The sequence below is a fragment of the Macaca nemestrina genome, chromosome 5 (genome assembly GCF_043159975.1).
Source record: "Macaca nemestrina isolate mMacNem1 chromosome 5, mMacNem.hap1, whole genome shotgun sequence".
In the NCBI taxonomy this organism is placed as follows: Eukaryota; Metazoa; Chordata; class Mammalia; order Primates; family Cercopithecidae; genus Macaca; species Macaca nemestrina.
Window position 1 is genome coordinate 122,075,098 of NC_092129.1, and position 144,179 is coordinate 122,219,276.

General features: G+C 37.6%; 1 non-coding gene across 1 annotated transcript; it reads left to right on the top strand.

Moving 5' to 3' along the window:
* Nucleotides 1-15,987: 15,987 nt before the first annotated feature.
* Nucleotides 15,988-94,248, top strand: LOC105479509 (uncharacterized). Its single transcript, XR_011623637.1, has 4 exons — nt 15,988-16,076; nt 75,693-75,875; nt 93,103-93,269; nt 94,111-94,248. It is a non-coding gene; the product is annotated as an uncharacterized protein (transcript).
* Nucleotides 94,249-144,179: the final 49,931 nt, after the last annotated feature.

The following is a 144,179-nucleotide window of genomic DNA, read 5'->3' on the forward strand; positions in this document are numbered from 1 at the left end:
CTGAAGACAGCCGAGTTTGAATGGTTGAAAGACAGTCATTTATTGTTCAACAAATACTTATTTGATATTAACTATATGCCATTCACATTGGAAGAAGAATATAGATCAAAAGAATACAACCATAGCCAATGATTACATCTACAACAGTTGGGAGACTCAGATCAATATAAAGATTTTCTTTTTAGTCCCGAATTGGGTCAAGTTCTTGAAAGGGAATATTATGGAGGGCTAAAAATCTGGCCATCAAAGCTGTGTATCTCTTATCTAGGAACTTACTCAGTTCCCATGCCCCCAAATTCTGCTTCTAGTAAGTAGCTCCTTGGTGAGAACTATGGATCTGTATTTCTGACAAGCTCCCATAGTAATTCAGATGCAAAACTAACTTTAAGAACTACTAATTTAGACGAAAATATTGATATAGTCATACCTTATGTGTCTTTCTAGCTTAACAAACCTGTGCCTAACACACATCAGAACTTCATAAATATTTATTGAATGCCTGAATCAATAAGTGAATGGCATCACTGTGTCAAAGGAAAAAAGAGTATCATTGAGATACTCATTGGCCATGAGTATCATTGACATGTTGGCACTGAAAGAGTCCTTAAATCATGAGAAGAATGTTTAGTACTCTTCCTAAAAAGAAGCAAACACCAAAAATGGATTTTCATGGAGCAGCTATAGGACAATGAGCAGATATTTTCAGAATGGAGAACATCCAGCATCTCAACCCAGATAACAAAAGATGTAGCCTACTTGGCCAGTAATTGGGATCTACTCTAATGCTATGAGATTACTCCTATATGTTTGGTGCTTCATGGCATATGAGCATTACTGGTGCACTCCCAAAAAAGCTTAATTGGTATTTATAAAACAGGTAAGTCATGATTAAAATATTGGAGGATATAATAGATTTCCATTTAGAAACTGCACTTCAGTTGGTGTTAATTTTGCCATGTAATTTAGCATGAGATGCAAATGGAAAGAACAGGCAAATATAAATTTAATAAAAATGGAAATGCTCCACCTAGCCAATAGAATATTTATTCACAGGACCGATGCAAAGAAGATTAAGATAGCATATTATTTCTATGACAGCTGATAAAGTATTTCTAATTAATACACAACTTTCACTAACAAAAGTTACATTTTCAAAAAAAAAAGTGTATCGAAGAAGAAAGACTCCACCTCTCCAAGAATTTACATAGTATAGATTGATTTTTCTCTATGTTAATATAAAGTATTTGATAACTTCAATGTAAAAATATGATCAAGATATTCCTTATCAACCAACCTAAGATTTCAAAAATCAGGATTTGATGAACTATCTGAAAAATAAATTTGACATTAAAGAGGTCTTTATATTTTTAAAACTTACAAAATTGATACATATTTTTGCTCCCCTAGCACCAAACTTGGTCAAGATTTTTTAAATGAAAAGTAACATTCATCCAGTAAAGCACACAAATCTCAATGAATTCTTACATATGTACAAAACCATGTAACCACAACCCAAATCAAGATAGATAACATTTTTCAGCACCCCAGGAGGCTCTCTTATGTCCCCTGACAGTACATACCCTCTCTCACAAGGGTAATTACGATCCCTTTAGGACATTTTAGTAAAAGTAAAAAGAAGTGAAAAGTTACCAGTAAAGAACAGCTGCATCTAAAAATTTGAATTTTTTTTTTTTTTTTACTCTTTTTGTTTACCTGATGGAAGCTTCACATGCACCTTCTTAGTAATGGAAACACCATAAGAGACTGTTCCAAATGCAGGCTCTTAAAAGAAAAGCATTATTCTATATTCTATTATCTCACCTTGAAAACATACTGAATTTCATTTGTTAATTCCTTCAACACATATTTACTGCATGACCATTATATGACAGCCATTGTTCTGGACTTTGCGAGCACAATCCTTCACAGCATAGTAAGGGTTGTGCTCTCCTGGAGCTTACAATTCTAGGTGAAATATAAGTAAATGTGTAATAAAATAAATAAATAAGAAAATAGGCACATCTCAAAAGTGATCAGTTACAATAAACATACTAAGAGTTATGTAATGAAGTAGTGACAAGCAGCTGAGGACAACACTGGATTAGAGGAAAGGTTCCTCTCAGGAGAAAACATTTAGGATGAAACTGAATGAAGAGAAGGCCTCAGCCATGTGAATATCACACAAAAGAGAAAGAAGGTTCCAGGCCAAGCACAAAGGAACTAAATGGGGAGCAAACACAGAATGTATGCAAAATAAAAAGACCAGAACCATAGCTTGGAATTTCCCCGAAAAGCAGAGGTTATAGCACAGGCTTAGTTACAAGCAATTTATTGGAGGCAGTCCCAAGGAGCAAGAGAAAGACTTGGGACAGGAAGACAGAGCAGAGGGAAAAGCTAAAAGTTAAGCAGAGTTGTAGAGTCCCTGCTGTGAGGATTCTGTTGTGTTGGGACATCCTGAGAAGCCTACAGAATATCTGCAAGAAGTGTTCACCTAAAGGCAGAAGCAATTATCTGCTGACTTTCAGCCACATTGATTGAGAGTTCCCCCACGGGGCATTAACTCTGCTCCTTCAGACTGTGTTTTCACAAAGGTAGAAGAAATGATTTGCTCTCTGTTTATGGTGAGAAGTTGTCAGAGTGCAGTGAGTCTGAGTTCCCAGGGAACTGTCCAGTATAGTTACATCAGAAGTCAGTTGGAGTCGTGGTGATGTGGCATGGCACACCAAGGGCATGTGGAGCAAGAGCACAGTGAAAGAGTGGAAAGAGGCCAGTCACAGAGCGAAATAGGGGCCAGCTCATATCTAGCCCTGGAGGTCTTAGTAAGAAAGTTCCAACTTCAGCTTCCAAAATTTGGTTCCAAATGTAAAGGAAGCCATTGCTTTAAATGCTAGGAGGCATTGTAACTGATTACTGGTTGAATCAATTCTTTGAACAAAGGTGAATACTATTATAATATATATTTGGAAGTTTTCATAGACTATTCCTTCATCAGCTGCTGGGGAGTAAAATCACACTAATTATGGTTAAGTTAAATGTCGAGTACATTTTGTTATCAAAGACATCCTGTGTGATCTAGCCTCTGTATGGTTTTTCAAATCTCCTCCTTTTTGCTGAACTCTGGGCAAAACTGGCTACTTTCCAGTTCTGAACTATGTCAGACTTTCTGTCATATCTTAGCATTCATATGTATTGTTCACTATTTAAACATTTTCTATTCCTCACCTAACCCAATTTTGCATTTTTTATGTTTTGGATTAATTATTAATTCCACTGAAAACTCTCCCCCAACCATTTATCTAAAATAGGCTGCCTGCTGTGCTCTCCCATAACACCATGTGATATTCTCATTTAGGACTTAATATAATTTGTCATTTTCTATTTAGTTACTTAATTCTTATCTCACCATCTAGATTGTAAATTCATTGCAAAACAGGATAATATCTATTCCATTCAACACAGTGGCACAGTGCTTAGCAGTGCCTGGCATAGGGAAAAAGTTCAGTAAACTCTGAGTGGGTGAATGAATGAATGAATGAATGAATGAAGCAAACTAACTCTGGTTGAGGCATGGCAGAGTGGATGGAAGGCCTGCTCCTCTGCCCCTCATGGAGGCTTATGGAACAACATCAAGGAACTCCAGTGTAAAACCAAATGCAATGTGACAGTTTTGCCTATGGCAAATGGTGTAGCCCTGAAAAAATATTTGTATGAAGCTATTTATTGGAGACTTGAGTGATAACTTTTGTAACAAGACTATTGTCCCTTAAATAGTCTGTTTTAAATATTATGATCTTCATACCTTGAAGTTTCCTGAAGGAATTGGGACAGTCAGTAAAAATACTTTTGGTAATAAATGACTCCTGAACAACTTCAAGATTAGCTACTTCCTTTTTGTTCTTTTCAGAAAGAGATAACTTGATTTTAGATACCAGAGGTTGAAAGTAAAGGCAGGTCTTTTCGATTAAAAGTTCTAGTGTGTCTCTTCTTTTTAATGCAAAAGGCTAAATCGGTTTCAGGAAAATGCTGACACAATATTAAGATAAATCGTGTCCTGTCTTTAAAAACCCTATAGAATAGTCAACCTTCTCTAAGTCTCAAGGATAACAATAGCTTCCTATATGTGATTAAACTAGCAAACAATTCCTTGTCGCTTGCCCTGCATTTTTTTCTTGTTTCTGTTTTACTTTAATTAGATTGAAAATGACTAATATAAACTAAGATTTTCTAACACATGTTACACTTTAATATATATAAAATCTATGCCAAATATTTGACCCTAATTCTATAAGTAATGGAAATAACATTTTCAGGCTAAAGGTTAATATTTTGCATATATGTGCGAAGAGGAAAAGGATTAACCTTAAGTGAAATAAATGCAGAAATAAATTCAACTTAAGATTTAATAAGTTCTGGAAAAAAAGGTACTTAAGTATGTATATTCAGACATAATTTTAAGTTGCTTAAAAAATTGTAATTCTGAACTGGAGAGTTTTCAATAACTCATAATTATATATATTAGTTACTTAAGTATGTGTGTGTGTGTGTTTGTGTGTGTGTATATATATTTACCAGGAAATAGTTCAGACCAATGAAACAAAACTTTAAATGATTCTTACTAAATACAATAAAATAAAATTTCCCTCTGGCATTCAGAGATCTGCTCCATGGCATAACCTGTCTCAGAAGAGGTTTTTCTGAACCCAATAGGTAATCCCTTTCCAAACCAGTTCTATTTCTGTGCTATAGTGAGCCTAGCAGTTTTGGATTTGTTGAGTGAAGCAATTTAGGAATTGCTTCCTGCAGATGGAGATGCATTTTATAGTGAATCATTGGAGCTTTAAAAATAACAAACTGCTGGAAAAGAAGCTTAAAACGATCCCCCCAAATAGTGAAATCTTATCTAGCCCATCTGATGGAGCAATTGAAGGGGAAAGAAACTAATTGGAACTATTGAAACAGCAGGGAAAGTTGGCTGTTCCTTTTTTTCTTTTATCCATTTAATGTAAAAGAAAATTGTCACATCTAATAGTGTGTCCAAAAAAAAGTGTTAACTAGGTATAAATGCCTTTTGAAACTGTCCTTTACCATCCATAAGGTTATGGAACTAAGAAGCTTGCCTGCAGCCAAAACACCTTTTGATGAGAACTGGCTATTGTACATGGCTTTTAAAGAAATAGCACAGTCCATTTTAACATCATGTCAACTGATTCCATGAGATTTAGTCTTTTCCAGTGCAAAGAAGTTGCAAACTAAATCTTTTAATTGAAAAAGCCTGAAGCCACTTTCAGCCTCTTGTATAAAACTGAAATTACCCCTTTCAGGATTAAAAAAGAAAAAGAAAGAAAAAGAGGGCAGGAAGAAGCACATTATTTCAAAGGCAGCAAACCAGTGATTTATTATTAGTAGTTCCTTCTTCAGGATAACTGTTTTCAGTTCTCTGATCTTTGAGTCTCAGTTTCATCAACTTAACACAAAATTTTGCTCCAAGTCTGAATTAGTCAGATTTCCATAGAGGGACAGGATGGATGAATGGATAGATAGATAGATAGATAGATAGATAGATAGATAGATAGATAGATAGAGATATAAAGGGGAGTTTATTAAGTTTTAACTTATATGATCACAAGGTCCCACAATAGGCTGTCTGCAATCTTGAGGTGCAAGGAGAGGCAGTCCGAGCCTCAAAACTGAAGAACCTGGAGTCTGATGTTTGAGGGCAGGAAGCATCCAGCACAAGAGAAAGATGTAGGCTGGAAGGCTAGGCCAATGTTGCCTCTTCACATTTTTGCTGCCTGCTTTATTTTGGCTGGCAGCTGATTAGATTGTGTCTACCAGATTAAGGGTGGGCCTGTCTTCCCCGGCCCACTGACTCCAATATTAATCTCCTTTGGCAGCACCCTCACAGACACACGCAGGATCAATACCTTGCATCCCTCAATCCAACCAAGTTAACACTCAGTATTAACCGTCACAATGCTCATGCTCTAAATATATGTAAATTTGAACCCCAATAGAATGAGTTTCCAGATAATACAACAGTTAAAATAAAATCACAGCATTTCTACTTCAGAATTAGTTTAAGATGGAAACTCTATATTTAATACATTCGGTACAACAATAACCTAAGGAAAAAATGTTATGACCCCAAACAGAAGGTGACCATACCCCTGGTTTGGCTGGGATAGTCCCTGTTTACTCCTGTTATCCTGGCATCCTATCCAGTTAGGCACTCACCCCAGATGCTTCATTTTATAATGAATCATTATCATCATCAGCAACAGTTGTATGCAAACGAGCTAAAATACTTTCTACTCAGTCAGCTCTCCTTCGTGGACATAGTTTTCATCTTCACAACTATCCCCAAGAAGCTAACCAACTGTCCCCAGGATGAACAGATATTTCATGCTATTTCATGCATGGTAATTGCATTTATAAGAGAAAGAGTATATATGCATTAAAGCCTAAAAAGAGTTCTGCCACATCAGGCCACACACATGGGGTTCTCTCTATTTAGTGATAAGAAAAGCACAATGGATAAAAGCTTTTACTGCGAACTTTCCTATTTTGTTAATATGTAAGTAGCTGCTCTAGTACTTTGAATTGGTAAGGTGTTTGAGTCCAAGTTGCCTCTCCCTCTCCACCAACCAGCATTGTAATCCAGAGTGTTCTTAATTTTAATCAAAGCCTAATTATGTTTATGTTATTTTTAAAATAAGTTATATTGATAACTTATTCCTACACTACTGAAAATAGTCACTAGCATGTCCATGGATACATCAAATAATATATGCATATTCTCCCTCTACTTTCTAAATTTATATATTCTTCAGTATCAAGAATGGCACCAAAAATCTACTCAGCTGGACAAACCAGAAACCAATCATCAAGTTAGATGTTTTTCTCCCTAAGCATCTCTCAAATTATTTCTCCCCATGCCCACTTCCACTGAGCTTATCTGCACTTCTGCTTGGATTTCTGTGTATAACTCAGGGTTTGATCAAGAGACAGAGCCACACAGTTATTTAGGAAAGTTTAATATGAAGATTTATTATCAGTGACATGAAATTAATTTCTAAGTTGCAAAGAGTACATTAAATATTTTAGGTGGGCCAGGCATGGTGGCCCACACCTGTAATCCCAGCACTTTGGGAGGCCAAGGCAGGCAGATCACCTGAGGTCAGGAATTAGAGACCAGCCTGGCCAACATGGTGAAACCCCGTCCCTACTAAAAATACAAAAATTAGCCAGGCATGGTGGCCTGTGCCTGTAATCCCAGCTACTTGAGAGGCTGAATAGGAGAATTGCTTGAACCCAGACGGTGGTGGCTGCAGTGAACCAAATTCATGCCACTGCACTCCAGCCTGGGTGACAAGAGCAAGACTTGGTCTTAAAAAAAAAAAACAAAAAACACGGCCGGGCGCGGTGGCTCAAGCCTGTAATCCCAGCACTTTGGGAGGCCGAGATGGGCGGATCACGAGGTCAGGAGATCAAGACCATCCTGGCTAACACGGTGAAACCCCGTCTCTACTAAAAAATACAAAAATCTAGCCGGGCGAGGTGGCGGGTGCCTGTAGTCCCAGCTACTCGGGAGGCTGAGGCAGGAGAATGGCGTAAACCCGGGAGGCGGAGCTTGCAGTGAGCTGAGATCCGGCCACTGCACTCCAGCCTGGGCGACAGAGCAAGACTCCGCCTCAAAAAAAAAAAAAACAAAAAAACAAAAAAAAACCCCACCACATTTAGGTATAGCGGATGAAGGGAGCCATTCCTACCTCTAGGGCTGAGGAAGGAATGTTACTCCAAGCAACAAATCAGAAGACACCTATATACGCTCACACATATACACACACACACAAATGCATAAGTGCACACATACACACGTGCACACACACATGCACACACACACATACACACATATGCACGCTCACACACACACACCACCTGGTATGCAGAGTGCGATGGAGAGTGTGGCGGTTGAATGATAGAAAAGTTCACTGTGATACCCCAGACCAAGACCGGGAAAGAGGAAACCACGTACTGGGGTGCTGCTGGAACGCACTGGGAAGCTACCCTCTGGGGCTCTAGGGAGCTCACTGAGAAGCCACCACAAAGCTGCTGCTGAACTTGCAAGAATTCCTGCTCACTGGGGCACCTGTGAAACTCTTTCAAACCACTCACTATGAGGTCCAGGAGAACTTACCAGAAAGCCACACTTGAAGGTGCTGCTGAACATGCTAAGAATTTGCCCACTGGAACACCTAGAAGCCAGAAAGCTGGGTGGGTCATGGGCTCTCTCCTAGGGGTAACTCTCCAGTGGAGGTGCTGTGGAAACTTGCTGGGGGTGAGTAGCACTGAGTTTCCCGTGTGTGCCTCCAGCAGAACTAATAAGACAGGAAAGAACGGCAGAGCTGGGAAGAGAACCTGTTCTTCCTTCAGTGTCCCAAGTGCCCTCTACTGACAAAGCTTAACATCCCCCAATTGGCAAAGGGAACATGTTTATAGGGTCCAGCTCCGGCATCACAAGGAAGGACTATAAAGGGTGGATTTGGAACTAACAAACAATAAATTCTTTTTTTTTTTTTTTCTTTTTGAGATGGAGTCTCATTCTGTTGCCCAGGCTGGAGTGCAGTGGTGCGATCTCGGCTCACTACAACCTCCAACTCCCAGGTTCTAGTGATTATCTCACCTTGGCCTCCTGAGTAGATGGAATTACAGGCACGCACCACCACGCCCAGCTAATTGTTTGCATTTTTAGTAAAGACGGGGTTTCACCATGTTGGCCAGGAGAGGTTTGAACTCCTGACCTCAAGTGATCCGTCAGCCTTGGCCTCCGAAAATGCTGAGATTATAGGCATAAGTCACCACACCCAGCAGACAATAAATTAATAACCGGTACAATCTGTCCCTAGGTTTACTGTTCTCCATACATTTCCCACACTGTAGCCCCAGAATAATTCTAAAACATAATATAATTCATTCCCTCCTCAAAAAACCTTTCGATGTCTGTCTATTGCCAATAAGTTAAAGTGAAAATTCTTAAAAGGACCAAGGCCACTTCTTGTATCTCAGCTCAGGTCTACTTATAATCTACGCTTCAAATATATTGACAGGATTAAATTAAGTGAAATTCTAGCATTGGAAAGGAATACTTGTTATTGGGAATTGGGGTAAGAGGAAAAAAGGATGGAGAATGAGTACTGGAAGAGATAATGTGGAAGTCAAGAGAGGTGCTGATGACTAAAATGTTATCTATGGAGTAGGAAGCGAAGTCACCTCCTCTGAGCAGAGATCACAGGACTGGGAAAGATCCGAACAACAATTGGGTAGAAGGAGAATTTGATATTTAATTAAATTTGATGAATTTTGATGAAGTGGTGATTTTGATATTGTGCCTTATAATTGTGCACCTAACTTCATGTCTAGGCTTCAGATTATAATCTAAGTATACCGCAGGGTTCAAGAGGTAGGCATTAAACATCTTGCCAGTTAGCAACCTCTGGTTTACTTTGTTCAGTACACTGACTCTATATAAAGAGATCTGGGACAATTCCAAAAGTTACCTGCTTGCTCTAAGTGACAGACACAAACTGTACTTTTAGAGCAAGCCTGCCAAATCAACATATTTAGAGGCAAGAACTCCTCTAAATTTCTTGCTTTTTTTCCAACCCAAAATTGGAGTGTAAAGATTTGACAAAAGGCTGTGGAATAAGTGAGAAACTGCACACACACACACACACACACACAAAATTAAATTCTCATTGCAAATTCATAGGAATACCCATAAAGGATGTTTTGGGTTCATAAATGTATACCTTTCTAGAGAGTTGTTATCTATTATTCCTTACATTTTTAAGGAATAAATTTTCCACCCACAGCAATTTTGTAAATAATTCTTAATATCAGAAAAGAACAACCATTGACATTGTGTGCTGTGTTTCTACCTTCCTGATAACCGGTGAATTCACCATGGTAACAGCTGAGTAGAAACTGTGTGTATGTGAACATTACTGAGGTCAAGGGAATGGGTGAAATGGCACTTTGTTGGCTTAAATATTTTAAGAGAATTTTTATGTCTTTTTAGTAGAAGTTAAAATAACATTTTAAAAGCTTATACCAACTCTTCTAGCCTTAAATAGCTTCCAAATAGGCACATTATCTTTACAGGAAATTACCTGAGAGCTCCAGAGCTTCATAAGCACTGCATTTACAGATTCTGTTATATTGAATCCTGCCCAAATTGCCCTTACCATGCAGGGGGCTGGAGATCGGCTAATTTTGCAGTGAGCACAGAGTGACAAAATCTATTATGAAATTGTAGTTTGGGCACAGAGTATAATTGTAAGATCCTGAGATTTTTGTATGGGGGGGGGTGGTAATTCTAAACACTGAAATGATACATTCATTCAACAAACAATTATTAATGTATATATTTTCACCCGTAATACCGTCCACCTTATCCTTCTTTCCCAACCCACTTCCCTTTGTACTAGATTTCATCATATTGCTCTTATTTCACCATTAACTGATTCGGACACAAAAAATTATATGTTTCATTTATTCTTACCTCCTTTTCCTAATATATAATGAGCAGCTGATCAATGTCAAGTACTGTGCTGGGCACATTCTCATACATATCTCATTTAATGTATTCAGATAATGGCCATGTTTACTATGCTAGCTCCCCTTTTGGGTTTCATGTTCTTCTCTGTCTGCTCCCTTGGAAGCAAAACTTTAATTCCATTTCATAAGAACTAGAGGGTCACAGGGCCAGAGATATGGAAAAGATATCTCTTTCTGGAAAGGAGATCGTGATGCACTTGCTGGGGAAGACAGTTTGGTCATTTTTCTTTACTAATGAAGTTTATTTTTTGTAAAGTGAACCATGCCTGTCAGAGAGAGAAAGAAAGAAAAGGAAAGAGAGACGGAGAGAGACTATACCATGTATTCAATTTTTCTTTGCAAAATGCCTACAAGATTAAATTGGATGGATACAAGAACAAGAAAAAAATGTTTTTGTTTATGGATTTTCCATTTTATGTATTTATTCCTATGTTATTCTATGACTTTTATTATTGCTCTTATCCTTTCTCATCTTCTTTCTGCCTTTAGAAAAAGCCTTTCATATAAAGAAAAAAGTTTCTATAGCAGAGGACATTTTCCCTGAGCTCTCTGTTCTTGGGTATATTATGTAGACTATGTTTCTCCAAGTTCACTTTCTAGGCCACCACAAAGTAATTTTGGTTTTGCATTTTTTTTCCCATTATTTTCATGCATGGCTACTTTTAAAAAGAAAAAGTTAAAAATGAAAAATGTCATACGTAGTGGTGTGCCTTACAGCACAAAATAACATCCATTTAGGCAGTTCTGTCCTAGAAACAGACAAAGAAAATCTATCTACAGTACTAGAGCCAGAGTCTCCACACACAGCTAACAACTCATTTGACAGAAATTCCAATGTTTTAAGGAAGATTCTTGCAGGGGAGGGGAAGTATTCTTTGTAATTAGCAGGCTCTTATCATGGTGTTGTGAAATTCATGAAAACAGAATGAAAGTTCTACTTGAAACACAGCTACTTGGGATCTCATTTGCATACCTCCTAAAGCCTGCGTTGTGGTGCTATCAGAGCTGATACATAGAGATGGGTTATTTCCGCCAGTAGCAATTTTATTTTTTAGAAATATCTGGAGACATTATTCATAAGGATTCATTTCTGCACTCTTTCCTGCTGAGAACCTCCCTCTCTTGACACTGTGGGTGGCCAACTTTGAAATCGCCTAATGATCCGTTAGATACAAAGAGTGCAAGAAGAGTTATTTATTTTTTTAAGTTAATACATGCAGGAGTCCTTTTAGTTCTAGAGGACTTTTGGCATCTGGCTGTGTTATATAAATAGTGGGCACCCTTTTCAAGCCAGCTTCTTTTATTTTTTTTAATCAGCTAAATTTTTCTAAAGGTAACTTTTAATACTTATAGAAATGACAGTCAGTTAATATTCTTACCGTATTATAGACTTGTAATCAAATATCCTGTAGCAGTTACGATGCCAAAATGTATAGATATTTGCATATGCTTAGATAGGTGGTATTTTTTTAACTAAGCTTTAAAATGACCGAGTGAATTTTTTCCTCTTTTATGTTGAAGTTAAACATAATGCACATACAGCAGACTGCATATGGCACTCCTAAAATGAAAACTTTCTCATCTTTGTACTTTGATGGATATATATGTTTTCCGATATATGTTGGTCAAAAGTCAAAACATAGCCCAACAACAGAAATAAAATTATAACATCCTGTAAGGACACAGTAATAACTAATGCCCATCAAGCTTTTACTCTGGAGAGAATATTTGTCTCAGAGGGATGGGTTTAAGGTTTAAGTCAAAGTAGGCTATGCAAAAGAATCTCCTAATGAAATTTTTTAAATGCAGACTCTTCAGCCTTACTTTAGATCTTCTAAATCAGAATCTCAGAGGGCAAGAGGAGCATGGGAATCTGCATTTATCAAACGCATCCAGGAGAGTCCCTGGTAAATCCTTTGGTGCCAGTTCACAGACCAGCTTTTAGAAACTACTGTCATCTGAATCCACATATTACAGAGCTAAGACCTTAAAATACTTGACACTTTTTCTATTCCTTTGTCACATACACTGTATCTTACAGAGATTTGTTCATGCATTTATGATGTCTCCTACAAAGAATGCGAAAGCGAGTCTTATTAACTGCTTGGCACGTGGCTCCATCCATAATGTAGGTGCACAACAAACTGGATGGCAGCAATTGCAAAAAAATATATGGTCCTCTGGTGTATAGGTGTATAGGTAAAAACTTCACCATAATCTGGATTATTTTACAGACCTACTTTTAATTCAGAAAAATCTCCTGACTTACTTAAAGGAAAATTTCCAAAAAAGGTTTCTATGTGGTTTATAGGTCTTGTGAAGGATAAAATTTTTAAAACTTTAGGGATGAAAAGATATATTCCATGAAAAAAAAATGTATTTCATGTAAATATATTCTCTCAAAGCTAATTATAATAAGCAGTGACAAATTCACAGCAATGATGCAATATTTAAAGTAAACTGAGCAAAAGAGGGTGACACTGTTTTGAAAACTATTTCCAAAAGTCAGCTGTCTTACATAAGATCCATCAGTCTTAGAGCATTCTCTTTCTGGGTCAACACTGCCTTTTGCTACAAGATGTAGAGAGACATCAAAGTAGGTCAAGTGGCAGAGAAAACAGCAGACTTGGTAGCTTTTGAAGAAGTTGCGATTTAATAACAGGATCTGACAAGATCTGGATAGGAGAAACCTTTATGTCCAGGTGTAACACAGAAGATAGCAAAGATAGATTTAGAAAACAAAATCTATTGGTGAAATGTCTGACACTCCAGGAAGTATTTTGGAACTTTGAGGTACAATTTGAAGTGCCATCATCTGGCAACATCTCAGTTGAGTAAAGCTGACTCTTGCTAATGAGGTGCTAATGGGATATCAAGAGAGGCCAGAAGACTCTGGACACTTGCCCTTGGTTAGATATGGTGAGTTTCCCTTTTCTTGAAGAGTTTTCTATAGAATTTCCATTTCTCTCTCTACTCTAGTTGCCTGCTGATATACAGATGCACACAGTTAGTCATCTCCGCATGAATTTACACAACCAACTTCTCACAACACCTGATGAAAGCAGAAAGAGGAAATGAGGCTTGATTTATCAATAGGACCTGATTAAAAATAGTGCTTTCCTTGGTTTTCACCATAAAATCATCTTTCCTACATGCCAAATCTGTTTAGGTTTATATGATTAAAGCATTTAAATCAATCAATGCTTAGATTAGTTTGACTTTCACATATGAGGCATTCTCCTTGATCTGAAAAAGACTAATTTGGTCCTTCCAGAATGTAGCTCTCAAGAATGCTACTTTCCTAGACTTTATCCCAGAATACAAATGCTTAATACTGACCTTTCAACTCCAAGTAAGATCAGTGGAAGCAAAGTTTTATCCATTACCCCCAAACAACATTAAGTTTTCAACTTATACTTTAGGTCGTACCAGAAATATTTCTGTACCTGTTAGGTGGTCCAGCTGTGCTTTTACCACTATTCTCAGGAAACAAGGAACAGCATTGGCTAAGCAGTCCTCAAAATTTTATTTCACAGAAACAGAAGAGCTTGCTCAGGATACTTTATAACCATCTTAGGGGCATCGATCTATAATTTTTTCCCAATCCTGAAGACTTATGAGATTCCATATCTGTCTGCAATGTGTACAATGCTATGCAGGTTGCCATGAAGGTTATAAAATGCATAAATTACTGATTACTCACAGGATAAGCATTATGTGTTGGCAAAATCTGAAGGTTTCAAAGCCTTACAACCCCACCAAAGCCAGGGTTACCTGTTATCTGATACATAAACTTTCTCCATAGTGTTTCATAAATTATCATGGAGAATTAATATTAAAATATGAATATTTTTAGAAAGGAAACACCTTCATTTTCTAAGTCGGGTACTCATTATTATGAAAGAAATGGTTCTTTCCTACACACAAATTTTGGAGTAAGGGGATTCAAAGACATGAGGAAGGTATTGAGAAACCATACAGATAGTTGGGAAAAAATTCATGATATAGGTAAGATCTACAACTAGACTGGGAGGCTGTGTCATAAAAACATAAAAATATGTTAGTTTCCCAATTATCAGGGCTGATCCTGGCACCTATGCTTAAGAGCTAACAGTTGCATTGAGAAGATAAGATGTAAACTCCTAAGATCTGTAAGAAGAGAGAGAGAGAGAAAAAAAAGAAAAGATTAAATGGAATTATTTAACTTCAAGTGACAAAATCCCAAATCAAACTGGCTTTAAAAATGTAAAAGCAGTGGAATATATTGGCTCACATAACTACAGAGTACTGGTGAGATCTGGTACCCAAATAATCAATAATCTATATTTCTCTGTCACTTATATCTACATTGCTAAGTATTAGCTCTTTATTCTCAGCTAGGCTCTTCCCTCTGGACAGGCACATGTCACCATCAATTACCAGTGTAGCAACACCAGCAGATAAAAAGAGTAGTCTCCGAAGAGTTTTAGCAGAGGTCGGCCAGTTGGCCTAGTGTGTTGTGTATCCATCCTGCACTACACACTATGATTGGCACCAAGAGTGGAGACAGTCTCTCCCAAACATGGACTGAGAATGGTGGAGGGGTGGCTCTTGGAAAGGAAAACAAAAGCATCTGTGACTTTAAATGGGGCAATGGATGCAGAGAAGGCAGAAATAACAAACTCCAAGTCACTTCTCCCTCTTGAGAATGCTTCCCTGACAGGTAAGAGGAGTATTTTTCTTGAGCTCTGCTTTCATGGGCACTCGCAGCCTGGGGCCACCAAACCATATTTTAAGCTGAAGAGTTATATAGTCATTACAGCTCCCCACTGTGGCTTATTTTCAGAATTACTACAAGCACAGCTCTTGGAGGACTTTGTCCTCAGTGTGGGGAAGCTTATCACCAGCTTAAAATTCTCCTCTGAGCTTTGAGTCTAAGATGTTTTTTGCTAATAGACATTTGATGCACTTTATTGAGGCAGCACCACACATATTCGATGAAGCCCTGAAAAGGCACCCAGTGTGAAATAAAAAGAGGAGACAAATCGAAAATAAAAATAGATGGCTTAAAATAGAATTCATGGCTCCAGATAATCTATAAAGCTGTTAATCTGCTTTCAACGGAAAGCACACAGCTACAAATATTCAAAAGTTGAAACAGAAAAAAAGGGAGAAAAGTCACTTATTAGAAAAGATGCAATTATAATTTTATTTGCATATGTGTTCATGAATGTGTATACATGTGTATTGTGTGTAGAAAATATCAGTCGTTTTCTAATGAATTTTTAAATTTTTTTCCCTTCTCAGTGATAGTGAAAATCTGTTTTGTGAGTGTCCAAGGCTGTATTCAGGCAAGCTGTGCCAGTTTGCAAGTTGTGAAAACAACCCATGTGGAAATGGTGCCACCTGTGTTCCAAAATCCGGAACAGATATTATCTGCCTCTGCCCATATGGGAGGTCTGGACCCCTCTGCACTGATGGTAAGAGCATTTCATTATTAAACATGAAGCACAGACAGAAAGAGGTGAAGAGGACAGAAATCACTCAGATGAATCAAGGATAGCACTTGACTGATCAAATACATCAAATCTTCTTCTGGGTTCTTTTCAAGTCAGTTGAGACAAGACCCATTAGTGAGACTGATCTCCAAGCAGGTATTTCTCATACCCATCAAGTAATTACAAAAGTGGTGACTGGGCACAGTGGCTCATGCCTGTAATCCCATCACTTTGGGACGCCGAGGCAGGTGGATCACGAGATCAGAAATTTAAGACACGCTTGATCAGCATGGTGAAACCCTATCTCTACTAAAAATACAAAAATTAGCCAGGCATGGTGGCACGCACCTATAATCCCAGCTACTCAGGAGGCTAGGGCAGGAGAATCGTTTGAACCCGGTAGGCGGAGGTGGCAGTGAGCCGAGATGGTGCCACTGCACTCCAGCCTGGGCAGCAGAGACAGACTACATCTCAAAAAAAAAAAAAAAAAAAAAAAAAAAAGGGGTAAGAAGTTTTCCCTGAGGTTAGAGTACAGAAAATCTCTGTACTGTAAAATCTCAAAGTCTAGCTAAGTATAAGAGAGTAACAAGGGGCATCAAGAGCAATATATAAAATCAAATTATTTCATGTCATTTTGGCAAACTGAGAGTACAACATTAACAAATTTATGTATCACAGCCCAGTTGCTTTACATTTAAATGTAACAAAACCCATGATGCAGTTATTACATATCAAGAAACTAAATCACAAACAAGAGACATGTGTCTCTCTTTAGGAAAATTCAGTATGAGAAATTCTAAATTACAAAAAGCTGCAAGATGCTGTAATATAAGATTTTAAGAAAAAAAAATGCCTAAGAATTTAATGTTAGCTTTGATATGCATAAATGTGTGTAAATATTTTCAGAAATAATAAAAATTCATATTAATAGTTAATCAACACAGGACCGGACTTGCTTTATCATTATTTTCACCATAAATATAAAAAAAAAACCTTTATTCCTTTGGCACTTGTGATATTTGGCACTAAATTTTAGAATAAGGCTTCCAAAGTGAACTCAGGGCCCTCTGGCCCAGAATCACAAAATGAAGCAAACAGATCCAGCCTGTGATGACATGAAAAAGCTGGGTACCACATCCTGAGGTGGCAGGTATGAAAACGGAAACGAGAGTAAAAGAAGCATCTGTGACTAAAAGGTATTGAAGTTTTGGATATATAGGTCTTTGAAAGGAACTGAGATAATGAATTTGTGTGTATCTGAAAGACAGAATGACTTAAGAGGGGAAGAGTTAAGAAGTACTAAGAATTTCAGTCTGTGTGTGTCAGGGTTATATTAGAAGAAGTTAGCCAAGTCATTTTTATAAAAAGAGAAAACATTATAGACTGAATAGAATTTAAGTCGTGTCCTTTCTCATAAAATCTCATGCTTCTCAGTTGTAATCATTCTATTTAGATAAAAGCTATTGAAAAAATATAATTGGTTATAATAAATTTGATTACTAAGAGATGAATCATCAGTTTTGCTTCCTACTTGAAAATAATACTGACCATAAAAAATAAGAAGTGAAGATTTAGCAGATGTCTTTATGTACTCACACACACAAAATGATTGTTTACTCCCATCTCCTGGTCTCATTAGAGTTTCAAAGATGCAAGGATATATAGATAATTGAGACAGGAAAAATTAGACATTATTAGGTTCTTTGCCTCAGTGTAAGTTTTAAAAAAGAAGATTCCTACATGCACCTATCCAGAAGAATTTCTCAAAATAATTATCCTATCCATTTATATTCCACAAAGTTGCCAGATCTAGTTTAGAAATGTAAAACTTGTCAAGAAAGATAGACTTCTGACCTTGTGGAGCTTACCTTCTAATTGAAAAGATGAATGGAAAATAAAAATGGCTCAAAACACAATACGAAATTTCTGAGAAGAATTATGAAGGAAATAAACAAGTAGTGATAGACAGTAACTGGGCTGGAGGGCATTTTCACAGGTCACCAAGGCAAGAATCACTCTCAGAGGAGGAGATATTTGTACTGAGGCCTAAAGAATAAGGAGTATGGCCCATGAAAAGCTGGAAAAGGAGCTATCCAGGCAGAAGGTTCAGAAATGAAAGACCCTGAGGAAAGATAGAAGCAGGGCTTTTCGGAGAATGAAAAGATATTACTGTGACTGGTGCGTAAGTGTCTTCATTCACTCCAGCTGCTATAACGGAACACCATAGACTAGGTGACTTATAAACAACAGAAATATATTTCTCACTGTTCTGGAGGCTGGAAAGTTCAAGATCAAAGCACCAGTGGACTTGGTTCTGATGAGGACTACTTCCTGGCTCATAGACAGCAGTTTCACTGTGTCCTCACATGGAAGGGACTAACTAGCTCTCTGGAGTTTCTTTTATAAGGGCACTAATCCCATCCATGAAACCTTTGCCCCGTGATCTGATCACCTCCCAAAGACCTCACTTCCAAATACCATCACATTGGCAGTTAGGTTTTAACATGTGAATCTTGGGGTGGGGGGGGGGGCGCACATAAACACAGTCTACAGCAATAGTGAGCAAGAAAAAAAAAAAATCTAATGTTAGCAGGGCCTAGATCATATAGGACCTTGGGAACATGGAAAGGTTTTTAACTTTTATTTCCAGATGCCTTAGGAAATCACTGGAAGGCTTGAAAAGGGCTAGTGACTTATGTGTATTTGTTTAAACTATTCTGATGGTATTATCTCTAATAGATTTTATAAGGCTATTGGAGTGGTCCTGACAAAAGATAATTATGCCTAGGACAAGGGCAATTACAGTGGGGATGTAGATAAGTGGATAAATTTGAAATCTATTCTGGAGATAAAATATTCAGAACTTGCTGGGAAGAGTATGAAAAGGGTAAAACCAAGAACATCAAGTTTTCTTTGTCTGAGCTATAGTGTAGATGGTAGTGCCATGAAAAAGAATAGGGCCATAACAGCTTATTTTGTAGGAAACAGCTTATTTTACTGGGAGGGAAACAAGAGTTTTATTTTGTGCAAATGAAGAAAAAGATGCCAGTTAGACATCCGAATGCAGATGAAATGTAGACAATTGGATATATGATGCTGGTGCTCTGAAGCAAGATCAGGACTAAAGATATAATTTGGGGTAGTCATTAAAATAAAGGTGGTGTTTAAAACCATAGAACTATAGATTGTCTAAGGAGAAAATATAGAAGAGAAATATAGATAAAGAAGAGAAAGTGTAGATAAAGAAAGAAGATTTAAAAAGAGCAGATGAATCCTAGAGAAACCTTCCACAATGTCAATATTTAGATATCTGGTAGAGGAGAGAAAGCTGTATTAAATACCGGTACCATACCCTGACAAACACCCCCCCTCATCTCTCAGCCCATAGATGTTGCTCCTTTTATAATGTGGAATTGCCTTAGTCTGGGACCTCCATAAAAACAGAACCTGCATAAGAATTGCATTCAGGTCATTTATTTGGAAATGATTCCAGGAAATAGGAGAGAAGATCTAGTGAGAATAAAATGGGGTAGGAGAGAAAGTCAGTGCAAAGGTGCATAGGGCGTTGAACATAACCATGGCCAACTGTGCGTGATTTCACTCAGATCTTATGAGGAGCTATACAGAAAGTCTAAAATTGACTACCCAAGGGGCAAAGGAGAGAAATGTTTGACCATTGTCTCATGGTTCTTTTCGATTGAAGGTTTCCCTACAAGACATTAATATTCCCACACTTCCAAATTGCCATGCAAGAATGATGAGAGTACAAGTTTTAGCAGGCATCTTAGGTGACAGCCTCAGAAAAGCTGGAGGTTACAGAAAGAGAGCTTAACAGATCAACATTCCATAACATATCAATATTCCATATTTTTGAGTCACAAAAATTACCCCTTGAATGTTCACTCCCTCCAGAAACCTTTTTTACATCAACAGGCATCAATCCTTTCTCTACTCCACCAACTAGTATGAGGTGATATCCCAAGTCATCTATTGGATCATTCACTGTTACTATTATGACCTCTAGAAGATTGTCTAGAATGTACTGAATATATATTTGTTTTATAGAGAAAAGCAGAAAGCAATCCAATAAGCCTAGCTGTTGTTCAATTACAACTACACTTTAGAAGAGATGCAGAATAACATCTGGGACTTTGCCTTTTTGCTAATACCAGAGGACGAAAAATCAGCTAGTTTTGTTTCATCAGCAATTGTGTCTACTACCTAGCACTTTTCTTCCAAATTATGTCCATATCTACCATCTTAATATATTCTTTTGGGGATAATAGAAAATATAATTATCACATTTCCTACCTTGTTGATATTTCCACTGGGGAATTCATCCAGGGGTAATCGTGGCAGTGATGACTGGAGCCGAGACAAACAAACACTGCAGATGGGAAGTTTGCAGCTGCTTTCCTTTTTAAAGAGCTTTACTTTCCACATTTGTGCTTCTCATTCACACTTCCTGTTGCCTCTCCTTATGCAAGAATAATCTTTTTTTTTTTTTTGGTGGCAGTAGTATTTATTAGAATGTTTCTTAACGTATAAAGCCCAGCACAGGTTTTTGTTTTCTTAACCATACCATTCTAAAGACAAAGGTGGAATGCATTATCTTATCTCTTGTTCCCTTTTGTCCTTTCTATAAATATTTCTTAATAATTTACCTTATCTTCCCAACTTAGGCCTCTCAGTGGAACATGGTCCTTGAGGAAAGCAGTGTGACTACCTGAGAATAGGCTCCGGAATCAATCCGCCTGAGTTAAAATCCCCATTTTACTACTGACTAGCCGGCTGAGTGACCTTGGGCAAGTCACTTGGTCTCTCTGTACTTTAATTTCAATAAGTCTAATAATAGAACTTACCTTATAGGTTTTATGAGAATTAAATGAGATAGTGCATGTAAAGTGCTTGACACATAATGGGCATATAGAAAATGCTTTTGTTTTTTAAGGGTGGTCAAAGTAGGATCCTTACCCCTACCGGAAACTGCTACCTCCTGTCATTGTGGGACAGAGGCTGCATCCCCATCCCAGCTATTAAAAAAAAAAACTCTCTAGAACATCAATGGAAATCAAAATTAATTTTCTTTTAAGAATTTTTCTAAGATGGTGACACTCTTTGCAGTGATTAAAGGCAAGCCAGGGCATTACAAAATCAGGGAGGAAAGCAGAGCTCCAGGGACACGAATAATCACCAGGCTATTTAAGGACATGATACCTCTATAAAGCAGCTTAATGTCAGGCTGGCATTTTGTAATGGCATATTTCAAGTACATGCAATTTTCTGTCATGTTAAGCTCATAACTCCTTTGATAGCATCCACTCTGATATGATCCAGCTTTCTCTCTCCAACTCAACAGCTGTTTGATTGCCCTGCTGTTCAACACATCTTAGTATCCCTCATTTCCCACCATGTTTAAATCTGTATTTTCCAGCTCCTGGTTACAAAAAAAAAAAAAGTACTAAAAGGTCAAGCCTAATCCCAGACAGGAGTAAGGAGACAGGGATGAGAAAAAAAAGTGCTCGAGAAAGTGATTCCTGTTTCTCTGGGTTGAAGGCAGACTGTGAATGGCCTGCACTTTTTCTTAAGAACTGAGGGAAATTGCCTTTCCTCTTGCTCAGGGAAAAGGTGAGCACCTCCTGTCTTTCACATTTTCCCTCCACTTCAGCATCTGTAATGAGAAAAAGTTAGGTTGGCACATATTTAAAAAGCAGTACTTATAAATATGTATTTCAGTGTACACTGAAGTGTTCTTTAAAAAAAAATAGCCTTGTTGGGGCAGGCATGGTGGCTCACACCTGTAATTCTAGCACTTTGGGAAGCCGAGGTGGGTGGATCACCTGAGGTCAGGAGTTCAAGACCAGCCTGGCCAAATAATTTAGAGTAAAGTCAAATTTCTATTTCAATACAATGTATCAGATCAATTATATCTTTATGGTTGTTTGTTGCTATAAGTTTATTCATACCAGGAAAATTGTCACATTTAAAATTCTTCATAGTTTTGGCACAGGTGAAATCTTCTCATTTTGCTAAGTCCCTGAGCTCTTTGAACAGGCTGCCCTTATGCATTGGCCTCTTCCCCAGGCACCCTGGTCCCCTCTTTCCAGAATGCCTTGCTACCTGCTCTGGCCTCAAGGCTACTTTTACTCCCCCTCACGTTAAATTTAGGTGAACATTTAATGCTATCACATTTCTAGTCAATGGTGCTCTGCAGAAAACATGCAGCTTCTCTGACAAGAAGACTGAGTCCCCACCCCAAAGAGGACCTCATACCGTTTTCCCGATGCTTGTTGACAAGGAAGAGGAATCAGATAAGGGTGTTTTTTGTGTATCCTTATTACTATTCATAAAATTGCCTGTAATAGTCAGTATTTTAATGTCTTCAAAGTTTTATGTCTCAGATGCTTATCCAAACACTGGATGGCGAAAAGGTCAACATACACATCAAACTTATTGACAAACAGGCGGTGCTTGAGCAGCATCCAGTTCAAGTCTCCAGCTCTGGAAAACGCACATTGAGCACATGTGGACTCCATCGCAGGATGGTCATGGAGCACCCTAGGAAACATCACACTCAAAGTACTACCACTTGACAGAGCTAACAATTGCGTGCATGTCGGAGAAATAGTACTTATGGCTTGTGGAGAGTGAGCCGGGGACTTCCAGGAATCCTCTGGATAGTGGCCCAGATATACTTATCTCATACAGATACAGATACAGTATTAGTACACTCTTGATTTTATGTGGGTCACTAATGTACCCAGCTAAGTTTCCTATCCTCCCTTAGAGCCTTAAAGTGTGGCCATGGGACTAAACTCTGGACAATCAGATATAAGCGGAAGTGTTAGAGTATTATATTGACCTCTGGAAAATCTCTTGAAGAGTAGCATGACCTCCAAATCTTCCTTCTTTCTGAAGTCTAGAATGTGCCTGAGATATCTTGAATTCCAGAAGTCATCTCTGACTACAAAGCCACCTTGAGAATGAAAGATACATGCTAAGATGGTGAAGCAAAATGATGAAAGAAGTTTAAATCCTTAACTATAAAACTGCCATACTAGCCTGGAAATGTTCACTAAGAAACTTTCTGTTAATGAGAGAAATAATTTATTTTGCTTAAACTTCTGCTTTTTAATAAGTTATCTGTTATATGGAGCTAAATCTAAACCTGATATAAGTGTCAAGATTTCCCTGAACTACATATTCCAATAGGTTTTCTTAAATACATCTGATTTTGTTCATAAACTCTTAGACTCCTTCTCAAAAAACAGGATTTCTTGTATTATATTTATCTTATTTCAATCTAATAGATTTGATAAATTATAAGTTTATAAAATATGTTTTTGCAATCCAATGAAACTGTGGTAAAAATTTTTAATTCAAAGAAATATCACGGGAAGCAGAAAAATATGCAACTATATTTTTCTAAATTAGCAAAATAACAAGAAAGGATATTTTATATATTTCTTTTGAAACATTACCTCTCATCTTAAAACTATTTCCATGAGGCAATTTCTCTTCACACTAAATGAAAACCAAATTAGCTTGAAGATTTTTACATCTCAATTGCTAGGGAGATACACATCTGTTATTGTCCACTTTTACACAGAGAACAGACTATTCACTATCAAACTCTGACTGTGTGCCTCTGTCAGAACACTGTCAGTAGAACACTAAACTCTCAAGGCCAAATGTTCTCCCTTCTGTTTATTCCAGCACTTTGTCATTATTTAGCAACCTCACAGAATTCTCCCTTCTGACAGAAGCGTTTCCTGCTTGTTAAAAATGTCTAAAATGGGTAGACTATGTATTCACAAAAGGCAGAGTGGTCTCTCCTGAATATACTTATGGCAAGTTGGTCTTGCAGACCATGTGTGGAAATGCAAACCTCTATAGTTTATTCTCAAGTTCACCAGAGACTTTAACCTTGCAGGTCCGTCAGTCCAGGCCCTTTAGCAAAGAGTCATTGTTTCATATCAAATGAATACTGTCAGATCCCACCACACCTATCAGGCTCTGCTTGGTTGGTTTAAGAGCTATGTTAATGTGATGCACCTGCCAGTTAGCAAGCAATGGAAGGCACAAACACATTTGCGATACATAAAAAAAAAAAAAAAATCTTCACCGAAACAAAAAACTGATTAGAGTCTGAGTAAATTTATGCCACATGAAAAACTGTGAAGTCGACGTTTTATAAAGAGGCAATGAAATTTATTGATAGGAATGAAATAAACAGTAGACGGAGATAGCTGTGTGTGATGTATATTGCCTACCATTCTATATAATGATAGCAGCTATTCTGTTCAAGCTTTTCTTTGTTTATATTCAGTGACATGCCAATATTGTGTGTTTTCTAATATTTTGTCCCTTCATCCTGTTGACCTTGAAAATGGTCTTCTATTTTCCTTAGGATAAAGTAAAAACTCTTTTTTTTTTTAATTTTAATTTTAATTTTTTTATTTTTTATTATTATTATACTTTAAGTTCTAGGGTACATGTGCATAACGTGCAGGTTTGTTACATATGTATACTTGTGCCATGTTGCTGTGCTGCACCCATCAACTCGTCATTTACATCAGGTATAAATCCTATGCAACCCCTCCCCCCTCCCCATAATAGGCCCCGGTGTGCACATATACACCATGGAATACTATGCAGCCATAAAAAAGGATGAGTTTGTGTCCTTTGTAGGGACATGGATGCAGCTGGAAACCATCATTCTTAGCAAACTATCACAAGAACAGAAAACCAAACACCGCATGTTCTCACTCATAGGTGGGAACTGAACAATGAGTAAAAACTCTTTAAAATGATGTGCAAGTCTAGCATGGGCGGATCTCAGCTAACCCAATAGCCCCCATCTTATTCACCCTTTATCAGAACACTCTTTATACTATTTTGCATTACCTTGTAAACACTGGCCATACATCATGCCAGTCCTTTCCTCACACTCTAAGTTTCATGAAGGTAGGCACCATATGTGCCTTGGCCATCACCGTATCTGCAAAGCAGTACATTGTGTCTGACATATGGTAGGCTCTGAATTTTTTTTCTGAGTTAAAAATAATTTAAAAGTCCTTCAGAATATTCAGCTATGTATGCTGTTGCCCTAAGCCTACTACTACCTCTATACTTAGGAGATAATCAATAATTATTTGTCAAATTTTAAAAAGCAACAATAATATAATCAGTGAAAGAATAGTCTAATCTGGTACATTTCCAAAAATATTTTTCACAGTACACTAGTGCAATAAGGTACCCATAAAAAAAAGAGTCTGTGATGAAATGAACTCACATCTACTTTACGCTAGGCATTGGACTAAGTACTTTACATTCATCTTCTTACATAATCTGTGTAATAACCCAAGGAGATATGTCATTATTGCCATTGTACAGATGGAAAAACTGAAGTTCAGTGAGTTTAAATAACCAGTCTAAAGTGATATTGTTCATGAGTGGCAGACAGATCTAGGATCTCTGACTTGTCTTTCTTTAGATCACTGCACAGTACTCTATTGCCCCTTCAGGAATTCACCATGTGCAGTAACACAGTAAAAACTCTAACAAGTCTTGCAATAACAGCATTAAACCAAGGAATTCTTCTTTCTCACATGACAAGGCTTTCATACCAGTCTAATGGTTCCCAGAGTGGAATATATAGACTCCATTGTGACATTGGAAGAAAATATTAATTCTCTTTTTTTATCTCGATCTTTTAATTTCTATTTTTTTGTGTTTCATGATATCTACAGTATATGGGTAGATATATGGCATTTTAAGTAAATAATGTCTGTGAAGCAAGATTAAACAAGCTTAGAGAGCACTAATCTAGACAACTCCCTTCCAAACATAATTTGAGATTTTTATTCCTTTCTATTGATTTCATGGGACTGATTTCAAATTATGCTTAAATTATGCTTAAACTGCTTGGGATATACCATATATTATATATATAATTTATTATATAATTTCAACTGGTCTGGTTGCAATTGATGGAGGAAACAATGAAGTGGCTTTTTTATTGTAATTATTATTGTACTTTAAGTTCTGGGATACATGTGCAGAACATGCAGGTTTGTTACATAGGTATACATGTGCCATGGTGGTTTGCTGCGCCCATTAACCTGTCATCTAGGTTTTAAGCCCCGCATGCATTAAATACTTGTGCTAATCCTATGCCTCCCCTTGCCCCCTACCCCCCAATAGGCCTCGGTGTGTAATGTTCCCCTCCCTGTGTCCATGTGTTCTCTTTGTTAACTCCCACTTATAAGTGAGAACATGTGGTGTTCCTGTTCCTGTGTTAGTTTGCTGAGGATGATGGTTTCCAGCTTCATCCGTGTCCCTGCAAAGGACATGAACTAATTCTTTTTTATGGTTACATAGTATTCCATGGTATATGTGTGCCACATTTTCTTTATCCAGTCTAACATTGATGGGCATTTGGGTTGGTTCCAAGTCTTTGCTATTGTGAATAGTGCTGCATGAACATAGGTGTGCATTTGTCTTTATAGTAGAATGATTTATAATCCTTTGGGCATATACCCAGTAATAAGATTGTTGGGTCAAATGGCATTTCTAGTTCTAGATCCTTGAGGAATTGCCACACTGTCTTTCATAAGGTTAAACTAATTTACACTCCCATCAACAGTATAAAAGCCTTCCTATTTCTCTAAATCCTCTCCACCATCTGCTGTTTCTTGACTTTTCATGATTGCCATTCTAACTGACGTGAGATGGTATCTCATTGTGGTTTTGATTTGCATTTCTCTAATGACCAGTGATGATGAGCTTTTTTCATATGTTTGTTGGCTGCATAAATGTCTTCTTTTGAAAAGTGTCTATTCATATCCTTCAGCCACTTTTTGATGTTTTTTGTGTGTTTGTTTTTGTTTTTTGTAAATGTGTTTAACTTCCTTGCAGATTCTGGATATTATCCCTTGATCAGATGGATATATTTCAAAATTTTTCTCCCATTCTATAGGTTGCCTGTTCACTCTGATGATAGTTTCTTTTGCTGTGCAGAAGCTCTTTAGTTTAATTGGACCCCATTTGTCCATTTTTGCTTTTGTTGCCATTGCTTTTGGTGTTTTGGTCATGAAGTCTTTGCCCACGCCTATGTCCTGAATGGTATTTCCTAGGTTTTCTTCTAGAGTTTTTACGGTTTTAGGTCTTATGTTTAAATCTTTAATCCATCTTGAGTTAATTTTTGTATAAGGTTTAAGGAAGGGGTTCAGTTTCAGTTTTCTGCGTATGACTAGCCAGTTTTCCCAACACCATTGATTAAGTAGGGAAACCTGTCCCCATTGCTTATTTTTGTCAGGTTTGCCAAAGATCAGATGGTTATACATTTGTGGTGTTGTATCTGAGGTCTCTGTTCTGTTTCATTGGTCTATATTTCTATTTTGGTACCAGTACCATGCTGTTTTGGTTACTGTAGACTTGTAGTATAGTTTGAAGTCAGATAGTGTGATGCCTCCAGCTTTGTTCTTTTTGCTTAGGATTGTCTTGGGTATATGAGCTCTTTTTTGGTTCCATATGAAATTTAAAGTAGGTTTTTATAATTCTGTGAAGAAAGTCAATGGTAGCTTAATGGGAATAGTGTCAAATTTATAAATTACTTTGGGCAGTATGGCCATTTTAACGATATTGATTCTTCCTATCTATGAGCATGGAATGTTTTTCCATTTGTCTGTGTCCTCTTTTATTTCCTTGATTTGTACAAACTTGGTTTGTAGTTCTCCTTGAAGTGGTCTTTCACATCCTTTGTAGGTTATATTCTTAGGCATTTCATTCCGTTTGTAGCAATTGTGAGTGGGAGTTCACTCACGATTTGGCTGTGTGTGTGTCTTATGGGTGTATAGCAATGCTTGTGATTTTTCACATTGATTTTGTGTTCTGAGACTTTGCTGAATTTAATTATCAGCCTAAGGAGATTTTGGACTGACACCGTGGGGTTTTCTAAATATAGAATCAAGTCATCTGCAAACAGAGACAATTTGACTCCTCTCTTCTTATTTGAACACCCTTTGTTTCTTTCTCTTGCCTTATTGCCCTGGCCAGAACTTCCAATAGTATGTAGAATTGGTGGGGTGAGAGAGGGCATCCTTGTCTTATGCCAGTTTTCAAAGGGAATTCTTCCAGCTTTTGCCCATTCAATATGATATTGGATATGGGTTTGTCCTAAATAGCTCTTATTATTTTGAGATATGTTCCATCAATACCTAGTTTATTGAGGGTTTTTAGCATGAAAGGGTGTTGAATTTTATCAAAGGCCTTTTCTGCATCTGTAGGGATAATCATATGGTTTTTGTCATTGGTTCTGTTTATGTGGTGGATTACATTTATTGATTTGCATATGTAGAACCAGCCTTGCATCCCAGGGATGAAGCCAACTTGATCATGGTGAATAAGCTTTTTGATGTGCTGCTGGATTCAGTTTGCTAGTATTTTATTGAGGATTTTTGCATCGAGGTTCATCAGGGATATTGGCCTGAAATTTTTTGTGTGTGTGTCTCTGCCAGGTTTTGGTATCAGGATGATGCTAGCCTCATAAATGAGTTAGGGAGGAGACCCTCTTCTTCTATTGTTTAGAATAGTTTCAGAAGGAATGGTACCAGCTCATCTTTGTATCTCTGGTAGAATTTGGCTGTGAATTCTTCTGGTCCTGGGCTTTTTTTGGTTGATAGGCTATTAATTACGGTCTCAATTTCTGAACTTGTTATTGGTATATTCAGAGATTTGATTTATTCCTGATTTAGTCTTGGCAGTGTATGTGTGTGTGTGTGTATGTGTGTGTGTGTGTGTGTGTGTGTGTGTGTGTGTCCAGGAATTTATCGATTTCTTCTAGAAAATCTAGTTTATTTGCATAGAGGTGTTCATGGTATTCTCTGATGGTAGTTTGTATTTCTGTGGGATCAGTGGTGATCTCCCCTTTATCACTTTTTGTTGTGTCTATTTGATTCTTCTCTCTTTTATTCTGTATTAGTCTGGCTAGTGGTCTATTTTGTTAATCTTTTCAAAAAACCAGATCCTGGATTCAGTGATTTTTTGAAGGATTTTTGGGGTCTCTATCTCCTTCAGTTCTGCTCTGATCTTAGTTATTTCTTGTCTTCTGCTAGCTTTTGAATTTGCTCTTGCTTCTCTAGTTCTTTTAATTGCAATGTTGGGTGTCAGTTTTAGAGCTTTCCCAGTTTCTGATGTGGGCACTTAGTCCTATAAATTTCCCTCTACACACTGCTTTGGCTGTGTCTGAAAGATTTGGATATGTTGTATCTTTGTTCTCATTGATTTCAAATAACTTATTTATTTCTGCCTTAATTTCATTATTTACCCAGTAGTCATTCAGGAGCAGGTTGTTCATTTTATATAGTTGTGGAGTTTTGAGTGAGTTTCTTAATCCTGAGTTCTAATTTGAATGCACTGTGGTCTGAGAGACTGTTTGTTATGATTTTCATTCTTTTGTATTTGCTGAGGAGTGTTTTACTTCCAATTATGTGGTCAATTTTAGAATAAGTTTGATGTGGTGCTGAGAAGAATGTATATTCTGTTGATTTGGGGTGGAGAGTTCTGTAGATGTCTATTAGGTCCACTTGGTCCAGAGCTGAGTTCAAGTCTTTAATATCCTTGTTAATTTTCTCTCTCATTGACTTGTCTAATATTGACAGTGGGGTGTTAAAGTCTCCCACTATTGTTGTGTGGGAATCTAAGTCTCTTCGTAGGTCTCTAAGAACTTGCTTTCTGAATCTGGGTCCTCCTGTATTGGGTGCATATATATTTAGAATAATTATCTCTTCTTGTTGCATTGATCCCTTTACCATTAGGTAATGGCCTTCTTTGTCTCTTTGATCTTTGTTGGTTTAAAATCTGTGTTATCAGAGACTAGGATTGCAACCCCTGCTTCTTTTTGCTTTCCATGTGCTTGGTAAATATTCCTCCATACCTTTATTTTGAGTCTATATGTGTCTTTGCATGTGAGATGTGTCTCCTGAATACAGCACACTGAGGGGTCTTGACTCTTTATCCAATTTGCCAGTCTGTGTCTTTTAATTGGGGCATTTAGCCCATTTACATTTAAGGTTAATATTGTTATGTGTGAATTTGATCCTGTCATCATCATGATAGCTGGTTATTTTGCACATTGTTTGGTCAGTTTCTTCATAGTGTCCTTGGTCTTTATATTTTCGTATGCTCTTGAAGTGGCTGGTACCAGTTTTTCTTTTCCATATTTAGTTCTTCTTTTAGGAGTTCTTGTAAGGCTAACCTGGTAGTGACAAAGTCCCTCATCATTTGCTTATCTGTCAAGGAATTTATTTCTCCTTCACTTATGAAACTTAGTTTGACTGGATATGAAATTCTACTTTGAAAATTCATTTTAAAATGTTGAATATTGGCCCCCACTCTCTTCTGGCTTGTATGGTTTCTACAGAGACATCTACTGTTAGTCTGATGAGCTTCCCTTTGTGGGTAACCCAACCTTTCTCTCTGGCTGCCCTTAACATTTTTTTTCCTTCATTTCAATCTTGGTGAATCTGATGATTATATACCTTGGTGTTGCTCTTCTCAGTGACTATCTTATTGGTGTTCTCCGTATTTCCTGAATTTGAATGTTGGCCTGTCTTCCTAGGTTGGGTAAGTTCTCCTGGATAATATCCTCAAGTGTGTTTTCCAATTTGGTTCCATTCTTCCTGTCACTTTCAAATATACCAATCAATTATAGGTTTGGTCTTTTCCCATTGTCCTGTATTTCTTGGAGGCTCTGCTTGTTCCTTTTCATTCTTTTCTCTCTAATCTCGTTTTCACACTTTATTTCATTAAGTTAATCTTCAATCTCTGATATCCTTTTTTCCACTTGATCAATTCAGCTATTGACACTTGTGTATGCTTCATGAAGTTCTTGTGCTGTGTTTTTAGCTCCATCAGGTCATTTATGTTCTTCTCTAAATTGGTTATTCTACTTAGCAATTCCTCTAACCTTTAATCAAGGTTCTTAGCTTCCTTGTATTGGGTTAGAACGTGCTCCTTTAGCTCAGAGGAGTTTGTTATTACTCACCTTCTGAAGCCTACTTCTGTCCATTCATCAAACTCATTCTCCATCCAGTTTTGTTCCCTTGCTGACAAGTAGTTATGATCCTTTGGAGAATAAGAGGCATTCTGGTGTTTGGAATTTTCAGCATTTTTGCACTGGTTTTTCCTCATCTTCGTGGGTTTATCTACTTTTGATCTTTGATGCTTATGACCTTTGGATGGGGTTTTTGTGTGGGTGTCCCTTTTGTTGATGTTGATGTTTGTGCTTTCTGTTTGTTAGTTTTCCTTCTAACAGGCCCTCTTCTGCTGCAGGTCTGCTGCAGTTTGCTGAAGATTCATTCCAGACAGTTTGCATGGGTATCACCAGTGGAGGCTGCAGAATAGCAAAGCTTCTTCTGGAAGCTTCATCCCAGAGGGGGACCAGACAGATGCCAGCTGGTGCTCTCCTGTATGAGGTGTCTTTCAACCACTGCTGGGAATTCTCCCAGTCAGGACCCACGAGGTTCAGGGACCCATTTGAGGAGGCAGGGTCCTCAAAGCTTGAGTGCTGTTCTGTGAGATCTGCTGCTCTCTTCAGAGCCAGCAGGAAGGAACCTTTAAGTGTGCTGAAGCTGGTCCAACAGCCACCCCTCTCCCCAGGTGCTCTGTCCCAGGGAGATGGAGTTTTATCTATAGGCCTCTAACTGGGGTTGCTGCCTTTCTTTCAGAGATGCCCTGCCCAGAGAGGAGGAATCTAGAGATACAATCTGACTACAGTAGCTTTGCAGTGCTGTCGTGGGCTCCACCCAGTCCGAACTTCTCAGTGGCTTTGTTTACACTGTGAGCGGAAAACTGCCTACTCAAGCTTTAGTAATGGTGAACGACCCTCCCCCGACCAAGCTCAAGCATCTCAGGTTGACTTGAGACTGCTGTGCTGGCAGCGAGAATTTCAAGCCAGTGGATCTTAGCTTGCTGGGCTCCATGGGGGTGGGATCCGCTGAGCAAGACCACTTGGCTGCCTGGCTTCAGCCCCCTTTCCAGAGGAGTTAACAGTTCTGTCTCGCTGGGGTTCCAGGTACCACTGGGGTATGAAAACTAACTCCTGCATCTAGCTCAGTGTCTGCCCAAATAGCTGCCCAGTTTTGTGCTTGAAACCCAGGGCCCTGGTGATATAGGCACGCGGGGAATCGCCTGGTCTGCAGGTTGCAAAGACCGTGGGAAAAGCATAGTATCTGGGCTGGATAGCACCATCCCTCATGGCACAGTCCCTCATGGCTTCCCTTGGCTAGGGGATGGAGTTCCCAGCCCCTTGCACTTCATGGGTGAGGGGCACCCCACCCTGCTTCTGCTCACCCTCCATGGACTGTACCCACTGTTTAACCAGTCCCAATGAGATGAACTGGGTACCTCAGTTGGAAATGCAGAAATATCACCTGGCTTCTGCATTGGTCTTGCTGGGAACTGCAGACGACAGCTGTTCCAATTTGGCCATCGTGCCAATCCCCAAAGTATCATATTTAAAACCTGCTTATTATTGGTTTTTAAAACTATCCTCATGCCCCAATACAATTAAGTTTACTTAAATTCTCTAAGCTCATACTAACGGAGATGTGGAAGAGATTACACATTGTGAAAATACGTTTAAGACTAAGGATGCAGGAGAGTGACTACAACTTCAGCTAACACAGCAGTCTCATCATAAAACGTCAAGGATCAAACGTGCATACAAGTTGTATGACCATTTTATGGAAATGTATTCATTTATGTTAGGCATTCTCAAACAATAAGAACAAAATAAGGTCATTCAGGCCTAAACCAAGCAGAAGCCACTTTTACTCCCTTCTCTGTACTGTAATTTAATAAAAATCAAAAAAACTTGAAATTGTATTATGCATGTATCACTCATTTTGTTTTGATTTTCCCAATGAGTCAAATGACTGGATCCTTGCTTTATTATTTCTCCTTTTACCAAATGATGGCTCTTCAACATTTTAAGTATATTGAAAAGTACTCAACATTTGATAAAGAGCAACAAAATCATTTAATATGAATCTTCACTCATGAAATTGGGTTGATACAAATATAGATATTGTTATTTCGCATATATTTTGATAAGATCAACTAAACTTGAATAGATTGACACTTTTAGAGGCATCATCATTTAATTGGAACATTCCAAAATGGAGAGCTTCATTGATTTTGTCAACTCAGGCAAAAAACAATTTCTTAAAGAAAAACGTTAGTCTGGCAACAGAGTATTTTTAGAAAGACTCCCAGTTATTGTAGAACTGCCCAGTCAAAATAATTTAACTGGGTAACTCCAATAATCTCTTGGCTTATGTATATTATTAATGACCTGACCACTGGCTTCTCATATTTCTATCATTATGCACTTCTAAGACAAAAATTAAATTGGAAAATGAGAGAGAAAGAGGGAGAGCAAAGAGAGGGGATGGGGAGGAGGAGAGAAAAGAGAAAAAGAGAGATGAATGAAGAGGAGTGGGAGAGAGGAAAAGTATTTCTGAAAATTAATTATAGCTTTCTGACTTCATGTGTCACATATATACAAATTCTGACTTCATGTGTACCTACATTGCATTAAGATTATTCAGTGTATTCAAAATCTACATGTTTTCCCACAATGTTGAGTGTTCCATACACCTTCCTTTGTTTAACTGAAAATAAAATATAAGTCCAAAGGTAAGGATAAGCGGTCTTATATAATCAAGTCACAATCCCAATTTTGCTGTAATGGTGATATTGAAAACTCTGAATCTGAACATGAACTTCGAAAGGGAGTTATAAATACCTAATATCAGAAATATAACTCATGTCTCAAAACATACAAATTATGTAATGTTATCCATGATTCCGGAAGGGCTATGTAAGTCTTTATTTTCCTAGGGAAAATTGTTACAGGTATTCCTAAAAACTGGGCTTCATATTCATTTCTAAAATTTTAGAAAATAAATTTTATAATTTACATTTTTTAAAAGTTTGAAAAGCAAACAAGAATAGCTTGCAAAAGCTCACATATTAATATATTTTAAATGTTTTTTATTGACCCCAAAGACAGACAAATGTAGGTATATTTTTGGTTCCCTTGCTCTAATAAGATAGTGTGTGGGTCCTGAGTAAGGATTTTGCCAGAAGTGAATTAACTCTTTTCTGTCTCTGCCATCAGTCAGTCACTTCAGAGCATAATTGGTATGTGAGTAGCTTATAAAGTTAACACAGCTTTTTGAAAGTAAACATTTTACTGCCCATTTTGATTTGTATTCATGATTAAACACCTGGCAGGGAACATCCAATCTTTTCCAGAGGGTAAATCTGAATATTGCACCTAATGATTCAGTTTCAACAATGATGTTTTGTAATTCTTTTTGCCATTCTAAAGTGGCCAAGGGTATTTTTGAATCTCATCTCTTTTTGTTCTTGTGTATTAAACCAACTTGAAATTGTTAAAGTGAGACTCTGTCTGTCCCAAGTCTTTAAGCTCTGGAGAAAGAAGAGCTGTCATCAGGGTGAGTAGCTGATAATTCTGCTTGTTGGAGTGTATCCCTGTCGCTCTCCAGGTGGATGGCTTAACATGCACCTTGTTGACAACAAACACCAAAGGACGCTTCCCGGAGGGATATCACAGTGGCTGCCCTGCTGAGTGAGTCCCCTAAATACACGTCAGGGTTGCTTTCTTTCTTAACCATGGAGAGTTGATTTTTCCTGAGATAGCTATATCTATTGCATTTTAATTTTGATGTCTATGTAAGCTTTAAAAATACAATGTTTAGGAAATACATATTTCAGAGGTTTGTTGTATGTTTGTGCATTGTAAAATCCCTTTGCAATGTTGCCAGTTTCTTATTGCCATTAAACCTCTCTCCTTTATGACTTGTTATAATAAACACTTCTGAGAAAGGTGCATCTTTAGGATCCTGATTTCTGAGTTTCTGAATTTTAGTTTACACCAGTAGAGCAGAAGCAAAATCAAAAGCCTCAACAGCTATTTCTCCCACATGTTATGATAGCTAGGGAATTATACAATTTCCCATCCTGCAAATTAAAGGACTTAAGGTGCCTTTCTGCCAATATCTAAAAGCTGTTTTGGTTATTCAGACTTGCCCTGTTGAAACAGGAGAATATCAGAACACCTGTGCAATACACAAAAGGATGCAAATTTATGGGTGTATTAAGTGAAGTCTAATTATAACTTGATAAAAAAAAAATCCCCTAGACAAAAACCCATTTCCAAAGAAGCAGCTTTTGTAAGAACAAACTTAGAAATGATTACATCCCAAATGTGCTGCTAGGTAAAATTGAAAAGAAGTGTTACTCAAAGCCTTAGATCTAGAAAGCAAAAGAACACCTCTTTTTTTTCACCCTCCATTCTCCAGAGTGAAGGATAGTGTGGTGCTGCAGTTTATTCCTTTAACATCTGCATGCTGACAATTAATGAACATCACTCTTTAAACAAACTCAAACAGATACAGTTTTATTAACTAAAAATATCCTTCCACCACTTTATAGTGATTAAATTGAAGTTGGCAGTTTAAACTGTTAGTGTTGTGTAATGGGAAGACTCTATACTTTGAGAACAAAGATGTGAAATAACCAGCTGTGTGGCCTTGAACAAGTCACTTTGACTCCTTGCGTCTCACTTTCTTCATAACTAATGAAAGAGTTAGAATAAATGCTCCCCCATCTTCAATTTTTTTTCAATTTTAGTCAGTACCTTTAGGTTTATAATAGGGAAAATAAATTATGAGTTAAATCTACTCATTTTAAATGCAGCTGTATTTTGTGTCTCCTTCCTTAGAAATCATTACAGTTCGTGGCCACCCAAATGCAGAAGACTGAAACTGGACCCCTTCCTTACACCTTATACAAAAATTAACACAAGATACATTGAAGACTTAAATGTAAAACCCAAAACTATAAAAGCCCTAGAAGAAAATCTAGGCAATACCATTCAGAACATAGTCATTACCAAATATTTCATGACAAAAACATCAAAAGCAATTGCAATGAAAGCACAAATTGACAAATGGGACCTAATTACATTAATTAACAGCTTCTGCAGAGCAAAAGAAACTACCAACAGAGTGAACAGGCAACCTACAGAATGGGAGAAAATTTCTGCAATCTATCCATCTGACAAAGGGCTATTATCCAGAATCTACAAGGAACTTAAACAAATTTACAAGAAAAAAATAAACAGCCCCATTAAAAAGTGGGCAAAGAACATGAACAGACACTTCTCAAAAGATGACATTTATGCAGCGAACAAAAATATGAAAAAAAAGCTCAACATTACTAATCATTAGAGAAATGCAAATCTAATCATTAGAGAAATGCAAATCAAAACCACAAGATATCCTCTCACATCAGTCCAAATGGTGATTATTAAACTATCAAGAAACAACAGATATTGGAGAGGTTGTGGAGAAACAGGAATGCTTTTACACTGTGAGTGTGAATGTAAATTAGTTCAACCATTGTGGAAGACAGTGGGGCCATTCCTCAAAGACCTAGAGGCAGAAATACCATTTGACCCAGCAATCCAATTACTATTACCAAAAGGAATATAAATGATTCTATTATAAAGATGCATGCATGTGTATGTTCATTGCAGCACTATTCACAATAGCAAAAACATTGAATCAACCCAAATGCCCATCAATGATAGACTGCATAGGGAAAATGTGGTACATACACACTATGGGCTACCATTCAGCCATAAAAAGGAATGAACTCATGTCCTTTTCAGGGACGTGGATGGAGTTGGAAGCCATTATCCTCAGCAAACTAACACAGGAACAGAAAACCAAATACCCCATGTTCTCACTTACAAGTGGGAGCTGAATGATGAGAACACATGGACACAGGGAGGGGAACAACACACACTGGGGCCTGTCACGGGGTGTGGGCTGAGGGAAAGCATCAGGAAAAATTGCAATGGATGCTGGGTTTAATACCCAGGTGATGGGTTGAACTGTGCAGCAAATCACCATGGCATGTGTTTACCTATGTAACAAACCTGCATACCCTGAACATGTACCCCAGAACTTAAAAATAAAAGGTGAAGAGGTTTTCTAAATATAGAATCATGTCATCTGCAAACAGAGATAATTTGACTTTTTCTCTTCCTATTTGAATATGCTTTATTTCTTTATCTTACCTGATTGCCCTGGCCAGAACTTCCAATACTATGTTGAATAAGAATAGACAGGGTATCCTTGTCTTGTGCTAGTTTTCAAAGGGAATGTTTCCAGCTTTTGCCCATTCAGTATGATATTGACTGTGGGTTTGTCATAAATAGCTCTTATTATTTTGAGATACATTCCATCAATACCTAGTTTATTGAGTGTTTTTAGCATGAAGGAGTGTTGGAATTTTATTGAAGGTGTTTTCTGCATCTATTGAGATAATAAGCCCCAAACCTCTATAAGCTGATAAGCAACTTCAGCAAAGTCTCAGGATGCAAAATCAATGTGCACAAATTACAAATATTCTTATACACCAATAGTAGAGAGCCAAATCATGATTGAAGTCCCATTTACAATTGCTACAAAGAGAATAAAGCACCTACAAATGCAATTTACAAGGGACGTGAAAGACCTCTTCAAAAGGAACTACAAACTACTGCTTAAGAAAATAAGAGAGGACACAAACAAAAGGAAAAACATTTCATGCTCATAGATAGGAAGAATCAATATCGTGAAAATGGCCATACTGCCCAAAGTACTTTATAAATTAAACCCTATTCCTATCAAACTACCATTGACTTTTTTCACAGAATTAGAAAAACCTACTTTAAATTTCATATGAAACCAAAAATGAGCTCGTATAGCCGAGACCATCCTAAGCAAAAAGAACAAAACTGGAGGCATCACACTACCTGACTTCAAACAATACTACCAGGCTACAATAACCAAAACAGCATGGTACGGGTACCAAAACAGATATATAGACCAATGGACAGAACAGAAGACTCAGAAATAACACCACACATCTACAACCATCTGATCTTTGACAAATCTGACACAAACAAGTAATGGGAAAAGAATTCCCTATTTAACAAATGGTGTTGGGAAAACCGGCTAGCCATATGCAGAAAACTGAAACTGGACCCCTTCCTTACACCTTATACAAACATTAACCCAAGATGAATTAAGTATTTAAATGTAAGACCTAAAACCATAAAAACTCTAGAAGAAAACCTAGGCATACCCTTCAGGACATAGGCATGGGCAAAGACTTCATGACCAAAACACCAAAAGCAATGGCAACAAAAGCAAAAATAGACAAATGGGATCTAATTAAACTAAAGAGTTTCTCCACAGCAAAAGAAACTATCAACAGAGCGAACAGGCAACATACAGAATGGGAGAAAATTTTTTAAATCTATCCATCTGATCAAGGGCTAATATTCAGAATCTACAAGGAACTTAAACAAATTTACAAGAAAAAACAACCCCATCAAAAAGTGGGCAAAGGATAGGAACAGACCCTTTTCAAAAGAAGATATTTATGTAGCCAAGGAACATATGAAAAAAAGCTCATCATCACTGGTCATTAGAGAAATGCAAATCAAAACCACAATGAGATACCATCTCATGCCAGTTAGAATGCTGATCATTAACAAGTCAGGAAACAACAGATGCTGGAGAGGATGTGGGAAAAAAAAGGAATATTTTTATGCTGTTGGTGGGAGTGAAAATTACTTCAATCACTGTGGAAGACAGTGTGGGGATTCCTCAAGGACATAGAACTTGATATACCATTGGACCCAGAAATCCTATTACTGGGTATATACCCAAAGGATTATAAGTCATTCTACTATAAAGACACATGCACATGTATGCTTACTGTTGCGGCACAATAGCAAAGACAATAGCAAAGACATGGAACCAACCTGAATGCCCATCAATGATAGACTGGATAAAGAAAATATGGCACATATACACCATGGAATACTATGCAGTCATAAAAAAGAATAAGTTCATGTCCTTTGCAAGGACATGGATGAAGCTGGAAGCCATCATTCTCAGCAAACTCACACAGAAACAGAAAACCAAACACCACATGTTCTCACTCATAAGTGGGAGTTGAACAATGAGAACATACGGGCACAGGGAGGGGAACATACGGGCCTGATGGGGAACGGGGGGCAAAGGGAGGGATAGCATTAGGAAAAATACCTAATATAGACGACGGGTTGATGGGTGCGGCAAAGCACCATGGCACATGTACACCTATGTAACAAGCTTGCACGTTCTGAACATGTATCCCAGAATGTAAAGTATAATACAAAACATATATATACACATATTATATGTATAATATAAATATATAATATAAAAAAATCAAAGGTGAAGAAACAAAGATGTCACTACAGTTCATTATAAAATAGATAATAAGAGTTAGCAGGTCTTGAATGCTTGCAATACGGACACTGTTGTAAGTGCTTTATATAGTTTATCTCATTTAATACCAAAGTTCACAAAAGTTAGCTATTACTATTATCCCCATTTTGTAGATGAGAACACCAAAAATTAGAGAAGATATGTAACTAATACAAGAACTGGTTAATTAGTGGCAAAGTTGTAATTAGAACCCTTAAAACCCGTGGCTTTAACTATTATATTACTCTGAATCCCATGAATATGTTTCAAATACAATGATTCTGTCATATTGTATTTAAAGGAAAACTTAATACAGAAATGATTACTGATTATTTTAGCAAAAACTGAAATAACTATCTTTTTAAAGATAATAACTCAAGTATAGAATTATGAATTATTAATCTAGTCTTACCATGTGACTACAATTATATTTAAACAAACCTAAGCACTTGGGGAGCTACATTAATCATCAATTATAATTTGGGCCATTAGCACAGATATGTATTAAATTTGACATTAACATACTTTATATTTCTTAGTACTAGAAATTATCTGTTTAAGTTAAACTACAAACACCTTGAATAGTCAAGGCAATCTTGGGAAATAGAACAAAGCTGACTTCAAAATATAATCAAAGCTAGAGTAATAAAAACAGCAAGGTACTGGCATACAAATAGACACATTGACTAATGGAACAGAATAGAGAACCCCAGAAGTAAATTCATATGTTTAAAGCCAACTGACATTGACAAAGATGGAAGGACATTCACTGGGGAAGAGACAATGTCTTCAGTAAATGGTGCTGGGAAAACTGGATATCCACATGCAGAAAAATGAAAAAAGACCCCTCTCTCTTACCATATACAAAAGCCAACTAAAAATGGATTAAAGACTTAAATTTAAGACCTGAAACTAAAACTACTAGAAGAAAACATAGGATAAATTCTTGAGGACATTAGTATAGGCAAAGATTTTATAGAGAAGACCTCAAAATCACAGACAACAAAAGCAAAAATAGACAAATAGGATTCGATCAAGCTAAAAGATTTCTGCACTGCAAAGGAAAAAAATCAACAGAGTGAAATGACAACCTAGAGAATGAAAGAAAATATTTGCAAACAAGGGATTAATATACAGAATATACAAGGAACTCAAGCAACTCAATAGCAAAGCAAACAAACAATCCAATTAAGAAATGGACAAATGAGCTGAATAGACATCTCTCAAAAGAAGATATAAAAATGGCCAATTGATGTTTGAAAAAAATGCTCAAAATCATTTGTCAGCAAGGAAACACAAACCAAAACCACAATATCATCTTACTCCAAGTTAAAATGGTTATTATAAAAATAGGAAAAACAACAAATGCTGGCAAGGATATACAGAAAAGGGTACACTTACATTACTGTTGGTGGGAATGTAAACTAGTCCAGCTATTGTGGAAAACAGTATGGAGTTTCCTCAAAAACTAAAAATAGAACTGCCATATGATCCAACAGTTCCACTGCTGGGTATGCATCCAAAGAAAAGGAAAGCAGTATGTCGAAGAGATTTCTGCACTTCTCAAGTTTACTGGAGCACTACTTACAATAGCCAAGGTTGGGCACTGTGACTCATACCTATAATGTCAGCACTTTGGGAGGCAGAGACAAGAGAATCACTTGAGCCCAGGAGTTCAAAACCAGCCTGGGAAACATAGTGAGACCCTGTTTCTATTCTATATTTTAATTTTTAAATAAATAAAACCAAAATATAAAATCAACCTAATTGCCCATTGACAGATGAATGGATAAAGAAAATGTCATATATATACACAATGGAATACTATTCATCTTTGAAAGATAAATTAATTCTGCCATATGCAACAACATAGATAAACTTGGAGAACATTATGTTAAGTGAAATAAGCCAGGAACAGAAAGATAAATATTGCATGTTCTTACTCATATATGGAAGCTAAAATAGCTGATCTCATAAAAGTATAAAGTAGAATAGTGATTACTAAAAGCTGAAAAGGTTTTAGAGAGAGGGGGATAGCCAAAGGTTAGTTAATGGATACAAAAGTAAAGATAGATAGCAGAAAAATGTTCTAGCATTCTATAACACTACAGAGTGACTATAATTAACAATAATTTTTGCATATTTTCAAAAAGCTGGAGGAGATTTTGACTCTTTTCAACAAAAAGAAATTATAAATGTTAAAACATGATGAATATGCTAATTCCCAATTTGATCATCACATATTGCATATATGTATTAAAATATCACACCGTGCCCCATAAGTGTGCAATTATCATGTATCAATGTAAAATAATAAAAGAAAACATTGGGAATTGTCAGCATATAAATAGTATTTAAACTCATGGAAATATATGAGATCACTTATGAAGAGACTGCAGAGAGAGCTATAATGTCTAGCATTTAGATAGAGGAGAAAGGGAGACTGAGAAGATGTGGTCATGGAGGGAGCAGAAAAACCTGGAGGGCAAGTTGTCACAGAAACCAAGAGAGGCCTGCTCTTTAGGAGAAAAGGCCTTATCCTGTGTGGGAGATGGACATATTTCCCACTTCAGCCCCCGCTGGCCTTCCTGTCTCACCTACAGGGGAAAAACGCTAAGAAACTTTTGTGAAGGAACACAGTCTACTAAAAGACAGTTTTTAAATCATAAGATTATAGAACATTTGCACTCCTCCACACCTTATCACCACATCTACAGGGCCCCCGTATAATAACAGTGGATCACAACAGAAAGAGCTTCAAGATGCCGACTCTCTCTGAAGAAGCCCTTAGGGAAGCCCAGGTCAAAGGGGAAGGCAAAGTCAAGGACCCTAGAGGAATTTGAAGCCTTTAGCATCTTTGGCTTCAGCAAACATTTAACAAAACCCAACTCCTAATCAGATTTACATAAATCTTTATACTAAAGGTCATTTATGTTAGTTCCTATTACACATCACTTCCAGGTTTTAACACATTTGAAAAATTACAAGGCATGCTAAAAGACAAAAAAAAAAGAAAAAAGAAAAGAAACACAGTCAGAAGCAAGTATCAGCACCAGATTCATTTATGACAGACATTTTGTTATCTGGGAATTTTTTCTAAAATACATAAGATGTAAACATTACTTGAAATCATGCAGACATTAAGAGGATATGATGAACCACTTCCTATCAATCTATTTAAAAAATTAGATGAAGTGCATAAATCAGAGTAAAACAAAATTAATTAAAACTGTTACAAGAAGAAATACCAAAATGAGCAGTCCTGTAATTAAATTCATCATCCAAAATCTTCAAACAAGAAAACTCAAAATTCATCTGCCTTCACTGATAAACTCTTCTGACTATTTAGGAAGAAATAGTTCCAATCTTACATAAACTCTTCAAGGGAATAAAACAAAAGACAAAATTTCTCAACCTCTTTTGTGAGGGGAATATAATCTTGATATTGATATTGACAAGGAAACACATCACAAGTCAGTCATAAATATTGACACAAAATCCTAAACAAAATAATAACAGAGTTCAAAAGTTCTTAATTTGGAAGATAGTTACAATGAAACCACAATAAATTCACTTGGTTGATACTTTAAAATGTACACTTATGATTTATAAACTTACCTTGATATGTGTTATACTTCAATAGAAAGCTAAATACAAAAAAATTATCTAAATTATCAACCTTCATTTTATCCCTTTGCCTAATTAGAAAGTTAGAGTACCATTTGGTTAAATTGCAATCACTTATGAATTAATATATTTTTATCCCTTTCTGGTGTCTTGTTCAGGACACTCTCTGGACATATATTTGCCACCTCAACCTGAGAATGCTAACTGAAAATGACATAAACAGAGATAAGCTGCCTTATTTTAGATGATTAAGATTTTATCCGTGTAGCAAGAAAAAAAAAATCAGTAACAAAATTCTCTACTCAGATGTGAAAAATCCCCAACAACTTGCAGACTGTTTTTAATTTTAACCAGGGTGCTCAAGAAGGATAGCCTATGAGTAGCATGTAGAAAACAAAGTCATCATTGGTCACTATGAAAGTTACAGCTCTAGGAATCATTCAAAATGTAATGTTCTTTTTATAAAATGTTTCTATATTTTTTTTGAAATCAAATCTGTGTTAATATGAGACAGTACTGTCAAAAAATATTGACTGAATGTCACATGTGAATTGAGGGAACATCATAGTATCAGACACTGTGGGAAATACAAAACAAAAATAGTACCAACCCTCAAATTAACTGTTTTGAAAGGAGAAAAAATATTTTCATTTTAAAAAAAGGCAGAGAATGATACAAGGCCAAGTTATAGCCAAGGACTATGTCTTAGTTATCTTTATATTCTTCAGTGTTATTAGGTGCTATGATTTTTACATCTGTGTTAGCAGACTACTAAATATTTACTGAATAAATTGCATTAATGAAATTGCATTAATGAGTGTGCTGTGGTCAAATGAGGACTATGTCATCATTCCCCAAGCAACAGAGATCTCAATGAACCCAGTCCTATTGGGGGAACCCACCCCCAATAATTCAACATGAGTCCTTTTCTTTTTCTATTTTCCCTAAGTGTTGGCCAGTCTGAGAAATAAAGGGAAAGAGTATAGAAGAGAAATTTTAAAGTTGAGTGTCCAGGGGAGACATCACATGTCGGCAGGTTCTGTGATGCCCTCCAAGCCACAAAACCAGCAAGTTTTTATTAGCGATTTTCAAAAGGGGAGGGAGTGTATGAATAGGGTGTGGGTTACAGAGATCACATGCTTCACAAGGTAATAAAATATTACAAGGCAAATGGAGGGAGGGTGAGATCTAAGAACCAGGGTGAAATTAAAATTGGTAATGAAGTTTTGGGCATGTATTGTCATTGATAACATCTTACCTTGAGAGCAGACAACCGGTCTGACCAAAATTTATTAGGTGGGAATTTCCTCATCCTAATAGGCCTGGGAGTGCTACGGGAGACCGGGGCATATTTCATCCCTTATCTGCAACTGTAAAAGACAGACGTTCCCAGACAGGCCATTTTAGAGACTTCCCCCTAGGAATGCATTCTCTTTCTCAGGGCTGTTCCTTGCTGAGAAAAAGAATTCAGCGATATTTCTCCTATTTGCTTTTGAAAGAAGAGAAATATGGCTCTGTTCCACTCGGCACTCAGGCAGCCAGACCTAATGGTTATCTCCCTTATTCCCTGAACATCGCTGTTATCCTGTTCTTTTTTCAAGGTGCCCAGATTTCATATTGTTTAAACAATTTGTGCAGTTAACACAATCATCACAGGGTCCTGAGGCAACATACATCCTCAACTTACGAAGATGGTGGTATTAAGAGATTAAAGCCAGGCATAGGAAATCACAGAATATTGATTGAGGAAGTGATAAATGTCCACCAAATCTTCACAATTTATGTTCTTCTGCCATGACTTCAGCCGGTCCCTCCATTCGGAGTCCCTGACTTCCCGCAACAGTCCCTCAATAACTATTTGGTTGATGCAAAAGTAATTGCCATTTTAATGGTAAAAGCTGCAATTACTTTTGCACCAACCAAAATATTTTAAAAATCTGTACTCTTTTATAACTGTTCCTTAGTTTCTTCCCATATGATTTTTACATAGATATATTTGATATTTTGTTTCTACTTTTTAGAACAATGATTTTTCCACTGTTGACCATTAATTTCTATTAGACAAAGTTTATTATGCTCACTTTTTTCCTTCTGGTTCTAACATTACACTAATATTGAATTTTTTTTTTTTAACAATTCTATGCTCCTAGAACAGTCTGTGTTGATGCAAATAACTTTACGTTAATCTTTTTTTTTTCTCATTTTGCTAGAAACGTCACTTTTTGGTAAAAGACAAATATTTTACCAGATTTTTTTGGTAAAAGGCAAATTTTATATTCACCCAAGAGCAAACAGAATTTCTGTTTTACCAGAAACCATTAGCATTTTGTAATTGGCTTCTTTCACTTAGCATAATGCTTGCAAAGTTCATCCATGTTATAGAATCTATCAGTAATTCATACATTGCAGGCAGGAGTCTAAAATGGTGCAACAAATTTAGAAAACAGTTTAGCAATTTCTCAGTGTTAGAGTTGTCATATGACCCAGCAATTGCACTCCAAAGTACATAATCAAGAAAAATAAAATATGTCCATACAAAAACCTGTATAATAATATTCATAGGAGCATTATTAATAATAGCCCAATAATGGGAGCAACCCAAATGCCTGCCAACAGATGAACATTGACATGATATAACCAAAATTTGTTATATTTATATAATGGAATCCATTTGTCTTTTGACTTTGTTTTCCCACATTTTTGTCTTTCAGTAGTTTTAAGATTTAAGAAGTTTTAAATAAAGGCCGGGTGCGGTGGCTCAAGCCTGTAGTCCCAGCACTTTGGGAGGCTGAGATGGGCGGATCACGAGGTCAGGAGATCGAGACCATCCTGGCTAACACGGTGAAACCCGTTCTCTACTTAAAAAAAAATACAAAAAACTAGCCGGGCAAGGTGGTGGGCGCCTGTAGTCCCAGCTACTTGGGAGGCTGAGGCAGGAGAATGGCGTAAACACGGGAGGCGGAGTTTGCAGTGAGCTGAGATCCGGCCACTGCACTCCAGCCTGGGCGACCAAGCGAGACTCCGTCTCAAAAAAAAAAAAAAAAGAAATTTTAAATAGCCAAATTTATCACTTTTTTCTACTTCCTTCTATTACATCAAAGTTAGAAGGATTAATAAGTTTGTTGACCTATGGTTCTTATTTCTAAAACTGTTATAGTTTCATTTTTAAAGTTTAATTTTATTATTATTTGTCCATAAGGTACTGGGTTACAGATGGTTTTGGTTACATAAGTTCTTTAGCAGTTATTTGTGAGATTTTGATGCACCCATCACCCAGGCAGTATACACTGCACCATATTCACAGTCAAATCTCTCACCTCCCTCCCACTCTTCCAAGTCCCCAAAGTCCATTGCATCATTCTTATTCCTTTGCATCCTCATAACTTATGTTCTCACATATGTTCTCACATATCAGTGAGAACATACGATGTTTGATTTTTCATTCCTGAGTTACATCACTTAAAGAACTAAAGAATAATAGTCTCTAATTGCATCCAGGTCACTGAAAATGCTGTTAATTCATTCCTTTTTTTGGCTGTGTAGTATTCCATAGTGTGTGTGTGTGTGTGTGTATATATGTGTATATATATACACACATGCACACACTAATAAAAAAATGAGTGGATAAAGAAACTGTGCTGTGTGTGTATATATATATACACACACACCCATTTTATATATACACACACACACCCACACAGTTTCTTTATCCACTCATTTTTTTTATTATTATACTTTAAGTTCTAGGGCACACGTACACAACATGCAGGTCTGTTACATATGTACACATGTGCTGTGTTAGTGTGCTGCACCCATTCCCGAGTCCAAGAGATCTCATTGTTCAGTTCCCACCTATGAGTGAGAACATGCGGTGTTTGGTTTTCTGTCCTTGCGATAGTTTGTTCAGAATGATGGTTTCCAACTTCATCCATGTCCCTGCAAAGGACATGAACTCATTCTTTTATATGGCTGCATAATATTCCATGGTGTATATGTGCCACATTTTCTTAATCCAATCTATCATTGATGGACATTTGGGTTGGTTCCAAGTCTTTGCTATTGTGAATATTGCCACAATAAACATATGTGTGCATGTGTCTTTATAGCAGCAAGATTTATAATCCTTTGGGTATGTGCCCAGTAATGGGATGACTGGGCCAAATAGTATTTCTAGTTCTAGATCCTTGAGGAATCCCCACACTGTCTTCCACAATGGTTGAACTAGTTTACACTCCCACCAACAGTGTAAAAGCATTCCTATTTCTCCAAATCCTCTCCAGCATCTGTTGTTTCCTGACTTTTTAATGATCACCATTCTAATTGGAGTGAGATGGTATCTCTTTGTGGTTTTGATTTGCATTTCCCTGATGGCCAGTGATGAGCATTTTTTCATGTGTCTGTTGGCTGCATAAATGTCTTCTTTTGAGAAGTGTCTGTTCATAGCCTTTGCCCACTTTTTGATGGGGTTGTTTGACTTTTTCTTGTAAATTTGTTTAAGTTCTTTGTAGATTCTGAATATTAGTCCTTTGTCAGATGGGTAGAATGTAAAAATTTTCTCCCATTCTGTAAGTTACCTGTTCACTCTGATGGTAGTTTCTTTTGCTGTGTAGAAGCTCTTTAGTTTAATTAGATCCCATTTGTCTATTTTGGCTTTTGTTGCTGTTGCTTTTGGTGTTTTACTCATGAAGTCCTTGCCCATGCCTATGTCCTGAATGGTATTGCCTAGGTTTTCTTCTAGGGTTTTTATGGTTTTAGGTCTAACATTTAAGTCTTTAATCCATCTTGAATTAATTTTTGTATAACATGTAAGGAAAGGATCCAGTTTCAGCTTTCTACATATGGCTAGCCAGTTTTCCCAGCACCATTTATTAAATAGGGAATCCTTTCCCCATTTCTTGTTTTTGTCAGATTTGTCAAAGATCAGATGGTTATAGACGTGTGCTGTCATTTCCAAGGGCTCTATTCTGTTCCATTGGTCTATATCTCTGTTTTGGTATCAGTACCATGCTGTTTTGGTTACTTGTAGCCTGTAGTATAGTTTGAAGTCAGGTAGTGTGATGCCTCCAGCTTTGTTCTTTTGGCTTAGGATTGTTTTGGCAATGCGGGCTCTTTTTGATTCCATATGAATTTTAAAGTAGTTTTTTCCAATTCTGTGAAGAAAGTCATGGGTAGTTTGATGGGGATGGCATTGAATCTATAAATTACCTTGGGCAGTATGGCCATTTTCACAATATTGATTCTTCTTCTCCATGAGCATTGCATGTTCTTCCATTTGTTTGTGTCCTCTTTTATTTTGTTGAGCAGTGATTTGTAGCTCTCCTTGAAGAGGTCCTTCACATCCCTTGTAAGTTGGATTCCTAGGTATTTTATTATCTTTGAAGCAATTGTGAATGGGAGCTCATTCATGATTTGGCTGTGTCTGTTATTGGTGTATAAGAATGCTTGTGATTTTTGCACATTAATTTTGTATCCTGAGACATTGCTGAAGTTGCTTATCAGCATAAGGAGATTTTGGGTTGAGACGATGGGGTTTTCTAAATATACCATCATGTCATCTGCAAACACGGACAATTTGACTTCCTCTTTTCCTGATTGAATACCCTTTATTTCTTTCTCTTGCCTGATTGCCCTGGCCAGAACTTTGAACACTAAGTTGAATAGCAGTGGTGAGAAAGGGCATCTTGTCTTCTGCCAGTTTTCAAAGGGAATGCACACTCAGTTTTTGCACACTCAGTGTGATATTGACTGTGGGTTGGTCATAAATAGCTCTTATTATTTTGAGATACATTCCATCAATACCTAGTTTATTGAGAGTTTTTAGCATGAAGGGGTGTTGAATTTTAACGAAGGCCTTTTCTGCATCTATTGAGATAATCATGTGGTTTTTGTCTTTGGTTCTGTTTATATGATGTATTACATTTATTGATTTGGGTATGTTGCACCAGCCTTGCATCCCAGGGATGAAGCCAACTTGATCATGGTGGATAAGCTTTTTGATGTACTGCTAGATTCGGTTTGCCAGTATTTTACTGAGGATTTTTGCATTGATGTTCATCAGGGATGTTGGTCTAAAATTCCAGTTTTTTGTGTGTCTCTGCCAGGCTTTGGTATCAGGATGATGCTAGCCTCATACAATGAGTTAGGGAGGATTCCCTCTTTTTCTATTGATTGGAATAGTTTCAGAAGGAACAGTAGCAGCTCCTCTTTGCACCTCTGGAATTCAGCTGTGAATCCATATGGTCCTGTACTTTTTTTGGTTGGTATGCTATTATTGCCGCGATTTTAGAGCTTGTTATTGGTCTATTCAGGGATTCAACTTCTTCCTGGTTTAGTCTTGGGAGGGTGTATGTGTCCAGGAATCTATTCATTTCTTCTAGATTTTCTAGTTTATTTACATAGAAGTATTTATAGTATTCTCTGGTGGTAGTTGTATTTCTGTGGGATCAGTGGTGATATCCCCTTTATCATTTTTTATTGTATCTATTTGACTCTTCTCTCTTTTCTTCTGTATTAGTCTTGCTAGCAGTCTATCAATTTTGTTGATCTTTTCAAAAAAACTAGCATCTGGATTCACTGGTTTTTTAAAGGATTTTTTGTGTCTCTATTTCCTTCGGTTCTTGTCTGATCTTTACTTATTTCTTGCCTTCTGCTAGCTTTTGAATGTGTTTGCTCTTGCTTCCCTAGTTCTTTTAATTATGATCTTAGGGTGTCCATTTTAGATCTTTCCTGCTTTCTCTTGTGGGCATTTAGTGTTATAAATTTCCCTCTATACACTGCTTTAAATATGTCCCAGAGATTCTGGTATGTTGTCTCTTTTTTCTCATTGGTTTCAAAGAATGTCTTTATTTCTGCCTTCATTTCGTTATGTACCCAGAAGTCATTCAGGAGCAGGTTGTTCAGTTTCCATGTAGTTGAGCGGTTTTGAGTGAGTTTCTTAATCCTGAGTTATAATTTGATTGCACTGTGGTCTGAGAGACAGTTTGTTAATAATTTCTGTTCTTGTACATTTGCTGAGAAGTGCTTTACTTCCAACTATGTGGTCAATTTTGGAATAAGTGCTCTATGGCGCTGAGATGAAGGTAAATTCTGTTGATTTGGGTTGAAGAATTCTGTAGATGTCTATTAGGTCCGCTTGGTGCAGAGCTGAGTTCAATTCCTGGATATTCTTGTTAACTTTCGGTCTTGTTGATCTGTCTAATGATGACAGTGGGATGTTAACGTCTCCCATTATTATTGTATGGGAGTCTAAGTCTCTTTGTATGTCTCTAAGGACTTGCTTTATGAATCTGGGTGCTCCTGTATTGGGTGCATATATATTTAGGATAGTTAGCTCTTCTTGTTTAATTGATCCCTTACCATTATGTAATGGCCTTCTTTGTCTCTTTTGATCTTTGTTGGTTTAAAATCTGTTTTATCAGAGACCAGGATTGCAAACCCTGCTTTTTATTTGTTTTCCATTTGCTTGGTAGATCTTTCTCCATCCCTTTATTTTGAGCCTATGTGTGTCTCTACACACGAGATGGGTCTCCTGAATACAGCACACTGATGGGTCTTGACTCCTTATCCAATTTGCCAGTCTGTGTCTTTTAACTGGAGCATTTAGCCCATTTACATTTAAGGTTAATATTGTTATGTGTGAACTTGTTCCTGTCATTACGATATTAGCTGGTTATTTTGCTCATTAGTTGATGCAGTTTCTTCCTAGCATCAATGGTCTTTACAATTTGGCATGTTTTTGCAATGACTGGTACTGGTTGTTCCTTTCCATATTTAGTGCTTCCTTCAGGAGCTCTTGTAAGGCAGCTTGGTGGTGACAAAACCTCTCAGCATTTGATTGTCTGTAAAGGATTTTATTTCACCTTCACCTATGAAGCTTAGTTTGACTGGATATGAAATTCTGGGTTGAAAAGTCTTTTCTTTAAGAATGTCGAATATTGACCTCCACTCTCTTCTGGCTTGTAGAGTTTCTGCCGAGAGATCTGTTGTTAGTCTGATGGGCTTCCATTTGTGTGTAACCCAACCTTTCTCTCTGGCTGCCCTTAAGATTTTTTCCTTCATTTCAACTTCAGTGAATCTGCGAATTATGTATCTTGGAGTTGGTCTTCTCGAGGAGTATCTTTGTGGTGTTCTCTGTATTTCCTGAATTTGAATGTTGGCCTGCCTTGCTAGGTTGGGGAAGTTCTCCTGGATAATATCCTGGAGAGTGTTTTCCAACTTGGTTCCATTCTCCCCGTCACTTTCAGGTACACCAATCAGATGTAGATTTGGTCTTTTCACATAGTCCCATATTTCTTGAAGGCTTTGTTCATTTCTTTTTACTTTTTTTCTCTAAACTTCTCTTCTTGCTTCATTTCATTGATTTGATCTTCAACCACTGATACCCTTTCTTCCACTTGATCAAATGGGCTACTGAAGCTTGTGCATGCATCACGTACTTCTCATGCCATGGTTTTCAGCTCCATCAGGTCATTTAAGGACTTCTCTACACTGTTTATTCTAGTTAGCCATTCTTCTAATCTTTTTTCAGGGTTTTTAGCTCCTTGCGATGGGTTTGAACATCCTCCTTTAGCTCAGACAAGTTTGTTATTACCGATCGTCTGAAGCCTTCTTCTCTCAACTCATCAAAGTCATTCTCCTTCCAGCTTTGTTCCATTGCTGGTGAGGAGCCTCCTTCCTTTGGAGGAGAAGAGGCAATCTGATTTTTAGAATTCTCAGCTTTTGTGCTCTGGTTTCTCCCCATCCTTGTGGTTTTATCTACCTTTAGTCTTTGATGATGGTGACGTACAGATGGGGTTTTGGTGTGGATATTTTCTTTCTAACAGTCAGTATCTTCAGCTGCAGGTCTGTTTGAGTTTGGTGGAGGTCCACTCGAGACCCTCTTTGCCTGAATATCACCAGTGGAGGCTGCAGAAGGGTGAATATTACAGAACGGCAGATGTTTCTGCCTGCTCCTTCTCTGGAAGCTTCGTCTCAGAGGGGCACCCAGCTGTATGAGGTGTCAGTTGGCCCCTACTGGTAGGTGTATCCCAGTTAAGCTACTCAGGCATCAGGGACCCACTTGAGGAGGCAGTCTGTCCATTCTCGGATCTTAAACTCCATGCTGGGAGAACCACTACTCTCTCCAAAGCTGTTGGACAGGGACATTTAAGTCTGCAGAAGTTTCTGCTGCCTTTTGTTCAGCTATGCCCTGCCCCCAGAGGTGGAGTCTACAGAGGCAGGCAGACCTCCTTGAGCTGTGGTGTGCTCCACCCAGTTCGAGCTTCCCAGCCACTTTGTTTACCTACTCAAGCCTCAGCAATGGGGGATGCCTCTCCCCCAGCCCCACTGTTTCCTTGCAGTTTGATCTCAGACTGCTGTGCTAGCAGCAAGTGAGGCTCCAAGGGCATGGGACCCTCCAAGACAGGTGCAGGATATAATCTCCTGGTGTGCCATTTGCTAAGGCCATTGGAAAAGCACAGTATTAGGGTGGGAGTGTCCCAATTTTCCAGGTACCATCTGTCACAGCTTCCTTTGGCTAGGAAAGGGAATTCCCCTACCCCTTGTGCTTCCTGGGTGAGGTGATCCCCCACCCTGCTCTTTGGGCTGCACCCACAGTCTGACAAGCTCCAGTGAGATGAACCTGGTATCTCAGTTGGAAATGCAGAAATCACCCATCTTATGCATTGCTCACACTGGGAGCTGCTGACTGGAGCTGTTCCTATTTGGCCATCTTGGAACCTCTGCCACTCCTTGTTGATTGATGGGCATTTGGGTTGGTCCACGATTTTGTGATTGTGAATTGTGCTGCTATAAACATGCATGCATAAGTATCTTTTCTGAATAATGACTTATTTTCCTCTTGATAGATACCCTATAGTGGAACTGCTGGATCAAATGGTAGTTCTACCTTTAGTTCTTTAAGGAATCTCCACACGGTTTTCCATAGTGGCTGTACTAGTTTACATTCCCACCAGCAGTGTAGAAGTGTTCCCTGTTCACCACATCCACACAAACATCTACTGTTTTTTTTTTTATTTTTTTTTATTATGGTCATTCTTGCAGGAGTAAAGTGGGATCACATTGTGGTTTTGGTTTGCATTTACCTGATCATTAGTAATGTTGAGCATTTTTTCAGATGTTTGTTGGCCATTTGTATATCTTCTTTTGAGAATCACCTATTCATGTCCTTAACCCATTTTTTGATGGGATTGTTTTTTTTCTTACTGATTTGAGTTCATTATAGCTTCTGGATATTAGTCCTTTGTCAGATGTATAGATTGTGAAGATTTTCTCCATTCTCACTGCTTGTTATTGTTCTGTTCAGGGTATGTAATTCTTCTTGATTTAATCTGGAAGGGTTTTATTTTTCCAGGAATTTAGCCATCTCTTCTAGGTTTTCTAGTTTATGTGCATAAAGGTGTTCATAGTCGCCTTGAATGATCTTTTGTATTTCAGTGGTGTCAGTTGTAACATCTCCTGTTTCATTTCTTAGTAAGGTTATTTGGATTTTCTCTCTTCTTTTCTTGGTTAATCTTGCTAATGGTCTATTAATTTTATTTATCTTTTCAAAGAACCAGCTTTTCATTTTCTTTTGTTTTTCTTTTTTTGTTTGTTTGTTTGTTTGTTTCAATTTCATTTAGTTCTGATCTGATATTGATTATTTCCTTTCTTCTGCTGGGTTTGGGTTTGGTTTGTTCTTGTTTTCTCTAGTTCCTTGAGGTGTAATCTTAGACTGTCTGTGTGCTTTCAGACTTTTTGATGTAGGTGTTTAGGGCTATGAACTTTCCTCGTAGCACTGTCTTTGCTGTATCCCAGAGGTTTTGATAGGTTGTATCATTACTGTCATTCAGTTCAAATAGTTTTTTAAAATTTCCATATTGATTTTTTTTATCAAATACTCATTCTGGAGCAGGTTATTTAATTTCCAAGTATTCTGCATAGTTTTGAAGGTTCCTTTTGGAATTGATTTCAAGTTTTACTCAACTGTGGTCTAAGAGAGTGCTTGATATAATTTCAATTTTCTGAAATTTATTGAGGCTCATTTTATGGTCTATCATATGATCTTTCCTGGAGAAAGTTCCATGTGCTGTTGAATAGAATGTGTATTCTCTGGTTGTTGGATGAAAAGTTCTGTATATATCTGCTAACTCCATTTGTTTCAAGGTGTAGTTTAAATCCATTGTTTGTTGACTTTCTGCCTTGATGAACTATTTAGTGCTGTCAATGAGTATTGAAGTCCCCCACTATTACTGTGTTGCTGACTGTCTCATTTCCTAGGTTTATTAGTAATTGTTTTATAAATTTGGGAGCTCCAGTGTTAGGTGCATATATGTTTAGGTTTGTGATATTTTCCTGTTGGACAAGGCCTTTTTACCATTATGTACTGTCCTTGTCTCTTTTAACCGCCATTGCTTGAAAGTTCATTTGTATAATATAAGACTAGCTACCCCTGCTCACTTTTGGTGTCCATTTGCATGAAATGCCTTTTTCCACCCCTTTACTTTTTGTGAGTCCTTATGTGTTAGGTGAGTCTCCTGAAGGCAGCAGATGGTTGGTGAGTTCTTATCCATTCTGTGGTTCTATATCTTTTAAGTGGAGAATTTAGGTCACTTACATTCAATGCTAGTATTGAAATGTGAGGTAGCCTTGCTTTCATTGTGCTCTTTGTTGCCTGTGTACTTTGTTTTTTTGGTTTGTGTCTTGTTTTGTTTTTGCTTTTTAATTTGTATGTATGTTTTATAGATCCTGTGTAATTTACACTTTAAAGAGGTTCTGTTTTTATATGTTTCCAGGATTGTTTTCCAAGATTTAGAGCTCCTTTTAGCAGTTCTTGTAGTGGTGGCTTGGTAATGGCGAATTCTCTCAGCATTTGTTTGTCTGAAAATGACTGTATCTTTCCTTCATATATGATGCTTAGTTTCACTGAATATAAAATTCTTTGCTGATAATTGTTTTCTTTGAGGAGGGTGAAGATGGGTCCCAAATCCCTTCTAGCTTGTAGAGTTTCTGCAGAGAAACCTGCTGTTAATCTGGTAGGTTTTTCTTTATATGTTACCTGGCACTTCTGTCTCACAGCTCTCAAGACTCTTTCCTTTGTCTTAACTTTGGCTAACATGATGACAATGTGCCTAGGCAATGATGATCTTTTTGCAATGAATTTCCAGGTGCTCTTTGTGCTTCTTGTATTTGGATGTCTAGGTCTGTAACAATGCTGGGGAAGTTTTCCTTGATTATCCCCCCAAATATTTTCAAGGCTTTTAGAATTCTTTTATTCCTCAGGAACAAAGATTATTCCTAGGTTTAGTTGTTTAACATAATATCAGACTTCTGGGAGCCTTTGTTCCTATTTTCTTACTCTTTTTTGTCTTTGTTGGTTTGGGTTAATCCAAAGACCTTGTCTTTGAGCTCTGAATTTCTTTCTTCTACCTGTTCAATTCTATTGTTAAGACTTTCCAGAACATTTTACATTTCTAAATGTGTGTCCAAAGTTTACTGAATTTTTCCTATTGTTTTTGATTTCAGCTACCTATTTCCTTGAATATTTCTCCCTTCACTACTTGTATCATTTTTTGAATTTCCTTGCATTGGGCTTCGTCTTTCTCTGTTCCCTCCCTGATTTGCTTAATAACTAACCTCCTGATTTCTTTTTCAAGTATCTCAGGAATTTCTTCTTGGTTTGGATCCAGTGCTGATGAACTAGTGTGATTTTGGGGGGGTGTTGATGAGCCTTGTTTTGTCATATTACTAGGGTTGGTTTTCTGGTTCCTTCTCATTTAGATGGACTCTGTCAGAAGGAAGGTTTAAGGCTGAAGGCTGTTGTTCAGATCATTTTGTCCTATGGGGTGTTCCCTTGATATAGTACTCTCCCTCTTTTTGTGTGAATGTGGCTTCCTGTGAACCGAACTGCAGTGATTTTTGTCTCTCTTCTGGGTCTAACCATCCAGCTAATCTACATGGCTCCGGGCTGATGCTTTCCATTGTTGGCATGGATTCCTGTGATGTGAACCATCTTTAGGTCTCTCAGCCATGGATACCAGCACCTGTTCTGGTTAGGGTGGTGAAGGGCACAATAGACTTCATGAGAGTCCTTAGCTTTGGTGGTTTAATGATCTGTTTTTGGGCTGCTTGGCCTCTGGCCCAGAGGTGGTGCTTTCCAGAACAGCTGTAGTGTGGAGAGGGATGGGCAGTGGGCGGGACCCTAGAACTCCCAAGATTATATGCCCCTTGTCTTCCACTACCAGGGTGGGTAGGGAAGGACCATCAGGTAGGGGCAGGGCTAGGCATATCTGAACTCAGAGTCTCCTTGGGTAAGTTTTGCTGTGGCTGCTGTGAGGGGTGGGGGTGAGATTCCCAGGTCACTGGAGTTGTGTACCTAAGAGGATTATGGCTGCCTCTGCTGGATCATGCAGGTTGTCAGGGAAGTAGGGGAAAGCCAGCAGTCACAGGCCTCACCCAGCTCCCATGCAAACTGAAGGGCCAGTCTCACTCCCACTATGCCCCCAACAACAGTCCCAAGTCTATTTCCAGGCAGCAGGTGAGAGGGCCTTGAAAACTCACCAGAGGCTTTCTGCCTCCCAGCTGCAAAAGAAAAGGGCTGTAGTTCTTCCCCTGCTTGTGAAGTCTGCAAGCGGGATTGGCGCCCTTCCCCAGGTTCTGGCCAGGAGGCTTCTCGCCTGGTTCAAGTTGTTACAAAGTTCAGCTACAGAATTCCTTCTCCTTCTCCCTGTTGAGTTTTGCCCCTGTTCCTCTGGTCACCCTCCTGATGGATCCCTGAGGTGCCAGGCAGGAATGGGCTGCTTGGGGACCCAGCGAGCTCCCAGGGTCTTTCTGCTGCTTCCTCTACACCTGTATTTCACTTGACTCGGCTCTCTAACTTGACTTGGCTCCAGATTAAGTCAGAAACTTCTCCTGCAAACAGACCTGGACCTTCAGCTTCTCCAGTGCAGGTGTGTGCTCAGGAGAGGAGGCTCTCCTTTTCCCACTCCCGCAGTAGGGGTGCTCACAGTATTTGGGGTGTCTCCGGGTCCTGCAGCAGCAGTCTGCTTCCTTTAGAGGGTCTGTGGGTCCTCTGGGGATTGCTGGTTTGTTCTTGCAGTAACGTTTAATTTTTTATGAAGCTAAGGTTATTTTGTAATATGTGGTAATGATCAATTTATCAGTAATATTTATTGAATGATAGTCCTTATTCTCATTAATTTGAAAAGCCACTCATAATAAAAATATCCCAGGTATATTTGTGTCTTACGCTGGACTCACTCCATACCTTCATGTTTCCATTAAGATCACATTGAATTGATAAAATCATTTAGTGAGAATTGGCATGTCTATTATACTAAAATATCCTATTTGAAAGTATTTCTACTAATAATTTACTTTATGTCCCTCAATGATTTAAAGTTTTCTTTATTTAGAAGTTGCCTGTGACGTATTATAGTTATCTTATAAATGAAAGAGAGAAGGGACCGTGGGATGCTGTCTTCCTTTACTTCCAACTCCAATCTAGTTGTCACTTGTGAGATGTGTATTCTAAGCCAGTGGGCAGCTTGGTGGAAGTAGGTTCCTGAATTATAGAAATTGGAGTATCTATTCTGCTTTCCTTTGCATTGGGCAAGAGACTGGAGATTAGCCTAGACAAAATTGGAGGGAAGTGAATCCAGAAGAAAAATTTAAGGACTTGGGGCTAATATTAACAAATTAGAAAAAAAGAACAATAATGCAAATAAAAGTAACTTAGGAAAGGGGAATCATTGAAAACGAAGCTGAAACAAATGAAATAGAAATAAAGACAAAAGATAAAAATATAAGAATTAAGTACTCATTTTAAGATATAAAGTATAGAAATAAACCAAAATAAATTACAAAAAGGCAATTATTGATGAAACCAAAATAAATAAAATAGAAATAAAGTATAAAAGACCTTGGTTATTAGTAAAGCTAAAGAAAATAAGTTCTTCAAGGTATGATTAGAGTAAAAAGATGAAAAATATGATTAGGAATGAGAATGTGACATAATCATAGATAAAGGAGAAATTTTTTTCTTAGAGAATAAAATATGTATGTCCATTGCAAACAAACTTTAAAACTTCGAGAAAATGAATCTTCTTCTAGAAAACCATAATTATTCAAGTTGACTCATAAATGAAAAAACATTTTAATTGCTACATTAGCATCTTCAAAGGTAATTAAATATGTACTATTTTAAAAGTCACCACAATAATATACATTTGTAAGTATTTCATCTTATCTATTAAGGATAGATTATTTCAGTGTTACTTATTCTATACAATAGCAAAAGGTGAGTGCTTCTCAATTCATTTTATTAACCCAGCATAGCATTAGCACAAGAAAATAAAACTATAGACCAATTTCACTAAATGCCTGTGGGGGGGGAGAAAAAGGTATGTATTAGCAAATATAATCAAACAATGTACCAAAATATATATTACTACTAAGCTAGGAATGTTCTAAGAATACCAAGGTTATTCAATACCAGGAAATTTATCAATATAATGCAAAATCAAAAAATAATCTAAAGGAAAATATTTTTTTATTAATCAATACTAAAATGTCATCAGATAGATACAAATAAGACATCCAATCAAATTCAACAGACATACTTGTTTTATTAAGAAAATTAGAAAATAGAAACTAAAAAATGGAATAAAATAATAAAATTTAATAAACCCCAGTTTGAGACCAAAAGCACATATTATTCCTATTGGTGAAACACTAAAACCTCTTCAATTAAAATCAGAACTTGGCAAGGATGGCTAGCATAACTGTTATTATTTGCCATAGTCTTGAGAAGGTCCAAGCAAATACAATGAGATAAACATAATCAATACTTATACTAGAAAAGAAGATACAAATCTATTTTTGTTGGCGGTATAATTTTAATGAGAAAAATTTGTACAAAACGAAAAATAAAAGTCAGTAGCTTTTCTTCTTAATAGCACAGCTGTATGTAAATATAAAACAACTTCAGTTTGTCTTCTATTCTCCCTTTAAATTTGCTCAATGGTGTTAATTATCCTTTTTCCCCTCAAATGAAAGTTCAGACATGGTCATTCCTGGATCACAACATATCAGTTCCACTTAGTAATTCGGTTGTCCATTTTTATACAACAGGCAAATCTATCCACATTAAATTTCATGCGTTCATGTGGCCAGGTGTGGTGGCTCATGCCTGTAATTCCAGCACTTTGGATGGCCAAGGTGGGCAGACACCTGAAGTCAGGAGTTCAATACCAGCCTGACCAACATGGTGAAACCTGTCTCTACTAAAAATATAAAAATTACCTGGGCATGGTGGTGTACAGCTGTAATTCCAGCTACTCGGGAGGCAGAGGCAGGAGAGTCATTTGAACTCAAGAAGAGGAGGTTGCAGTGAGCCAAGATTGCACCACTGCATTCCAGCCTGGGGGACAGAGCAAGCTCAGTCTCAAAAAAAAAAAAAAAAAAAAAAAATCGTGCTTTTTCCTTCTGCATTTGGGACTGACTTAGCTAGAAAATTTCAAGGGTAAACGGAAACTGAAATTCTTTCTCCCTTGTTTTGCTACCTACAGCACATGGCCCTTCAGCATGGAGTTTAGGGACAGGAAAGGAGGACAGGAGATTTCTTTCTTCACTGAGATGATTGAGTTGATTTAGCTTCACTGCTCTCTAGGTTTGGCATTCAGTCATCCATCCTTGTCTTGTGGAACAGTTTCACGGATGTTTTGGGGACCCCATGGCTGGAATTCTTCCACTTGCAATTTTCTTTACGTTGGGAAAAGGCATATCTATTCCAGCTGGTGGTTTGCTCCTTCCCCAACTTCTGGCATCTCATAACATCTTCAGCTTTCCCTGTTGAGTGATCTTTGTCTCTTAAGGTGGTTCATTTGGTCAGAACTTAAGAAAACACAGTATCTTTTTCCTATAGCTGAGCCACGTCAGATTCCAGACAACATGCTCACATCCTTTCCCTGACAGCCTCTGGAGTGCTGAACAATTCCAGCCAAGAAGCAGCCTGTCGTTGGCTTTCTCCTTCATTGCAGCCAATTAATCTTCCACCTGTTCGACTTTCCAGGCAGAAGTCAGTATACTATGTCCCCTTACCTCAAACTTCAGGGATACATATTAAGCTCTCCACGTTGTGTTTCTAAAACCCTTCCCTCTTGATTTGAGGTGCAAGGTGAGGGCTATAAGCCTTTTATCCTCTCAATAAGAGTGAGGAATTCAAGAGTCACCAGCTGGGTTTCAGCCTCCTGCTTTATAAATCCCTCACTTTGATGTGTTTTTTCTACTTTCTTTGTGTTTCAACTAGAACTTCTATTTTAACCTCTTGTTACACTTTCAAACCCAAACTAGAATTAGAAATAAGAAATTTTCCAGTCACAACTGTAACAAAAAAAAAAACCTACAAAATACTTTGAATACCTTTAATGAGAAAAATGCAAGACTTCTATGTAGAAAATTATAAAACCTTAAAAACATTATATATGAATGGCTTGCAAAACCTTGCCATGCTGTCAGATAACAAGATATAATTCATAATATAATTTTTGAAATTATATGTATAAATTACATATGAGAAAATTGCTATTTTAATGCATAATTACATAACATTTTAAAGCTTATGAGTCTGGTCTAGAATAATATGTATAATAACAACCCATCAATACCTAGTGAAATATAAAAAATAAATAAATGTGAGAGGGAACTGTCCTTGCCTGGCCTTGCCTTGCTAGGTATCAGAACATACTTTAAACTACTATCAGCATTATCAGTGTGGTACTGGCATAGTAAGATACAAATAGATCAACAGAAAGAAGAGAAAATTAAGCAAAAGACCCCAGCATATATGATAATACAATTGATGACAAAATTGCTGTTTTATTCAGTTGTGAGATAAGGTTTTAGTTAATAGATGAAACTGGCACAACTTATTCTCCACAGGAAGAAAACAAAATTAAGCTTCTTTTATACTAGGTATTAAAATAAAACCTGGATTTATTAGAGACTTAAAGTATGAATCAGTGAATATCTCAGGACAAAATCTAAGATTTTGGAATAGCCTAGAGATGAAGGAATAATTCTTGACCAAGACAGAAAATTCTGGAGCTGTAAAAGAAAATATTTGGACAATTTTTTAAAAACTTTTGAATTGCCCCGGATTTCACATCTAAAGTCAGAAGAAAAACAATAGATTTGAAGAAATTATTTCTGAGGTGACAACAGATTAACATAATATTCAAAGAGCTCTTTAGTATTGCCAAAATAAAGGTAAATTCAAAGAAAAATAATAAAGCATATGAACAGACATCTCACTGAAGAGTATACAGATGGCCAACAAGTACAAGGTGCTCAAACTCACTAGTAATCAGGGAAATACCATCAAAGTAATAACTAGACAAACCACCCTCATCAGACTGTCAAAAATTAGAAAGAGCAATGATATATATTCCTGGAGGGAATTCAAGAAGTTTATACACACTTCTTTATGGAAACATGAATTGCAATTTTAGAATGCAATCTGACAGCATGTGGAAATGGCTGTGATGCAAGAATTAGAGGCCATGCAAGGTCTCAACGTGGATCTTCCCTTAAGAAGTATTACTTCAGAAGTGTCACTGTTGAATCCTCATTTCCCCATGGCTACAAACAACCCGAAACCCTGATATAATCCCAAGGATGAAAGGGGCACTAGTCAGCCTAGTGGTAGGTTGATTACATTATGGGAGAGGCAGGAATTTGTCCTTAATTCTCCTGATTATTTATTCTGGATTTGGATTTTCTTTCCCTACTAGTCATAGTTCTTCCACCATTTCTTTTGAGGGACTTCATCAACATATGTCATTATGGTATCCTGCACAATATTACTTCTAAGCAACAGGCTTCACAGTGAAAGAAATAAGGCAAGGAGGGATATTGAACTTATGAAATTTATCACCCAAAAGTTGCTGGCCTTATAAAATGGCAATATAGTATATTAAAGACTCTGTGGCAGCATCACCTGGGCCGCCTTTCAGGGTCATGGCGCCATTCTGAAAGATGTCATGTATGCTGTGAAACTGACACATGGTGCTATGTCTTCCACAATCATATGACACAGATTTGGAAACCAAGGGGGAGCAGCAGAGCAGTCTGTCTTGTGATCATCCCTAAAGACCCCGCTCACAATTTTTCCTCTCTCTGTGATTCTGAGCTCCACCCATTCAGAGGCTTTTGGCACCCAAAAGGGAAAAGCTCTCAAGAATGTAGCCATAGCCCTGTTGAATCAATTTACATCATCCACCTCCCTTTCAGGCTTCCATGAAACCACACAAACAGGTACGAAGGGACTTGAAGGTGTTGCCCCGAGTGACCGATCACAATAGGCACAGAAAGGAGGGTCACGCATTAATTTATTCATTCAATAAAGAGAGCCTGCTATGAGCAGGCACTGTTCCAAGTACTTAGGATACAGCAGAAAACAAAAATGACAAAATCCTCCCTTCATGGACCTTACATTTCAGTGAGGGGCGAGGCATTCTAGTGATTTGTGAGAAGGCAGATTATAAGCACTGTGGAAAAACAAAAACAAACAAAAATGCTGAGAAGAAAAAGAGAAGAAATCCCTGGGGGAGGATCAGGATGTTTTCATAAGATTTCAAGATATTTTTGGATGGAAGGAGACAACTCACTTGGATAGATGAATGGCGGAACTTTTTGTTACTTACAGCTTCAAATGGGAGAAGACTGCCATAGGGCCACATGGAGAGATTTTGCTTGGAGAGGGCTTTTGTGTGGCAAGTCGGGCAGGCTTAGTTAGGTTTTGAAGGCTCTCTGTAGATTGGCTAATTTGAATAATTCTGAGGGCTCCAAGGTGTGACCCTAGTTGTCTGATGCCTGGCCCAGGGCAGTTAGGACAGGTGTGTGGTAGCCTGGAATGTGAGAGTCCAGAGAAAGGATTAGCCTCCAACCAGGGCCCCAGACTGGGTTAAGAAAGCATTTCTTAAAAAACCTTATCACACAGAGGAAGGCTGGAAGTAAACAGAGTGTACAGGGTATGACAAGGTAGGCCTCAGGGAGAAGGAGAAGGGTGGGATTGAAAAAAACACTGAAGGTGAGAGAATTAGCCAGCAGGTGAAAAAGCGTTCTGGTAAAACCCAGGTAAAAACCAGTCAAAGAAGAATATGGATGAGGAAAAAAAATTACATCTTTCTATGAACTCCAACAGAAACTTAATGTATTCTGAACTGTGAAAATCAGCATAAAAATCACAGTTGTATTATCAGCACCTGTGACTTTGTCACCAAGAGAAATCAGATCCCTTTTTATCACATGACAGTTGTTATATACTGTATTAAAATATGCTGGTGCCCCTCTCAGTGTGAAACTGCTATAGTTACTATGCCTACCTGCTGCTAGATCTTGCTATTTAAATACATTACAAAAGAACTCTACTGTTTCCTTCATGACAAAACATTTGTTATAATTTATTAATTGTACTTCAAAAAGGTAGATTTGTTTTATAATCTTATGTATTTTACGGTATGAATTTATAAACATATTCCCACTAGCTTCCCCAGACTGCTATAGAGGCCCTTGACACGCCTACATGCACAGGTGCATGCACACACACACACACACACAGTGAGAAGCCTGCCTCGGGGTAGTGCCTCGCACATCCAGTGGAAAGAGTTAATAGAGGCCTATTGAAGCTCTTGACCACAGGCCCACCATGGCCTGGCCTCTGAGGAATGAAGACCACACCAGATAAAGAATCCAGCCAGCTGCAGGGAAGGCAGGAAGCAAGGAGGACATAGGAGAAAGAATTTAAATTTGCTTCCCCTACGTGAAAGGAGAGAGCATCCAAGGAAGAAAGTTATGTTATGAGAAGTGGCCGTCTGACCAGTTCCAGGAATCTGGAGTTTAGCCCCAGGGCTTCCTGGTGAATGCGTCATTTGCAGGTTTGCTCTGAGATCCATTTCTCACCCTGTACAAGCTACATTTTCTCCTGCCAATGGAAGGTCCTGTCAGGAGATAGGCGAGTGGGGGGAAGAGAGAAGCTAGAGAATTTCTCCCCTCTCCCCTCTACTAGTAGCTGTATCTGCTATTGCTTCCAGCTCCCACTTAACAGGTCTCCAAGCTACCCATGGTCCCGTGTCCTGATGAGCAGCCCCCATTACCGAACCCAGCTCCTGCCAGGAGATTGCAGCTCAGGCTTTTTTATGATTATCATACTTGATGTTCTAGGGCACATGTGCACAACACTGTGTCTTCCCTTTGTTCTTTCAGCCACAGAGGTGGCAGCTGCTTTCAGCTGTTCAGTTGTTGCTATCCTCTAGGTGGCCTCACCATCCCCTGTTTGCTCTCCCTTCATAATTAGCTCCCTGTATCAAGTCTTTCCTTTTGACTGTCTCTTGTGGATGCCGATAAGCAAAACAGCACAATAGTAGCAGTACCTTTGAGTCTGCCACCAAGAAAACTCACAGATACTTCCATATCACATGACAGCTGTCATATGCTCTCTGGTTTCTGTAAAGTATTTGGGTTTAGTAACTGAAACTTAGTCTGTATCAGGACAGGATCACAACAAAAACATGAGAACAAATGGCCATTATTCAGAGATCCCTTCTGTACTTGGAACAAAATGCAATAAAAGAAAAAACTTTAAGGCGACTCCAATTGGGAAAGAAGGGTGACACTTTTAGGATTATATGTCGGATTATTGCATTATGTTAAAAGGAAGTTATTATTTGAAAATGCAAGTATAAGAAGGATGCACATTGGCATTCAACAACCAAAGGTCTGTGGGAAGCATTTATTGGGTATTACGTTTTGTTTCAGTTTTGGATTTTGGCCACGTAGCACCTGAACTTCCTTCTTATTTGCATACATATACATGCCTTAGGACAGGCCAATGGGATACTCTCCCCAGGATTTGCACCCGGAAGAAGTGCTCCAAAGAGAGAGTAATATTTAGAAATTATTTGTAGCTAAGGTAGTTGCACAGCTGTCCCCAGTCATAGAAATACCAGCAGCTGCATCCTGAAATAGCTGTTCATACAACGTGAACTTGGCTGGTGAACTTGGTTGTATTTGAGCTACCTACGTTCCTTTGTTTTTGCCTACTTTCCCTGCTAGTTCTCCAGCCCTCCCGTCGACTATGAGATAATCTGTCTCCTTTCCTGCTTAAGATGATCAGGGTTAGTTTGTATTGCCAGTAACCAAGAAACTTAATTGGTACAGTTTTATTCCAAGTATTGTATGCTATACCAAATAAAATACTTTATTTCATTTTGTTTTCTGATTGTTGTTTGCATACTTTAACTCTTAATTATTCCAGTCATTTTTTTGTAGTGCTATAATATTCCATTATAGTTTGAGATAGGCACCTGCTCACTATTAGTACACAAAGTCTTGGGGCTATTAGATATAACAAGATCCTTTCCAATTAAAAACAATACTCAATATAAATGTTATACCTTGTGAATCATGTATGATATTTTTATTTTGTTATTACTTAGAATAATTTCTTATGTCATATTAATATGAAATCTTTTTATATGCTTTTGAAACATTATGTGTTGTGGTCCCCAGAAATGAGTTAGGATTTTAGTATTTTGCAAGATGCCACTGCCTTTTTCTAGCACTTCAACAGCTAAACTACAGTTGTCTTAAAATTATAGTTTTCCCTATACTATCCCTGGTTAAGATTTTTTTTCTTTTTTCTCTCATGATTAGAGTACATACTGCTTTTTGATAAACCATCCTTATTAGATTTTCCTTTTTCTAATCTGCTTTTATACAATATCAAAAACAAAAATGAAAATTACAGTCATTTTGTATGTTTGTGTCAATTACAGTCAATCTGTATATTTGTGTATGCATGTGTGTGCATGTGTCTCCAAATGTTCAAGCACTTAGAAACCTTTAAGGACATATTGATCTTTTTAAGCACTGTTTATTTATTTATTACCCATGCATATTAGAAAACAATTGAGCTTCTATTAAAACCTATTTGCTGATAAGTTCATTGGTATATACTGAGTATCAATTAAATGCTTGATACTGCAAAGCAGTTAATATGTGTTTACATTTCTATTAGATATAGAAGGAGGAATATAAGAGTTCTACAGAATTTTATGCGTCCATGGCCAGGACTTGGGAGGAAAGGAAAGCAGTAGAAAGTCAATCTGTGAGGAGTGCCAACTTTAATAATGTAATATTTTAATAATTACATAAAATACCTGCCAGTGGCCTTTAATCGGCCAATGTCATGAATATCCCAGCCATCATAGTAAGCTAGGTAACATAACATGTTAGAAAGAGCACAGGCTTTGGAGTCAGCTGAACAGGGGTTCAAATCCGGACTCTGTCATTTCTTAGGTCTGTGACTCAACATCTCTGGGCCTCAATTTCTTCATCTATAAGATAGGAATAGAGGTAGAAGAACATCTCACTGCTGTTCTGTGCGAAATAAAGTAATTTAGATAGGGAATCTAGCAGCTGGGACATAATGGATACTATAATTGCTATTTTTAATATTTTAGAATATACAATAGTGCATCCAAACAACCATATCCTGAAAAATGATATAGTAACAAACTAAAATAATGTATCCACTGAACTTGAGTGATAACCAACCCCAACCTCAATGTTTCTTAATTTCTTAACTAAATATTCATGGGCATGAAGAAATTCATGAGTTAGAAATGAGAAAATTATTCAAAACACATCAGTTTCAGAGTATCTTGTGTGCGTAATAGCTAGGAGTCTTATTTTATCACAATAAACTACTAACGAAGGGAATGTAATCCAATATAAACCTGCACAGCTTATGTAATATGAATTATAGAGGATGTGAAAATTTTACCATTCTCAAAGCTTATGCCATAAACTGTAATGTAATGCAGATACTATGATTATGATTTGAACCTATATGTTTCAGGGATTTTTCCCCCTTTTTGACATTTTGTGATACTGTAAAACATCCTACCAGTACCTAATTTAGTTACTTTGGAAAGCCAGAAGATGGCACTAATTTCTAAGAATTATGCATCTAAAAAGAATGCTTCAGATTCTAGCATGTATTATTTCTTTTGCTGGTGGAAATTATAATGCTCTACATTTTCAACAGTTTTTCTATCTTAATGTAAAATTCTGTTTGTTCTTAGCTTTTTCCTGATGATTAAAGAAGTTAGAATGGTAGGAATTAAATATCTATATAGAATGAGTGAATAATTTATTATAAGCAGGAATTGGCAACCAACCAATCATATTTATTTCATGTTTTTACCTGTGGGTGAATTGAATATTATATATCCATTTGAATAGAGAGCTTGATTTTATTCATGTATTGGGTATCCCTGTCTTGGTTCAGAAGGAAAACCTAAATGTATGTTTTCTGTACAGGCTACCATCCCCTATAACTGTTGGTGATATCTCAGGACCTACTTATTTCTATTCCCTTTAAAAGATAATCACATTTGTAGGTTGCCATTTTTACTTCTAAATGATAATGCTGAACAGTATGAAAGTGTATTCCGCAAGGAGTTTGTTCAACAACCAAAAAAAAACAACAAAGACAATGACCACATATACAGTTTGATAACCTAATTGCATTTCGGCAGGACATTAAGCTAAATCTAGTGCTATATTACGAAGAGGTTAAGAACAAAGAGAGAGGAAAGATGTGTATACTCATAGCTAGGAAGGAAAACTAGAGAGGCAAGTAATGGTCTTGTGTTTTTGCAAATTTATCCATCTGCCTAAGGGTAGATTAATTTTCCTGGCAAAGTTAAATGTATATTTCAAGATACACTACACTGCTGAACACCATGCTTGGAAAACTGGCATTCTGGAGTCTTTCAAAATCAGCAGTTTCCACGGGAAAATCTATCTACCATCTGCTTGCTTCATTAAAATACATAATAGAGAAGGAAGAACTGAATTAGAGTTTCACTAGCTCAGCGCCCCCTGGTGTCCACTCTGCTGAGGTTATACACAGCAGCCTATATAGAAAACAGAATCCAAGTAAAAATCAACCACAGGTTTGTCTTTTGTATCTGTTTAAAAACAGAGCAACGAACTCCAAAAAAATTATATATTTAGACCAAACTATCTTGAAAACACTAAAAGGTTTCAAGTAATTTTTGATGCACTTATGAAAATTTTTTCAACACCACATGTAAAATTTCAAACATGATCATAAAGGTATCATACGGATATTTTATCAGGTAAAAGGCAAAATAGTCTGTCAAAAACTATCAATTGCCCCAAGAAACCCAGTCAGTATTTTTAGCTCACAAATTAAAGAATACATTATTTCAAATATTAAACGGAAACTAATGTGTATAAGATAAATTATAAAATTACATAGTTATACAACTTAATTATTAAAAACAATGATTTGGGCCAGGCCCGGTGGCTCATGCCTGTAATCTCAACACTTTGGGAGGCTGAGGCAGGCAGATCGCTTGAGCTCAAGAGTTCAAGACCAGCCGGGGCAACATGGTGAAACCCCATCTCTACAGAAAATACAAAAGTTAGCTGGACATGGTGGTGGATGCCTGTAGTACCAGCTACTTGGGAGGCTGAGGTGAGAGGATTGTTTGAGCCCGGGAGACGGAGGTTGCGGTGAGCCAAGATTGCACCACTGCACTCCAGTCTGAGTGACAGAATGAGACCCTGCCTCAAAATAAAAAAAAATAAAAAATAAACGGATTTGTCAGCTTAGGAGTCCCTATGCCTTGATTTTCAGTATGTGTTCCATTACTTGAATTTTTACCCACACTAGAAGAATTAAGATTCCATATTATTGCAAAAATTTACTAACATTTTTTAGAGGAAAGGACTTAATACAAAAAAATTCAAACACGCAACAATTAGCATTGGTGATGGTGTAGAAATCTACTTCACAACTTCATCCAACAGCTCCGTAAGTGCAGAATAGTTAGTCACTTAAGAACAGAGTTGTAAAGATACTAGATAAACAGTAACAGCAGAGATACACTATCATAATATATATTACTATGTCCTTAACACTACTTTTACCTTTACATGTATTCATTCAACCATTTGATAAATATGTATCTTATACCCAATTAGACCATGAAGGACAGGCAAGCTCTCTGCCCTAATGGAATCTGCAATCTGAATGGGGAGAAAAAATAATAAAAAGTAAACAAATAAATAACATATAATGGAATTGGGCCATGTAAATAAAGCAGGTTAAGAGACTAGAGAGTAAGGATTGTTGGGGGGAGCGGCACAAGGAGATTAATACTTTAATAGGGTGGTCAGGAAAGGCCCTGTGAGGAGAGAACACCTGAGCAAGTCTTGAAGGAAGTGAAGGAGCAGGCCATGCAGCTTTTGGGGAAAATGTGGTTCAGGCACTGGGAATAGGAGCAGAAGCCTTGAACTGGGAATGTGTTAGGTTTGCTTGAGAAACACGAAGAAGTTCTCATGGTTACAGCAGACTGAGCAAGAAGAAATGAGTATAAAATAAATCTGGAGATTAGGAGATTTGTCTATGTTCAGGAGTTTTTATTTTATTTCAAACTTCCAAGGGAAATACTGGAGGACCTTTGATACGCAATTTATATTTAATAGACCACTTTGGCTACCATATGGAAAAGAGATTGTAAAGTGACAAAGGTAACAACAGGGAGACCAGTTAAAAGGCAAATATTATAGTTTGAGCTAGAAAGAACAGTGCACTGAACTCTGATGGTATTAACAGAGGCAGTGAAAAGCAGCAGTGTAATTTGGGATATATTTTGAAGATGAAGTTCACAGTATTTGTCAGTTTGTCAGTTGAGGTAGCAGAGAAACATACAATTTAAGGATGATGCCTAGTTTTGCTCTGAGCAGAGAGGGAAGACTGGGGAACAGATTTGATTGCAAAGGAAGGGAAGGGATTTGGGTTGGGGGAAAGATTACAAATATTGGAATAAAGAGTTTTGCTTTATGTATGATCAGTTTGCAATTATATCAGACATACAAATATATGGTCATTATCTAGTAGTTGGTTGGATATGTGAATCTGGAGCTCTGGGAAAAAGCCAGGGATAAAGACTCTGTTTATTCAAGAGTCATCCACCTATAAGTGGTACTCATGATCAAATACAGAATGATGGTAGATGGAGATAACTGGAAAAATAGGAGAATGAGGAGCAGCAGTCATTAAGGCAGGAAAAATACCAGGAGAGTGCAGTGGTCATGGAGACCAAGTAAAGAAAGCATTTCAAGAGAAAAGAAATAATCAACCTTGTCAGTTGCTTCTGAGACACTGAATAAGATAAAAACAGAATTGACATTTAATTTAGAAAGACTGTGGTCACTAGCTATCTTAACATACAAAAGTTCAAAGAAAAGATAGAGAAGATAGCCTGACTGGAATAAAATCAAGCATGAATGGGTAATAAAATTTTGAAAGAGTCAATACAGACAACTCTTTAGAAGCCCCTTGCTAGTATGGTGAGCAGAGAAACATGCAGTAGCTAGAGGGGAATGTGGAGTAGAGGGAAGCTTTTTATTTATAATGAGGACATTCTAGCATATATCATGTTAAAGGGAATGCTGCAGTAGAGAAGAAGAATTTGGTAACTACTGGGAGGCAGGACAGAATTTCTGAAGTGATGCACTTGAGCAGATGAGAAGGGGTGGATGAAATACCCGGGCAGAGTCCGCCTTGTCAGCAGAGGGAAGGCAAAGCATAGGGATAAAAATGAAAGATTTGAGGGTGGGAGAATTTGACAGTGAAATCATCCGGTAGTTCTCTGTTGATGGGTTTATTTTTCTCAGCAAAATAAACAACAAGATTATTAACTGATGAGAGACAATAAATATTAGATGTTTGAGGAGAGAGGAAGCATTAAATAGCCATTTTAGAGGCTGGGAAAGTGACTTGACTGGAAATATATAGTAGGATTGCAGGTCTGGTGGGAGAGGTTTGCCCACTTGAATTGTATGGTTAGCTCGAGTGTTTCCTTCAGCTATAGGCTTTTCTCCTTCTTCACAAATGTTAGGTACTCTCACGTTCTCATTTTATGAACAAGGAAACTAAAACAGAAAAGTGAAATCACTTGCCCAAGTTTACACAGAAAGTGAGGACATCCAGAATGGAGCCTGAACTGGCCAGCCCCAGCTGCCTCCCTCCATCACTATGCCATAGAGTAGCTTATGTTTTCCTACCAGCCGCGGGCTTCAGGATGCATCCCTGCAGAGTTGAGGAAAGACGTTCTGAAATCTGAGCTATTTATATGTCTTTTTCCTACATCCCAATAGCTCAACTTAGCCACTTCTGTGCATTATGCATAACATTTTAATAATTCAGATTAAAAGAAAGACTAACCACAGATTTTTTTTTTCTTTTCTTTTCTTTTTTTTTTTTTTTTTTTTTTTTTGTGAGATGGAATCTCACTCCGACTCCTAGCCTGGAGTGCAGTGGCCCGATCTCGGCTCACTGCAACCTCTGCCTCCCAGATTCAAGTGATTCTCCTGCCTCAGCCTCTCGAGTAGCTGGGACTACAGGCGTGTGCCACCACACCCAGCTAATTTATTTATTTATTTTTAAGTAGAGACGGGGTTTCACCATGTTAGCTAGTATTGTCTGGATCTCCTGATCTCATGATCTGCCTGCCTCGGCCTCTCAAAGTTCTGGGATTATAGGTTTGAGCCACTGTGCCTGGCCATAGTAAAATTTTTTTTTTTTTTTTTTTTTTTTTTTTTTTTTTTTTTTTTTTTTTTTTTTTTTTTGAGACGGAGTCTCGCTCTGTCGCCCAGGCTGGAGTGCAGTGGCGCGATCTCAGCTCACTGCAAGCTCCGCCTCCCGGGTTCACTCCATTCTCCTGCCTCAGCCTCCCGAGTAGCTGGGACTACAGGCGCCCGCCACGTAGCCCGGCTAGTTTTTTGTATTTTTAGTAGAGACGGGGTTTCACCATGTTAGCCAGGATGGTCTCGATCTCCTGACCTTGTGATCCGCCCGTCTCGGCCTCCCAAAGTGCTGGGATTACAGGCTTGAGCCACCGCGCCCGGCCAGTAAAATATTTTTAAAAGGAAAAAATAGTTACATTAAAAAACAATAATGCCTTATTTCTCTGCCATATTGGGAATGAGAAAAAATTGCTTTAGTAAATGATTAGAAAATAGAATTTTATACCCTGTCCGTGATAACTTTTACTAAAGTGTTTTATAAGCATAATATAACATTCTAAAAAGATTATACATTGAGCCTATAATATAGCACTATAATATAATAGAAAATATCACAATATTCTCTCTCTACTCTAGGCTCTTAGAATTTTTAATGCTCCTCGATGATGTCTGGATACCTTTTGACTGTACCTGAAATAATCCCAGAGCATTATTAGTGGTCCTGCTTTCTTCTACACACTAAACAATTTATTTTAGTTTAAATTCCAGCATCTCCTTTTTCCCTCATGTTCCCAATTCATTCATGTAACTTTAGAAGAACTGACAAAAAATGCATGACTTTACACATGGTATCTGTGAGGCAACTAGGGATTACAAACATTTTTTAAAATGCATTTAATAGCCCAAGAATATTCCCATTACAATCTGTTCAATTTTCTGACTAGATGATGACTGATCCTCCCAGAAGGCTAATCTTGGAATTTGTGCAGTAGAGTAACCAAATTAACCAAATGTTACCTGGTGGAAGATGGAAAAGGGCTTAAAATATTGAAAAGAATCATTTGTAAGGTTGAAAGTCTTCTCCTAATCGGAGTCCCTCGCGTTCTCCTGCCTAATCCAGAGTGATAGAGACAGTGTGAGTGAAGACATAGAAGCCTCTTAGTGATGGATTATATTATCTTTGACCCCTTCTCCTGATTCCTATTGCTCCCCATGGAGGCCCTATCTTTTTATAGGTTCAAAGTTATCAAAAGAAAAAGCCCCTTGAAGTAAGTCACAACGAATGGTTTAGAGGAAGAACTTACCTATCAAAATATGCTTGGATCTCTCTGCGTTACCATTCAATAGAAATAGAATATGAGCTGCCTATGTAATTTTTTTTCTAGTAGCGACATTTTCAAAGTAAAAAGAAACAGGTGAATTTATTTTAGTAATACATTTATTTAACCCAATGTTTAATGGATATGGGAATGTTATTAATAATATATTTTAATTGTTTCATACTAAACCCTTCCCACACAGGCCTAGCCACAATTCAAATGCTCAACAGCTGCAGGTACCACTAGACTAAGAAATGCTGAGCATGTGACAGATCCATTCCTATGGGTCACGGTTATTATCAGTCTTCGTTATTATTCTCAAACTTCAAAAGTACTTATTTTTGATAGTATAAAATTATATCATGAAACTAACTGATTGCACTGATAACATATTTCTATTAACTGTTTAAATATCACACCATTGCTTTCTTTAATGAATTACCCATAAATTGCCTTACATTTACACTTCTGCGTAAGCTTAATTGTTAGATTTCTTGATATCAAAGTTCTCATTTTCATCCTTGACCAAAGTATGGTCCTCTGACTCTCTGTCTAATCTTTGATTCACACTTCATCAACAGAGTAATATTTCTAAAAAACAACTTTTATCATTGCCCAACTACTTTAGGATAATAAAGAAAATATAAAGTTCTTCATGATTTGACCACTATCTTGTTTCATTTCCTTCCACTCTTTTTATTCTTCATTCTAAAATTTGCAGACTTCATAAGTTCCCTGAGTATGACATGTTGTTTTGGTCTTCAGACCCTAGAACATGCTATTTCTTCTGCCTGAAAGTTCTTATACCAGGCCTCAATTTTCAATCCAGTTCAGCTGAATAAATTTATTGACCTCACACTAATTCCTTGAGGGACTAGTGCTTTTTTATCTTTGTGTCACCAGCATCTAGCACAGGGTCTGACAGTAAAATACTATATATATGAGATATGTATTTGTCAATCTAGCCTAAATGTAATGAAACCTTTAGGTAGACTCAGTTGTAAATTATTGACAGGAAGAAATATTAAAAGCAAAAGATAGTCATTCCTTTTCTATTTTAGTGTTAAATTTAACCGAATTCTATTTTCATAGTTTTTAATGCCAACATTGAATGATGGTCAGTATTTTTATTCTGTTTCAATTCCAGTACATTTCATTTCCCTCAGTCACCCTCCCCATAGTACTACTGAAAGTGATACACCTGATGGGAAGAGTGTTATTATCTCAGGGACACAATTTATAAAGTTTTCATTAGATTAAAAAATAAGTATAAGAAGCAAAATGTCTCAAAAGTCCCTACTTCACATTCGGGTGAGTTTTGAGAAAATTATACTTAACCTATGCCACACATCCCAGGGAATAAACTGATAGGATTTTAATATAATATCAAAACAAAGTATTCACCTTATTCACACAAATAGTTTAATAGTCATATAATAAACATAAGATTTTAATAAAATATCAAAACAAAGCATTCAGCTTATTCACACAAACATCTTAGTTTAATAGTCATATGAAACAAAGATATATAAACATTTGACAATAAGAATCGTTTTTCCCAGGACAGCACAATTATTTGCTACACAATTATAAACAGACATAAGAAGCTCTTTTAAGCGTTAGATACCAGAGTGAGGATATTTCTTAAGGCTTGTAAAAATTCTAGTTTTACAGCTTCCCTGGAGTTCCAACATCTCTTGAGAAGGAAACAACGTAAGCTCTCATGTTCTCAACCGAGCTGTCCCCAACCAATAAAAATAGATCCTAGGAACATCCCTTAATCTGGTGACATCACCCATAAAAGACAGGAATGGGGTGTCAAAAATCCCCCTTTCTATTTTCTGTTGTCCTCTTGGGGTAAGGAAATGTAAAAAGTCAGTGGGGACTTATGAAGGACACAGTATAATGAAAGAGAAGAGTTTGATACAAGAAGCACCTCTCAATTAAATTCCATTTTTTTCACACTGGCCCTTGAACTTCTATTTTACCATTTCCTGTTTTTAATAAATCTCCCTATACTTTCACACCTATTGAATTCCATGCTTTTATTACTTAACAAGCATCCCAGCAAAGAAAGAATGAACATTTCTTTTAAACAAGTATTTTTACTTAAAGCAAAGTTCTGGTCACTCACCAATGGTGATGGAAAACTGACCAATTTCCTTCCTGTTTCTTGACTTTCCTAGCCCTGACCTGGGGCTTTGGCTCATATAAAGGTGCAGGATTAGAAAAGAACAGTTTGTTCAAAGTTGTGAGCTCCTCTCTAAGTCATATCCAGGTTTTGGATGCCAAATCATGTTTACGAGGCACCTGAGCAAATACTTTGGCTGCCAGTAATCTTTTCTATTTCTAAAATTAAGCTTCAAAATATAGGGGTTTGCTTTTTAAGTAAATTATCCATTATGTAGAAAGAGTGTGCTAGTGAAGGTTGTATATAAGATCTCAAAACATTGCACTTGCTTTGTTCTTGTTTTGAAATTTCCTATTGAGTCACTTTGTTGCTCAATGCTGAAGGGCACTAAAGTATAATTAATGTAATAGTAAACAGACTATTTGGCCAGATAAATCAGCAAAACGTAACCCTCACTTTACAAATACATGTACAGGTTTATTTTAACTGTTTGGTTTGGGTTTTTCCACAGCTATTAATATCACTCAGCCGAGGTTCAGTGGCACGGATGCCTTTGGATACACCTCATTCCTGGCTTATTCACGGATCTCAGACATCAGCTTCCATTATGAATTCCACCTGAAGTTTCAGCTGGCAAACAATCACTCAGCACTGCAAAATAACTTGATATTTTTTACTGGACAGAAAGGCCATGGTAAGATTAATTGAACCCTCTAGGACTTGCCTTGCTCCTTTAAGAATACTTTAGAGATTCCTCAGGGAGATTCTAATTGGCTGTGGTTAAAAAAAAAAAAAAAAAAAAAAAAAAGGCATTTGCCTAGATGCAGCCTCCTCCTGTTTTCTGCCTTGAGCATGTTCCCTGTAGTCCCAAGTATTTAGCAGTTCCCTGACCCTTTCTGATGCTCTACTTTACATCAGCTACTGTATTAGTCAGTTTTCATGCTGCTATAAGAACTGCCAGAGACTGGGTAATTTACAAAGGAACGAGGTTTAATTGACTCACTGTTCAGCATGACTGGGGAGGCCTCAGGAAACTTATAATCGTGGTAGAAGGTGAAGAGGAAGCAGAGCACCTTCTTCACGAGGCAGCAGGAAGAAGTGCCTAGCAAAGGGGAGAATAGCTCCTTATAAAACCATCAGATCTCCTGAGAACGAACTCACTATCAGGAGAACGCATGAGGAAAACCACCCCCATAATTCAATTACCTCCACCTGGTCTCTCCCTTGACACCTGGGGATTATGGGGATTACAATTCAAGATGAGGTTTGCATGGGAACACAAAACCTAACCATATCAGCTACCTTTTATAATCAAAAGAAAAAATTCCTACAGGCAAACATGAGGACAGGGAAGGTGACCAAGTCACATGGAAAGTAAGTTTATTGATTTGTCCTTTCCTCTGTTTCTTTCTGTTTCCATATGTGAAGAGAGAAGGGAAATTCTCATTTTTCTGTGTGTTATAAAATGGAAACAGTTGTTGCCCTCAGAGAAAACCATTCTAAATTAAAGGAGCAAGAAGTAAGAAAGTACTCAGCCTGTAACAAAGTACTCCAGTGCCCTGGAATTGGTGGGAAATCAACTTATAACTTAAATTTTTCTCTCTTAAGTAGAAACTAGTTATGCATGTGTTAAGTCAAGGAAAATTACCTATGTTTTACTTTTAAGTCTGCAATCAATAGTTAAGCAATTAATCACCTAACTTATCTGAGTTCAGTGTTTTCATCTGTGAGATCAACATATTGTAACAGAAAAAGACCTCTCTCTCAGTTGTCAGTGCTTCTACTGTGCTAGGGTAAATAACATATTCTGTGTTTTTCAACTCAATCAGTGACTGTCTCTTAACACCAAACACTCTTTTCTGTATTAGCACATGTCTGAAAGGAGCCTACACCCCAAATGAAATGTATTTCAGCCTCCCACCATGTCTGCTAGGATGGGTACTCTATCATATAAAGTGCAATTCATTCTACCTCCAAAATTTGTTTGAATCTCTTCCCCATCTCTATGCCGAAACCTTATGACCTCCTCCTGACTGGTCTCCCTACTGATTTCCTGCCTTCAATTAATTCTCCACATTGCAATAAGAGTTAGCCTCTTAAAAGGTTTATTAGATCATGTCTGAACCTTGTTTAAAACCCATCTGTGGCTTTTTACTGCACTTACAATGCAATCCAAATCTTCTTATCATATTCTCAAAGGGCCTTCAGGATCAGATCCCAGCCTGTATCTCCGAACACAACCAGACCACTCTCACTATCTCTGTGCTCTTCTCCTAAGCTCTTTTTCCAGTGCCTTAACCACCAAGTGCTTTCCTGTCTCAGAGGTTTTGTGCATGCTTTTTCCTTGGCCTTGACAGGAAATAGCTATCACAGTGGTCAAGGGAGCAGCCTCTAGAGACTGGTGATGTAGACATGAATCAGTCTTCACCATGTGCAAATTATGTGTCAAGTTACTTAACGTATTTGTGCCTCTGTTTTCTAACCTATCAAATGAGTATAGTAAAAGTACATTTCCTTACAGCGTTGTGAGGAATAATGAACTTAATACATGGAAGTTCTTAAAATATCGTTGGACTCGGCCGGGCGTGGTGGCTCATGCCTGTAATCCCAGCACTTCGGGAGGCCAAGGCGGGCGGATCACCTGAAGTCAGGAGTTTGAGAACAGCCTGACCAACATGGAGAAGAGCCCAACTCTACTAAAAATACAAAATTAGCGGGGCATAGTGGTGCATGCCTGTAATCCTAGCTACTTGGGAGGCTGAGGCACGAGAATCGCTTGAACCCAGGAGGCGGAGGTTCCAGTGAGCCAAGATCGCACCATTGCACTCCAGCCTGGGCAACAAGAGCGAAACTCCATCTCAAAAAAATATATATATATATCATTGTACTCAATAAACACGGTAGTGTGTCTTTTCTCAAAAGGGCATTCTGTAGCCACCTTCACCAAAGTAAATCTTATCCCATCCCGTCCAAGTTATTCTCTACCTCAGCTTCTTATTTACTTCCTTCATTGCCATTACTTTAATCTAGAATTCTTTTATTTATTTTTAAAATAGTTGTTTCTTGTCTGTTTTCACTATCAGAATGGGAGCTTTATACAGAAAGAGAGTAAGTCAGCCCTGTTCGACTTTTTACACCCATGCTTAACCCAGTGCCTGACCATAATCACTATTTAATGAATGAAGAAAACAATCCCAATAAGAACAAATAATTGCATGAGATATAAGTCAGCAACAGAGCTTCACAAAGATTCCTAAAGAGTGGTCATTCTTAGGGATTTTCAGTTCAAATGCTATGTCCTCTATTAGTATTTCCCCAGTGGTTCCCCTCCCCCCAACTCTTCCATCAATTCCTCTTCATCTGAGCATGGACAGCCTGTTCTGCATTAGGATATGGAGCCTTTGTTACAGGCTTTGGCTAGCTGCAAAGTTCTAAATTTCTCTTCTCACTTACAGAAATAGTGAGTCATCACTGTATCACCTACAAAGCCTCTCTCCAATAGTTTTAATAAATATCTGTGAATGCGCCCACTATAGGGCAGGAAGGGAAATAAAGAATTCCTACTCCTAACCCTTTACTCTGCACACCGCTTATCATATATTTATCAATTAAATCCTTTTCATTTGGAAAAAAAAAACGCCTGGCAAATGAAAACTTCAAATGAGTATTGCAGACCCTAGGTCTGTCTTGTTTCAAAACTGATATTCTAAATCCTGAAAGAGTCAAATAGGGAGAACCTAAGCAAAAGACAAACACCTGGACCATGATACCAAAATACTGCCACCAAAACCCTTCAGTACTCATCTACCAAATTCTCCTTCAAAATCTTTAACACACACATAAAAAATATAAAGCAATGTTTTAGCCACCTCATTTCTAAATTGTGGAATCTTACGTGTGACGTTTTCTAGTCTTCTCTAGTATTCTGCTTTGTATGCAAAGGAATTGATGCTAATTCTACACTTGCATTTATAGGTTTATAGCATGGTTAAATAAAGGCTAGGGAACAGATTGATAAACAGTGAAGTTCATTTTCTAAAAACTGAAAATGAGAGCTCTAAAACATACAGTTCCACATTGCACCACATGAGGGAGCAAGAACACCAGCTAAAAAAATACAAATCGCACTGAAACGCTTTCTCTTTAAATGGATACAATAATTGTACATATTTATGGGGTATAATGTGATGTTTCAATACATGTATAACATATTTATGGGGTATAATGTGATGTTTCAATACATGTATATATTGTGTAATGATTTAAGACAGAGTTTCTCCAAATAAGAGCTCTTCACACATATATTAAAATCACAAGAATATGCTTGTTAAAACTAGTTCCCAGGCCTTCTTGAATCAAAAATTAGAATAAAATAAAATAAAATTTTATCAAGAACCTTAGGTGTTTTTTATGCAACTAATATTTGGGTTTTTTTTTTTAAGTTTTACTTTAAGTTCTGGGATGCATGTGCAGAACGTGCAGGTTTGTTACATAGGTATATATGTGCTGTGGTAGTTTGCTGCACCTATCAATCCGTCATCTAGGTTTTAAGCCCCGCATGCATTAAGTATTTGTCCTAATGCTCTCCCTCCTCTTCCCCACCTTATGCAAGTAATATTTGAAGGCAACTACTAAAAACCTCCAGTAGACAGCTAAATTAGACCACATGCAAGTATGGACTAAGGTATGTAATTATTGGCCATAATGTCATATATAGGGATGATTCATCAATTTATATAGCATAAAGCTATGAATTAAAGAAATGAATCTCTTAAAACATATCATAATTATTAACCATACAATTTACAATTATCTATTCTATAGAAGAAATGACCCAAGTCAATGTTTGTAATAGTAGTACATATACATTTAGATGTTATTGCTTAGTAACATTCATCTCTAACCTACCTATTGGTTGTTACTACAAAAATCACCATACCATATGCTGCCTTTATCTTCCTCAGGGGAAGAGATGCACACAGTCACAGAGTTTATAAAATAACTTGAGTAAGCCAACCTCTAATTTCTGATACGTCCATATAAAAGGCAAGGGGACAACACTGATGATAGTCTTCTCTCAGTCTTTCAAAGCTGAACACTCATTTTGCAAAACTTCATTCTCATTGAACTCTCTGGAAATATCCTGTCAAATACTTTATCTTGAAAACATTCCTTTGACTTATGATTTTTACCTAACCTAATCCTCTTCCTCTGCTCCTGCAGTCATATTTGGCATTTCCTTCATTAGCTTCTCTTCCTTTCCTGCCCTCCACTCTCCTGTAAGGTACATCTTAGAGACCGGCTTTTCTAGAAGTCACCCTATATATCCCACAGTAGTCCACAGATGAATACTTGGCTTCCCCTCCTGTATCCCTTCTGTTGGTAACTGGTATAAACATTCTGCTTCAGCCAGAAACCCAGGAATCATCTCGATCTTTCCCTTTCATTCATTTGGACAAATATTGGTTGGGCACCTAGATAAGGCCTTCTTTAGGTGCTGGGGAAGCAGTTATTAACAAGACAGATGAGGTCCTGGTCTCTCTCCATTTCATCCCCCATGTTCTATGAAACACTGAGGTCTCTCCATTTTCCCTCCCAGTTACTTTTTGTTTTTTTCTCCTTCTTTCTATCCTCATTGCTCCTGGCTTCTCTGTCACAAACTATTGCAATAGCAATAACCTCCTTTCCAGTGTCTTTGCTCAGTCATGTCCTTCTTCCCCTCTATTCTCCTCTTTGTTACAGGGGATGGTTCTAACATGCAAGTCCAAACATTTCTTAGCTAATCAACATGTTTCATCATAGCATACCACCTAAGCTCCTCTGCATAATACACAAAGACACTTATCCAGCCCCTGCCCATTTGCACAATCTCCTTTTGCTTCATTCAGCCCCACACTTGGCAATATTAGCACATGTGTACATCCTGTGTCATGTGACTGCGTCCTCTGCTTCTGTGCAGGCTGTTCCACCTTCCTGGGCCACCCATGCTTCATAGGCATGCCTCCAAAACACTGTCCTTTAAGCCTCAACTCAAAAGATCATTCTTCTTTAGAGTCTTTAACTCTTCCAGAAATTTTTGTTTGTTTTTTGAGACGGAATCTCACTCTGTCACCCAGGCTGGAGTTCAGTGGTGCGATCTTGGCTTACTGCAACCTCCACCTGCCGGGTTTAAGTGATTCTCCTGCCTCAGCCTTCCGAGTAGCTGGGATTACAGGCCTGAGCAACTCTGCACCCGGCCTCTTCCAGAAAAATTTAACAATTAATCTCACTGCAGTTCATTGGTAACAATTCTCATATCTTTTTTAAACTATCTGGATATCTTTGCAAACCAGAACCACTACTTTCCTTTTATATCTATAGTGGCTGTCACATAAAAATACTCAACAGTTTTTTAAAGAATGAATATAAAAACGCATAGTCCTTGATGCAGTAAACCTACAGTCAATTTAGAAAAGCAAAACATGTACTTAAAGTTTTGCTAATTAACAACACTAAACCAGGAACCTTGTCTGGCACACACAACCTCTATCACAATGTCTAATACATATCTGGAATATAAATAGCACTGAATGCAAAGATGTACATAAGAGATAGAAAACGTGGAAGTCAGAAAGTAGAAATCTCATCTAGCGAGAACCGTCAGAGAACAGAACATGTCCTCCAACGTGTTTCTCATCCTTCCCTTTCACTTTGAGCAATCCTCCACAACTAGTGCTATAGCAGCCCGGCTGGTATTTGCTGTTCCATTCTCCCCTGCCTGGGCCCAGCTGCTTGACTCCAACAGTGCATAAACAACCAGTTCGTGCTACCTGAGATCCATCATGCTCGTTCAGTCCACCGTCAAGCTTCCTCTTGCCTGGAATGCCTGCCCTAGTCCTCTTTACCTCTCCCAGGACCTACTCATTCATGTAATGTTCTCTGACAAATTTGGATCTCTTATATTCTACCTATACAAAGCCTACATCGCACTTGTGGTTTTATTCATAATTTGGTATCTAATTAAATACTGTTTGGTCATTTATAATCACTGCTTTGAATTATGTGAAGGTACCATTTTCATAAATCAAAGCACTAGAATAGCAGCATTTCATAATCTCAATTTTGTCCCTCAACAAGATTAATCATAAATTCTTTCAATTTCTTTTGAATTCCCGACTGCATCATTCCTGTGCTGGATAGCTGGTGAAAAATCAATAATTACATGTTTATTGATTATTTCACTAACTGAAAGTCTCTCTGTGGACAGAGACTATCCTAGTTAGCTAATAATGCTATGTAGGCATTGATTGATTTGGATTGTAGTGAAGAAGTTAGGATCTAAATGAAGGGGGAGGGGAAATCTGTAGCACTGTTTGCATCTTTGAAATAGAAGTTAAAATCTCAACTGTAGCTTGTATTAAAGTTGTATAATACAGTGATAAAAAAATTTTAGGGGCTGGGCACAGTGGCTCACGCCTATAATCCCAGCACTTTGGGAGGCCAAGGCAGGTGGATCACCCAAGATCAGGAGTTCAAGGCCAGCCTGGCCAACGCGGTGAGACCCTGTCTCTACTAAAAATACAAAAATTAGCTGGGCATGGTGGCAGGTGCCTGTAATCCCAGCTACTCGGGAGGCTGAGGCAGGAGAATCACTTGAACCCAAGAGGCGGAGGTTGCAGTGAGCCAAGATCGTGCCATTGCACACCAGCCTGGGTGACAAAAGCAAAACTCTGTCTCAAAAAGAAAAAAAAATTAGAAGAAATATATTTGACTTCCTGGAAATTTAATCTATGCATCTAAGCACTTTATGCACATAGCTTTCTGTCAGTCTCTGGCATATAGATCTTCTATGCTGTGGTAATTATGAAAGGTTGCCTCATATTTTCTGCCAAGTAATTTCTTATTTGCTTCAAGCCCTTAGTTATAAACTGTAACAGAAATAAGAGTGCGTAAGTATAGCTTGATGTTTTTCTGTGGAAAAAAATGGAATGAATGTAACCCTACAGAATAGAAAAAGAAAATTGAAGCTGGGAGTGTCACAGAAGCAATCGGCTCAGCCTGTTCTTCAGAGAGCCCTGGTAGGGAGCAGGCAGAAGGAAGATGCCTGATGAATGAGAGCAGGCTGTGGCCAATTCCCTAATGTAACACGTCGTTCAATTGCACAGCACTGAGGTATTTTATAAACAAAACTGACAGTGTATGCCCATATTCAATTTTTTATAACAGAAAAATGCTCATTATTTTCTTCTGTAATCACATCAGGAAGACTAGAAATCGTGAGAATTTTCTTCCTAAGAACCTCAAATTATCAAATCTTGGTTTTCATGGAATTAAATATCCTGTACTATAATGTCAAAATTGTCTGTTTTAAATTGTTTGAGTCTTTTAAAATAGTTTAAAAAGAAGTTAAGCTATTCACTTTCCCAACTGACTGAGAAACACATAAAAATTGTCACATGTGACTAGTACTCAAACAGGGTTAGACATGACAAAGATATATAGATACTTGCAAATCTTCCCCCATCTTTTTTCAAATGTATTTCTGAAGAGGGAATATACATTTAAGGATGATTCAAAGTGGGTAACCTTGATTTCACAGGGGAACATCCAGAGAACAAAAAGAGAAGGGGCCAAGTACAAATCAATCAACAACAAGCCCACGTTTTCAAGTTTGTTCTATACTTGCAGTAAGCTCATGTGGTTTCATCTTGTGGGAATTTAAGTTTACCCACAAACTGGTGCTTACATCCTTTATTTTCACAGTCTCATCTCCGACAGCAAGAGAGATACAGATTTGCCATTTTTTCTAGTTTCACCTCCTTTTGCTCAAGAGATATAAAAATGTGGGCCATATGTATCCCCAAGAAATGCATTTTATCACATTTTTGTATGCTCTGAGCACAGCACTGGATTTGTTGTTCCTATCAACCCTTCCACACTGTCTGTTCACTAGCACAGATGCAAGTCAGGACACCGTATTAATTTGGCCACAACAAGTGCCAGTCTACATTGCCTACATTTTAATGGTTTTAATCCTATGAGGTAGACACTATATTGTATCCATTGTGCTCAATGGCTAATGATGAAACATCATGGTCATGGCTGTACATGGTTCTAATGCTCTCAAAACCCTAGAATATCCATAACTGAATAATCATATGAACGGAACAGGAAGCCAAAAGTTTGTCACTATGAACAGGACCTATACAGATCTAAGATAAACAGAGACTATATGCTCTTTAAGAGTTAATCCAAAATCTTTAGTCATCTTAATTTTAGTTTAGCATCCCCTAAAGTAGAGATTGTAACTGAATATGGGATAAAAATGGCTCAAATGTCTAAAATCCTGTACCATTCAATACATCTTGTTCTGGTAGTAAGGACTTTCACTCGTTTGGGTCTTGTTTCTCACATATCAACCTAGATATATATTTTTTGTTTTACTTTAGTTTTGATTCAAATTGCATAAACTTCTATAATTTTCCTAAGACCTTTCACATGTATCTAACTTTTCATTCATATCTAATTTCACCTTCTTCCTAAAAACTGAATATATCCTCTCACAGTCAGTTGAAAAAAACAACTGAAACTGAATTAGGTTTATCTTGGTGTCTCTGTCTCAGAATCATTGTTTTGTTATATTAAGAATATTTAATCAAAAGATCGTTTCCTTCTTTCACAAATCAAAGGCATTACAAGCCCTTGAACTATAATCAAATATGGCTGCAAAAGTATCTTCACAAAAGGTTCCTCCAGATGGGAACTCCCACCAGTAATCAAGCGCCATTCTGTAAGCAATATTCCTTTGGTGGAAGAACCACAGCACCATCGTTGTGGCTCCTCTTACATTTTCTCTTTCAGCCTTGACAGGAAAGGAAGAAGGGAGAAGAAAAATTAACTTGTCACTTAGAATTTCTTAATCCACTTGGAAATATCTTTTAAAACACTTGAAGTCATTCCTAGAGACAATCCTATTAGTTGTTATCTTTACCAGTTTTTTTCAAAAGAGTGAGATAACTGGAAGTGAGCAGCCAGAACTTAAATTAGCGAAATGTCCAAGATTAAGCACTCATGTCCTTGTACTACTTGGGACTTTGCTGAACTCTGCAAAGTACATTATCATATTAGAGGAATAAATTAGATTTAATAAATGATACTATTTTACCATATTAGAATAAGTGTTTGAAGAAATAACAAATTACATCTATTATTTCTTTACTATTAAACCTTTCCTTCTAAATGAAATACTTTAGGAAATTTAATCTATTGGAATTAAAAGACTGTTGGATCATCTGAGGATTACCATGTTTCTATGATGTTAAAAGTCACAATATTAATCTTTGTGTTAACTGGAGTGTGCTGAAATACACATGAATTTCACAGCACTGTCTACATAAATGTTTTAGAGTTCCAATATGCCCCTTTAGAACAATCCAAGGAACAGCCTTCTAAACCATTCTGAACCCTTATGTAAAGAACTTAAGAATGAGCTCCTGCCACTTCCAGAGAAGTAGTTCTAATTTCTGGGGTATGCCCTAAGCACACCAAGTGAGAACACAAGCATGTACAGCTTTGTAACTTACAACACACAATGATTAGTGAGAATTGGTAAGAGAAACAGCAGGACAGGTGTGCCTCTAAAGTCTCTCCAAAGCACAGACTTGAATTACATCTTTTATAAATGAATTTTATGCTTCCTTTGAGGGTTTCATTAATGAATCCATGGCTTGAACCACTAGCTACTCTTGTCCAGGCAGTCCTTCAAGGTGGAACTAATTAGACCACTTCTAATTACAGTTACTTCATAGGCATGTTTTTTTCTCATGAGAATTTCATAATGATTACCATAAGGCACTCAGGGTTGCCACAGAGTTCTGACAATTTTCACTCCTTGTTATGTCTCTCTCTTTTGCCTTCAGGTCAAGCTGACTTGCACAATTTCTCCTGGGCATACTCTCTGAAACCTTTGATTCTTTTCCTCATTCCTATATAATAGATTTCCCCTTCTTGTTCTTACGTGAGAATTAAATCAGAGGCTATGCTGACAAGGTTCAGCCAGGTTGGAGAACTACCAATATACACAGTAAAACCTTTAGGTTTAACATCAAACGAACTACGGAAAAATCCTGCAAGCAGACCTAAGTAATTTATGGAAAAAATACCATAAGCTTAACTATAATTATATGCTTGTGACAAAAACATTTTTTCTTATTTGCTCCCAAGGTGGTATATATTTAAGATCTGTTACTATCACCACCACTCATACCTCCTGCATCAAAGTTTTAAAACCCATCTGAGACATCTTAGAATGTCCTGACACTCTCGTCTCAACTACTTTGCACTTTTCTTTCAGAATATTCATAGCAGCATCCTTTACCTTGTTTCCATGTTTCATCATCTTTCCCATCCCTAACAATGCCACCATCCACTTCTTCACCTAGATTAAGTCCTTACTTCCATTAACAAATCACTATTCTTGGTGCATTATGAGGCCAGATGGTATTCTGACCACAGCATCTCATCTTGTTCCCCCAGGAGATGTGCTCTAACCAATCTTATGAGTTGCCGTTATAATGCCAAGTATGGCTTGCCACAACATACCCACTTCGAAACTCACTGCTTGACGCTGTTGACGGAGTTGTTATGACTTTTCTTTTCTTTTTTTTTTTTTCTGAGACGGATCTCTGCTCACTTCAAGTTCCGCCTCCTGGGTTCACGCCCTTCTCCTGCCTCAGTCTCCCGAGTAGCTGGGAATACAGGCGCCTGCCACTACACCGGGCTCATTTTTTTGTATTTTTAGTAGAGACAGGGATTCACCGTGTTAGCCAGGATGGTCTCAATCTCCTGACCTAATGATCTGCCCATGTCGGCCTCCCAAAGTGCTGGGATTACAGGCGTGAGCCACCACGCCGGACCCCAGCAGTTCTTAAACATACCCTGTTCTTTTCTCCTCCTTCTGGGTTGCGGCAAAGTTCTCCCTTCTGATTTAAACAGCACTCTTCACTGTATGTATGACTTTTCTTTCTAGCCAAAGAGAGATCCAGTTGTTGTTTTTTTTCCTGCGCATTTTTAAAGGATTTTTATTCACTTCCCAGATCTTGTTACTCTTAACTACTATTCATGTAGAGTCACTTCCTATTGTTTCCTTCCTCCTCTTTTTACTACTTGCACAACATAATCTCTCAAAATCCTTCCTTCTTAGCACCAGCTCTGAAGTAATATCCAACAAGTATCTCTTGCCTTGTCTAAAAATCTTCCTAAGCCTGATTTCATTAAGATTCACTGTGGATTTGTGTTCTGCATACCAAGTGAGCTTGGTTCCAATTCTTTTCATGAAAAAAACTCTCACTATGTCAATTGCTAAACATTTCTACATGACAATACAAATGTGGATTTTCACCTGTTTCTTTGTAACTTGACAAATATAAAAATATAAATTGCTCATATATTTCCCAAAGCTACTCGAAGAATAATGTTTAATAGAAAGCTGAATTTGAGAATGAAATAATTCTATAGCACTGGTGGTTGTTTGAATATGCCATTGCTTATGTTATTATGGGCTGTTAAGTCAAGAAATTCCCATTATAAGAAATTCCAGGAACGTGACATAAGATATAAAAATCGATGCTTAAAAATGATGCCTTCAAGTCATTTCATTACATTTCCATGTTTGATCCTTGAAAAATTTTTATTTGGATCAAATAATGCCCTGAAGCAATTTGGGCTATAGCCAAAAAAATAAAACAAACAAACAAAAAATAGAAAGAAAAATTGTACTACTCCTGACTCCTGTTCCCGACCCAAGAGGTTAACTAGGAGCCAGGAATGCCTGCTTTCCAGACTTCATAAAATGGGGGGATGAAATCAGGTACACACAGTTAAGGTCAGGCCAGAGTTGCTGAGAAGAGGAAAGAAATACGCATTTATTGAGTACCTACTATGTGCTAGGTTGGCCAGTGGACTAATGCTTACACATTAAATCTCACTTAATCCTTAGAATAATCTGAAGAGATATTATCATCCCTTCTTGTTTCCCAGAAAGAAGCATTTGGGAAGGGGGTGCTGAAGGTGTGAGAGAGGGGCACAACCCCAGTCAGACTTGCTTCTCCTTCTCTGCTGCATGGACATGGACAGTGTTTAAGAGCACAGGCTCTGGAACCAGGCTGTCTTCAGACTCAGACTCCACCACCTAGCAGCCACGTCGCTTTCAGACATCCATGTGTGCATCAGCATCACCCCACACATACTGCCCTGACAGGTTTCAGTGTCTCATCTACATACAAAGGCTCTGAGTGGCCTCAAATGTTCAGGAAGGTCTCATTTTCATTTTGTTCTTTCCTGATTTGTGTTATGATGACACCAAGGAGAGACAGCTACATAATTTGTGGGACCCATTGTAGAATAAAAAGGCAAACTCTCTTGTTCAAAAAGCAGGGAGAAATGCCATTAAAGATACTAAAATATAAAGCATTTTTCTGTCTTCACTGATCTCTCAACATTATAGTGACTTAGAATGAGTAAGAATAAGCTTAGAATGACTAATCTTAACTTAGAAAGACAACACAATGTCTTTTATTTGCATTTATGCCATTCTAAGTTAAAAAATTAAAATATTAAATTTTACCATTCTTTTTATATTGTTCAATGCCACTTTAAAATAGAAAATATTGTGATTTGGAAGGAAAATTTGAAAGGACAGATCAATTTGGGTGAAAAGTTGAGGAAGAGAGAGGAGTTGAGGGTGGTTCTCATTTCTCTCATTTCTCCCTGCTTTTTGAACAAGGGAGTTTGCCTTTTTATTCTGCAATGCCAGTTTAAAATAGAAAAGTATTTAACACACATGCAAAATCACCAAAATTATACAATTTATCTTTCAAAGCTTGTGCATGCATATGTACTTCCTTATTAACAGAACACCAGAGACACTACACAAATTTAAGTTAACTCTCTTTATTTCAGTTGTTGATATGCACACTATCAACACTCTCGACCTTTGGCTACTGATGAGTTAGGTAGGAGTGAGAGGAAAAGGAATTGTGGACTTCCTTCTCTTTCTCTTTTCTTCTCTGTCATCATTTTCAGTGTAAATAGTTAGCTAATACAGAAAAGTAGCAGGAATAATGATGAAATAATAGGGTTCCTTGATGGTTCATGTTTCTTAGACCACCACTCCCTTCTTCCTGCACTTGAAGTAAGTTCTGGCCCAAATGGAGCATGGCCTCTTGGGACTGTCAGATCCCCCACTTAGTCATTAAACATAATATATTTAGCATGTACTCATTTTGCATATCACTGAACTCCCAGTACTGTGGAAACGTTGTTCTCATGGGATATCACAAGCCTTACATGTGAAAGAGCAAACATGCATATTGTATTTATGGGTCTCCTCTGTTACCACTCATGTTTGTTGCTTCATGGACTTCACTTTCAAAACACAGTTCAAAGATAAAAGTATTAAGAATTTCAAGACAGTGACACAGAGCATTAAACCAAGCAACAGGGCGCTTTGGAACTTAAAGCCCCATTCAACCGCACAAGTTTCATGCCTTGGCCCTCTTACAGTTACTAATACCAATCTGGCCTTATTACAAAAAAAAAAAAAAAAAAAAAAACCCGTTGGGGATCCTGTTAATAAAATATTTCTAGGATCTAGCTTCAAAGATTCTCATGCAAGTGGTATAAGACAGGTTCCAAAAAGTGTATTTTTGAAACATTCCCTAAGTGATTGTAAAGAACTTCTTGGTTTGGAAACACTCTAGAGCACTTCCAAGTCACTTTCTAGGTACTGGCCATGGCAGTAAACTACTTTTCTTCCTCTTATCTACTCCATCATTTACTACCAGAGTTGATACTCAGGGAAGGTCTAGAGTGGAAGGAGTAGCAGAGGAAAGGAAAGCAACCTGATGGACTCATGGCATGGGAATAGGATGCTATCATCTGCTTGATGGGTGATTAGTTCCCTGGCTCTCCTTATCCCCTCCTCTTGGTGCATCCACAGTCCTTTGCCCTGGGACAGGTCTATAGGCAGGAGCACCTGTAAATTAAATTCAGCCTTTTCCCCCCAATTGTTCCTTTCCCAGGCTCCTAACTCCATGACTGACCCTGCCACTGAACCTGTTCTTTAAGCCAGATTCTGCAGAACCACCCTCAACTCCTCTCTCTTCCTCAACTCTTCACCCAAATTGATCTGTCCTTTCAAATTTTCCTTCCAAATCACAAGCAAATTTCCTCCCCCTTTTTCTGTCCCCTCTGCCACTACTTTAATTTATTTAGGTGTTTAATGTATTTCAGTATCATTTCCTCTTCTGAATCACTTGAATGACATTCCAGTGAGCCTCCTTATCTATCTCTATATTCTATCTTCAACATTACTAGGAGATTCTTCTAACATCCAGATCTAATACACTTCTCTTATTCAATATCATTTCATGATTCCTAAGAGTCTCCGGTAAAATACTTAAATAATTCATTGTAGCATATTAGGCCCTTAAAGATATAGCCCTTTCTCCTTTTTCAGTTTCCTTTCCTGCCACAGGCAGTAAATGCCACTCAAGCCCACATCCCAGCAGTTCTTCTTCTTCTTCATTTTTTTTTTAGACGGTATCTCGCTCTGTCGCTCAAGCTGGAGTGCAGTGGCGCGAACTCGGCCCACTGCAAGCTCCACCTCGCGGGTTCACACCATTTTCCTAACTCGGCCTCCCGAGTAGCTGGGACCATAGGCATGCGCCACCACGCCCGGCTAATTTTGTTTTTGTATTTTTAGTAGAGACGGGATTTAACCGTGTTAGCCAGGATGGCCAAGATGGTCTCGATCTCCTCACCTCGTGATCTGCCCACCTGAGCCTCCCAAAGTGCTGGGATTACAGGCGTGAGCCACCGCACCCGACCCCAGCAGTTCTTAAATACACCCTGTTCTTCTCTGTTCCTCCTGGGTTGCTGCAAAGTTCTCCCTTCTGATTTAAACAGCACTCTTCACTGTATCCTCTTTTTTCATCTAACAAGCTCTTGGTTGTCCTTTTCTGGGTGAGCTCAGAAACAAACTGAAAAATCGCCTTTTTGCTTTCCTAACCCTCCTCCTCACCTTGTCTTAATGGCTGCTCTCATTTGTTTCTACTCTGCTCTTCATGGAACTTGAAACAAACCTCCTATCTCCTCCTCACCAGGCCATCAAGGACCTAAGGATAATAATGATGCTCCTGGCATGAAATGGGCTCTCAAGGAGAGCACAAGACAGAAAGGAAAGAAGGATATAGCTGAAATCAATACGCCCTCCCACTACCTTACAGTTCAACTGGCACAATACTGGCTCCATTGCAATAACCTGGACAATTTGAAAGACAATTCAAATCCCCTCCAGAAGCTCTCAGAAAAATTTCCATTCGCAACCCACAGAAAAATCTCATGTTTTCTCCTCCACCCCTCCCAATTTCTTCTATATCCCAACAGCTGCCTGAAAGACTATCTCCAACCTCTAGTAGTAGTTTTTCTCCTTTCTGCCTTTCTAACTGCCTTCCTGAATCTACGTTTTCTCCGGAAACATTGAACTTTCCATTTTAAATATACAACCTAGCTAACCTGATGCAGCATTGCAGGTGGGAAGAAATCACCACAATGAGAGGAAGAAAGAAAGAGACTTGCCTTAAGTTCCCAATGTACTTGGTCAATTGTAGGCCACTTAATACAGTTGCTCTTGACCATGACTGTATATTAGACTCACCTAGAGAGTTTTCAAAAGTAACTCTGCTCAGGACCCATGGCAGAACCTTTAGAAAAGCAGAGGCAGCGTTCAAGTATCTCTAAATAATATCTCTGTCTTCCACTTTCCATTGCCTCAGGAAGCCCACCTCTCCACCCTGTCTGGAAACCTACATCCCTGCAGATCTTTCTCTCCTTTACCCTGATCAAAGTAACAATAGAAGCTCAGTCAACAGACAAAGCATCGTTCCTATAAATACAGATGGAGGAGTCTGTGTATACTCATAATAAATTTTTTCTATGTCAAGGACTCAATTCAACTTTTTCCCCCATGCTTAAACCTCTTACATCTAGGGGGTTCTTATGTCCTTCCTCTAAGCAGAAGTCTTTGCCTCAGTTTCCTGACTGCTAGCCTCAGTATTGAATTATTCTTTTGCCCCACCCACTAACATACTTTTCAGAAGCTCAGTGACGTATTTGGATCCCTGCTTCCTGTGAACAGATCTCTTGCTATATACCAACTGATCATATAGACTTCTTAATCCCACCAAGGATACTGCTAGCGTCTTCCCCTAAGTGATTAATGCTGGGTCTCTCCCAACCACTCCCTTGTCCTGTGGGTCTTTAAGAACTGTCTCCTGAGTGCTCTGGGTCCTGTAACTCACTGTATTGCATGAATGGCTCTGAACTAATGCAAGGAGAGAGAGAAGAGGGAACACAGAAACAACCCACCTTTAAATGGTCATGGGGCATGGTTAAGAGCTTTTGTAATAGAATAATGATAACATATTCTGAGCAATGATAGGAATAAATTGATCTTTATACTATTCTCAAATCATAGAAAGAACTTCAAAGCTGACGCTAGGTCATCTCAGCCTTTTGAATCTTCTTAGCTACCAGAGCAGTTCTACTCTATTGTGAAGTTCTCCTTATTGTAAAGTGCATACTGAATTTCAATCCGACAAAAGGAGATTTTAATCCCATTCAACTTTTTAGGTGATCATTGATCATTCCCCAGGTTGACCAGAACCCTCATGGCTTCAAAGACATAAACTCTTGGTGCTCTGTTTCTGGGGCTGGGAATAACAACAGCCAGTTGCACATGTACCTAAATGCTGACAAGAGACTAAATGTGTATTATAACTTACCATACTGATCTGTAATTCAGAACCAGTCAGTAGAATAAAGCTGACGGAACTCCTGAATTTTCTCTCAGTGAGCTTTCCCCATGTGTCTTCTCATTCCAGGGTTGAATGGCGATGACTTCCTGGCTGTGGGCCTGCTCAATGGCAGTGTGGTTTATAGTTATAACCTGGGGTCTGGCATAGCAAGCATCAGGAGTGATCCCCTCAATCTGAGCCTTGGAGTCCACACTGTTCATCTGGGGAAGTTCTTCCAAGAGGGCTGGCTGAAGGTAAAGAGTCATTCCTTTGTCTCTTCCACAAAGTGAGCACTAGTATATTGTAGGATCTGTGCTAAGGTACAGAGGTGAATAGCCCATGATGCCTGCATCCACAAAATTCACAGACTATTGTACCAACTAGGGAAATAGAGAGATGATTACAATTAAGTGGTGTGAGAACAGATAAGAGGGATTACTAACATAGATAAGGGTGAGAGAGAGGAGTCAGAAAGTGCTTCCCAGAGAAGGTGATGCTTGAGCATAACTTCAAATAGGAGTTAGGAAAGAACACAATGGTCAGTATTAAATTAAGGAATGGTCAGTACTAGCTTAAGGAATGCAAGTAGTTCAGCGTGGTTTTGAGGTCAGGAGATGGGGGAGCAAGAGAAGTGGTTAGAGACAGATAAGGTCTATATTATCAAAGGGCTTAGATGTGCTAAGAAGTTTATATTTCTATCAAAAGAACTATGATGAGCTACTTAAAACAGGAAGGTGGGTACCATGTTGATTTCTAATTTTTGATAAATGACTCTGGTGGTTCTATGGAGAATTGATAGAAGAGAAGGAAGTCTAAATGGAGGGGAATCAGCAGAATGCCAGCACCTAATCTTTGAAGAACTTTGATTTTGATTGAAATGCAAAACCATGATTGCTCTATTAATATATCCGTGGTAACAGACACCAGCAGAGAAGCAGAGAATTGAGTGGTATCGTGTTTTATATTTCTTCAAAATCCCTGTCTTTGTAAATTTTTTATGCCAAGTTAATGGGAAATAACAAGAGTATCTTAACAGTTCTCCCTGGGGAATTAATTCCTTTTTAAATAGGTTTTGATTTTTTTCTCCTTTTGAAGGTAGATGATCATAAAAATAAATCCATTATCGCCCCAGGAAGACTGGTTGGTCTCAATGTCTTCAGTCAGTTTTATGTAGGTGGCTACAGTGAATATACTCCAGATCTCTTACCAAATGGAGCAGATTTTAAAAATGGTTTTCAAGGTAAGGCATGGACATTTTTTATACTATACGTACTTATTTCAAATGTTGAGGGAAAAAATATTTTAAAGAGTATACTTCTATTTCCCAAACCAGCTACATAGTTTGCTTTCAGACTTGAACAACGTTTGATTTTAATCAGAAACATTCATTTAGTATTTTATTTTTTGAGAGGAGTTTCGCTCTTGTTGCCCAGGCTGGAGTTCAATGATGCAATCTTGGCTCACCACGACCTCCACCTCCTGGGTTCAAGCGATTTTCCTGCCTCAGCCTCCCAGGTAGCTGGGATTACAGGCATGCACCACCATGCCCAGCTAATTTTGTATTTTCAGAAGACGGGGTTTCTCATGTTAATCAAGCTGGTCTCAAACTCCCGACCTCAGGTGATCCACCTGTCTGGGCCTCCCAAAGTGCTGGGATTACAGGCATGAGCCACCATGCCTGGCCTCATTTACTGTTTATTGACCACTTACTGCATATGTATTAGATGTTTAGAATGTTTTAATGAACAAATCAAAGATTTCTGCACTTATTCTAGTTGGAGAGAGGAACACTAAATGTAATTAATTAATTATCTAGTCGTATAATGTGATAAGTTCAGTGGGAAAATGGAAATCGAGAGCATGATTTTAAGCAACCAGGATTATGGGTAATTGTTTATACAGGGTGCTTTTTAAAATAGGCTGAGCAGGGTAGACTTCAAAGAGTCACAGTAAAAATTGAAACTCCATCTAACTTTGGAGTTTAAAAGGCAAGAGACAGACAGCAGTTAACCCATCCATACTACCAAGGGGTAGCCCACAGAGGCCAGAGCCAGCCAAGAGGATTAAGGGGAACATTGTGTTTGGGTGAGTCACAGTCTGTCTTATTGCCACAGTCTGTCTTCCTGTGTTCAAATAGGAATACAGGCTTGGATCTTCCTTATAAAGCTGATTCATACTGTAATAGCATTCTAAAATAAAGACATGCTTTGAATTGTTAGAATAATTTATTTGGTGAAAATAGACTTTTTGGTAGATCCTGGTCCCAGGGTATTTGTTCAAAGGTCTGTTCTTATGGTGTCCTCAGCCACTCAACCAGGTCCAGTCTACTCTCCATGAAAAGTAAAGGGTCAGAGATAAGGATCCCTGAGAGACAGGAGCTGTCATCAAGCACCATTTCAAGCATTTGAGTTATCTACCTACTTCATTGCATTCTTTTCCCAACCTTGACTGACTTCTGCCTAAACACAAATGCAGGAGGCCATGTACTTGAAACATATAAAAGCAACACAGCTAATCCAGCATAATACAAGGTCAGGTTCTAATAAAATTATTTTGTCAAGGCTCTCAAAGAAACTTTTTCTTTGAACTTGTAATCAGTGCTGATTCTCAGAAGGGTGTCTTAAAGAATAGTTTAGAGCATATTAATCCACTAACTGTAATAGAGAGTTCAATGATTTTTTCACAGCAGGAAACAGTATGAAAAGGATTGTAAAGGCATAACAAATCAATGAGTTTTTTAAAACATTATATTCAATGAAAGGGATAGGTAAAGCTATGAATGTGAAAGAAGTATATCTTCCACTAAATGAAGCAGAGACACTGAAGGGTGGTAATCAAAACCTGTTGTCTTTTATTAATAGACACAATCCTTATATAAGTACTTTGAAATGGATAATTCTTCTGTATGAGAGGCTAGTATAGCATCAAAGATAAGAGTGTGGCTTCTAGAACCCAACTTGCAAGATACATGCCAAACCTCTGCCACCTATATGGTTCATGACTTGGCCAGTCACCTAACCTCCCCCTGCCTTATCTGTAAAATGAGATAATAACAGCACTTCTCTTGCTATGTAGTTCTGAGAGTGAGTTAATGGAGAGAGAACACAGATTAGTGCCTGGCTTAGAGCAAGTCCTATGTGTTAGCACTGATGATGGTGCTAAACGTGGGAGAGGCACAGCTCCAGTCACGTGCTTGCTCCCCTTTCGCTGCAACACAAACAGAGGTTAACAGCACAGATTCTGTAATCAGCTTGTCTTCAGATGCAGACACTGTCACCTATTAGCTACTAACTTTTAGCCTGTTATTTAGATTCTCTGCACCTCCATTTTCTCCTCTGCAAAATAGAAATACCTACTCCATAGAGTTTTTATGGATTGATCGAGTAAGTAAAATAATTGTGTTAAGTGCTTAGCCCAGAAACCAGCATTCAATAAGGACTAAATAAATGTTAACTCATTACTCTATCCTGCTATCATAGGTTTCAATATTTGCACATTTGTTGAAGTCTAATGCTTCCTGGTTTCCTTTGATGTTGTTTTCTCCATTCTATTAGGAACTTTTCTTTGTATCTTAAGGATGAGAATAAAAAGAGGTTTTCATCAAGACCTGTCATTTTCTCCTTAAGTGTGCCAATGAGCCTGAGATCAGCACACACATAGCTGGCCCCTTCTCTGACAGAAACACTAAGATTGCACACTCCTGGAAGTATGTCAACTGCCACAGTCCTTAGTGAGAATGGGAATCTTGGGCGAGTCTTCTTGGGAATTGCCACTTATGCCACAGTCTTATAGAAAATTCAGGACCTTGAGATCCCCTAATTTTATCACTCATCTCTTGGATCCTCTCTTAATGTCTGCCTTCCCTCCACTCTAAACTAGCATTTACTATTTATTATAAATCATACCATATTGTTACCATTCTACTATGACAACCAAATTGCAACTGTACCAAAAAGCCATGGTTCCCAAAGCTGATCTCTACTGGTTCTGAAGAATAATATAAGATAACTTCTTAAAAATACAGATTTCTGAAGCCTACCCAAGAACTATTGAATTGAAATCTTTACAGTGGGTTCTAAAAATTTGCATTTTAACAAGCCTCCCAGATTTGGAAGCCACCATGTATTTTTTAAATTGTCTCACTCTCTCTTTTTTTTTTTTACTTTAAGTTCTAGGATATAAGTATAGAACGTGCAGGTTTGTTACATAGGTATACATGTGTCATGGTGGTTTGCTACACTCATCAACCTGTCATCTAGGTTTTTAAGCCCTGCATGCATTAGGTATTTGTCCTAAGGCTCTCCCCGCCCTTGCCCCCCACCCCTCAACAGGCCCTGGTATGTGATGTTCCCCTCCCTGTGTCCATGTGTTCTCATTGTTCAGCTCCCACTTATGAGCGAGAACATGAGGTGTTTTATTTTCTGTTCCTGTGTTAGTTTGCTGAGAATGATGTGGAAGCCACCACATTAATTAGTCATAATGATGCAAAGCAAATGGAATTTTCTGAATTTAATAATTAGAGTAAAGATATCACATTTGTCCTTAGAATTACAATTAAATCATGCAATAAAATATTATCTGATCTAGGCTTTAACATTTTTATAAACTCTTTATTTTACTTTTTTTTTTTTTTTTTTAGACAGAGTCTCACTCTGTCATCAAGGCTGGAGTACAGTGATGCCATCTCAGCTCACTGCAACCTCCATCTCCAGGGCTCAATTAATCCTCCCATCTTAGCCTCCCATGTAGCTGAGCCACCAAACCCAGCTAACATATCCTTACAAAGCTGATTTATCTTGAAGTAGAGTTATAAAATAAAGACATGCTTTAAATTGTTATAACAATTCATTTGGTGAAAATAGCTTTTCAGTAGATCCTAGTCTCAGGGTACTTGGTCAAAGGTCTGTTTTTATGGTGTTCTCAGCCATTCAACCAGGTCTGGCCTACTCTCCATGAACTTGAGAACTGCATCATCACACCTGGCTAATTTTTGTATTTTTAGTAGAGACAGGGTTTTTCCAGGTTGCCCAGGATGGTCTCAAAATCCTGGGCTCAAGCCATCCGCCTGCCCCGGCCTCCCAAAGTGCTGGAATTGCAGGCTTGAGCCACCGCACACAGCCGATTCCTATAAACTCTTGATAAATAACTCTAATCCAAAGTTCGTGATCTGAAATACAAATCCTTACTGATAATAAAGCCCATTTGTTTTTGTTCTAAAAAATGGCTTATAATGAACCATTATTTTTTCTATGACTTTTAATGCTCATAAAGGTATTAACCACCTTAAATAATCTACATCTGCCAAATACACTGTGCCTTACTGTTTTATCTGCCTTAATAAGAGCAGTTCTCCTCTTCTCTGCTTTCCAAAGTTGCACCTGCTACAAAGCTGCAGAGTTCTCAGAGTGAGGCTCATGAATGGTGGTCTCAGACTGGGCATAGAATGAAGGAAGGAAGAAAAGAAGATATGGACTAATAACAGATCTCCAGCACCTGGAATGGTGCTTTCACACAGTACATGCTTGTGACATGTTGTTACCACCAGATCTTTCCCAGACTCTCTTACAGCTATGCATGACCATGTGCCTGAGTTCTGGCCAGTGAGATGTCAGCAGGTGTAATAGTTGCCACTTCCAGGCCTTACCTATGAAAATCCTCTGCATAGTCCTGTACTGTTTGCCAACCCACCTTGATGCCAACCCTAACCACCCTTTGGACTTTACATGAACAGGAAATAAGCTTCTAGTGTTACAGCAACTAGTGCTTATTGATATGGAGGTTATTAAATATTTACTACTCAACTGAATAGAGTGGACATGAGATAGATTCAGATTCATTAACAACCCTGTAAAGGAGAATTATTCTCATCTAAAAATAGCCAACACTGTCAGTACTTTTGGTTTCTTGCGAGTTCAATTTTTTTCTCTCTCCTTTTTTTAATCATATGAGATTCTTCAAACAAGAGCCCATACAGGAAAATGTAGTTAGTTTACTGCAATAATTTAAAAACCTTCTGCTGTTTAAAAAAAAAAAAAAAAGTTATTACTTGTTTGGTATCTAATCAGTCTAATTTTCAATATACACATGGCTCATGGCTCCATATCACATACAAGATATATGCATTATGTACTGAATGTTTGTCTCACGGTACTACACCAAGCAGATTATGTTTTATCTACTATATTAATAATAAAATAATATATATTCCACAAATGTCTTCCAGTTTAATCACTCCAATTGCTTAAAAAACATGATATGTTGACTGACATGAAGCATCTCTCTGTAAAATAAATGCATTTCGCTATTTGTATTGGCTAAATGTTTCTCTAAATTGACATATTTTTAGTGAAAAACATATTTCAATAGTTCGTTATAACAAAAGCATTTTATTTACCCATATAAAAAAGAAACAGTTTAAAATGAACACTTCCAGACATTAAGTTATAGTAATTTAACAAAGTATTCCTGTGTATGATTATAAAAAAATTAAAAATCCAGTATTAGCATCCAATAATTTTTGCTAAGAAGAAATCTGCAATTTTATGACGTAGAAATAGAAGATACCTGAGACAGTGTGATAGAGGGTGGAATGGTGGCATGGAACCCAGGACCTACTCATTTATAGGCGTTGCACAGATAGTTTATTTATATTATTTATTCCTCCTAACTCATGAAATAGCTACTTTTGTCCCCATTTTAATGGTAAAAAGATTAGCTTCGGTTAGACTTTGCATTATGTAGCCATTGTGTGGGAGAGATCATATCTGAACTCAGACTTACTTGACTCTGTCATCTACTTATACTTTTGCTTTCTGCAAAGTGTATTTCACTCTGTAAAAGGCATGGGAAGTCATGCTTTGATAATTGAGCTAGTTGGTTATTCATTTGTAAAGCATCTAGCATTCATTCATTTCTTCAGTCAGTACAGTATTTTGGTCATGGCCTATGTGTGCGTGTAATAGTAAATGGCAGTACTTGGAGGAAAACAAAGATTAAGCCTGAGGAAAAACAATCACTGCTCTCTCATAAGGAGAAAATATTGATGCATGCAGAGAATGGTGCTTGTCAGTAAAAATGCTAGTGAAAACTAAGTTGGAAAGTACATTCTCTACCTTCCATAACTGAACCCATTTTTTTTTCCACCATGAGAAATTACTTCACGCTTTTTGTTTCTGAAAACGTTTTGAGAGATCATTCCAAAATGGCAGAATAGGAATAGCTCAAGTCTGCAGCTCCTAGTGTGAGCGATGCAGAATATGGGTGATTTCTGCATTTCCAACTGAGGTACCATGTTCATCTCACTGGGACTTGTTGAACAGTGGGTGCAGCCCACAGAGTGTGAGTCGAAGCAGGGCAGGGCATCGCCTCACCCGGGAAGTGCAAGGGGTCAGGGAATTCCCTTTCCTAGTCAAGGGACACCGTGACAGATGGTACCTAGAAACTCGGGACACTTCTGCCCTAATACTGCGCTTTTCCAACGGTCTTAGCAAATGGCACACCAGGAGATTATATCCGGTGCCTGGCTCAGAGGGTCCCACACCCACGGATCCTTGCTCACTGCTAGCACAGCAGTCTGAGATGGAAAAGCAAGGCAGCAGCAAGGCTGGAGGAGGGGCGTCCGCTATTGCTAAGGCTTGACTAGGTAAACAAAGCCGCCAGGAAGCTCGAACTGGGTGGAGCCCACTGCAGCTCAAGGAAGTCTGCCTGCCTCTGTAGACTCCACCTCTTGGGGCAGGGCAGAGCTGAACAAAAGGCAACAGAAACTTCTGCAGACTTAAACATCTCTATCTGACAGCTTTGAAGAGAGCAGTGGTTCTCCCAGCAAGGAGTATGAGATCTGAGAATAGACAGACTACCTCCTCAAGTGGATCCCTGACCACCGAGCAGCCTAACTGGGAGAGACCTCCCAGTAGGGGTGAACTGACACCTCATACAGCCGAGTGCCCCTCTGAGATGAAGCTTCCAGAGGAAGGATCAGGCATCAACATTTACTGTTCTGCAATATTTGCTGTTCTGCAGTCTCCACTGGTGATATCCAGGCAAACAGGGTCTGGAGTGGACATCCAGCAAACTCCAAAGGACTTGCAGCTGAGGGTCCTGTTAGAAGGAAAACAAACAGAAAGAAATAGCATCAACACCAACAAAAAGAACATCCATACCAAAACCCCATCTGTAGGTCACCATCATCAAAGACCAAAGGTAGATAAAACCACAAAGATAGGGAGAAACCAGAGCAGAAAAACTGAAAATTCTAAAAATCAGAGTGTCTCTTCTCCTCCAAAGGAGAGCAGCTCCTCGCCAGCAACGTAACAAAGCTGGACAGAGAATGATTTTGACGAGTTGACAGAAGTACACTTCAGAAGATCAGTAATAATAAACTTCTCCGAGCTAAAGAAGAATGTTCGAACCCATCACAAAGAAGCTAAAAACCTTGAAAAAAGATTAGACAAATGGCTAACTAGAATAAACAGCATAGAGAAGACCTTAAATGACCTGATGGAGCTGAAAACCATGGCACGAGAACTACGTGATGCATGAACAAGCTTCAGTAGCTGATTCGATCAAGTGGAAGAAAGGATATCAGTGATTGAAGATCAAATGAATGAAATGAAGCAAGAAGAGAAGTTTAGACAAAAAAGACTAAAAAGAAATGAACAAAGCCTTCAAGAAATATGGGACTATGTGAAAAGACCAAATCTACATCTGTTTTATGTACCTGAAAGTGACAGGGAGAATGGAACCAAGCTGGAAAACACTCTCCAGGATATGTTCCAGGAGAACTTCCCCAACATAGCAAGGCAGGCCAACATTCAAATTCAGGAAATACAGATACGCCACAAAGATACTCCTCGAGAAGAGCAACCCCAAAACACATAATTGTCAGATTCGCCAAGGTTGAAATGAAGGAAGAAATGTTAAGGGCAGTCAGAAAGGTTGGGTTACCCGCAAAGGGAAGCCCATTAGACTAACAGCAGACGTCTCAGCAGAAACTCTACAAGCCAGAAGACAGTGGGGGCCCATATTCAACATTCTTAAAGGAAAGAATTTTCAACCCAGAATTTCATATCCAGCCAAACTAAGCTTCATAAGCAATGGAGAAATAAAATCCTTTACAGACAATCAAATGATGAGAGATTCTGTCATCACCAGGCCTGCCCTACAAGAGCTCCTGAAGGAAGCAGTAAACATGGAAAGGAACAACCGGTACCAGTCACTGCAAAAATATGCGAAATTGTAAAGACCATCAATGCTATGAAGAAACTGCATCAACTAACAGGCAAAATAACCAGCTGACATCATAATGACAGGATCAAATTCACACATAACAATATTAACCTTAAATGTAAACGGGCTAAATGCCCCAATTAAAAGACACAGACTGGCAAATTGAATAGAGTCAAGACCCATCAGTGTGCTGTATTCAGGAGACCCATCTCATGTGTAGAGACACATATAGGCTCAAAATAAAGGGATGGAGGAATATCTACCACACAAATGGAAAACAACAAAAAAGCAGAGGTTGCAATCCTAGTCTCTGATAAAACAGACTTTCAACCAACAAAGTAGTAAAGGGATCAATTCAACAAGAAGAGCTAACTATCTTAAATATATATGCACCCAATACGGGAGCACCCAGATTCATAAAGCAAGTCCTTAGAGACATACAAAGAGACTTAGACTCCCACACAATAATAATGGGAGACTTTAACACCCCACTGTCAACATTAGACAGATCAATGAGACAGAAGGTTAACAAGGATATCAAGGACTTGAACTCAGCTCTGCACCAAGTGGACCTAACAGACTTCTACAGAGCTCTCTATCCCAAATCAACAGAATGTACATTCTTCTCAGCACCACATCGCCCTTATTCCAAAATTGACCACACAGTTGGAAGTAAAGCACTCCTCAGCAAATGTAAAAGAATAGAAATTACAACAAACTGTCTCTCAGACCACAGTGCAATCAAATTAGAACTCAGGATTAAGAAACCCACTCAAAACCGCACAACTACATAGAAACTGAACAGCCTGCTCCTGAATGACTACTGGGTATATAACGAAATGAAGGCAAAAATAAAGATGCTCTTTGAAACCAATGAGAACAAATACACAACATTCCAGAATCTCTCTGACACATTTAAAGCAGTGTGTAGAGGGAAATTTATAGCGCTAAATGCCCACAAGAGAAAGCAGGAAAGATCTAAAATAGATACCCTAACAACACAATTAAAAGAACTAGAGAAGCAAGAGCAAACACATTCAAATGCTAGCAAAAGAAATAACTAAGATCAGAGCAGAACTGAAAGAGATAGAGTCACAAAAACCCCTTCAAAAAATCAATGAATCCAGGAGCTGGTTTTTTGAAAAGATCAACAAAATGGATAGACCACTAGCAACCTAATACAGAAGAAAAGAGAGAAGAATCAAATAGACACAATAAAAATTTTAAAGGGGATATCACCATGGAAATACAAACTACCATCAGAGAATACTATAAACACCTCTCCACAAATAAACTAGAAAATCTAGAAGAAATGGATAAATTCCTGGACACAAAAACCCTCCCAAGACTAAACCAGGAAGAAGCTGAATCCCTGAATAGACCAATAGCAGGCTCTGAAATTGAGGCAATAATTAATAGCCTACCAACCAAAAAAAGTCCAGGACCAGATGAAATCACAGCCGAATTCTACCATAGGTAAAAAGAGGAGCTGGTACTATTCCTTCTGAAACTATTCCAATCAATAGAAAAAGAGGGAATCCTCCCTGACTCATTTTATGAGGCCAGCATCATTCTGATACCAAAGCCTGGCAGAGACACAACAAAAAGAATTTTAGACCAATATCCCTGACGAACATTGATGCAAAAATCTTCAATAAAATACTGGCAAACCGAATCCAGCAGCATATCAGAAAGCTTATCCACCGTGATCAAGTCAGCTTCATCCCTGGAATGCAAAGCTGGTTAAACATATACAAACCAATAAATGTAATCCATCATATAAACAGAACCACAGACAAAAACCACATGATTATCTCAATAGATGCAGAAAAGGCCTTCAACAATATTCAACACCCCTTCATGCTAAAAACTCTCAATAAACTAGGTATTGATGGTATGTATCTCAAAATAATAAGAGCTATTTATGACAAACCCACAGCCAATATCATACTGAATGGGCAAAAACTGGAAGCATTCCCTTTGAAAACTGGCACAAGACAGGGATGCCCTCTCTCACCACTCCTATTCAACATAGTGTTGGAAGTTCTGGCCAGGGCAATCAGGCAGGAGAAAGAAATAAAGGGTATTCAATTAGGAAAAGAGGACGTCAAATTGTCCCTGTTTGCAGATGACATGATTTAGAAAACCCCATCATCTCAGCCCAAAATCTCGTTAAGCTGATAAGCAACTTCTGCAAACTCTCAAGATACAAAATTAATGTGCAAAAGTCACAAGCATTCCTATACACCAATAACACACAAACAGAGCCTAATCATGAGTGAATTCCCATTCACAATTGCTTCAAAGAGAACAAAATACCTAGGAATCCAACTTACAAGGGATGTGAAGGACCTCTTCAAGGAGAACTACAAACCACTGATCAAGGAAATAAGAGAAGACACAATCAAATGGAAGAACGTTCCATGCTCATGGATAGGAAGAATCAATATCGTGAAAATGACCATACTGCCCAAGGTAATTTATAGATTCTATGTCATCCCCATCAAATTACCAATGACTTTCTTCACAGAATTGGAAAAAACTACTTTAAAGTTCATATGGAACAAAAAAGAGCCCACATTGCCAAAACAATCCTAAGCCAAAAGAACAAAGCTGGAGGCATCACGCTACCTGACTTCAAACTATACTACAAGGCTACAGTAACCAAGACAGCATGGTACTGTTACCAAAACAGAGATATAGACCAATGAACAGAATAGAGCTCTTGGAAATGATAGCACACATCTATAACCATCTGATCTTTGACGAATCTGACAAAAACAAGAAATGGGGAAAGGATTCCCTATTTAATAAATGGTGCTGGAAAAACTGGCCACATGTAGAAAGCTGAAACTGGATCCCTTCCTTACACCTTATACAAAAATTAATTCAAGATGGATTAAAGACTTATATGTTAGACCTAAAACCATAAAAACCCTACAAGAAAACCTAGGCAATACCATTCAGGACATAGGCATGGGCAAAGACTTCATGACTAAAACACCAAAAGTAATTGCAACAAAAGCCAAAATAGACAAATGGGATCTAATTCAACTAAAGAGCTTCTGCATGGCAAAAGAAACTCCCATCAGAGTGAACAGGCAACCTACAGAATGGGAGAAAATTTTTACAATCTACCCATCTGACAAAGGGCTAATATCCAGACTCTACAAAGAACTTAAACAAACTTAAAAGAAAAAAATCAAACAACCCCATCAAAGAGTTGTCAAAGGATATGAACAGACACTTCTCAAAAGAAGACATTTATGCAGCCAACAGATACATGAAAAATGCTCACCATCACTGGCCATCAGGGAAATGCAAATCAAAACCACAGTGAGATACCATCTCACAACAGTTAGAATGGTGATCATTAAAAAGTCAGGAAACAACAGGTTCTGGAGAGGATGTGGAGAAACAGGAACACTTTTACACTGTTGGTGGGAGTGTAAACTAGTTCAACCATTGTGGAAGACAGTGGGGGATTCCTCAAGGATCTAGAACTAGAAATACCATTTGACCCAGTGATCCCATTACTGGGTATATACCCAAAGGATTATAAGTCATAAAATACTATAAAGACCCATGCACACGTATGTTTATTGTGGCACTATTCACAATAGCAAAGCTTGGAACCAATCCAAATGTCCATCAATGATAGACTGGATTAAGAAAATGTGGCACATATACACCATGGAATACTATGCAGCCATAAAAATGAATGAGTTCATGTCCTTTGTAGGGACATGGATGAAGCTGGAAACCCATCATTCTGAGCATACTATTGCAAGGACAGAAAACCAGATACTGCATGTTCTCACTCATAGGTAGGAATTGAACAATGAGAACACCTGGACACAGGGTGGGGAACATCACACACTGGGACCTGTCATGGGGTTGGGGGAGGGGGAAGGGATAGCATCAGGAGGAATACCTAATGTAAACGATGAGTTAATGGGTGCAGCACATCAACATGGTACATGTATACATATGTAACAAACCTGCACGTTGTGCACATGTACCCTAGAACTTAAGCATAACAACGACAAAAAATAAAGCCTTTTATGCCCCCCCCAAAAATGTTTTGAAAATAAAATTCAGTCTTGCCTTTCTTTTATCATTTTAAAGACCTTATTTCTAGTTGATGTTCCTATTTATTTGAAAGAACTTTGCAAATAAACTCTAAGTAACTGGTAAAGGAGATGAGTAAATTACAATACATTTCAGGATTTCAAACACTTTCAAATTCTTCACTGAACTGCCCGTTTTATTTATATGTAGTTATCTAATCGTGGGGTAGAAAAGTTCTTTCTTTTTTGTTTTGTTTTATTTTGAAATAGAGTCTCGCTGTGTTGCCCAGGCTGGAGTGCAGTGGTGCTATCTCGGCTCACTGCAAGCTCCTCCTCTGGGCTTCACGCCATTCCCCTGCCTGAGCAGCCCGAGTAGCTGGGACTATAGGCGCCCGCCACCACGCCCGGCTAATTGTTTGTATTTTTAATAGAAATAGGGTTTCACCGTGTTAGCCAGGGTGGTCTCAATCTCCTGACCTCCTGATCCGCCTGCCTCAGCCTCCCAAAGTGCTGGGATTACAGGTGTGAGCCATCGCGCCCGGCAGAAAAGTTCTTTCTAAAGATGTGTACAAAGGCAAAATCTCTGAAAGAAAAAAGAGAAAAATAGCAAAATTGGGTGGTAAATATTAAACTGGAGAAAGTTTATGTACCAAATATCACAAATTGCTAATGTCCTCATTATATAAGGAGACTCTCTTTATATACTATAAATACAAATTATAATATAATTATGAATGACCAATACATTTGTTAAAAGATTTTTGATACCCAACTAGAAACAGGAAAATAGTATTTTATTAGCTATTGCATGTAAAAATGAAATGGAATGGTCATCCCATGCATGGTAGTGCCTGTGAAGAAGGGAATCCCAGTCTCCTGAGTCCAGTTGTGAAAAATATCTATGGGGCGGACACTTAGGCATACTTCAAAGCATCTATATCTTTTCCCCTAGTAATTCTCCTTCTAGAAATATGTACTAGAAAATAATTTTAAACTGGACAAAGATATACATATAAGATATTCATTACAACTTTATTTCTAATAGCAAAAAGTATAAATGAGTTGATGGTATAATAATTATAGGTTTATTAAATATATTTTGATATAAGGAAATATGCCATCACTTAAAAATAGTTAATGCTACAAGAAAAATGTTAATGTTATTTATGATATTCAACTTTTTGGTATAATATTATATTTTCTACAGCTTAGTGCAGATTGCATTTTTGTTTAAAAGAAAATATGACAAAGCATAGAAAAAATACCACACACACACACATACACCCCAAAATGTTAATAGTTGTCTGCTGTGAGGTGATATCATGAATGACTTTAAAAAATATTTTTCTCTGTGCATTTCTGTATTCTTATATTTCTTTTAAAATTTACATGTATTACTTTATTTTGAAAAACTTTTACTTTAAAAATGAAAAATAACCTTCTTGTTTTATCTATTTCTTCTGTTTGTTAACATGAAGCGTTTTTGCATTTCTTCAAGGTTGTATTTTCACTCTTCAAGTTCGCACTGAGAAGGATGGCCATTTCAGAGGACTGGGAAATCCCGAAGGCCACCCAAATGCTGGACGCAGTGTTGGCCAGTGTCATGCTTCTCCCTGCAGTTTAATGAAATGTGGCAACGGTGGGACATGCATAGAGAGTGGAACTAGTGTTTAGTAAGTATAACGTTATTAGGAATGAAAGTAGCAGGTTGTTTGTGCTCTAACTGGTACTCCACTCTAACTGGCATTCCACTTGTACAAACTAGGAACACAAACAGATGCACGTATTTAAAATGTTCTTATGTAGACTTGTTACATGATGGGAGGACAGGTGAAGGCAACTACAAATAGGATCAGCACAGCATTTATGCCATCTTAGTTCTGTTAAACAATGACAATGAATCACTACATCTCATTCCAGGCACCATGAAAAATATCACTTAAATCCATACTATTGAGAGAGTAGACAGAAATGTTAACCACACAAAGGCTTACACATTGGGATTTGCTTTCATATGTAGGTTTGAGCCGCTTTATAAAGGGCAATAGTAAAGCTACACAATTTGACTTCTGAACTACTTTAGTATGAAGCCAACATGGACCCATTGAGTAAGAAGGAAAAAAGAAAGGAGAATGTTTTTATATTAATTACTCCTTTTGCTGAGCATCTCATCTATGCAAAAGTAGTATATGAGGGGTTCTGGGAATATGCTAAAGAAAGTGGAAGTAAGCACTCTGTTATTCAATTTCTTACACTCTAGCTACTCATAAATTTCTTATGTCTCATACATGTGTAAGACAGCTAAAGAGAGATTTGTCAAAATGCTCCCTACAGGACGCATGAGAAGATGTAATGCACTTCACCAGGAACACTGGCTCCCTGAAAAGCAGCTGGGAAAGTGGAGTGTCAGAGTTTCTCCTGAAGGACAGAGTCTACCATGAAGAAAGTGTAGTTTTAAAAGACATGAGTGAATCTCTTATTCACCCTAAACAAATTCCTTCCACCTCCTCGCTAGAAAATGATCAAAAGCAAAGCTCAAATAACTGATAGTCACAGTAAAATTTTTTGGGAAAAAAAAAATGTATAGTTTGACTCAGCCCATGGAATTACTGAGGACAAAATCTAAGGCTTGGGATGCCACCATCACAGAGCAATAATTTTTGGCATTAGCTTTACCATTATAATTTTATCATTCCTTCTCTACAATTTTTAATGAAACCTTTAGCTTGCTTTACAAAGTATGCACTCTAATTTGCTCTACAACTAAATTTAATTAGGAGTACACGTTTACTTCACTTTATCTAAAGAGTTGTAGTCATTCTTCAGGTGTTACTACTAAGTATTTTTGTTATTTTTTGACGTGATAATAAACAGGGATCTAGAAAGTAGCAGTAGGAAAGCATATGAAGTTGAAAGTGAAGGTGGGGAATCCATCCCCACCCTACGTTATTCCATGTGGACCAAACAGCCTAACAGTTTGAACCTAAGAACCATATATATGTATCTTGGAATATATAGTACCAAGTATAGATAGGTACTTAGAACCATTTGCAGATTATTTTGATTAATATAGAAATTCTATTGAGTTCCGATATTAAACATAATATCTTACAATTGCACAGGACTTTGTGGGTAACAAAGCATTTTTTATATATTATTTCCATTGCTCCTCACTAAAACCCTCTAAATTACTCAAGGCCAGTATCCTAATTCCAATTTTATACAGGGAAAATAAGCCCCAGAGACTGTGAGTAATTCGAGAGGATGTATGAGCACCCTGTGAGTAGTACAGCAGGACTCAAAATCAGATCTTCCATTTCCTGGGTCAAGATTCTCTCCAGAATCTAAATAGCAAGAAATGAACTTAAAAGCAGCGAATAATTTTAATAGGTAACAAAAGTGTTAAGTAGCCATTTACTGATTGTAACCTGTTCACCTTAATTTTTTAAAATGACGTTGAAATTGTCTTCAATTGGCACTTTGTATTTTCTCCAAATTGAAAATACCTTTCTTCATAACACATATCCTGGGAATTTCATAGATTGCCGTGTGGGTGGAAAACAGTATCTCAAACATGAGGGCCTAAATTTGAATAACAAATAGACTTAAGCGATAATGTACAGGGGGAATGATACATCTGACAAGTTTCCTTACAGGATTCTAAAAATTTTTCTTATCAAAATTGTGACCAGTTTTGGGATCCTCTTATTGACTTAATTACAAAATAATTACTAACTATAAAGATTTACTGCAGAGCCAGAAGTAGCTCTTGTGACCAACATTTAATAACATTAAATTTACAGATCCCCGAACTTAAAACAGGTGAATTTTATGGTTAGTAAATTACACCTCAATAAACTGTTCAAAAATATTAAGTCTCCCATTCATAGACATTCAGATCCAGTGGCAGCAGCAGTTTAAAGAATTTTATTCCTTTTGATAGTTTTAAACAATCCTTTTCTAATCTCAGTATAAGAATACCTCCTTTAAAGAAAGAAAATATTGTGCTTTGTAATATACTTTTCAAAAGTGTTTAATAAGTTTATTTCTGTCCTTGTCCTAGTTACAGATTCTTAATTTTATATGGCTCTAAACTTTATTTTTCAACTGAAGCAGGGTAATATTAAATTGAATTTCTAGGTAACCTTATAGACAGCTCAAAGCTAAAGTTTCATCTTTTCCTGAAAAATAACTAACACACCTTATGAAATATTTCTTAAATGCTCAAGAGGCAAGTACCAACACAGAAGCACCAATTTTATGGTGCTTAGAATCAATTGTAAAAGCAAAACCTCGAAGCTGATCAAAGTGTCTTAACAATGAACAGTTTAATGTTATAAATTTAAAACAACTCAAAATGCTCCCGTTAGCTCCCTTCCTCTTAGCTGGGATGGGAGGCATTGTTTGGGTACATAAGGGAAAGTCTTATTCCAAGCAAGGAGTGAGGTGGGGCCCGATAAGGTTTCCAGTATGTTCAGGGCCCTGGTAAAGTGATGAAAACCCTTCTCTCCTGCTCCGAGTTCATCACCACACACAGATCCATCTGTGTTCTAATGGAATTTCTCAAATGTGAGTATCATAAGGCAGAGTTCATTTCAGGCCTTTATGCTCCTGGGATGAGTTCTGATACAACAAATAAATGGAAAACTATTTCTGTTCTTAGTAGCCAAGGATAAAAAAGAAAAAAGGTTACATCAAAACGAAAGTTTTAAGTAAAAAAAAAAAAAAAAAAAAAAAATGGGTTTAGTTCTTAGTCCTATGTGTGTATGTGCTTGGTGTCTTTTTTTTTTTTTTTTTTTTGACATAAATAAAATGCTTTAATGAAATGGCTGATTCCAAACCAAAAATGTTTAATGAGAAGAAAGATATTATTTTACATTTTTGCCAATCTCTTCCACCATGTCTAGCTTAATAGGTGTTTTTAAGCAAGTTTTATTTTATTTAAGTTGTACTTTTTTCCTTTATTTTCTTAATTGACAAATAAAAATTGGATATATTTATCATGTAGAACATGATGTTTCAAAATATGTATACATCATGGAATGGCTCAAATGAGCTAATTAACATATGCATTACCTCACATATTTATAATTTTTTCTGATTGGAATATTTAAAATCTACTCTCAGCAATTTTCAAAATACAAGACATTGCTACTAACCATAGTCACCATGTTGTACAGTAACCTGTGACTGAGGACAATATACAGATGTGTCCTTTTAAGGAAAACAGTGTAGCCCTGGCACCATGGCTCACACCTGTAATTCCAGCACTTTGGGAGGCCGAGATGCGTGGATCACCTGAGGTCAGGAGTTCGGGACCAGCCTGGCTGACATGGCAAAACCCCATCTCTACTAAAAATACAAAAATTAGCCAGTATGGTGGTGGGTGCCTATAATCCCAGCTACTTGGGGGGCTAAGGCAGGAGAATCACTTGAACCTGGGAGGCAGAGAGTGCAGAGAACTGAGGTCTCAACACTGTACTCCCGCCTGGACGACAAGAGGGAAACTCCATCTAAAACAAAAAGAAAAGCAGTGTAGGGAAAACAAAGTTACAAAAACAAGTTAGATGTTAAAATGAGTGGCTCAGACAATAAGTACAATAGGAGTTAGAAGAATGTGGTTGTAAAAATGTAAAATGCACCAAGGATTAATATTAAGTTCATAAATGAGGCTTATTTACAACATAAATCTATTAGTGATCACAAAATCTCATTGATTCAGGATTTCCTAATTATTTTTTGTCTTAGAACTGCCTTTGAGCATTAGGTTAAAGCTAAAAACCCTTTCCCCTAAAAACTGAACATACTTGGAACACAAAAATGTGCTTATCATTTTAGAGGTTTACAAACCCCTAGAACCCAATAATAGGTTCTCTAAGGTCTGCCAAAGTTCCCAAATTAAGCATCCTTTGCCCAGACTGTCTTCTTTTATATATTTGTCCAACAATGCTTAATTCAGTCTTCTATTACTCCTCAGCTGGACATGTAATTGTTTTCCAACTGGTGACCTGTTCCCTAAACACTCCTAACCTTAATCCAGATCTTCCTAAAATCCTCTTTGCTCTTAATCATTTTCCTGCTCAAAATGTTTCCTGGTTTTCCATTGCCAATGCAGCAAAATGTAAATTTTTAATCTGTTGTCAAGCTATGTATGACTGTTATCAACCCGCCTCTTCCTGTTATTCTTTTTCTCTCTGCATAGCAAACAAATTAAATGTACTACTCTATCCCACCTTCCAAGAAACACTCTCTCCTTACCAAGCAATCAGCTGTGTTTCTTGTGAAGCTATGGCCAGCTTGGTAACTCATTACCTTGTACTAGTTCTCCTTTTTTCCTCCTCCCTTTGCTTCTCTCTCACTGTTACTTCCTTGAAAGAGTATTCCTTACTTCCTTGGAATTGCCCTTAACTCTGTCTTCTAGAGATTCCAATTTTAGATAGATAATTTTTCTCACCTATGAGGTTGGCAAAAAGCTAAAAATATGATTAATCTAGTAGTGAGGCTATAGAGAAGCAGACACTATTATGTATTAGAGCAACCTAATTTCTCTATTTGTTAAAACAAAGACTGGAAACCGCTCAAATGTTCATCACTAGGTATCTGGTTGAAAAAGCTAAGGAATGTTTATGTAATGGAGGACTTCATATATATACATATATATATATAGACCTTTTATATGTTGCTATGGAGTGATCCTCAGGACTTATTAAGTGAAAAAAGTCAGGGTAAAGAAACATGTAAGAAAAGGGGATAATAGATATAAACAGATATAAATACATAAATATAGATACACATACAAATAGGCTTATATTTTTCTAAGAAAAAAATGCAAGATTACACATACACAATTTATAAATGGTTATCTATAGGGTGAGGGAGAAAACAAGAAGTAGTAAAAGGATAAAAGCTAGACTTTCTAACTATAATTTGTTTTTAGTTTTTATTTGGAACCAGGTAAAATGTTTCACATGGTAAATCAAAAAAGAAAAAGACCACTCTTTGAATACTGAAGGAAAATAAGGAAATGAATAAATTCAACTGTACTTCAAGTTGGTAGCATAACCAAGCAGAAAAGATTTAATTCAATTGATCTTAAAACACAATATGTTTACTATACAGTGGATTATGGCCTAAAACAAAAAGAACCATAAAGATATTCTATTGCATCCTGTAGTCTTGATGTTAGTGGTAACATTGATATTGTTATTTTAAAACTATATATAAAAATACACAAATAGCATTATATTTATATAACAGATAAATATACATAAACCAAATGAACAATTAATATTAATCATTAGGAACTAGAATTTTCAGCATGAAAGAGATCTAGGCATAAAATCAAAGAAGTAAAAATCATTCTACTCCTTAATATGAATTGGAATTAATGTATGAACACATTACTTAACTTTATATTCAGGAGGCTGAAGAGGGAGAATCACTTGAACCCGGGAGGAAGAGGCTGCAGTGACCCAAGATTGCACCATTGCACTCCAGCCTGGGCGACAGAGCAAGACTCCATCTCAAAAAAAAAAAAATCTTTCTTTTTAAAAAAATTTTCCCAGCTATATCCGCTAAAAAGATTTAGAAACACCTCTAGTGATGAACACCTCTAGTGCCAAAATTGTCATCTCCAAATACCATTTTCCACTAAAATGAACCAAGACTTCTTGGAGACTTTTACACTCAGCTCTAGGAGAGAAAATATATTATATAAGCCTAGATATCTTTTTAATGCCTGAAAGCAAGAATGTTAACAAAGACAACTATGGTTATATTAAAAGGGCAACAGGAGCCAACTTAAAGAGACTCCCACTGGCCAAAGATGAGACATTTTCAGAAAATTATCTTTCCATGGTCAGAAAATATGAAAAACTTATTTGAAGAGCATAGATTCTAAAATAAGCTCGCATTTTTTTGTTTCTTTATTATTTAAGCAGCTGGAAAATAAGAGTCAGAGGTAAGAATTCACTGTGGATTTTCATCAAGCCTCCCTACACTGTGGCTTAAGAGTAAACTCTTTTCTCTCATGGTCTTTTTATAGCTCAGATGTCAGTTACTTTCTACCAGACCCTTGACATCTACATAAATTGTGAAGATTCCAAAAGGAAGGTTTATGTTCTCAAGTCGTCTCTAGCTCAACAGTCTTTCACCCATAGTGACTATTCCATATCACAGATGCCTAAAAGCTATAATCAACTTCTTTAATTTCTATCAAATTAACAAAGCCATTTCCACTTTTAGAACGGATTGTTTAGATTGGTGCAGGGGGGTGGAGAGAGGTGACAATGTTGAAGGAAAAAAGTTTATATCATGACCACCTAAACAACTTCCAACTTGTATTTTGGTCACCGCACCACTGCAGTAAATACATGGCAAGTCTACCCATTTTTGTCTTCTGTCCTTTGCTTTGCTTTTTTCCAACTGAGTCTGTAGGTTAAAACAAACCACAATTCCCTCCTGGTCTCAGGTAGAATAATTTATCATCGTATTTTGTAGTCCAGGCTCATGTTCATCCCAATGCAACCAGGTTTCACTGTCTACTCCAAGCAGCTCATGTAGTTTCCCAAAGACAGTTCTCTCCTTAATAGGAATTCTGATTCCAACTGTTAATATACTACAATGTTCAAGCCCTTACACCTGGAGAACTACAAAATAAAGCCTACAGACAACTGCCAGTATTTTCAATAGTACATAAAGAGTCATTTCATCTCATCCTTCTTAAACTCTGTGAGGTATCACCAAGGACCTAGGTGAGTATCTCACCAGCAAAGAAACGAAGGCCATGGGGGAATGTCAGCAGGTAGAGTGATTATTATAGCAACCTGTCCTAGTAAGCATGTTGAGTTTCAATATGCCATCACATTCCAGTGTACGATGAGGTTCATTTGTTTTAGCACTTGATTGTATATTCTTCAAAGGCTCAAATTTTGAGCATGTCATTTAAAATCCAGCAAATTTTGGCAGATAAAATGTTATACATCATATCACACTTACCTTATTCTCCTAACTTGTTACTCAAATGGAAATAAGCCATAAAGGAAAGCAATTTTATATGAATTAGTCATCCACACAGGAGATGACCTGAGAAAATAATTCAGCTATGTTTCCCTTTTTATTTAAATAGCAGAGAAATAAGTTATATATGCAGAACTAGATTCCTTTAGGTCGTGTGATCACCCATTGCTAAATTACATGCATTTATTCTATTATTCATATGACTTTATCATCACACCACATAGATTTTGTGTCTGTGCTTTTGCTTATGCATAGAAAACCCACAAAAAAGTTCTATAACCAGAACTTTTTTACAGATCCAGCTCAAAGTAAATTTTCTCCAACTTTCTTTTCCTGTTCTTATCTCAGCCTCAACATATAAAGAAGAATCTCTCTTATCCAAAGCATCAAAATCCATATTTGATAGGTAACCTGAAAAAGTAGGCTAAGCAGAGGTTATATTTTTCTGTATTAGCTTCTCATCTGCAATCTGAGGCCGAATAATAGTATTACTTTGTAGGTTTTATATGGTGATTAAACAAATTACTATATCTAAAGTACTTAAAATGGTGCCTGGCACTAAGGTAAAGCCCTAAGAAACTTTGAATATTATATTTTATATATTATATATTTCATACAAATACATTATTCTAAATAAAGTAGCAAGTCCTCAGGGTGGGGAACAAGTCCATGTTTTCTATTTTGTACTCACCTTGGTAACGATGTACAATGCTGCTCTATATTCCCTCTTTGGTAATATTTAGTAAGTGAATGATATTTAACAAAAAATATTAAATCTTCTATGATCTCATTTTCAGTTAATTTTTTATATCCATGTTCATACTAAACTCTTACAGTCTTAGACTTACCTAATTACAAGAAAATTAAATTCTTCATGTTGAATTTCTATAGTAATGAGGAAAAATTAACCCATAGAGGTTCTAAGCTATAAAATTGACAGTCAGAACTAAACAATATATCTGCAATTTAGGAATTCAAATCAGTTTCATTCTAAATGCACAGAAGTAAAATAATTAACTATATTAGTAAGAACACACTCTAATATTCATCTCTAGATTTACTATCATGATGAGCTGTTACATTTCCAAAGTGTTTAATATTTTATTCTCTGCTATCATCTGTTTATGTTTGGAGACAGAAGAACCCACAAATTTTTCCTTGTACTGACAATTAAGGATATGTAACATTTTTTGAATGGTCTTGAAATAAGAAAACAGTGCTCTGTATAGTGTCAATGATTCCTCAGTATGATTTAAGTAGTCTTAGCTATTGTATGCCGGGTGCATGTTTCCCAGCTCTTTGCCTGCTAGTCTATTTAATTAAATCTGCCTTATGTCCTGAACTATCATCAAATTTACAAGCCATGTCCCTAGATGCTTATAGAAAAAAAAAAAAAAAAGCGATTTTATCACCTACTCTTACCTCCAATGCAGTCTAGCTAAAAGTGGCTTTGTTTTTTCAACTTTTATTTTAGGTTCAGGATGTACATGTGCAGGTTTGTTACATAAGTGTGTGTTGCTGAGGTTTGGTGTACAAATAATTCCATCACCCAGATAGTGAGCATAGTACCCAATAGGTAGTTTTTCACCCCACATTGCCTCCCACCTTCCTACATCAAGTAGTCCCCAGTGCCTATCGTTCCCATTTGTTTGTGTCCATATGTACTCATTGTTTAGCTCCTACTTATAAATGAGAATATGCAGTATTTAGTTTTCTGTTCCTATGTTAGTTTGCATAAGATAATGGCCTCCAGCTGCATTCATGTTTCTACAAATGACATGATTTCATTTTTTCAATGGCTGTGTAGTATTCCATGATGAATATGTACCACATTCTCTTTATCCAGTACCCTGTTGATGGGCATATAGGTTGATTCCATGTCTTTGCTATTGTGAATAGTGCTGTGGTTAACATACAGATGCATATGTCTTTTTCATAGAATGATTTATATTCCTTTGGGTGTATAGCCAGTAATGGGATTGCTGGGTTGAATGGTAGCTCTGTTTTAAGTTTTTTAAGAAATATCCACACTGCTTTTCACAGTGGCTGAAGTAATTTACATTCCCACTAGCAATGTTTAAGTGTGCCCTTTTCATTGCAACCTCACCAATGGCTGTCTTTTTTTTTTTACTTTTTTATAATGGCCATTCTGATTGGTGTGAGTTGGTATCTCATTGTGGTTTTGGTTTGCATTTCTCTAACGATTAGTGATGTTGAGCATTACTTAATCTATTTGTTGGTTTCATGTATGTCTTCTTTTGAGAAGTGTCTGTTCATGTCATTTGCCCATTTTTTTAATGGGGTTATCTGTTTTCTGCTTGTTGAATTGTTTAAGTTCCTTATATATTCTAGACATTAGACCTTTGTTGTTGTGTAGTGTGTGAATATTTTCTCCCATTCGGTAGGTTGTCTGTTTACTCTATTGATAGTTTCTTTTGCTGTGCAGAAGCTCTTTGATTTAATTAGGTCCCATTTGTCAATTTTTGCTTTTATGGAAATTGCTTCTGGGGACTTAGTCGTAAATTCTTTACCAAGCCTGATGTCTAGAATGGTATTTCCTAGGTTTTCTTCTAGGGTTTTTATAGGTTTAGGTCTTACATTTAAGTCTTTAGTCCATCTTGAGTTAATTTTCATAACATATATAGTGAAGGGAAGGGGTCTAGTTTCAATCTTCTGCATATGGCTAGCCAGTTATTCCAGCACCATTTATTGAATAGGAAGCCCTTTCCCCATTGCTTATCATTGACTTTGTTGAAGATCAGGTGCTTTTAGGTGTATGACTTTATTTCTAGGTTCTCTGTTCTGTCCATTGGTCTGTGTGTCTGTTTCTGTACCAGTGCCATGCTATTTTGATTACTGTAGGCTTGTAGTATAGTTTGAAGTTAGGTAGAGTGATGCCTCTGGCCTTGTGCTTTTTGCTTAGGATTGTTTCGGCTATTTAGCCTCTTTTTTGTTTCCATATGAATTTTAGAATAATTTTTTTAATTCTGTGAAAAATTATGTTGGTAGTTTATAGGAATAACATTGAATCTGTAAATTGCTTTGGTCAGTATATCCATTTTAACAATATTGATTCTTCCTTTTTATGAGCATGAAATCTTTTTTCATTTGTTTGTGTCATCTCTGATTTCCTTCATCAGTGTTTGGTAATTATCATTATAAAGATCTTTCACCTCCTTGGTTCTGTGTTCCTAGGTACTTCATTCTTTTTGTGGCTATTGTAAATGGGATTTCATTCTTGCTTTTGTTCTCAGCTTGGACGTAATTGGTGTATAGGCATGCTACTGATTTTTGTAAAGCGATTTTGTATTCTGAAATTTTACTGAAATTATTTATAAGTTCTAGGAGCCTTTTGGCAGAGTCCATGGGATTTTCTCAGTATAGAATAATATCATCTGCAAGGAGAGATGACTTGAATTCCTCTCTTTCTATTTGGATATCTTTTCTTTCTTTCTCTTGCATGATTGCTGTGGCTAGCACTTCCATTACTGTGTTAAATAGCAGTGGCGAGAGTGGGCACCCTTGTCTTGTTGCAGTTCTTAAGGGGAATGGTTCGATCTTTCGCCTGTTCAGGATGATGTTTGGCTATGGATTTGTCATAGACTGCTCTTATTATTTTGAAGTATGGTCCTTCAATGTCTCGTTTGTTGAGGGTTTTTAACACAAAAGAAAGTTAAATTTTATCAAAGTCTTTTCTGCATCTGTTGAGAACATGATATGGTTTTTGCTTTTAATTCTATTTATGTGGTGAATCACATTTATCAATTTGTGTATGTTGAACCAGTCTTGCATCCCAGGAATAAAGCCTATAAAAGTAGATTCTTTATGTTTTCCCTTTACTATATTGCTATCCAGTTGTCCCTATTTCACTAACAACACCATGCTCTTTCACGGTCCCAACACTTCCACAGGATTGAGAGACATAAAATGGTAACTAAAGCGTGGACTTCCTCACTTATTAGCAGACTTAACCTCTCTGTTCCTCAGATTCCTCCTCTTCAAAATGAGGATGATGATAGTACCCTTCTTATAAGGTAATAGAGAAACTAAAAAGGTTAGAAGAGTGCCTGACACATGGTAAGCATCAAATAATGTTTGTCATTACTAAAATTTTTCTTCTTTCATACCAACACACTTACCAAAGCCTTGAAAATGCCTCTCACATCTACACTTCAACCTCTGCATCCCCACAGCAATTTTCCTATTCAGGACTTTTGCCTCCATCTGCTTTCTTATCCCAGCCATGACCTATTATATTTATTCATTTATGTGTTTATTCCTTGAATAGTCAATTAAAACTTACAATAAACCAAGAACTGTTTTGGGCCTTGAGACAATAATAAAAAACAAAACAGACCCTAGCTCTGGAATTAATGGTCTAGAGTGCTCAGGTCAGAAAACTATGGCATATGGGCCAAATCTGGCCTACCACCTATTTGTGTAACTAAAATTTATTGGGATACAGCCACACCCATTTGTGTGTTTTCTGTGGCTGCTTTCAACAATGGCAGAGTTTAGTTATTGCTACAGTGTCTATATGGCCCACAAAGCAAAACTGTAAACTGCCTTGCCCTTTACAAAAAAAAGGTTGCCGGCCCCTTTTCTAGTAGCAAAAATATGCTACGATCTCACTAAGATTAAAATTACGTCACCAGAGAGCTTATTGTTAAACTATGCAATCATCCTACACATAACAGATCAATATTCTTAAAGTGTGCCTCATCATTCGTGTCATTTTGTATACACCTGTCACTTAAAAATTGAACTGAAGCCAGGCACAGAAAGGCAAACATCACATATTCTCACTTATTTGTGGGTTCTAAAAATCAAAACAGTTGAACTCATGGAGATAGAGAGTAGAAGGATGGTCACTAGAGGCTGAGAAGGGTGGTAGGTAACAGGGAGGTAGGGATGGTTAGCGGGTACAAAAAAGTAGTGAGAATGAATGAGCAAGAACTAGTATTGGATAGCACAACAGGGTGACTATAGTCAATAATAATTTAATTGTACATTTTAAAATAACTAAGAGAGTATAATTGGATTGTTTGTAACACAAAAGACAAATGTTTGAGGGGATGGATACCCTATTTTCCATGATGTGATTGTCACACATTGCATGCCTATACCAAAACATGTCATGTACCCCATAAATATGTACACCTACTCTGTACCCACAAAAATTAATAGTTTTTTAAAAAAAGTTGAATTGTCTCAGCCTGTTGTTCAAAGTCCTTTGACACCTCCTCTCAGTGCATGCATTTATATGGGCAAATTTCACTTTGGCAGCCTTTCCTAAGCCTTCCCTTAGCCTTCCCTAAGTAATCCACTAAAATTACTTAGATATCCATCCACAGGATACCATAATAACCATTTTAGAACTCGTCCCATCTTATTAAAATTGTCTCCTTACTAATCTGATTTATCCAAAATACAGAAGTCCATGAGGTCAAAAATGGACCCTCCTGTGTTGTAGAATCTCAATACCAAGCACAGTACTATCCTCAATCCTAAGATAAGCACAGACAGCTAGCCTGTAAAAAATAATAAATATTCTTTAAATAGATACCAACCTGTCTTTGTTTTGTTTTTACATTGCCCACTATATAGACACCTCACCTCACACACACACTTCTACAAAATCTACTTTTCCTCAGGGCAGAGTAGTATATGTGGTTAAGGGAAGAAATATTAATGAATTAACATCAAGGGTCAGAAAAACATCACCCAAAGTAGAGAATAACTAATGAAGGGTTGAAATTTTTTATTATCAATATTTCACAGGGTGTTATAGAAACCAAGGAACAAAAAGAAAAATTTGACCTTGCACAAAATCATTCTCATTAGAATTATATAATCACTAATTATATATTAAACATATGGCCGGGCGCGGTGGCTCAAGCCTGTAATCCCAGCACTTTGGGAGGCCGAGGCGGGCGGATCACAAGGTCAGGAGATCGAGACCACAGTGAAACCCCGTCTCTACTAAAAATACAAAAAATTAGCCGGGCGCGGTGGCGGGCGCCTGTAGTCCCAGCTACTCAGGAGGCTGAGGCAGGAGAATGGCGGGAACCCGGGAGGCGGAGCTTGCAGTGAGCCGAGATCGCGCCACTGCACTCCAGCCTGGGCAACAGCGTGAGACTCCGTCTCAAAAAAAAAAAAATAAAATAAAAAAAATAAACATATAGCTAATTGTTTCAGACCTAAAAATTCTGAAACAAACTATATGATGCTCTGATTTGTTATTTTTTTCAAATAAGATTTTAGCATTAATATTATATTATGCTTAATGTGATTTATCTACTTTAATATCCAAGCAAGTATTTTATTCCCATAACACTATGTTATATACCTTAAATATATACAATAAAGTGTAAGTGAATTAAATAAAATAAATATTTTACCATTGTGAGTTCCATCTATAAGGCAGTGAGAGTAATTTTGTTTTTAAGCTTTTTTCAAGTAGATAAAAATGAACCACTAGATGGCGCAATCGTCACTTTTAAAAGTAATGACAGAGCATCGTGTTTAAAAATTATTTAATAAGAATTTTTACTATAGTTTTATTTCTTTTGCGAAATTACTTATTCTCTTTTTTGTATAAGAAGTCTTTATACATTCTATACTCTTTTTGATCTTCAAAAATAATCTTCAAAAAATGTAATTTTGTAGCAGATTAATTCTGTATTTTGTTTGTCTCTATTTTGGAGAACCCTATACAATTTTCCGAACTTTTTTTGCACAACTATTAATTTAGATGCAACAAGCATATAAAAGTATATGACATAACTAAAAGGTCTGGGAAGGTGTGATCAACTGCTGTCCTTTTCCAGTTTAACAGTTTCTGACCCCTATATCTCACACCCAGTTCTAGAATGTGCTCTTTAGACTGGCACGGTGGTTTATGGCTCTCTGACGGTAACAGGAATTTTAAGTTAACCCTTTCTCTCATGTACTCTTTAGTGTTTTCAGAAGAAGAAGAAAGGAAGGGGTATGGTGGGGAGAGAAAGGGAAGGAAGAAAGGGAAAAAGGCAGGTAGGGAGGGAGGCAGGGAGGGGAAAATAAACACATGGTGCCCAGATAAATTTGAATTTCAGACAAACAACAATTTATCAACTATATATATATGTGTGCATGTATATATATGTATATATATATATCAAGATATATAACAATAAAATCTCAAATATTATTTATTTAAAGTTCAAATATTGTATGGGACATGTATTAGTCCGTTCTCATGCTGCTAATAAAGACATACTTGAAAATGGGTGATTTATAAAGGAAAGAGGTTCAGCATGGCTGGGGAGGCCTCAGAAAACTTACATCATGGTGGAAGGGGAAGCAAACATGTCCTTCTTCATGTGGTGGCAGGAAGAAGAATGAGCACCCAGTGAAGAAGGAAGCCCCTTATAAAACCATCAGATCTCATGAGTACTAACTCATTATCATGAGAACAGGATGGGGGAAACCTCCCCCATGATTCAATTTTCTCCACCTAGTCCCTCCCATAACACATGGGGATTACAGGAACTACAATTCAGGATGAGATTTGGGTGGGGACACAGCCAAACCATATCAGGACATACTTCTACTAAGAAAAGTTATTCATTGTTTAACTCATGTTTAAATTTAACTAGATGCTCTGCGTTTTGTCTGACAACTCTGCCTTTGATGGGTCTATCGGAAAGTTTTCTTCTGGGCTCCTCCCAATATCACTCTCTAAACCCAGACAAGGTCTCTCTTTCAGCTGAGTATTCCCCATTACCCCTCAGCTTCTGCTCTAGCCAGAAACCTCTTACTGCCCAGGTATCTTAGCCAGAAGGACACCTCTTGGTCAAGATTCATTTTTATATATCCTCAAGCTGTTGTTCCTGACTATGAACATCCCTTTCCTGGGATTCACTCACATTTGACTTGTCTTCAGCATGTTTGCAGCTCTTTCTGCAACCCCAGGAGCTGAGCCTGTGAGTTTGCCAATGCCAGGGAACACATACCAAGCTCTCCAAGTGGTCCTGCTAAATCTCTTTCCACTAGGCTTGAAGTTAGGAGACAGCAATACCATGCACAGCTTTTTCTCTTGGTGGTGGTGTGGGAGTTGGGAGAGAGACTTACAATGCAATTTTGTCCAAAGAAACGATTCTCAAAAAATTATTTCTACTTTTACACTCTGAATCTTTTAAAGTCTTTGATGTGGAGTCCAGTAATCCTGTAACCAGTTATTAACTCTCTCCTTTGACAATTTAGGTCTTAGAGTTTGAATCACAATTCATTTTGATATCTTGGAACTTCAGTTAAAATTGACAAGTTAGCATCAAGGCAATACATAGTATGTATCCATCTCTACCCAAGTGCTCAAACCATGTGACTTTCTCTCAACCCACAGCTGCAACTGTACCACTAGGTGGAAAGGAGCATTCTGCACAGAGACAGTTTCCATCTGTGATCCTGAACATGACCCTCCACACCACTGTAGCAGAGGAGCAACCTGCATTTCATTACCTCATGGATACACCTGTTTCTGTCCTCTAGGAACCACTGGAATCTACTGTGAACAAGGTAAAGCAGAATTTCAAGTCATTTTGCTGTTCACAAATATAACTAAAATTAGGAATTTCAAAGTCAGTTTTCTTTTTTGAAAAGTAAAAAAGTACATATAATAAAATTAGAATCTACTCTCCTCTTTTTCGAGTATGTTTGACATTATACTTCACAGATAGACTAGTACTTAAAATTCAGTAGTACAAAAAATATGGCTTTTAGTATTGCTTTATTAACTCTAAACTCCCTATTTGTGTGGATGTTCTAGATGTTTTGTGCTAAATGCAGTTAAGTCAAGTGAGCTTAAGTTCATAACTCAGTTCCAGATCAAGACTTCATCTCTGTGAGCCTCTCCTATCTGTACTTTCCATCTCACTCAAAACCCTCAGCAATATCATAAGACCATCAGCTTCAGAGGGAAATTAGAGAGGAGAAATGGTCCCAAGTCCAGTAGTAACAGTCAGAAGCAACAATGTCCTAACTACTGGGACAATTTATGGTAGTGCCTCTAAAAGAGCTCAGCAATCTCTGGGCACTCACAAGCTGGGCTATAACAGTACTTCTAGATCTGATCTATCTTCTCTTTAATCCCTGGCTGGGACTTCCAGAACAGCATTAGGGAATCCAGGAAACTCCCAGTTAGTGAAGCTGGAGAGATTAAGCCAGGAAAATAAAGGGACATAAAGACCTACCTGCCATATCCTAGCTTTCTGAGACTGGACTATCTACTATTTCTCTATCCTGCCTCACCCACCACCCAGAAGATGAGATGGTGGGTGAGAGAGCTTTAGCTCTCTCTTCCCTATTTTAGAAACAGGGGCTGGGATAAAAAGAGTACAGGAGTCAATCACCAGTTGTACTATATCCAGCTTTGCATTATTTGGATATTTTATTGTAACATCATATTCATATTTGTGATAAGAAAAAAATTAATACTTCTAGATCACTTTATCAAATATATTAATGCAAACATGTTATTCCTATATTCCTTGATATTCTACTTGTGTTTAACTCTCCAAAAGTTAAAATTGTTAACAAATGGAAGACATTTGAGGGTTAGAATAATAGTAGTTTACAGGAAAAAATGTTTAATCATGTCTTAAGAGTGTAACTATGAAATAATGAGATGAAGTTTTGTATCTGGCTTACATAAACCAGTCTCTCATAGTGACACTAGGGATCAATCTTGATCTTTAAGAAACTGTGTTTCTTAATTCCTAGAATATGCCACACTCTTTCCTGGAGTAGAGATTTTGTGTTGTTTCCCTCTGCCTAAAATGCTTTCATCTGCCCCTCCATAACAGGTGCTAACACTTCACCTTGCTAATTTAGGGAAGCGTTTCCTGATTGTCTTTTATAGAACTGAGGACAGTGACCATGTCTGTTGAGTGTCTAGCACCCATCATATAGTGCAGAGCAAAAAAAAAAAAAAAAAAAAAAAAAAAGTTGGTTAAATATTTAAACTTAATAGCAATAATAAAAACTAATTGTGATGGTTTTCATAGGATAGTTCCTTAGTGAAAGGCAAAGTACTCAAAAATTAACCAAGATGAGTACCTTTATAACTCCCAAAGAAATAGCTTTTAGAAATGGAAAGAAATAATATGACAAGTAACATAAGGGCTAGTGAATTTAACAATAGGGCAAGCCACAGTTTTGATGCTTAAAGGCTCAGACAGTGAAAGTTTGAAAGATAGATTAACCCAAAATTTGTGTGGATGTGTGGATGTATATAAATGGATTATATACACAGACGGCAGATGAAGATACATGAATGGATGTATAGATAGAAGATAGATGATAGATCGATACATACATACATACATACATACATATGTATTGGAATAGTCAGAGTAATGAAATTACTTTTACAGAAAGAAAGTCTAGAAGATTTGATTAAAGGTGCCAGAAAATGGGTGACATCCACATAGAATTCTAACACAAAATTAACCAAAGATATACCTTGATATTCTATAAAATAACAATTTGATTAGAATACTTTAGAATCCAGAGTATTCATTAAAATATTATACCAAGAATTCTGGTTCACACATTTTGCAAGATAGACAATATGTCCAGTTACTTTTCTCATATACTCAAGTCTTGCTTATTTGCTGACTTCTTTTATGTTATAGCAGTCCTTCCTGTTATAACTTATGATTTACATCTATACATGTAACCTCTCCTAAATCATAAAATCGCCTCTCAGTTTACTTTTTCTTCATAATATTGGTAAATTGCTTTTTTCATGACTAGTTTTAATATTACTAAATTCTAGCTATTGTGCATCAATGACATACAGCCAAGTCAGATTCCATGTGTAAGTTTTTGACTTTTAACCCAGCAAATAATGAAAATGTTTCCTTTTTTGTTTTCACATTTTTTCCATTCATAGTATAATTTTCTTTTCACTCATTTCTCATTCCATAAGGTGAAGAAACCCACACAGGCAGACATTTTGCATGAAACAGACAAATGTTCAAAGTACTTAAACATTTTTGTCATGCCAACAATTCTTTATGGTCCAACCAGTCCCTGATTTCCACTGAAACTGATTCTTGCTAATGGAGAAGTTCAATTCTTCAAGCCCTTCCAACACATGGGATGGTTTTCAGCCAAGTCCTTGGTTTTCCTAATAATAGAGAAATTGGTCCAACACACAGTAGATGGCAGTTTCAGGAATTATTACTGTGTTTTCCTGTTTTCAAATACTCATTTTTCAGGTGAAGGTGGCCATGTGGAACACAGCAAGCAATGCACATGATTTCTTCATAGAAAAAAAATAAGCTTTAGTCTTTATTTCACTACTTTCAATCCCATCGTGATCATTAATAGAGATGTAGTTACATGTGTATTAGATTCTCTATCTCTATGAACTTATAATAGTCATAAAAAGTAAAAGATAAGTAGGCACTAGCTATGATTCCTAGGAACACACATTTTACTTGTTTAGTCTTCTATGCTCTTCAATACAACCTGCTAAATTATAAGTGAAACTGGGAGAGAAAGTGAAGTATACATAATAATTCTGAAGTTTATATAAACATCAGGCTTTTTGAGCATTTAAATGAACAGATGTGGCAACTAAGCCTTAGTAGAAAGAAACAGACACATTTCTATTTCTAACCTTAGACATTGGGCAAGTAACTTAACTCCCCTGAACATCAGGTTTCTCATGTGTGAAAAGGAGATATTTAAGAATCTCTGTTCGTGGGGAAGTTTTGGCCAAAGTCTGGGGAGATTTCATTCTACTTTTGTCAAGTCTGAAATTTTTATTAATTTTTACAAAGCAGTGAGTGAAAAGTTAAGAACTTTAAGAGACATATCTATAAGGTTATTTTTTCAATAAAGTTCTTTTTTCATTTCCATTCAAGATAGCATTAGTAAGCACAAAAATTACATACATTGAATTTTTAGCTCCTGATAACTGAAGTTTCCTCCCTCAAAATGTTTTATGTATTGAGTCATAAATACCCTGCCCCCATTCTAGGAAGGCAGACAAAAACAGTGTTTACAAACAATTTCTACAAATAGGACTTGGTTGCTACTTTCCCTTAGCAGGTCTGCCCACCTTCTTTTAAACTGAGATGATTGACAATGATGAGATCCAGCCACAAACTTTACTTTCTAATATGGGGCAATAAGAGGAGGCTCCCTTAGTTTTTAATCAAAATATTACTGGTGACAAGCAAGTCGAAATTATCATGACCATAGGGGAAGATACAAAGATCAGAAAATAGGTCATTATTTCATTTCCTCCACTTGATAAAATCTATAAACTTTACATTAAGAAAAATAGGAAAGCAAGCCTTCTAGTGTCATGTTCTTACAGCAGCCAAGGAATATCACAAGGCAAATGGTAAAGAAGGCCCTATAGTCTGAGAGTTGGAATTGTCAAAGACTAATCTAGCAAACCTCCAAAAAGAGTATGATATGGAATCAATAAAATAAGGAGGCCTCCACAGTGCCTAGCATATAACTAGAACTCCATCAGTATTAGTTGCCTCCTACAGAGAAAGAAAAAAAGTGTCAGATTACACTTGGGTAAAATGCAGGCCATGTTCACACAGATATTTTTATCATTTTTATTTTAATAATATGGATTAGTTTTTTTTAAAATTTATTATTATACTTTAAGTTGTAGGGTACATGTGCATAACGTGCAGGTTTGTTACATATGTATACTTGTGCCATGTTGGTGTGCTGCACCCATCAACTCGTCATTTACATCCTTAATAGATTCTTAAGTTTAAATATTTTAAACCTCCTATTTTAAGAAGATGTTTTCTATATAAAACATGTAAAGATTTTCAAATTATTATGATAAATGTAGTAGACATTAAGTTTCCAAAATGACCAAATAAAATGTTTAAAACAACAACAACAATAGTCAGGTGCAGTAGCTTATGCCTGTGATCCTAGCACTTCGGGAGGCCGAGGGAGGAGGACTGCTTGAGGCTAGGAGTTCTAGACCAGCCTGGGCAACATAGCAAAACCTTCATCTATACAAAAAAAAATAGAATAATTAGCCAGGTGTGGTGGTGCCTGCCTGTAGTCCTAGCTACTTAGGAGGCTGAAGCAGGAGGATTGCTTGGGGTCACAATTCAAGGTCACAGTGAGTTGTGATCATGCCACTGCACTCCAGCTTGGATGACAGAATGAGACCCTGTATCTAAATATAAAGCAAACAAACAAAATCATTCTCAATTGAGTAATAGCAAATTTTTTAATTTTAAATAATATTTGTGGACAACCCACTCAGGCAACATGAAGAGATCCAAAGCAGTATAAAATAGTGTCCTTCCGGAATCCTCCCTTATCAGGGGAACCCACCTCCAACTCAGCATAGGCTCTTTCTATTTTCCCTAAGTGTCAGCTGGTCTGAGAAATAAAGAGAAAGAGTACGAAGAGAGGAATGTTACAGCTGGGCTGCTAGGGGTGACATCACATATTGGTAGTTCCGTGAAGCCCACCTAAGCCGCAAAAGCAGCAAGTTTTTATTAAGGATTTCAAAAGGGTAGGTGTATGGACAGGGAGTAGGTCACAAAGATCACATGCTTCTGAGGCCAATAAAGATCACAAGGCAAAGGGCAAAGCAAGACCAAAAGGCAAGGGGCAAAGTCAAAAACTCCTGATAAGGGTCTATGTTCAGCTGTGCATATATTGTCTTGATAAATACCTTCAACAACAGAAAACAGGGTTCGAGAGCAGAGAACCCATCTGACCTCAAATTTACCAGGGTGGGGTTTCTTCCCCACCCTAATAAGCCTGAGGGTACTGAAGAAGACCAGGGCATATTTCAGTCCTTAACCACATAAGACAGACACTCCCAGAGCGGCCATTTATAGACCTCATGCATTCCTTTCCCAAGGTCTTAATTTTATTTTTTTATTTTTTTTATTATACTTTAAGTTCTAGGGTACATGTGCACAATGTGCAGATTTGTTACATATGTATCCATGTGCCATGTTGGTGTGCTGCACCCATCAACTCGTCAGCACCCATCAACTCATCATTTACATCAGTTACAACTCCCAATGCCATCCCTCCCCCCCACCCCCTCCCCATAATAGGCCCTGGTGTGTAATGTTCCCCTTCCCATGTCCAAGTGATCTCATTGTTCACTTCCCACCTATGAGTGAGAACATGCGGTGTTTGGTTTTCTGTTCTGGCGATAGTTTACTGAGAATGATGGTTTCCAGATGCATCCATGTCCCTACAAAGGACATGAACTCATCCTTTTTTATGGCTGCATAGTATTCTATGGTGTATATGTGCCACATTTTCTTAATCCAGTCTGTCACTGATGGACACTTCGGTTGATTCCAAGTCTTTGCTATTGTGAATAGTGCCGCAATAAACATACATGTGCATGTGTCTTTATAGCAGCATGATTTACAATCCTTTGGGTATATCCCCAGTAATGGGATGGCTGGGTCATATGGTATTTCTAGTTCTAGATCCTTGAGGAATCGCCACACTGTTTCCCACAATAGTTGAACTAGTTTACAATCCCACCAACAGTGTAAAAGTGTTCCTATTTCTCCACATTGTCTCCAGCACCTGTTGTTTCCTGACTTTTTAATGATTGCCATTCTAACTGGTGTGAGATGGTATCTCATTGTGGTTTTGATTTGCATTTCTCTGATGGCCAGTGATGACAAGCATTTTTTAATGTGTCTGTAGGCTGTATGAATGTCTTCTTTTGAGAAATGTCTGTTCATATACTTTGCCCACTTTTTGATGGGGTTGTTTTTTTCTTGTAAATTTGTTTGAGTTCTTTGTACGTTCTGGATATTAGCCCTTTGTCAGATGAGTAGACTGCAAAAATTTTCTCCTATTTTGTAGGTGGTCTGTTCGCTCTGATGGTAGTTTCTTTTGCTGTGCAGAAGCTCTTTAGTTTAATTAGATCCCATTTGTCAATTTGGGCTTTTGTTGCCGTTGCTTTTGGTGTTTCAGACATGAAGTCCTTACCCATGCCTATGTCCTGAATGGTATTACCTAGGTTTTCTCCTAGGGTTTTCATGGTATTAGGTCTAATATTTAAGTCTCTAATCCATCTTGAATTAATTTTCATATAAGGAGTAAGGAAAGGATCCAGTTTCAGCTTTCTGCTTATGGCTAGCCAATTTTCCCAGCACCATTTATTAAACAGGGAATCATTTCCCCATTTCTTGTTTTTGTCAGGTTTGTCAAAATTCAGATGGCTGTAGATGTGTGGTATTATTCCTGAGGGCTCTGTTCTGTTCCATTGGTCTATATCTCTGTTTTGGTACCAGTACCATGCTGTTTTGGTTACTGTAGCCTTGTAGTTCAGTTTGAAGTCAGGTAGCATGATGCCTCCAGCTTTGTTCTTTTGAATTAGGATTGTCTTGGCAATGCAGGGTCGTTTTTGGTTCCATATGAACTTTAAATCAGTTTTTTCCAATTCTGTGAAGAAACTCATTGGTAGCTTGATGGGGATGGCATTGAATCTATAAATTACCTTGGGCAGTATGGCCATTTTCACGATATTGATTCTTCCTATCCATGAGCATGGTATGTTCTTCCATTTGTTTGCGTCCTCTTTTATTTCACTGAGCAGTGGTCTGTAGTTCTCCTTGAAGAGGTCCTTCACATCCCTTCTAAGTTGTATTCCTAGGTATTTTATTCTCTTCAAAGCAATTGTGAATGGAAGTTCATTCATGATTTGGCTCTCTGTTTGTCTGTTACAGGTGTATAAGAAGGCTTGTGATTTTTGCACATTAATTTTGTATCCTGAGACTTTGCTGAAGTTGTTTATCAGCTTAAGGAGATTTTGGGCTGAGATGACGGAGTTTTCTAAATATACAATCATGTCATCTGCAAACAGGGACAATTTGACTTCTTCTTTTCCTAACTGAATACCCTTGATTTCTTTCTCTTGCCTGATTGCCCTAGCCAGAACTTCCAACACTATGTTGAATAGGAGTGGTGAGACAGGGCATCTTGTCTTGTGCCAGTTTTCAAAGGGAATTTTTCCAGTTTTTGCCCATTCAGTATGATATTGGCTGTGGGTTTGTCATAAATAGCTCTTATTATTTTGAGATATGTTACATCAATACCTAGTTTATTGAGAGTTTTTAGCATGAAGGGCTGTTGAACTTTGTCAAAGGCCTTTTCTGCATCTATTGAGATAAACATGTAGTTTTTGTCTTTGGTTCTGTTTATATGCTGGATTATGTTTATTGATTTGTGTATGTTGAACCAGCCTTGCATCCCAGGGATGAAGCCCACTTGATCATGGTGGAAAGCTTTTTGATGTGCTGCTGGATTTGGTTTGCCAGTATTTTATTGAGGATTTTTGCATCGATGTCCATCAGGGATATTGGTCTAAAATTCTCTTTTTTTGTTGTGTCTCTGCCAGGCTTTGGTATCAGGATGATATTGGCCTCATAAAATGAGTTAGGGAGGATTCTCTCTTTTTCTATTGATTGGAATAGTTTCATTAGGAATGGTACCAGCTCCTCCTTGTACCTCTGGTAGAATTTGGCTGTGAATCTGTCTGGTCCTGGACTTTTTTTGGTTGGTAGGCTATTAATTATTGCCTCAATTTCAGAGCCTGCTATTGGTCTATTCAGGAATTCAGCTTCTTCCCGGTTTAGTCTTGGGAGAGTGTAAGTGTCCAGGAAATTATCCATTTCATCTAGGTTTTCTAGTTTATTTGTGTAGAGGTGTTTATAGTATTCTCTGATGGTAGTTTGTATTTCTGTGGGGTCAGTGGTGATATCCCCTTTATCATTTTTTATTGCGTCTATTTGATTCTTCTCTTTTTTCTTCTTTATTAGTCTTGCTAGCGGTCTATCAATTTTGTGGATCTTTTCAAAAAACCAACTCCTGGATTCATTGATTTTTTGGAGGGTTTTTTGTGTCTCTTTCTCCTTCAGTTCTGCTCTGATCTTAGTTATTTCTTGCCTTCTGCTAGCTTTTGAATGTGTTTGCTCTTGCTTGTCTAGTTCTTTTAATTGTGATGTTAGGGTGTCAGTTTTAGATCTTTTGAGCCTTCTTTTGTGGGCACTTAGTGCTATAAATTTCCCTCTACACACTGCTTTAAATGTGTCCCAGAGATTCTGGTATGTTGTATCTTTGTTCTCATTGGTTTCAAAGAACATCTTTATTTCTGCCTTCATTTCGTTATGCACCCAGTAGTCATTCAGGAGCAGGTTGTTCAGTTTCCATGTAGTTGAGTGGTTTTGATTGAGTTTCTTAGTCCTGAGTTCTAATTTGATTGCACTGTGGTCTGAGAGACAGTTTGTTATAATTTCTGTTCTTTTACATTTGCTGAGGAGTGCTTTACTTCCAACTATGTGGTCAATTTTGGAATAAGTGTGATGTAGTGCTGAGAAGAATGTATATTCTGTTTATTTGGGGTGGAGAGTCCTGTAGATGTCTATGGGGTCCACTCGGTGCAGAGTTGAGTTCAATTCCTGGATTTCCTTGTTAACTTTCTGTCTCGTTGATCTGTCTAATGTTGATGGTGGGGTGTTGAAGTCTCCCATTATTATTGTGTGGGAGTCTAAGTCCCTTTGTATGTCTCTAAGGAGTTGCTTTATGAATCTGGGTGCTCCTGTATTGGGTGCATATATATTTAGGATAGTTAGCTCTCCCTGTTGAAATGATTCCCTTACCATTATGTAATGGCCTTCTTTGTCTCTTTTGATCTTTGATGGTTTAAAGTCTGTTTTATCAGAGACTAGTATTGCAACCCCTGCTTTTTTTTGTTCTCCATTTGCTTGGTAGATCTTCCTCCATCCCTTTATTTTGGAGCCTATGTGTGTCTCTGCACGTGAGATGGGTCTCCCGAATACAGCAAACTGATGGGTCTTGACTCTTTATCCAATGTGCCAGTGTGTGTCTTCTAATTGGACCATTTAGTCCATTTACATTTAAGTTTAATATTGTTATATGTGAAATTCATCCTGTCATTGTGATATTAGCTGGTTATTTTGCTGGTTAGTTGATGCAGTTTTTTCGTAGCATCAATGGTCTTTACATTTTGGCATGTTTTTGCAATGACTGCTACCGGTTGTTCCTTTCCATGTTTAGTGCTTCCTTCAGGGTCTCTTGTAGGGCAGGCCTGGTGGTGACAAAATCTCTAAGCATTTTCTTGTCTGTAAAGGATTTTATTTCTCCTTCACTTATGAAACTTAGTTTGGCTGGATATGAAATTCTGGGTTGAAAATTCTTTTTTTTAAGAATGTTGAATATTGGCCCCCACTCTCTTCTGGCTTGGAGAGTTTCTGTGAGAGATCTGCTGTTAGTCTGATGGGCTTCCCTGTGTGGGTAACCCAACCTTTCTCTCTGGCTGCCCTTAACATTTTTTCCTTCATATCAACTTTGGTGAACCTGACAATTATGTGTCTTGGAGTTGCTCTTCTCAAGGAGTATCTTTGTGGCGTTCTCTCTATTTCCCGAATTTGAATGTTGACCTGCTTTACTAGGTTGGGGAAGTTCTCCTGGATGATATCCTGAAGAGTATTTTACAACTTGGTTCCATTTTCCCCCTGACTTTCAGGCACACCAATCAGACGTAGATTTGGTCTTTTCACATAATCCCATATTTCCGGGAGGCTTTGTTCATTTCTTTTTCCTCTTTTTTCTCTAGACTTCTCTTCTTGCTTCATTTCATTCATTTGATCTTCAATCATTGATACTCTTTCTTCCAGTTGATCGAGTCAGTTACTGAAGCTTGTTCATTTGTCACGTATTTCTCATGTCATGGTTTTTATCTCTGTCAGTTCGTTTATCCTTCTCTGCATTGATTATTCTAGTTATCCATTCTTCCATTCTTTTTTCAAGATTTTTAGTTTCTTTGCACTGGTTACGTAGTTCCTCCTTTAGCTCTGAGAAGTTTGATCGACTGAAGGCTTCTTCTCTCAATTCATCAAAGTCATTCTCCATGCAGCTTTGATCCATTGCTGGCAATGAGCTGTGTTCCTTTGGAGGGGGAGATGCACTCTTGATTTTTTGAATTTCCAGCTTTTCTGCCCTGCATTTTTCCCCATCTTTGTGGTTTTATCTGCCTTTGGTCTTTGATGATGCTGATGAACTGATGGGGTTTTGGTGAGGTTGTCCTTTCTGTTTGTTAGTTTTCCTTGTAACAGTCAGGACCCTCAGCTGTAGGTCTGTTGGAGTTTGCTTGAGGTCCACTCCAGACCCTGTTTGCCTGGGTATCAGCAGTGGAGGCTGCAGAAGATAGAATATTGCTGAACAGCAAGTGTTACTGTCCGATTCTTGCTCTGGAAGCTTTGTCTCAGGGGTATACCCTGCCGTGTGAGGTGTGAGGTGTCGGTCTGCACCTAGTGGGGGATGTCTCCCAGTTAGGCTACTCAGGGGTCAGGGACCCACTTGAGCAGGCAATCTGTCCGTTCTCAGATCTCAACCTCCGTGCTCGGAGATCCCCTGCTCTCTTCAAAGCTGTCAGATAGGGTTATTTACCTCTGCCGAGGTTTCTGCTGCTTTTTGTTTAGCTATGCCCTGTCCCCAGAGATGGAGTCTACAGAGACAGGCCAGCCCCCTTGAGCTGCGGTGGACTCCACTCAGTTCGAGCTTCCCCGCAGCTTTGTTTACCTACTTAAGCCTCAGCAATGACGGGTTCCCCTCCCCCAGCCTCACTGCTACCTTGCAGTTAGATCTCAGACTGCTGCGCTAGTCTTGAGGGAGGCTCCGTGGGTGTGGGACCCTCCCATCCAGGTGTGGGCTATAATCTCCTGGTGTGCCGTTTGCTAAGACCCTTGGTAAAGCACAGTATTAGGGTGGGAGTTACCCGATTTTCCAGGTGTTGTGTGTCTCAGTTTCCCTTCGCTAGCAAAAGGGATTCCCTTCCCCCTTGCGCTTCCCAGGTGAGGCGATGGCTCACCCTGCTTCAGCTCTCGCTGTCAGGCTGCACCAGCTGTCCAACACTGATTGTCTGGCACTCCCCAGTGAGATGAACCCAGTACCTCAGTTGAAAATGCAGAAATCACCCATCCTCTGTGTCGCTCACGCTGGGAGCTGGAGGCTGGAGCTGCTCCTATTTGGCCATCTTGCTCCGGGAATGATCTTAATTATTAATATTCCCTGCTAGGAAAAGAATTCAGCGATATCTTCCCTACTTGCACATCCATTTATAGACTCTCTGCAAGAAGAAAAATATGGCTCTATTCTGCCCGACCCTGCATGCAGTCGGACCTTATGGTTGTCTTCCCTTGTTCCCTAAAATCACTGTTATTCTGTTCTTTTTCAAGCTGCACTGATCTCATATTGTTCAAACAGACATGTTTTATGATCAATTTGTACAGTTTAACACAATAGTGGTCCTGAGGTGACGTACATTCTCAGCTTATTAAGATAACAGGATTAAGAGATTAAAGTAAAGACAGGCATAAGAAATTATAAAAGTATTAATTTTGGGAACTAGTAAATGTCCATGAAATCTTCACACTTTATGATAGAGATTGCAGTAAAGACAGGCATAAGAAATTATAAAAGTATTAATTTTGAGAACTGATGTATGTCCATATTAAAATGAAACCTTCACAATTTATGTTCCTCTGCTGCAACTTCCTGCGACACTCCCTAACTCATTTTATGAGGCTAGCATCATCCTGATACCAAAGCCTGGCAGAGACGCACACAAAAAAAGAGAATTTTAGGCCAATATCCCTGATGAAAATTGATACAAAAATCCTCAATAAAATACTGGCAAACTGAATCCAGCTGCATATCAAAAAACTTATCCACCATGATCAAGTCAGTTTCATTCCTGGAATTCAAGGCTGGTTCAACATATGCAAATCAATAAACGTAATCCATCATATAAACAGAACCAACAACCAAAACCACGCAATTATCTCAAAAGATGCAGAGAATGCCTTTGACAAAATTCAACAGTCTTTCATGCTAAAGACTCTTAATAAACTAGGTATTGATGGAACATATCTCAATATAATAAGAGCTATTCCTGACAAACCCACAGTCAATATCATACTGAATGGACAAAACTGCAAGCATTCCCTTTGAAAACTGGCACAAGACAAGATGCCCTCTCTCACCACTCCTATTAAAAACAATATTGGAAGTTCTGGCCAGGGCAATTAGGCAAGAGAAAGAAATAAAGGTATTCAATTAGGAAAAGAGGAAGTCAAATTGTCTCCGTTTGCTGATGACATGATTATATATTTAGAAAACCCCATCATCTCAGCTCAAAATCTCCTTAAGCTGATAAGCAACTTCAGCAAAGTCTCAGGATACAAAATCAAGGTGCAAAACTCACAAGCATTCCTATACACCAATAACAGACAAACAGAGAGCCAAATCATGAGTGAACTCCCATTCACAATTACTACAAAGAGAATAAAATACCTAGGAATCCAATTTACAAGGGATGTGAAGGACCTCTTCAAGGAGAACTACAGATCACTGATCAAGGAAATAAGAGAGGACACAATCAGATGGAAGAACAGTCCATGCTCATGGATAGGAAGAAACAATATCGTGAAAATGGCCATACTGCCCAAGGTAATTCATAGACTCAATGCTATCCCCATCAAGCTACCAAATACTTTCTTCATGGAATTGGAAAAACCTACTTTAAATTTCATATGGAACCAAAAAAGAGCCTGTATAGCCAAGACAATCCTAAGCAAAAAGAACAAAGCTGGAGGCATCACACTACCTGACTTCAAACTAGACCACAAGGCTACAGTAACCAAAACAGCATGGTACTGGTACCAAACCAGAGAGATAGAACAATGGAACAGAACAGAGGCCTCGGAAATAACACCACACATCTACAACCATCTGATTTTTGACAAACCTGACAAAAACAAGCAATGGGAAAAGGATTCCCTATTTAATAAATCGTGCTGAGAAAACTGGCTAGCCATATGTAGAAAGCTGAAACTGGATCCCTTCATTATACCTATAAAAAAATTATTTCAACATGGATTAAACAGGATATAGGCATAGGCAAAGACTTCACGACTAAAACACCAAAACCAATGGCAACAAAAGCCAAAGTAAACAAATGAGATCTAATTAAACTAAAGAGGTTCTGCACAGCAAAAGAAACTATCATCAGAGTGAACAGGCAACCTACAGAATGGGAGAAAATTTTTGTAATCTATCCATCTGAAAAAGGGCTAATATCTAGAATCTACAAAGAACTTAAACAAATTTACAAGAAAAAAAAAACCCATCAAAAAGTGGGGAAAAAATATAAAAAGACACTTCACAAAAGAAGACATTTATGCAGCCAACAGACATATAAAAACTTGCTCATCATCACTGGTCATCAGAGGAATGCAAATCAAAATCACAATGAGATACCATCTCATATCAGTTAGAATGGTGATCATTAAAAAGTCAGGAAACAACAGATGCTGGAGAGGATGGAGAAATAGGAACGCTTTTACACTGTTGGTGGGAATGTAAATTAGTTCAACCATTGTGGAAGACAGTGTGGCCATTCCTCAAGGATCTAGAACTAGCAATACCATTTGACCCAACAATCCCATTACTGGGTATATACCCAAAGGATTATAAATCATAAAATACTATAAAGACACATGCACACATATGTTTATTGTGGCACTATTCACAATAGCAAAGACTTGGAACAAACCCAAATGCCCATCAATGATAGACTGGATAAAGAAAATGTGGCACATATACACCATGGAAAACTATGCAGCCATAAAAAGGATGAGTTCATGTCCTTTGCAGGGACATGGATGAAGCTGGAAACCATCATTCTCAGCAAAATATCACAAGGACAGAAAACCAAACACCGCATGTTCTCACTCATAAGTGGGAGTTGAACAATAAGAACACATGGACACAGGTTGGGGAACATCACACACTGGGGCCTGTTGGAGGGTGGGGAGCTGGGGGAGGGATAGCCTTAGGAGAAATACCTAATGTAAATGACAAGTTGATGGGTACAGCAAACCAATATGGCACATGTATACCTATGTAACAAACCTGCATGTTGTGCACATGTACCCTAGAACTTAAAGTATAATAAAAATAAATAAATAAAATAGTGTCCCTCCATTCAAAGAGCTAAGTATTTAGGTTAAGTCCAGGCAAAAGTCTGTACAAATTAAATATAAGTATATAATTTAGATAAAAGTTCAGGTGAAAAGAGTAAGAAATATCCTAATATACTGAATGCTTTAATTGCCAGATCAACAACAAGATAACTGCATTATTTCTTGCTAGTTGGACCTAAATAGGCATTAGAAAGGGATAGAATTAAATTAGGTTTCAAAGGGTGGGTAAGACTTGAGTAGACTCATGAGAGACGGACATAGCTTTCCTAAGGTGAGAACCACTTCAGAAAAGCATGAAGAGGAATGGAAGGGTGGACTTGCATATATAAGTAAACCCTTTCATCTGAAAAAAACATTTCTAGCAGATAAGGTGTGAATTATTAAAATACCAATGAGAACAAAAGAAGATGATATGGTTTAGCTCTCTGTCTCCACTCAAATCTCATCTCAAATTGTAACCCCCATGTATCAAGGGAGGGACTGTAATCCCAACATGTAGATGGAGGGAGAGGATTGGATCCTGGGGGTTAGTTTCCCCCATGCTATTCTCATGATAATGAGTGAGTTCTCATGAGATATGATGGTCTTATTAATATAAGTGTTTGGAAGTTCCTCCTTTGTGCTTCTCTCTCCTGCCACTATGTGAAGAAGGTCCTTGCTTCCCATATAGCAGTGTGAAAATAGACTAATACAGAAGATTTTAAAATCTCCAGGACTTGTTTACTGAGCTAAAAGGTATGCCCTCCAAATAGATGTATCTCAGCATTTCTGAATTGGATGATGATTCTTCAAAGTCTAAAAACCTAGATGACACATGCATATAATCCATGGAATCTGCCAAAATCTTCTGTAAATAAGCCTTTGAGACTCCTAAAACATCCGTAAATCTTCCTATACAATTTACCTGGCTTAATATTACTAGGACACTTTCAAATAGCATAAGAATAGCATAAAAGACAGCTCACTGTAAAACATATATATATATATACACACATATATATATATACACACATATATACACACAGACACACACACACACACACACAATTTTTTTAAGTAGCCAAGATATGACAGAAAAAGAAAATATGCCCTCTTATCAACAAAAGGAAAGAAAAAAGAGAAAAGAAAATTGAAAAATTAAGGGACAGGAAGGAAAAATCAAAAAAGACCAAACAAGGCTAGTCTAAAACATGACAAACAACTGCACATAAAACTAGCTTTGGGTTTCTGGGAAGTCTAAGCAAAATATAACATACAACAGGTTGCTACTCAATAAAAGAAAACATTCCAGTCATCACACCAAAAACAGAACACTACATCCTGGTACTGAGCTCTAATAAAAATGTATTGAGCAAACTTCAATTTAAAAAAAAGAAATTAAACAATGTATGTTATCTTGGAGGACAATTTTCTAGAAAATGAAGAGACTCTATATAGATGGCCATTTCTTATATTGACACACAATAAAGGTTATACTATTATAGGCATAATAATATTGTCATATATTATAATGCAAATATATTATCATAAGCTAAATTAATATAGGAGCTTGCTAATGATCTGGCATGTTACTAGAATAATAGTGAATTATCTAGGGGAGTAATTATTTAACACTCATTAGATGGTTACTCTTGTATATCAATTGTGTCAGCCAGAAAATAGTCAAAAAATTAAAACTTAAAGTCCTTGTAGAAGTCCAGGTATCCTAGTTATTGATTGAAAGGATCACTATATGCTTTATTTTCTAGATTTATAGTTGACAAACTCGATGTTTTATTATGAAAATTTTAAAGTTTACCTTGGCATCTCTTCAACCCCCAAATTGCAATTCATAAAACATGGAATAGAACAGTTCATCCTAGAAGACTTTGGTAGCAGGAATCACCAGATGTCTTTGCCTATCACAAAACAATCGTGTGATTTTGTAAAATGTTTAATTTTTAAGCAACACATCATCCTGATGGGTCTCCAAAGATCATTCAGAACAAAATAGCCACCCAAATAACTAAATGATTGTTAAATAGAGTTCTTCAGCATTATCCATCTGGGTTCTGAGGAAAGTGTGCCTAAAGGGATGATTTTATTTTTTCTGTAATTGATACTTAACCATTCCTTCTGTTAGCAATTAGACAACATGTTTAATTGCTCATTCACACAACTCCCAGTGGACTCTGACAATAATCCATTCCTCCAGCAAAGAAAGATGCTTAACTTTCATTTTTGCTACAGTAACTAGGTGTGTACCTAGTTAATTTAAAATTTGTCAGACTCCTTAAATTGAAATGGAGAGGTAAAGTCCTAAGACTTCAAATAGTTAAGGATGGAAGAAAAGTTCTTTTTATTCTGTTAGATTCTTATTGTGATAAAGCTTTAAAGAAGAACTTACAAGCCAACATAAAATCATGTGCACTTATCCATAGACCAAAAGGCAAATAATAGATTAATACATGCTACAAAAAGTCTTAAATTATTCTTACCTCTTTTTCTCTACTAACTGAACAGAAAATGGCTATGGTACAGTAGAAGAGCCGTGGCTAAAGTCAAAATGTTTTTTATTAAACAAAATGAAATTGAGAGCATTTTAATTAAGAATCCTGAAATTTGGTAAGAACAAAGCTAATTTTATCTGCAAAAATTATCCATTTAAACTCATAGGCTTAAAGTATATAGAGAAAAAGACCTATCTGTTTATGACATAGACTAAGCTTTGAGTCCATCTTAAAGAATAATGCTCTAGGAATTAAAGCAATCTATTTTAGAAATAACTCTTGAGGTGTACCACCAAGAACAGGATGATTTGGTAGCAAATAACCATCGGTAGGGATTGTTCAACTTAAAGTGATTAAATAGATGTGCTGAAATAATCAAAATTAGTGCATCCTAGGTAAGAGTGGTGAAATTCACAAAGCATAGAGGAAACTTGCAGAGCTTTAGATTTGGAGGAAAAAGTTACACTTTAAAAGCAGAGGTGCAGGTCAGCAAATGATGGACTAGGAAGCTACAGGCTCTCCTTCCCCAACAAAGACACCAAATTAACAATAGTATTTGGACCACAATACCTCTGTGATAATGCTGGAGACCAGTTGAGAATCTATAGCAGTAAGGCTATTGTAAGACAAAAACATAATTCCAGTGAAAGGTGTTGGAAAATCTGCGGCATTTGTCACACACATTTGTTCCCCTTCCTCTATGCAGCATAACACAGAGCAACTGGAAGTAATCCTCTATATGAGCTCTCCTCCCTTGAGACAGAAAATAAACAATAGACCATGAGTCCAATGTTCTGACTTGTCTGATGGCTGCCCAAAAGACTAATTTCTGTATCATCTGACTCAGACAGTATTGACACCAGAATTCAGAAGCCACTGGAAACAAAGGTGAGCAGAATGTTGGAAATGCAGTTCAGCAGGCAGATTCCAAGGAGAGCAAGAGATTACAAAGGTTTGAGAGGTCTTCCAGCTGGGCTGATTAAAGAAGGTCTTCTCCTGTACAAAGTCAGTATATAAAAACTGGGATAGATAATGCCCAAACCCCAGCAAAAAATTACAAGGCATACAAAGAAATGGGAACATGGCTAAATCAAAGGGACAAAATAAAACTCCAGAAACCAACCCTAATGAATGCAGATATATGAGCTGCTTAACAAGGATTTGAAATAACTGTCACAAGGATCTCAATATGTTAAAAAGATAACATAGGCAACTAAAGAAATCAGGAAAATTATGCATGAACAAAATAAAATTGTCAACAAAGATAAATAAACTATATAAAAAACAGAAATTCTATAGCAGAAAAATATAAAAACTGAACTGAACAATTCATTATAGGGGTTTAATAGCAGACTTGATCTGACAGGAGAAAGAATTGGCAAACTTGAAATCGGGTCATTTAAAATTATTGAGAGAATTGGGCAAGGTGGCCAACCAGACACAGCCAGATGGAACAGCTACCACCAAGGGACTAGGACAAGTGGCACATAGTCCTAGCAGATCTTCAGAGGGAAGGCACTGAGAGCAGACTGAGGGAAGACACAGAAGCTGGGCTGAAGAGGGAGGAAGTTGGGACCCCTGAAGGGGGCTACTATGCACCAGTACTTGTTCCTGACTCCCAGTGACTCTGGAGGAATGGGTGAGTTGAACTGGTAAGGAGAACCCACTCTCACCACAGGCCTCTGGAATCCTGGCAGCAGGAGATCCCTCAACCACCACAGACACTTGAGTTGGCAGGGAAACCTGCTTAGAGAAGTGATGGGGAAGCATACTAGCCGATACAGAGCCCAGAGGGTTAGGAATGGGAGCATCTGTAGACAGATCATCAAGGCAGAAAATTCACAAAGATATTTATGACCTAAACTCAGTACTGGATCAAACGTATGTGACAGACATCTACAGAACTCTCCACCCAAAAACAACAAAATATACATTCTTCTCATTGCCACATGGCACATACTGTAAAATTGACCACATAATCAGACATAAAATACTCCTCAGCAAATGCAAAAGAACTGAAATCATAACAACCACTCTGTCAGATCACAGTGCAATAAAGTTAGAAATCAAGGCTAAGGAAATAGCTCAAAATCATTCAATTACATGGAAATTGAATATCGTGTTTCTGAATGACTCTGGGGCAAATAATGAAATTAACACAGAAATCAAGAAGTTCTTTAAAACTAATGAGAACAAATATACAACATACCAGAATCTCTGGGACACAGCTAAGACAATGTCAAGAGGATAACTTACAGCACTGAACACCTATATCAAAAAGTTAGAAAGATAGTAATTTAACAACCTAACATCACAACTTAAAGAACTAGAGAACCAAGAGCAAATCAAGCCCAAAACTAGCAGAAGAAAGAAATAACCAAAATCAGAGCTGAACTGAAGGTGATTGAGACACAAAAAATCATTTAAAAGATCAACACATCCAGGAGTTGTGTTTGAAAAAAAAATTAATAAAATAGATAGACTACTAGCTAGACCAATAAAGAAGAAAAGAGAGAAGATCCAAATAAACACAATTAGAAACAAAAGGGACATTACCACTGACTGCACAGAAATACAAATAATCAGAGAATATTGTAAACACTTCTATGCACACGAATTTGAAAATCTAGGAGAAATAGATAAATTCCTGGATATATACACCCTCCCAAGACTGAACCAGAAAGAACCTGAATCCCTGAGAAGACCAATAATGACCTCCAAAATTAAATCAATAATAACTAGCTTACCAACCAAAAAAAGCCCAGGACCAGAAAGATTCACAGCCGAATTCTACCAGACGTACCAAGAAGAGCTGGTACCATTCGTACTAAAACTATTCCCAAAAATTGATGAGGAGGGACTCCTCCTTAACTCATTCTATGAGACCACCATTATCCTAATACCAAAACCTGGCAGAGACACAACAAAAAAGAAAATTTTAGGCCAATATCCTTGATAAACACTGATGCAAAAATCCTCAACATAGCACTGGCAAACCAAGTCCTGCAGCACACCAAAAAAATTTGTCCATCAAGATCAAGTAGGCTTTATCCCCAGGATGCAAATTGGTTCAAAAATAGCAAAGATATGGAACCAACCTGAGTGTCCATCAACAGATACTTTTGTACCAGTACCATGCTGTTTCAGTTACTGTAGTCTGGTAGTATAATTAACCTAAATGTCCATCCACAGATGACTTTTGTCAAGTACCATGCTGAGATATTGTGTCACCACCAGGCCTGCCTTACCAGAGCTCCTGAAGCACTAAATGT